General features: G+C 38.0%; 3 protein-coding genes and 1 long non-coding RNA gene across 7 annotated transcripts in view; 2 read left to right on the top strand and 2 right to left on the bottom strand.

The window, feature by feature from the left end:
• The window catches only part of LOC148792166 (uncharacterized), a 5511-nt gene extending 2533 nt beyond the window's left edge, over window positions 1-2978 (top strand). The window contains exon 2 of the long non-coding RNA XR_016068668.1: window positions 2747-2978. This is a non-coding gene — a long non-coding RNA (uncharacterized LOC148792166). The remainder of the gene's footprint in view (window positions 1-2746) is intronic.
• A 20921-nt stretch (window positions 2979-23899) lies between these two features.
• NUP155 (nucleoporin 155) lies at window positions 23900-38930 on the top strand. 2 transcript variants are annotated; one of them, XM_010273054.3, is made up of 13 exons: window positions 23900-24295; window positions 25596-25765; window positions 26513-26639; window positions 30778-31040; window positions 31123-32782; window positions 32861-33073; window positions 33292-33539; window positions 33637-34048; window positions 34245-34450; window positions 34611-34959; window positions 36056-36274; window positions 36476-36804; window positions 38684-38930. In XM_010273054.3, exons 1-13 carry the CDS (start codon window positions 24137-24139, stop codon window positions 38799-38801), a joined length of 4473 nt encoding a protein of 1490 aa, XP_010271356.1. In that variant the 5' UTR covers window positions 23900-24136; the 3' UTR covers window positions 38802-38930. The 2 variants fall into 2 exon arrangements, 1 of the variants encoding a protein (XP_010271356.1); XR_736961.3 differs by lacking the exons at window positions 36476-36804; window positions 38684-38930 and adding an exon at window positions 35822-35896 and having other exon boundaries at window positions 36056-36195.
• Window positions 38931-47757: 8827 nt separating this feature from the next.
• LOC148792165 (uncharacterized) lies at window positions 47758-48306 on the bottom strand. The gene has a single exon (XM_088903736.1). It carries the CDS (start codon window positions 48304-48306, stop codon window positions 47758-47760), a length of 549 nt encoding a protein of 182 aa, XP_088759862.1.
• A 6054-nt stretch (window positions 48307-54360) lies between these two features.
• LOC104607409 (Tetratricopeptide repeat (TPR)-like superfamily protein) lies at window positions 54361-143813 on the bottom strand. 3 transcript variants are annotated; one of them, XM_019199453.2, is made up of 19 exons: window positions 143600-143813; window positions 141833-141931; window positions 135697-135884; window positions 135490-135594; window positions 125255-125355; window positions 123642-123720; window positions 110370-110381; window positions 110142-110207; window positions 104983-105051; window positions 104822-104878; window positions 96037-96114; window positions 73537-73634; window positions 73407-73452; window positions 71734-71861; window positions 69869-69977; window positions 68980-69042; window positions 60885-60947; window positions 60719-60784; window positions 54361-54509 (listed from the first exon to the last, which is right to left on the bottom strand). In XM_019199453.2, exons 1-19 carry the CDS (start codon window positions 143712-143714, stop codon window positions 54405-54407), a joined length of 1647 nt encoding a protein of 548 aa, XP_019054998.1. In that variant the 5' UTR covers window positions 143715-143813; the 3' UTR covers window positions 54361-54404. The 3 variants fall into 3 exon arrangements, with proteins under 3 accessions (XP_019054998.1, XP_010271351.1, XP_010271352.1); XM_010273049.2 differs by lacking the exon at window positions 54361-54509 and adding an exon at window positions 57124-57696 and having other exon boundaries at window positions 143600-143812; XM_010273050.2 differs by lacking the exons at window positions 54361-54509; window positions 68980-69042 and adding an exon at window positions 57124-57696 and having other exon boundaries at window positions 143600-143812.
• Window positions 143814-144179: the final 366 nt, after the last annotated feature.

Raw genomic sequence — 144179 nt, 5'->3', positions numbered from 1 at the left:
ACATGATCTATTTATTTTCATTGGCTTATATTTTTCATAGGTTTATATTTCACAAGATGTACCTACCATCAAAACATTAATCAGGTTAAAGATGTCAGTTGTGACATATTATTTTATCACTGGTTCACCTCTTTTATTGCATGGTGCAGTTGATGGAAATCTTGATTTAATCAGCTAAAGTAACTTTCTTATTAGCCCAAATTAATGTTCTACCAAAAAAAAAATATCCCAAATTAATATATTTCCTAAAACACCTCCCTCACTCACCTCTACAAAGTTACTCTCTAATTAGCCCAAATTAATATATTTCCTAAAACACCTCCCCTCCTTCGCTGAAATATCCTAAAACACCTCCTATCGCTGTACTCACATAACATCTTTCCCCTGAAATATCCTTATCTATACTTCAACTCACCTCTCTAACGTCATTCTATAATTAAACCCAAATTAATGTTTTTCCTAAAATATCTCCCTTCCATTTCTTTCCAGATTGTATATATATGTATATCTTTCCTTAATTAATTTGCCCAATATATTTAACACTAAAATCTCTCTCAGCCTACAATTTTGTTCTTTGATGACCAATAAGCATATTGCATAACATTTTCCTCAGAACTAGGCTTACGGCTAGAGACCAAGGTTAAACTAGATCTGTCCAATCAAGCTCTTCATAGTGACCTGCATACATACATACATGCACATATAGGCACATTATATATGTGCATGTATATATATATAATGTGCCTATATGTGCATGTATGTATATATGTATATAGTTCGGCTGGGCTCAAATTGGGATAAGGTTGGGTTAGGCTTGGGCCTGGGCCCGGGCCAAAAAATTAAGAAAGGCCAGACATTTAGGTGCAAGCCCAAATCCAAAGACTGAAAATCCAAGCCCAATTCATATAAATTTGGGGGATAGGTTAGTATGCACTTGGGTTGGGCTCACCCAAATTGCACCCCAAGATATAGGTCATTTTTGAATTTAGACCCGTACAACATATGGGTCCCTTAGTTTGATGCCAATGTGGATTTATTTGCTATACAACAGTTGCAAGTGCTAATTATTTAACAAGCTCGTGCTTTAAGTTACCTATTTAATTATGTAACTTATTTATGTGGTTAAATAATCCTAATTTACTTAATCAAGTAGCATAATTATTAATTGTTATTACTTGTAAAACTATAAAAGTTGTAATTCTAATCCATTTAAATCATATTTAAAAATTTTAAAAATTGTAAAATTTAAATCAAATTTATTAGTAAAATAATGATGATGATGATGATGATGATGATAATTAGAACAACAACAACAACAACAACAACAATAATAATAATAATAATAATAATAATAATAATAATAATAATAATAATAATAATAATAATAATAATAATAATGGTAATAGTAATAATTTTTATTAATTAAAATTAATAATTTTATAAATAAAATTAATAAAACTAGTAATCTTAAAAAATTAAATTTTCTATGAGAAATTTATTAATTTTAAAACTAATTTTTAGTAATTTAAATTCTGTTTAAAATAATTACATTATAAAGCTTTATAGTAGGGGCTAACCTGGCCCATGGTCAGACCTAATTAAGAATGTCAAAGGGATCTCTCTACTTAATTTTCTCTCAAAAAAGTCCATACATAATAAAAATGGAGCATAAGGAGAATAAGGATGTCAACCCAATAACCCATTACCCACAAATCAACTTTTACCAAAAAAAAATACCCATAGATCAACCTTTACCAAAAACAAAATACTTATAAATCAACTTCCAACTTAAATTAATGGCTATTGAGTTTTCAAAATGTGTTACAAAAAAAAATACAATTGAAAGACTATGACATGGGTTGAGTTAATATCAGGTTGAATCCTATAGGATTGAGCAGGTTGATACATGTTTAACTCAACCCTTACCCCCGACCCTTCCATGCTTCCACTCAAACCCAACTCATCTGACTCAATACTATGCAGCTTCCGAACCTACCTCAGCCTATAGGGTTCAACTCAATAAAACCAACCCAACCTATATATCTTGTAGTCTTTCAATTGTATTTTTTGTAATACTTTTTGAAAATTCAAGAGACATTGTGGAAATAATCAAAACTCTAACCTGACCATACACCCTAATAAGCCTGACCCTAACCTGCCCATGTAGGGGTGAGTCAAGTCAAATTTATCATTTAACTTGACCCATAGACATCCTCATACGAGATTTTAGCCACTCTTACTAGAGTTTCAATTTGGATCGTAGGTAGAACAACCAAACATACTCAAAAATATAATACTACTTGAATTAGCTTGGATTGATTTGACTCAATTAGAAATGTCATAAGGCTCTTTCTATTTTAATTTTATTTAACAAAACCCATGTATTGCACAAGTCCCAAATAGTGAATTTCTGAACTAATTCCAAAGTTTGATTAAATTATGAAAAAAATTAGGTTATAGGCAAGGAGCCTTCTCTACTTGGTGCTCACTTACACAGACGTCTCTTTCTCTATGGGCTCATGCTCAACATTAAGATAATGGACCTTTGTGGGGGCCAATGCTTAGCCTAAACCTAAATTCATTCCTAAGTTTACCGCATCAAACTTAATTCAAGCTAAGAAGATGATGGGTTGATTATTTATTTATTCATTTTTACTTCATGGTGGCAGTGGGATTTGATCCCAACGCAATGCATGAGTTACCAAACTAGTTTTCGTCATAACCATATCTTTTATTACTATTGCAGCGCAGGTTCCATATTGTGGCAATGTTCCCCATACCTTCCCATGGGAGTGTCCATAGGAATACCTTTGAAGACCGAACGAATCTCCAAACTGATGATTTGCTTGAAAAGTTATGGAAAACATATGGCCTCACAAAATGGTTTTGTGTGAATAAAAGCAATTAATGCATAATGCCCTACAATTTGTAAAACAGATATCAATGCATTTTTGGTTAATGCAGGTACACTAGTAAAAGACACGTGCAAAAGTTGGTATTCTTTAGTTCAAATCAACCCCCACAAGATTGCCCCTTCCCCACCACACCCACCCAACGTCCCACGGCATATTCTCGCTGTGTATTAGGTGTATCAGGAATATCTCTCGATAAAAATATCAGAAATGATGATGTTATCATCGAAAGATATTCTTAATACACTGAGGAATGTGCTGTGGGACGTGGTAGGGGCTGATTTGATCTCATTTTGTAAATTTTCTTTATAATATTTTTTTAAAACCCCCAATTCTAGTGGTTGAGGATTTAGTTACAAGTCTCAGCTACAACCAACCACAAACTGAATTGGATCTGCTCCTCGCACATGAATTACAGCTGTGAATTGGGAACATCTGTCATGTTTGTATATTGTCATTCATGGAGAGATGTTCCCAACGCATGGGATGTCTAGCTCACATGCTTATATAAATAAATAAATATATATATATATATATATATATATATATATCTGTTGCTTCAAATAACATGTCCAATAAATTTTAATTGCAAAAGAGTAGCTGAATGTAATAAAATGTTTCTCTTTTTAAATCAATTCCTGCAGAAAAGACTTCATTCTCCTAATTTTCCATATTCCATATTTCTGTTTGCTTGCATTATTGGGTGGTAACATGGTCCAAACATATGAAAGCAAAAAGGTTATATAAGTTATTTGAAGCAAATTAGAAATAAATTTAAATATATATATATATATATATGGGTGGATTTTTGTTCTAATTATCTGGGTAAATGCATTTACCTAGGCAAGTTTTTCCAGGGAAACACTTACCCAGGTAAGTGCATTTACCCATGTTCTTTTATTTACCCACCTAAGAGATGGGTATCACTTACCGATGAATATCACTTACCCAGGAAAATAAATGATACCCAGGAAAATAAACTTTCCCTGATTCCCACATAAATCTGAAAAATGAAGATAGGATTCTTGGTCAATAGGAACCGAAATTCCATTAACCAACTTTCTCCCCTCTCAAAATCCAAAAAAAAAGAACACCCCTTTAGAGTAGAGGTTAGATTTAAGTCTCCACAAAGACACTGAGGTTTAGATGAAGAACTCTGAAAATGTAAAAGCTCTTGCATAAATTCTTGTCAAACCTGAAGAGAGGGATGAACATAATAACATAATAGATCCCACTCATTTTAACGGGGTCCATTCTTAATGGTGCAATACACAGCATGATTTGATAGTTTATTGATTGATAATTGCACATTCATTGCCCAACCAAACCAGAGTCCTCCTAAAGAACCTGTAGAAGGTATAATTTCAATGTAGTACTAGCGGGGACCCATGCAATGTATGAGATTTATTAAGTGGAAGCTAAATAATAGAAAGGGTCATTTACTAAAATACCCCTTATAGTTTCATAGATTTACTAAAATCTATCGTATAGTTAAAATTTTACTAAAACACCACTTATAATTTGCAATGGATTTAATCAATCTTCCATTAGATGATAGTGGAAAATAATAGTGTTGACCCAATGTTCATTTAAATAAATTCAATCAAAATAAAATAAAAATAAAAATACCATTTTTTCCCTTTATAAGACATGGGCAACCACTCTATTAGCTATATTTGGTTAATTTTGTTTTCTGTACAATAAAAAACTGTTAAAGGTATCTTTGAAATAAAAAATCATGGGCCTATTGGAAAAACAAACACTCCTTAATGAAAGGTTGATTACGTAAATAAATTGTAAAATATATGGGATGTTTTAATAAAATGAAAAGTATAAAGTAGGTTTAAGTAAATATGTAAAACTATAAGATGTGTTCTAGTAAATGACACAAATAGAATAACATGAGAGTATACAATTTTTTTATATTTTCAACTTTTTAAATAATTAATAATTATTTATATTTTATACACTACTTTCAATAATTTTTTTATAATACAAAAATAACAATAATCAATTTCAGTTAGGTTTATTCATCAAACTGATCAACTCAACCCAAGTTGGTCGGATTTCTAGTATTTTAGGTCATCTTTGGTTCAAAAATTTCCCAATTCAACCAACTTGGATCAATTTCACTTTGGCCATTTGTAAACCAACCAAAATCAAACAACCTAACCATGGATATATATTAATATTTTATATTTTAAAACTAATTTTTAATATGGAAAAGTGGGAAATTTCCCATATTTCTTAGTCTAAAATGTTTTATTTCATAAAGTTAATTTTAAAATTTATTTTTAATAATTGCACTATAATTTTTAAAATTTAATTTAATTTTTAAGTTTAAATCTTTTGAACCGACTGACAAAACCAAAAAATCGACCCAAACCAATACAACTTGAGTGGGTCGGTTTTCACAAAAGGTTAGTCGATTTCAGTTGAACAACTCCCCAACCTGACCAAGTTGATTTGGTTGGCCAAATAGTATACGACCGAACCGAACCAACTCATGAACACTCATAATTTCAGCTAAATTAATAGTCTCATCTCTGATAAATAATAATAGTTTAACCTCCAATAATTATTGAAAATTTATAGCAAAAATACATAATTATTAAAAATATATTGATAATGAACAAAAATGCAATAAGTACTAAAAATATATTAACTTAGTCTATAAATAATATAATCTCAAATAATATTTTAATCTCTAATAAATATTAATCAATAAGTTATAACAAAAATACAATAAATACAATAAGTGCAATAAATTAAATTTAAAAATTTCACTAATAGTACTTTAATCTCCAATAATTATTGAAAGTTTTCTATTAAATAACAAAACAAAATAAATTTACACAAAATCATTGAAAATACATTTATCACAAATAAATAAATAATTACTAAAATATAATAAATATTAATTTTATTATATATAATTATATAATAAATACAGATTAAGAGTTTAAATTTATTACATAATTTCTTTATTTTAACTATTTAAAATCTAGTTATGTTAAATATTTTTTTATTTAAAATATCAGTTATTTAAATACTTAAATAATATGTAAAATATTTAAATTTGAAAATATTAGTTATTTATGGAATTTAATTATCTATAAAATCATAATTTATAATATTATTACATAATTTCATTATGAATTTTTTAATATATTAAATTATTATTATTTTCAATATTATGTTATAATTATTTTTCTAATTTAAAGAATTATTTTATTTTATTACATAATTTCGTTTCTAGTTATGATAAATATCTAGTTTTTTAAATATTAAATAATATATAAAAATTTTAAAATTTTTTGTTATTTGAATTTTATTTATTTAAAGCTATTACATATTATTAAATGTTTGAAAAACATTTAAATTGATGATCCAGAAAAACATAATTTAAATTGTTAGTACATAATTCCGTGATATATTTTGTAAAAATATAAAATTATTTATTAGATAATTTCGTTATTTTAACTATTTAAAATATAGTTATGATAAATATTTAGTTATTTAAACATCTAAATAATCTATAAAATATTTAATTTTTTTATTTAAATCTATTACATATTATTAAATATTTGAAAATTATTTAAATTGATAATCCAGAAAAACATAATTTAAATTGTTAGTACATAATTTTGTGATATATTTTGTAAAAATATAAAATTATTTTTTTAATCCAAACTTTCTTTAGATAGATATAGATAAAAAGTAGGGGAGAGGATAAATAGGAATTAGAGATAATTCTGGAGAAAGTGGAAGATGTAGTTTAGGATAAATTTTAGGACAAGATATTATTTAGGTTATTGGGAAAGTGCATCTCATTAGTTGTTTTAAAAATGGCATGGAATAAAAAAACAAAAAATTAAAAAAAAAGGAGAAAGTTTATATATATATGATTTTTTGAGAGGGAAATTATGTGATCCAATGGGAGAGGGAGGACATAAATGAGGTGGCAAGATGGTGGAATTTTGAGGAAATAGAGAGCGAACGAATGAGAAGCTAGGATTGGGGTAACGATCCTTGTTTAGGGGGAGAGATAGAGATGCCTATGATCAAGGGGATTAAATATGCTTTAAAAAAGGAAACTCGGTGGAGTGTAAGAGAAAAAAGGAATGGTTTTGGGAGTGATAATTATTAGGTAGAAAAAAAGGGGAGATCGCCATGCTGGGTGGCAACTCCTAGTGATTGTAGGGGGAATCTTACACCCCCTCTAGAATTATTCCCTTGAGGTAATGGAACACAAAGAGACCATTGAGGCAGCATAGTATTTTACTAAAACACCACTTATAATTTGTAATGGATTTAATCAATCTTCCATTAGATGACAGTGGAAATTGACAGTGTTGACCCTATGTTCATTTAAATAAATTTAATCAAAAGAAAATAAGAATAAAAATACCATTTTTACCCTTTATAAAACACGGGCAACCACTCTATTGGGCTATATTTGGTTAATTTTGTTTTCTATACAAAAAAGTGTTAAGGGTATTTTTGGGATAAAAAATCATGGGCCTAATGGCAAAACAAACACTCCTTAGTGAAAGGTTGATTAAGTAAATAAGTTGTAAAATATATGGGATGTTTTAATAAAATGAAAACTATAAGGTAAGTTTAATTAAATATGTAAAACTATAAGATGTGTTGTACTAAATGACCCTAGTAGAATCACATAAGAGTATACAATTGTTTTATATTTTCAACTTTTTTAATAATTAATAATTATTCATTTTTTATATACTACTTTTAATCAATTCTTTATAAAACAAAGTAACAATAATTAATTCCAATTAGGTTTATTCATCAAACAGATGAAACCGACCAACCTGATCAATTCGACCTAAGTTAGTCAGTTTTCTAGTATTTTAGGTTGGCTTTGGTTCAAAAATTTTCCAATTCGACCAAGTTGGATCAATTTCACTTTAGTCATTTGTAAACCAACCAAAATTGAACGACCTAACCATGGACATATATTAATATTTTATATTTTAAATATAATTTTTAATATGGAAAAGCGGGAAATGTCTCATATTTCTTAGTCTAAAATGTTTTATATAATAAATCTAATTTTTTATTTTATTTTTTAATAATTACATTATAGTTTTTAAAATTTAATTTAATTTTTAAACTTAAATCTTTTGAACCGATTGACCAAACCAAAAAATCGACCCAAACCGATACAACTTGAGTGGGTCGGTTTTCCCAAAAGGCCATTCGATTTCAGCTAACCAACTCCCCAACCTTACCAAGTCAACTTAGTTGGCAAATAGCCTACGGTCGAACCGAACCAACTCATGTACACTCATAATTTCAACTAAATTAATAGTCTCATCTATAATAAATAACAATAGATAATAATTATTGAAAATTTATAGCAAAAATACACAAATATTGAAAATACATTTATAATGAAAAAGTACAATAAGTACTAAAATTATATTAACTTAGTAAAGAAATACTATAATCTCAAATAATAGTTTAATCTCTAATAAATATTAATCAATAAGTTATAACAAAAATACAATAAATACAATAAGTACAATAAATTAAATTTAAATTTTTCACTAATAGTAGTTTAATATCCAATAGTTATTTAAAGTTTTATATTAAATAACAAAACAAAATAAATTTATATATAACCATTGAAAATATATTTATCACAAAAACAATAAATAATTACTGAAATACAATAAATATTAATTTTAGTTTATATAAGTATATATAAATGCAGATTAAGAGTTTAAAATTATTATTAATAAATATTAATTTTTTTGAAAGTTTTTTTATCAAATTATTACTTGATATAAGTGAAATTAGTTATTTACAATATTATGTAAAACCATTAAATTATTATTAATTTCAATATTATGTTATAATTATTTTTCCACTTTTCAGAAATTTTTTAATTTTATTACATAATTTCTTTATTTTAACTATTTAAAATCTAGTCATATTAAATATTTTGTTATTTAAAATACCTAGCTATTTAAATACTTAAATTATATGTAAAATATTTAAATTTTAAAATATTAGTTATTTATGGAAATTAATTATCCATAAAATCATAATTTATACTATTATTACATAATTTCATTATTAATTCTGTAATATATTAAATTATTATTAATTTCAATATTATGTTATAATTATTTTTCTGCTTTAAAGAAATTTTCTAAATTTATTACATAATTTCGTTATTTTAATGATTTAAATCTAGTTATGATAAATATCTAGTTTTTTAAATATTTAAATAATCTATAAAATATTTAAATTTTTTTGTTATTTAAATTTATTACATATTATTAAATATTTGAAAAGCATTTAAATCGATAATCCAAAAAAAAAAACATAATTTAAATTGTTAGTAAATAATTTTGTGATATATTTTGTAAAAATATAAAATTATTTTTGTGTTTTTAATAAATATTTTTAATTTCGTATATAATTTTGTTAGAATATTTAAAAATTCTTAAATATTTTAATCCAAACGTTCTTTAGATGGATATAAATAAAAAGTACTGAAGAGGATAAATAGGAATTAGAGATAATTTAGGAGAGAAACTTTCTATTAAATTAGAGATAATTGTGGAGATAAATAGGAATTAGAGATAATTCTGGAGAAAGTTGGGAGATAGTTTAAGATAAATTTTAGGAGAATAGATTATTTAGGTTATTGAGAAAGTGGATCCCATTGGTTGTTTCAAAAATGACATATATATATTCCCCCAATCCCAGAGAAAAGCAAACGTGATTTAGCTGTGAAATTCTTAGTTTCATAAATGAAAAAAAAAAAAAAGTCTAGATGATGCCAATGTAGGAGCCTAGAGAGATAAGGAACTATCATTCAGCTCCCTCCACACGCACCTTGATAGTTCCAACACGAGTTTCATGGTGATGAGCGGGGCAGAGTTGGCAATGCCGCCGCGGCCACGAAAGAATTTGAAAAGGTAGCAGAGTCATGAGATTAATGGCGAGCTTGTTTCTTGAGATGAGTATGTGCGTGAGGGATCGTCGTTGGAGATGGAGAGGTCATTTTCATGCTAGTTAGTGTAGTACTAGAATCCTCGCTATACAGTCCCATTTTCTTTTGAAGCGGGAGATCGATAATTATAATGTTGGCTTGCGATCATCAATCGCCATTAACCTTGAAAACTCCTTCTCAACATAGTAAAAAAGGTGCATGAGAGAGTTCAGATGATAGAACATTATCATGAGATGGAGAGTTCATTTGGATTAACTTTCCTGATTTGGCGGGAGTACTTCGAGGGAATGTAGGAGTAATCCTGCCTGTTGGCGAACAAGGGTTGACAGGGTGGTAGTTGCAATCCCGTCATCCAATATTTTTGTAACCGACAGAGGAAATGAGACAATTACATTACGGTCATTAGCAGTTTTAACCATCAAATTATAGTCGTTAACAATTAGAGAAGAGATTGTATACTGGCCTGATTTGGCGGGTTTACTGTCGAGAATATCAGCAGCTGTTACCCCGTCATCCAAACTTCAACTGTAGAGAAGAGGTTGTATTCTTTTAGAGAGAGCTAAACCTGGACTGGCTGGACAATCCTTGATTATTAACATGGATAATCTTGGAATTCAAACTTCAACGCGGCCTACTCTACAAGCTATATTATCATTTATCAACTGAAACTGATAAGTGATAACAAACTGGGCCCAAGCCTAGTAATTCCACCTTCCCCAGTATCTTAATTTCATTAACAGGGTAGGGTTGTAAGGAAAATGAAATGGCTTCTAGGAGCTAGCTGTCTCGCTTTTAGCATCCTTTTGATTGTCATTCTACTTTTCTCTTTCGGAGTTGTAGTGAGAGAAATCGCTGAAACTTACAAGTATGAAAGGAAATGCAAGTCTAATTAAGCTGTCGAATCGTCTGTCCCCTCCAATAGAAAATCGCCACGCCACCCTTTGTACCTATATCTTAAATTTAAACCGACTTTCAGATTTAAGCACCGTCTGGACTCCAAAATTCATTTTAATTTTATTAACCCGTTCGAGCTCATCCCCCCTCTCTCTTACCCACTTGCTTCTTTCTCCTCCTCCCCTCTCTCCCTTTCCCTCTCTCTCCCAGTCTGCCATTTTACCCTCCCACTTCTCTACAGGTGAACCAGTAGATCTCCCAGCCCTTCATTTGCTCCATCGGCGATCGTTCTCACCATCTGAGAGCTAAGAGGATAGGTCTTCCATCCTCTCTGTATTGCTTCGAGAATAATCCTCCCTACACCGAGTGCTAGAGCTGATAGCATTCCAAACGTTGCTATCTGCAACAATCCTCCCTGAACCACAGCCACCCATCTCCGAAAATGAACCAGCAGTTGACAAACCCTAGAAGCTGTTGCTGCCTTTACTGAAAGTTTGATCTCCTCAACCTCCTCATCTTTGAAGAGTTGATCACCTTGTCCGACTTTCTCTCCGTCTTACCCTTAGAAACCTTTAGCTTGGCAATGCTGCTGCGGCAAAATGGGCAAAGTGAGGCAGGAAAGCATGCAGTGTGAATCATGCAATGCGCTCAAATCTGGTGGCCACAGTCTCTCACCTCGATTGTGTACATACTTTGTCAAAGCAAATACAAAACTATTCGGTGTCGCTGGCCTGGATGAGATGATGTTTTTTTCCTGAGTGAATTAGATTGCAATTTGCAAGTGCATTGGTTACTTGGGTTTCAATTTCTTGATTTCTTCTTTCTCTTTTGATGTCTTAGAAATAAAATTTCACAAAAGACAAGATTCAAGAGTTTATCTTACTGAACTTTTATCCTATTTAGTATTTACCAGAGACCCAACACACAGTTGCTCTTCTCCATGAATCTCCAACTGAGCAATTCTCCTATGAATTTGCAATTCCTGCCAAACATTCAGGCGAGGAACAGTGTGTGAGTTTATCGATATATAAACAAATCCTAAAATCCAAATTGAATATATGCTCAAATGAACGATGGATTTGATTAAGTTGAAGGGTTTCTTTTGAAGAATAACTATCTTTGTCTTCCATTAACACACTTTGTGAGTGTTTGATAACTTTGAATATGAAAGATTTGAATAGCTTCAACGACGTCTCCCCCGTCCTGTAGCTGTGGTTCCGATGGCAGTGGAGATTCAGGCACTCATTGGGGCGGTTTGGTGCTGTGCAGGGACGTCGGGGAGGGAGGAGAACGAGAAGAGGAGAGGGAATGAAAAGTGAGAAAGAAGCTGGAGCGTTAATTAGATTTCATAAAATTTGGAGTCCAGACTGCCGTTACGCCTGAATTCCGTCAGTTTAAAAGGTAAGAAGAGGGAGAGGGTGGTGTGTTCCATTTTGATTGGATGGGAGAGAAAATTTTCGATGTCGTGGGGACAGACGATTCGAGCTCTTTCTATCCTTGGACTATTATCTATCTCCTCTCCCCTCCTAACCATTACCAAAGCAAGATTGATAAGGATATTACCATATCTATTAACATTGTAAAATAGGTGAGATGAAGGGCCACCCAGATGTGCCCTAGACAACGTTTGGAAGTGCCCAATAGGACAACGTTGATGTTGAAGAGAGGATGAATCTCCGAATGTAGCCTACCTTACATAAGTGATTAGATTAATTGGTTTGCTCATGCGTTAAAGTGTAGATGTTTTGTTGACTCAAGTCATTCTTTGACTTTGTTCTGGAAATGGTTAAGGCTGTGTTTGGAAATTATGTAAATAAGTGTGAATGCAAATATATATTGTAAAACGGTCTATATAAATTATAAAGTTATGTTAGTTTTGCACTGACATTTTTTTCTTACTAAACAGACTTTTAGCTGTAATGGATGCAACCACAAATTCCAATAAAGTATATGCTTTTTTATCAAAAGCCCATTTGAATACAAATTTATGGATGTACTTTTACATCTTATTATTAATGTGAATATGCATTGGAAAATGTGTTTTATGTCATTTGTAAATGTATAAATGTAATGTTGCCAAATACAAACAAAAGTGAACCAGAGTACAAATTTACCCTAAACCAGAATTTACACTCCATTTGCATCGTTTCCAATCGCAGCCTAAGTAGTTATGCCAATTAGATTGTGTAAGTGTGACTATATTGTTGTCTAGAGTCTTGGAAGGATTTGGGAATGAATTAAGGTTTCACAAGTATTATAATTCTTTTTAATTTATATTTATGTTAAACATAGAATTGGACAATCAGTAAAATTTGTGGTATTGGAGTAATAGGTGAATTGATGATAGATATCTTTTTTCCTATGTCATGGCACCAATGAAATGAAATAGTACTTTTCATTTTTCTTCTTCAATCTATGCTGTATTTGTTCGTAGTGCAATTGTATTTGCGTTAATACACATGGGCGGAGCCAAGTTATTGGATTGGGGAGTCATTCTCCCCCAAGGCCCCAACTTTTCAAAGAAAATGTTACTAGGTAGCTGCAAAGTCACGTTAATAGTTTAACAATCCATACCCAATCCCCTCCCCCATTGGGTGGTGGCAAAGTCACGTTTGATCCAACTTTGATCCAATTTGATTTAATTTGTTGAAACTCTAATTCTAACTTTAACTTATTCCATTAGTTTTTTTTTTTTTGGGTAATTTAAGCCTAGCCCAAAGTTAAATAAGGTTTATATTTTTCAATTATAACTTTAAGAGAAACTCCAAAACATCTCCATTTTTCTTCATCTCTTGGCCCCCGAGAGAATTCCCAATTCCACCATTGTTAGTACAAATGTATAAGAGTGCAAATGATGAACAGATTGCAAAATCTGGTTTGCAAAAAAATAAATTAGAATTTGCAATCAAATCATTTTTCTTTAGGATGTGTTTGGTTGCAGTGCAATTTTATTTGCAATAGTACAAATGTATGGGAGTGCAAATGAAAAGAATGCAAATTTTGGTTTAATTTTGTTTTGAGTTTTGCTTTTTTTCTGCTTCATGTCTTATTTTACTTCACTTGTACTGCAATTAAACAAAATAAAGTAAATTTTGAAATAAAATAAATCATAATTTGCATCAGAATAATTTTGCACTACTATGGTTTTGTTCTCAAAAATAAAATCAACCATGTTGCCAACACTCCCTTATTTGTTAAAGGGTAAATTGCGGAAACCTTTATGAAGTTTCTAACCATTACTGAAACCTCCATTAAGGTTTGCTAATTGCAATCACGTCCCATGAACTTTTTGATACAATTGCAAGAAGATCCCCTTTTTTATAATCGTCTGACAAGAGGCACAAATGTCCAAAATATCCATGCAATCACTACTAAGGTTATTAAGGCTGGTTTTTACAGAAAAAACAATACAATATGAACAAAAAAATAATAAAGTTATGGCTTTACCTTTGAGTGACTGAAATGAAGGGAAAATTTGAAAAATAAATCATTTTCGAAAAAGTGATTGGAAGGGTTTTGGTGTAACGATTCATATGAAGAGAAAATTTGAAAAAATAAAATTTCTTGTCAAAATTAATTGTATGAGTATTTTGAATATTTTCATGCCTCTTTTTAGGGGATTCTAGAGGAAGTTTACTTGCAACTATGTCAAAAAGTTTAGGGAGGTGACTACCATTACCAAACTTCAAGAGAGGTTTCAGCAACAACCCAAAAACTTCTGAGGAGGTTTTAACAATTTACCCTTTACTAAAAGATAAAGTAATGAGCATTTTAGTTCAGCCGTGCTAACTGTTATCAAATGACCCTTTAGGCTGCATTTGGAAGCAATGTAAATCAAGATCGGTGTAAATATTTACATTGGTTTGATTTTATTGGCATTTGGAAAGAGTGTAAATCAAGATCGACATAAAAACTCCACTCTAGTTTAGATTTGTCGGTGTTTAGATAGAGTGGAATTTTACATCATAAATCAATGTAAGACCTCATGCAAAGTTTTACATCAATTATCGATGTAAATACTTCATAAATAAAATTGATGTAAAATTCCACGCTTTTTGAATTCATGCTTCTTGATGTTATGGTCACTTTTTTATGGATTGATGTAAAACCTCATCGATGTACTTTTACACTAATTCAAAACGAAGCCTTAGGGCTTAAAAATATTAAATTTTGATGTTTATATGAAATTAAAATAAGTGGGAAAAATCCCTAGCCAAATCCAAACACCTAAAAAATTTCATGGTTCATCTTGAAAATTGGAACTTTGCAACCTTGCATTGGAAACATTTTTTTCTTTTTGTATGTTTATATTCATGGAGATATTCTCAATGCATGTCTGTAAGGGCTGTAAGGGAATTAGAGTTTATTCCAATATAGTTCATATTTGCACCCCATATGCACATCTCAGGATGCATTAGGAACATCTCCCATACTCATCATTGGGAGATGTAATACCGAGCACTCTAATTGGTTCCCCTCTCTATGGAGGAACCAATGTAATCTCATTCTAATATAGAGCGCATGCACTAACTCTATGAAATATCCCATTATGTATTGGAAACCTATTCTCATGAATAACAATACACAAATAGGGGAGATGTTTCCCATGTGTGGCTGGGATATGATAATATGAGGTTGACATGAGGAGCACTTTGTGATGAAGAGATCAACTGTAACCAGGATGTTCTCCCTACGTCGCTCTTAAATGACGTTTCTCCCTATGTTGGATTGACGCTTCTAATCCTTGTAATCCCCTTTTCTCTTGGTGTCTAGTAATAAATCTAAGCTCCTTAATGACAAAGAAAATGGATTACAATACAGACACCTCAAGCTTGGAAAACCTTATGGAAAGGTCTTTGAATACTCCATCCAGGGATATTCTCATCGATGAAGGAACCATTGAAGAGGAAGAAGGTAACCTATGTTTGCTGGGCAAGATTGTGGCAGATAAATCAGTCAATCTCACTGGACAGAAAGGAGTCAGTTATGGGTCTTGGGATACAATCAAAGTTTTTGAAATATTCGACATCACTGATGAAATAATGCTCATCTAGTTCAAGCATGGTTTGGACAAGAAAAATATATGAGAGTCTAGGCCGTAGTCCATAAAAGGATATCCTTTCATCCTCAAGGAATGGAGCCCCAAAATTCCGATTAGCCTGCTTTGATTTGATATGTGCCCCTTTTGATGAAGATTTACAAAACAAAGGACAATGGGGGTGATTTTTTAGGATTTAGGTAGAGGTTGACGTTTCAAAACCTTAAGCTCCAGGTACGAATGGAGTTACTAGAGCAAGTTTGAAACACTAGTATAATTTTAGATACGAGAGGCTCCTTACGCTATGTTTTTACTGTGGAATCCTAGGTCATGAGGTGAACAGATGCATAAAGAAATTTGATGATGAAGAGGAAGCCAAGAAATAGGGCAAGATATTCACTTACTCTCCTACTACTGAATCAGGGCCAGGTGCTTACGGGCCTTGGCTTTTTGCCCCTTCACCTCCATCAACACCAAGAAGAGAGTTACAGTGCACACTAGAAAGGCGTTATCGATGGAACTATCCGAGGTTTGGGGAGTCATCCAGAAGTGATTAGTTTAAAGATAGGTGGAAGGAAAGCCCTGGAATTGCATCTTCGATGGACACCTCACCGACATCTTCTCCAGCAACTATCTTTACAAAGAGAATTGAAAAGCAATCGACGGAGGATGTTGGTAGGAAAATTGAGACAAGAGGGTTACCTTCCCAACGTACAGAGAAGAAAGCCAATCGGCCCAGGAGTCAACCTTTAGCATGTCGAAGAAACTTAGTGATGGGTCTAAGCATTAACGAAGCTCAGGAAGGGTGGGGATCGAGAAACATCTCTGGTGCTAACACAGAAAACCAGGAGAAAGATCAAGCAGGAAAATTTATTGAGAAAGGAAACCTAGGAGACAAGTTGGGAAAAGAGAAGGAGGTAGACCTGTTCATGGGTCGGGCTTTTACTCTTCATGAATAGAAATTTGTTAGGCCCGAGCCCGGCCCTGATAAAAAGCCCGAAGCCCAACGGTGACTGTGTTCGTCGGAGCTAAGTTCGTGGTGACTGTGAACTACGATTTTAACAGTGAAAAGTGTGCCTGAGAAAGATATATATATATATATATATATATATATATATATAGAGAGAGAGAGAGAGAGAGAGAGAGAGAGAGAGAGAGAGAAGGAGAGGACTCACTGCCAGAGTTGTTGCATCGGTGAATGTTCACCGCCTCGCCGGTTGTGTGGCTGCCTGAGAGTGTGAGGATTGAGGAGGATGTGAAGACTGAAGAGAAGAGAGGTTCGGCTTAAGGAGTTAGGGTTTTTTAAGTTTAGTCTATAGGTCGGGCCGGGCCGGGCTATTTTGGCAAATCCCGAGCTCGGCTCGAATTTATTGCGGGTTGGGCTTTTCGGCCCAGGGTTAAGCCTGCGGGCTCATTTGCGTGTTCAAGCCCGTCCAGGGGTCGGGCTGGCCCATTGGGCCACCCGGTCCATGAACAGGTCTAGAAAGAGGTATTGGATAGAAAAAGAAATCAACATAGAGGGGCTTCAAGCAAATAGCTAAATACAGGTGCTCAAGGTATTGACATTGATGGGCCAGGGGCTAACAATGCGTAGAAGAAAATGATAGAGGATAAAGGGCAAGATGGGGGCTTAAATAGAAAGAGGGAGGAAACTACTGTAAATGTGGTGGACCCTAACATCCTATTATCTCTTGTTTTTGCAGATAGCCCAAGCCCAATGAAAATAGATGGGCCATCACCACATGTTGGCACAAATGAGAAGTTTAAAACTAAGCCCAAACACTTGGCTCATTTGAAGTGACCTCTGAATTATCTCTTGTTTTTGGAGATAACCCAAGCCCAATGAAAATAGATGGACCATTACCACATGCTGGCATAGATGAAAAGTTTAAAACTAAGTCCAAACACTTAGCTTGTTTGAAGAGACCTCTGAATTTCAACATTAAAGAGAGCGGAATTTTTATACATCTACCAAAGAAAACCGAGTATGGATATTGAGAAATCTACTCAGGTGAATGAACCTCAAGGAGAAGGAATCATACCAGGTATTTCTGAAGCCTAAATCACACCCTCTAATTACTGTTGTTACTATAAACTCCTTTAGGCAATCTTCACACTCTAAAGGTGTTTAAACAATATACTCAATCCTGGCATAAGGAGAAAAATGTTTCTTTTCAACCTCATGAGTGGCAATAGAAAACAATGCCAAAATTGGTGGAAGGTAGAGAGCAAGAAATGCTAAATCTTTTCATTACATCACAAGATTCATCGAGCTGGGTAGTTGTCCCTCAACAGCCGCCCGGGCCCAATGAAGCATTTGGCTTGGAACTGTCGAGGGATTGGGGATCCTCGAACAGTTTGTTTCTTATGAAATCTTATCCATTCTCATAATCCCCATGTTTTCTTTCTAATGGAAACAAAGACTTTGGTGGATGAAACTAAAAAGTGCTTAAAATTTCTAAAGGGATGGAATTGTACTGGGATAAATCCCTAAGGTAGAGGAGGTGGTTTGTTTCTAGCGCGGAGAAGCGAAATCGACCTCCAAATAATTGGGGAAATGCCTATGGTATTCATGTCCTTCTCAAAGAAGATGATGAGGAATGATTTATTTCTTACATTTATGGGGGCCCTGATGAACCTAGACGAGCTTTATTTTTTGATCAAATGAAACAAACTATTGACTCCATGCACTCCCCTTGGCTTTGCCTAGGCGATTGAAACTTCATTACCTCTAATAATGATAAGAGAGGCAACAAGGGTTACAATATGAGAAAATTGAGAGAAGGAAAGAACCTTATTGATTATTGTAGATTAATTGATTTAAATTTTTTTGGTTATCCTTCAAAATGGCAAGGGAAGAGGAATGGCAATCTCATAAAGGAGAGGCTAGATAGAGCATATGCCAATGGTGATTGGCTTACTCATCATGAAAATTGTACAGTTTCCCACCTTTGTCGATCTAAATCGGATCATTCTCCTATTCTTATAGACACTAGCCCCCCTCGAAGTTGGGCTCATCGTCCTTTTAGGTTTGAGGAAGCTTGGATGGAGCATGATGACTATGAGAGAACAATTAAAGAAGCTTAGGTTAGTAGAAACTCAAGTTCCCATGTGTAGGATTTAGCAGATGTGATTGGTTCTTTGAAACCTATTATGGGAAATTGGAACAAAACTTGTTTTGGAAATATTCATCAAAATGTCAAAAATGCAATGAATTTGCTAGAAAGAGCCCAAAATGACCCAACTACTTTCATAAACAGTAACCTTATTTAGAAATTAAAAAATGACTTGGACCATCACTTCGAAATTGAGGAAATTCATTGGAACCAAAAGTCTAGGGTTTCTTGGATCAAGTGTGGAGACAAGAACATAAAGTTCTTTCATGCATTCACCATTACTAGAAGATTTAGAAATAGAATTAAAGTCTTAAGGGATAATCAAAGGCATTGGATCACAAATCGAGAGGACCTCTCTAGTCACATAACTGAGTTTTTCTCTACTCTCTATACTAGTGAAGCTAGCCAACTTCAAGAAGAGCTTCTTAGTCTAATCAAAAATAAAATTGTAAACGAGCAAGCAAAGGCCTTAGAAGCTCCAATCACATAGGATGAAATTCTTAAAGCTCTTAAGCAAATGGCACCCTCAAAAGCTCCCGACCCTAATGGGCTACCAAATGTCTTCTTCCAAAAGTATTGGAGTATTGTGGGGCAAAGTATCATGGAGGCTATAAAAGAATTATGACACTAGAAAATGAATAAAGATCTAAATAGCACTTTCATTGCTCTAATTCCAAAAATTGACCACCCATATCAGTTTAGACCAATAAGCCTTTGTAATACCCCCTATAAATTAATTGCTAAAGTTTTAGCTAATAGGTTGAAAGGGGTGATGGATGTTTTGGTAAGTCCAATGCAGAGTGCTTTCATTTCAGGGAGATCCATTTCAAACAATATTCTTATAGCTCATCGAGGTATATGGCTCTTAAACTTGACATGATGAAGGCTTGTGATAGAGTGGAGCGGGACTTTCTTGACAAAATCTTGAAAAAAATGGGCTTTGGTCTAAGATGGAGAACATGGATACTTCAATGTGTGTCCACAATCACCTATAGAATCATTTTAAATGGCTCTCCAGGCAGCGTTATAACTTCTAGAGGGCCACTTCCTCCTTACTTGTTCTTATTGATCTTTGAAACTTTCTGTACTAGTATCTTTGTTAGTCTAGAAGAAAAGAAAATTTCAAGAATCAAAATCTACAAAAATGTGCTCATAGTTACTCACCCTTTATTTGCCAATGACAGCTATGTCTTTGTATAAGAAAACTTTCAAGAAGGGGAGGAAATTTTGAGAATTCTAAATAGCTATGAAAAAGCTACAAGTCAAAAAGTGAATTTCCAAATGTCTGAATTTTTTTTTTTTTTTTCAGTAAGAACACTCCATTGAGATTTCAAAGATTAATTGCTAGGAGTATGGGAATGAAAAAGGTGGAGAATCCTAGCATTTATCTAGGGCTTCCAACAGAATTACAAAGATCAAAGAACAAATCATTCGAGTTCATCATTGAAATAATTGGTCATAAAGTGTTGGAAGGAGAAATTCCTAACCCAGGTAGGAAAAGAAATTCTTATAATGTTAGTAATTTCTGCTTTACTTGTCTACACAATGTCTTGTTTCTTAGTTCCCAAAAGTTTTTGCAAAACCATTTCAAAACTTCAGAGGCAATTCTGGTGGGGTGCTTTAAACCTTCAAAGGAAGATAAGCTGGCTTAAATGGACAATCCTTTGTAGAAATAAGGAGGGTGGCTTAGGCTTTAGGGACCCTCACATTTTCAACCTAGCTTTATTAGCAAAATAGGCCTGGAGAATTCTAACTAATCCTACAAACTTACTTGCTCAAATTTACAAAGCTTGTAACTTTGGCAATGAACAGTTTCTAAGAGCCAAGACCCCTCACCACAACTCTTGGGGATGGAGAACTGTGTGTACTGGTAGAGAGGTTTTAAATGAAGGTTGTGTCTGTAAGATAGCTAGTGGAGAGGAGTGTTAGACAGTTGTATGCCCTTAGATTCAATCAGAATGATGTACATTATGAATTTACTGTAAATGAATAAAGTACGTTAAAATTTTGTTTTGCAAAATATATTTATATATTGATATACTTATATATGTTACGGTTTCTAAAACGTTTGCAAAAGGTTTTAATTCCCGGGATCCATGTGAGCAAAGAGTGCAGCACTGTTCCTTGCAGTCGAGGGAGAGGTCCTCTCTTGTCGGGCAGTGCTTGATCATTATGGGCTGAGAGGTTAAGTGTAAGATCATTGAGGGTAATACCTGATAGGCTAATCTTGCATCTGCCCACAGTCCCTGTGTGTTACAAGGTGGCTTGGCCCAGGGATCACTTAGGGTAAGTGTTGGGCCCATTAGGAGCCCATGTGATGGGCTTCAGGGGGTGCACTATCCATAACAGTGTATTCGGCCAGGCCTTATAACAAAGGTTGGGCCGAACCCATGTGGCTGATGTGTAGATCAATGTTTGGGTCCCACGCCATACAAGGAAGCCCAACTGAGCAGTAGTTTGGAAGGCTAAGTGAGCATATGTCCTAAATGGGCCTAAAGCCCATTTTGAATTGGGCTGATTTGATCAGTTAAATAAGGGGCAGATCTGCAGATCTGGGATTAAATCAGCTGATAGGATTGGGCATTGACCCTATCCACTCAGAGAGTCCATGATCTAAATAAGATTTAGATCTGGAAGTCTTCTAATAGGATTAGGAGAGGACTGATCTAATCTGTAGATAAGATAAGGGTTAACCCTTATCACTTAAAGAGACTTCTGATCCAAATATGATTTGGATCAGCAACTCTTAATGGGATTAGGAGCTGATCCCTTTAAGCCTATAAAAGGAGGAGGGGGCGGCAACCTTTAGAGATTGATGTTCAATCAAGTACTCACATTCTCTTCAGAGCTGAAATCACAGGAGAAAGAATTCAGCAACCCTGCGAAATTCTTTCTTGCCGCCTCCTTCTTGTCGCCGCCATACCTCCAGTTCGATCTCCAATTCAGTGGGAGAAATCAAGATTGGATCTTGATATCAGTTTCTTGTGAAGGGACTGATAGGAAGTTGTGCTCACGTGCCGTCCTGCTAATTCTTGTGAAGGATTAGGTTCTTGGGAAGAACACTGCTGATTCTGCTCCATCCTGCACTGCGCCATCTTTAATGGGAGCAGTCTTTGGATCCTTCCTTGGGCGTGAACACTTTCGTTGGGAGATATTATTTCCCCGTATCAAGTATATCCCTCTCTTACTACTTTTGGTTCAGATTTGATTCGGTTCTTGGTTCAAGATAGATCCTTGAAAATTGTGAATTTTCTAAAATAGGGAATTCGATTCCCAATAGAGATGGGAGAAATTTTTGAAATTCGCCCAGTCTTTTCCGCAAGATTTGGGCGTCCATACGATAGATATCCCATCCCTTCAAGGAGGTGGACATTTGGAAGGATCATTCGCTTCCCAACCTGCCCAACTTTAAAAATCCCTATGACAGGCCGGTGGATTGTCCAGTTAGAAAGGTTTCAAAGTTGATTAACCATAGGGATCAGTTTTGGAATTCTAGTCTCCTTAAATCCCTTTTCCCTCCAAATATTGCCAATGAAATCCAGAAAATCTATATCCCATTCTCTTGTAGGGAGGATAAATGGTGTTGGGTTCATGATAGGAAAGGGATCTTTTCAGTGAAATCCGCCTATATAGATCTCAGAAGACTAAGATGGATGGGTGTTCTGCTAGCTTTTCGATCATACTAATGATCGAAGTAACTACTAGGAGGTCCTTTGGTGTCTTGAGCTTCCATCTAAGATAAAAATGTTTTTTGGAGAGCTTTACATAATAGTCTTCTAGTGTTAGAAATTAAAGACTAGTTAGAAGAGGGCTAGCTATTGATAGTACTTGCCCGGGTTGTGGTAAGGAGGTAAAGTCAATATCCCATGCTCTCTTGTACTGTGAAGATATTAGACCAATTTGGTTTACATCTTCTTTGAGCCTGAGGCTTGATTCTGGGTCCCTCCAATCTCTTGGTGACTGGCTTGTATCTAGACTAGCAGGTTTGCAAGAGAGAAAACTAAAGTAAAAAACATCTGCTCATATTTTATAGCTGTTTGTTGGTGCATTTGGTTAAGAAAAAATAAAATCTCTTTTGAAAATCAAGTCAGTAATGGTCAAGATGTTCTCTCTTATGCTCATAGGATTTTGATGAATTCAAGAAATCTAGATCTGAAGAGCACCCTAAATCAACAGTTAGCTACTCGGTCCCACCGAGTGAGGGAGCTTCATCAAACTAATTTTATTCAGCTTTGGACTAATGGCAATTTTTTTTGAAGAACAACTATGCTGGCTATGGTATTTTTCATCTCAAATGGCAAGGGAGAATTTGTAGCAGCTCAAACTACAGCCAATGTTCCAAGATCTGCAATTTTCTCAAAAGCTTTTGCAGTTCTATCAGACCTTAGACTAGCAAACAGTTTGGGACTTCGGTCTACTACTGTTAATAGCGATAACTCGATCCTTTTGACAACCCTTCAGTCTATTCTAGACACATCTCTTCTGAAGTGTGGTTTTTGGTTGATGAATGAATTTTCCCTACAAAAAAAGAAAAAAAATCAACTGTAACATGTGAGGACGGTGTAAGGATTGATTTTGTGAAGATTAAATCCAAATTCTTCAAATCTTAAATTATTAACAGTGGAAAATCAACTTCAGTACTCATAAGACCATGTCGGCATTTTCACATCATTCACAATCGCACAGCCTTATACCGTGTATTGGGAATAGTACTTTATGTTATTTTATGAGAAGATATTTCCGTTGCAAGACTGCAAGGAAATGTGCGAACGGTGTGAGGAGGTATGGTCAGTACCAAATCCGAGATATTGTACACTCGTGTCGTAAGTAGTAACTAGTAACCTTTTCTAACTTCATTAACTCATTATGGTTCATGCCCTACGAAAACCAAACCCGAATCCAAGTAGCGTTTCTCTTTTTTAAAACGTTCCCCAAACCCGCCAACAACACTTTGATTAAACCCAGCCAAAACCCTTCCTTCACCATCTCCCTCCCTCAGAACTCTTCGCGGCATTTCTGTTCTTCCGAATTTTATATGTCATTAAATATTCATTATTCTTTACTCTCATCTCTTTCCGGTGCTCTGAATCCTCTCTTTGCTGCTCGATCTAGGGTTTCTATTAACTCAGAGCTCTAGAATTTCTGTAGCTTGTGATTTTAGGGTTTACAATATCGAAAGAGGAAGATGTCGTGGGAAGAGGAGATTGTCGTCCGGGATGTAACAAATGCTGGTCTCGTCGTGAGCGACCGCATTGCGAGGGATGTCTCTGCTCAGCTCGACCTGGAAGAGGCCCTAGAAGCTTCTAGGTATGCGAGCCATCCGTACTCTTCTCATCCCAGAGAGGTAATTCTCAAGTTTCTCCGTGAAATGTTGCAATGCATATTACTAGAGATGTGTTTTGGAAGGTAATTGTTATTGGGCTTGGTCACTTGAAGTTGGTTAGTTGTCCTTTGAAAATGCTAAGTTCAACTTGTTATTCTTAATATTCCAACAAATGGTTTGAAATAAAAGTTTAGGGATTATTTGTTGGGATGACTTGGAGATGTAATTTCATCTATCTACAATAGGTGGGGGGGGGGGGTGGTCTGTCCATTAATGGTCTGTATTGATGACAGAGCACACTTACGGTCATGGCCAATATATATAATAAATTCATAAGGAATATTATGCATGCATACTTAACCTCATAAAAGGAAGAAAAGGTCAGGGTCCCTAATTGTATATTTGGGGTTAAATTGTTTTTATTATCGTCAGGGATAAAAACAATACCCTCTTAACCAATAGTCAAGGTAGTGTCTAGTGTGGGAGCTGGAGCTATGTCTGGGATGTTTTATTTTCTTTTTGGTGGTAGTGGGGATAGGGTGTCTTCATCACTGTTGTTTTCTTTTTCTTGGGTATTTTCTTTTCATAAATGAGTCGAGGCTGTAACTACTTATTGTCCAAATATTTGACTATGCAGTTATTTTCTTATGATGTTCAATGTGCTGCATTAAGTTCTAATCACTACATTACGTTTTGCAATCTTCCTGGTTCCCTGCATAAGGGATTGTCTGAATGCATCAACTTCCATAACACTAGGGAGTTTATTATGTTACCTGAGTCATCAGGAAGTAGGATATAATACAATTTTAAAACCTAAAATATTCTTTCCATATCCCCCTCTTCCATGTCGTTGCCAAACTGCTTTGGCTTTTGTACATTGTGTTTATAGTGATGAAGGTTTACATGCTTCATAGTAAACCAGACAGACTTGGTTGCTTATGTGGTTTTCTGGAATCACCATCTATCGGTGTCACTTGATGACTACTCTGTTGGTATCCATGTTAAATAGGCATTAATAGCTTCTTTATACATTTTCATGAAAAGCTAACTGCCCTTTTTATGATTATTAATAACTCATGGTATTTGTACTTACATTTTATGGATTATTCAAGTTTTGATTGAATACACCATAACCATGTTGAGATATGTTCTCCCCATATATCTTTTGACAATTTCGTTTATTCTTCATACTATTATGAGCATCTAGTTGTTTCCCATTTCAATTTGTTTTGCAATACTAGAATGTGTGTTATCACATCTTGGATGGTTAGAAGTGAAACATTTTTTTTTTCATATTTTATTTGTATTCTTCCCACTATAGTGGCCTCCTTTGGTTGAAGTTGTGGATACTTGGGATTTGCCTCCTGTGCTTGTTGAAAGATATAATGCAGCTGGTGGAGAGGGAACTGCTTTGTGTGGAATATTTCCAGAAATACGCAGGGCATGGGCATCTGTAGATAACTCTCTGTTTCTTTGGCGCTTTGATAAATGGTGAGTTTTTGATTCCAAAGAAAAGTTGTAAAATTTTGTTTCCTCGAGAATTCTGCCTGTGGAGCATGGAGATATGCTTATTCTTATTATTGGTTAGCAGTTAGCTGGTGATTTCATTATTTCAACCTTGTTTACATGGGGGTCACTTATTTTTGGTAGTAATCGATAGCTGTCAGTTCTGTAAGCATTTAAAATGCAAAATAGTGAGGTCCATGTTTTTTGATGACAATTTACTGTTCAAGGGGGTATGGTGAATTGATTTTGGTATAAATCAACCCAAAGCTGTCTTGACCTTGAACCTCTGCTGACCCATCCTGAAGTGGTAATTCCTCAGTCCAAGCACAAGATTAGGTCAACTTGGGTTTAGAATATGATTAGAAGACACTTAGATCTTTCACCTGTAAAATGGGGGGGTATACTTGACTAGCAAGTCTTGAACTGAGGGCCTTACTTGGCACTTGACCACATTGCTTTCAAAGTTGTTATCTGTCTGTCTCTATCTATCTGTCTATCTATATCTATATACACACACATGACTATTCTCAGGCTTGGCAGGGTCTTAGTCCAAGCCCAACTAGAGTTTAGGCTGCTGGAGACTTTTAGGCCAATGCCAACCTTAGATTGTTATATATGTAATTAATTCTATCCATTGGAGAACCTGTTATTGGTTCAATTTCATTTCAATACAGGTAGATTCTATATGAAATTCATTTCTTGTTTCAAACATGTTCTTTTTTGTGGGATTAGGGATGGTCAATGCCCTGAATACAGTGGTGAGGAACAAGCTATATGTGCTGTTGGCCTGGCAAAATGTAAGCCTGGCATTTTTGTTGAAGCCATACAATATCTTTTAGTCCTGGCAACTCCTGTTGAGGTAAGAAAATTTGCTACTTAAGCTTCGATTTGTTATTATTATTTATTTTTAAATCATTTCTGTTAACATGTTTCTAAGTTACCTCTTATTACGGACTTATAAATAATCTTTGATGGTATTTCCTTTTCTGTTTCTCTTAAGGATGTTTTTATGACTCCTTTCTTTTTCTCTTCTGGAAAATAATTATAAAGGATGATAATTTTCAGTTGGAATTCCTATTGTTTCCAAAAACCTGGAAAATCCGTTTAATTGTATAGTGATGGGTTGTGGTGATCCGGAATTACCACTACCACAATTAGATCTGCTCCGCTTGAGTTGTGAGCTTTTTCTCGCAACAGTTATGAAATGAAATATGACTCCAAAAGTCACAAAAAAGGTAGGTGAAAAGAAAGATGCTTGTTTGTCATTTCAAGCCTGTTTTTTAGATAATTTATTGGTGCAATTAAGCAAAGTCTTGGAGACTGTATTTAATGATTCAGCTATAGCACATGGGATTGGAATTTATTTTGAAAGATTTTGAGTTCTAATCCCCTCTTGAGAGAAACACTGCTTTCTGTACAACATTTATTGTTAGTTCTTATTGGGTCTTTTTGAAAAAAAAATTTACAGGAAGAGATCAAGATTACAAAAACATTGAATCATGGTTGTAGTTGATATTATTCAACTTCAACCAGTCTTTACATTAAGCAGTCTAAAAAATTATTTCTAGAACCTCATTTTCGTGATTTCTGACCCCAACTGCTACTGTAATACCATATATTTCTACCAAATTTAACCTTAGAGGCATCTGAAAGAGCTCCAAAGCAACCATGAAACCTAAATTTCTCTTCTTTAGGGCCTGTACTTGTGGCAGACCAATCTGGTTCATCAAACTTCAAGTTCTTCAGTGGTTGAGCTAACTCTTTCCCCAGCTCCTCCCAGATGGCATTTGTTGGTTTTATCCAACAAATGCCAAAGGTTCTGGCCTTGATAATTTAGTTTGGATATCTTTTTATGGCAGGTACCAGTGATTTAAAAGGCGCACCTGAGGCATGCCTAGGCGCATATGTGAGGCGCATTTGAGGGTAGGCGCCTTGCCCAGGTCCTAGGCACAGCACTTTCAAAAGGCACGTGCCTGGTACACCTAGGTGTGCACCTGATGCGCCTTGCGCCTTAAAAGGCAATTAAAATTATAAAATCATTATTTCCTGTGTGAAAATTAGGAATTTAAGACCCTAACATGGACTTGTTTGGGCTTGCCTTGAGGGGTGTGGCACAAAGGCGGCTCGTAGAATCAGGAATGTAATATTTTTTACATCACATTAGCTACTTGAAGTAATGTAATTGAGGAAAAGAGAGATTGTGGGTTTTACATGCTTGAAAATGTTTTATATGTTTGATTTTATTTTTAAATTATCATTTGAATATACTTTACATGTTATGTTTATGTATTTTAATTTTAGATAATAGGTTTTTTAAAACATTAATTTTAAAATTTAACTTTATATTTTTTTATTAATACTATGTTTAATATTTTTTGATTTTTTGCATTTTTTGAAAATTTTGGCATTTTTTGAATTTTCTGATATATTTTTTTTATTTTTAGCATTCTCTTGTGTTTTTGCGCCTTGCTTCAAAAATGTGCGTGCCTCACCTTGCGCCTTGCACCTTGGGCACAAATTGGCCCATGTGCCTTTTTCGCACCTTGCGCTTTTAAAACACTGGCAGGTACTTTTGATTTTTTTTTTTTTTTCTGATCAGTAATTAATTTCATTAATGAAATAAGGTAAGAACCTCGCCCCTCAAGCATGGAGATGAGTACCAAAATATAATATACAACCGGCCAAAATTTTTTGGTTTGTATTGATTAAAAAAATTGTTGGTTTGCCCCCTACTTCCTTAGGTAGCAAGAAAAAACACGAAGTCACATTTCAGTCCTTGACCCTGGGCCCCAAGCTGTCCCAGCTTGAGACAAGGCATCTGCCAGACTATTAGCAGCCATATGGGTCCACTTGAACAGGCAGTCACGTTGGCTTTTAGTTGCTTAGCCTCTCTGATAGTCTGATTAGATGTCCTAATGCTCGTAAGGCTGAAATATCAGAAGAGAACCATGATATCATGACCTGAAAGTCACTTTCAACATCTAAATTTGATACATTGGTAGATGATGCTATTCTGAGGCTTTGCAGGAAGGGTTGGAACCTCAGTTTTTAGCAGGCCTGAGAAGATAAGAGTAATACTTCCATTTTTATCTCTATTAGTTCCACTTATCCTTGATTATCCTGGATTTCCAAGACTACAGCCATCAAAGTTTAGCTTGAATCATGAAACATTCAGGACTTATGTGGGTAGGAAACTCTTTAAGAGCCAAGTTTCTATCATTATCACAATGTTTAAAATTGGGCTACTCTTTGGATTAGAATTTTCTGATCATAGAAGTTGACATGTCAAATTGTCATTGGGTGGTTCTTGGCAAGTTCAGGCAGATAATGACTAGCTATACTAGTGTATATACATCTAGTCATGGTTTGCCACCCCTCCCAATAGCTAGGGCCAATATTGGGTAATGGCTCTTTTAGTTGTAGTATGGCTCCATTTGCTTCTTGATGTTAAATTGTAACACATAGGGATATGCCAGAGTTGTCCCATGCAATACTGCTTACTACCTTATGCCCCCTATTTTTCTTTCTATAAATAATCCCATTGCATCTGTTCCTTCTTTTATTCTTGAGATAGTTCTAGGTCATGCACTTTGATAAATGTTTGATTGATCTTTGTAAATGTTAAAAATTTTCAAATCTTCATTACATGGATGTTTCTTTTTGTGCAAATTTTGTTTCTCATCACATGTGATGAAATATCTGTTATTAGTTCATTTTTATGGATACCTTCAGATTTTATTAAAAGAATCAAAGAATAGTGTGTACATGTGAAATCTCATCAATTAAGGCTTCACAACCCTGTCCCCATCCCTGAACATAAGTATCTCTAACATCAGTACATCACAAGTTCATTACAATGTCCCCAAAATAATGTTCTTTTTACTCCCTGTCTAGACAACCATGCCCGTGACTGACCTGCTAACTCATTTTCTGTGATTCTTCCCTACCCATCTCCTGTGTTTCCTTCATTTTGTTCCAATGCATAGCCAATCCACAACCACTTCTGAATCACTCTCCACCACTATGACAGTATGATATTAAAATTAACATCCTTGCTACCCTTAGCGTTGCAACGAAGCTTTTAATTCTGCTGTGGTTGAATCCACATATCCAATTGTACCTGAATAGAGAGCTAGTACTGTTCCATTGCAGTCCCTAAACGTCCCTCAAATACCTGCTGGCCCCGAATTACCCATGCTACCACCATCAAAGTTCAATTTAATTGTGCCTGGCCCTGACCCTGGTGGTTCTTATTATTAGAAAAATATGATTGCTATGCATTGATAAGCTGGCTATCAAACTCCACCTTCTTTGTAAGTGCACTGGGAATCCCTCAAAAGCCTCTAGTGTCTTTACCTAGTGAATTACCTTAATGGAAATGCTATCTATCATATCTCCTCTCTCCTTGACTCCCAAACAGTCCATAGGATAGCTTCTCTTCTGCATCTCCACAGGATGTGAGAACCATTACCAAATACTTACAATGTAGGGGCGGGAGATTACTAGATGATAGGTTGACTCTTCACTTGCTCAACAGAGAAAGCATATGCAATGAGATAAATTCCAAGAGGTCCTTTCTTTTTGATGGTTTCACAAGCATTATGGACAACCTCCCAACAGAAAGTCCTCACTTTGTATGGGACAGGTGTACTCTAAACCTCCTTCATTGGAAATATTTGTGCTTGAGGTTGCATGACTCTTCATTGCATAATTATGGAGACCCTCCATGGAGTCTGTTGTGTATAAAACATTAATTTCACATAGATTTTATGGATGTATACTCTCTTTTTATTAAAATTATCACATTGCTACATTTTTATTGTTCCAAGTGGTTGACATGTATCTCAACTTTGGATACAGTTGATCAGATTTTCCTTCCAAAGTGGTTTTTGAATTGTATACAAATACGAACCTTCTGTTTTCTCTTCCCATTGTATTCTTTTAGTTCCTTGGTGGTAATTTTAGTAACTACTGATGAACCATTTCATTGTCATTAGTTGATTCTCGTAGGGGTATGCTGCAGTGGGAGGGGAGATGGAACAGATCCATATGCTGAGGTTTCACTTCAACCCTTGCCTGAGTATACAATACCATCTGATGGTGTTACCATGACTTGTATCACATGTACAGATAAGGGTCATATCTTCCTTGCTGGTCGTGATGGCCACATTTACGAGATGCAGTATACAACTGGCTCGGGATGGCATAAGCGTTGCCGCAACGTTTGCCTTACTGCAGGTTTGGGAAGTGTTGTTTCAAGGTATGTGGTTCTGTTGGATTATGAGGCTTCATGTTGTTCTCGGAGCTTCTTCTAATGCTTAGATATTTTGTACCTGTGTTAGGTGGGTTGTACCAAATATTTTCAAGTTTGGAGCTGTTGATCCCATTGTTGAAATGGTTATGGATAATGAGAGACACATCCTGTATGCGCGGACAGAAGAGATGAAACTTCAGGTGTTTGATCTTGGGGAAAATGGTGATGGTCCACTGAAGAAAGTTGCAGAAGAAAAGAATTTAATCAATCAGAGGGATGCACAGCATGGAGGCAGGCAATCTGCAGGGTCAAGAGCTTCTTCCCGAGGAGCAAAGCCTTCTATAATTTGCATTTCCCCTTTATCGATGGTGGAATCAAAATGGCTACACCTTGTTGCTGTTTTATCAGATGGTAGAAGGATGTACCTTTCCACTTCTCCTTCTGGTGGGAACAGTGGAACTGTCAGCTTGGGTGGACTAAATTCTTCTCGTCAGAAGCCATGCTGTTTAAAAGTTGTTACAACAAGACCTTCACCTCCTTTGGGGGTTAGTGGTGGGCTTACCTTTGGAGCCATGTCTCTTGCCAGTAGGCCGCAGGCTGAGGATCTGGCTCTGAAGGTAGAAGCAGCATATTACTCTGCAGGCACTCTTATTCTTTCTGATTCATCTCCGCCAACCATGTCGTCTCTTCTAATTGTGAACAGGGATTCCAGCACACAATCATCTGCTTCAGCTAGTTTTGGGACTAGTGCAAGGAGCACTCGAGCCTTACGGGAATCTTTATGTTCCCTGCCTGTTGAGGGCCGAATGCTCTTTGTTGCTGATGTTTTACCACTTCCAGATACAGCTGCTACTGTGCAGTCACTGTATTCATATTCCGAATCCTGGGGATTTGAAGGCTTGGGAGAAGCATGTGAGAAAGCATCTGGAAAACTCTGGGCTAGAGGTGACCTGGCAACGCAACATATATTACCAAGGAGGAGGATTGTTGTATTTAGTTCCATGGGCATGATGGAAGTAGTTTTCAATAGGCCTGTGGACATTCTGAGGAGGCTCTTGGAATCCAACTTACCAAGATCAACATTAGAGGATTTCTTCAATCGTTTTGGAGCTGGAGAGGCTGCAGCAATGTCTTTAATGCTGGCTGCAAAGATCATCCATACTGAAAACATAATAAGCAATGCTGTTGCTGAAAAGGCAGCAGAAGCATTTGAAGATCCACGAATTGTTGGGATGCCACAACTTGAAGGTAGTGCTGCACTGTCAAATACCAGGACTCCCCCTGGAGGCTTCAGCATGGGTCAGGTTGTTCAAGAGGCTGAGCCCATCTTTTCTGGTGCCCATGAAGGACTCTGCTTGTGTTCATCAAGATTGCTTTTCCCTGTTTGGGAGCTTCCTGTTGTTGTTGTAAAAGGCCATATAGGTTCTGATACGGGTTTTGAGAATGGGGTGGTTGTTTGCAGACTCTCTGTTGGGGCAATGCAAGTTCTTGAAAGCAAAATTCGTTACTTGGAGCAGTTTTTGAGATCTAGAAGGAATCAGAGAAGGGGACTCTATGGCTGTGTTGCTGGTCTAGGGGACTTGACTGGTTCTATTCTGTATGGAGCTGCTTCAGAGTTAGGAGTTGGTGAGCGGAGCATGGTAAGAAACTTATTTGGTGCATATAGAAATGTTGATTCAAGTGATGGTGTGGCATCTAATAAAAGGCAACGGCTTCCATATAATCCTGCAGAATTGGCTGCCATGGAGGTAAGTAGAACTTCTTCTGGTTTTATGTACCCTTATAATTTGTTGACTTTTCTCATCTTTTGATTGATTGCACTGCAGGTGAGGGCAATGGAATGTATCAGGCAATTGCTCCTTAGGTCTGCTGAAGCACTGTTTTTGCTCCAACTTCTTTCACAGCATCATGTGGCTCGTTTGGTTCAGGGGTTTGATGCCAACCTACGGCAGTCATTAGTCCAACTGACATTCCATCAGTTAGTTTGTTCAGAGGAGGGTGATCACCTTGCAACGAGGCTCATCTCTGCTCTTATGGAGGTAAATGAGGTTATAGTTATATGACAAACCATTAGAGGAAGCCTTGTAGAGACCAGCTTATATTATCAGCAACAGTGATCATTGTTTTTATTAATAGATAGAGAAAAATCCCTCTATTCCATATTGTCTGGAGTGGATTTTTAGTTGGATATGAAACTTGCTATACTTAAATTTGCACGTCTTATTCCTTACTATTAACTGTCATTTTATTGTTCCAGTACTATACTGGTCCTGATGGCAGGGGGACAGTGGATGATATTAGCGGGAGACTACGGGAAGGTTGTCCAAGCTATTACAAGGAGTCTGACTACAAATTTTACCTCGCTGTGGAGTGTCTTGAGAAAGCTGCTGTCACTGCTGATACTGAAGAAAGGGAAAGTCTTGCTAGAGAGGCTTTTAATTGTTTAACCAAAATCCCTGAGTCAGCAGATTTGACCATCATTTGCAAACGATTTGAAGACTTAAGGTTAGATAATTTTGAAATACAAGGGCTAGTAAATTCTCTTCCTCTGGTTTTCACATAACTAGTTAAACATGAAACCACTGGTCTCTGAGTATTGCAGATTTTATGAGGCTGTGGTCCGCTTACCACTACAAAAGGCACAAGCTATTGACCCTGCCGGTGATGCTTTCAATGATCAAATTGATGCAAGCATTCGAGAAAATGCACTTGCTCGACGCCAGCAGTGCTATGAGATAATCACAAGTGCATTGCGTTCCCTGAAGGGTGATGTTGGGCATAAAGGATCACAGAGGGAATTTGGGTCTCCCATTAGATCTGTTGCACGATCAGTTCTTGATCAGGTTTCTCGGGATAGATACATACGCCAGATTGTTCAGCTTGGTGTCCAGTCACCTGACAGAGCATTTCATGAGTATTTGTACAGGGCAATGATTGATCTGGGTCTTGAAAATGAGTTGTTGGAGTATGGAGGTTCAGATTTGGTGCCTTTTCTGCAGAGTGCTGGCCGTGACGTAAGATATTTAGACCATGCTGGATATTATGTATTGGGACTTTTTTTTTTGAATTTAACGTGTACCTTCAATTTTTACTATTTTTTCTTTTGATAATTTAAAATGGTATCTTGGGGCTATTTCTTTGTTGGAAATTAAAGAACATTTGCAGTAATGTTTCATATTGTCTTATTTCTCTTTGATCTTCATCCTCTAGGTTCGAAATGTTTCCCCTGTAACTTCAGAAGCTTCTCCAATAAATCATTTGGGGACACCTATTCCTTCTAATCAAGCCAAGTACTCTGACCTTCTGGCGAGGTACTATGTATTAAAGCGGCAACATGTCCTTGCAGCTCATGTATTGTTAAGGTTGGCAGAAAGGCGGTCCACTGATGCTGCGGATGCCCCTAAACTAGAGCAGAGGTCTGCAATGGGTATTTAGCATTTTTTCTATAACAGTTATGTTTGATTATTGCTTCTTTTTATTTAATATTTTACTTTTATTTTGCATTTTGAATATAGTCTGGCCAAAGTGATGTTTATTAGATCTTTTAATAGATTATTGTTTTCTTTTTGAAACCAGGCGCCAATACCTCAGTAATGCAGTTCTGCAGGCAAAGAATGCAAGTAATGATGATGGTCTAGTAAGTGCAACCCGTGGTCCTATTGACAATGGGCTGCTGGATTTGCTTGAAGGGAAGCTTGCTGTTCTTCGATTCCAAATGAAGATTAAAGAGGAACTAGAAGCTATAGGTTCAAGACTAGAAAGTTCATCTGAAGTTGTTCCTGGTGATCCATTTCCTCAGAGGAACTTGGTTGCTGATGCCAATTTTGCAAACTCTGCAAAAGAAAAGGCCAAAGAGCTATCATTGGATTTGAAAAGTATCACTCAATTATACAATGATTTTGCAGTTCCATTTGAGCTTTGGGAGGTATTTCTTTCTCTTTCTCTACATACATATGCATGTATTTATGTATGTATACATATGTAGGTGTGCACATGCACAACTGTGTGCGTGCATACTTGCATATGCATGAACATATGACATATGTATATGGATATAAACACACAGAATTACTTGCATGACAAATCTATCTTTCCATCTAATAAAATTGTTGTTTGGATAATTATTTGGAACCTAAAAGGAAAGTGTATCTCTTAACTACCTTTTTATCTCTAAGGTGATGTTTACTTTCATGAGTTCTGCTAAATTGTTATGGGATTTACCTTGCTGTGATGAAGATTGCACTATGTCCCCTTTTGTTCTTTTCTTTTTAATATATGCCTCGAAACATGTAGCTAAATAATTTTTCAGAAGCCTAGTGTTTCCTTTTCTTAAGAATAAAATTCTTCCATTTATCTATATAAAAGAAATAATGTTACCATTTGAGGGAAGAAAACAAGCAAATTTTCTTTTCTTTTGAGACAAAAACAGGCAACATTTCTATGATGTAATTTCTAAAGTATACTTGCATCCAATTTTGTTTCTTACAATTCCTACCTTTTTTGGTGAATCAGCTATATGACTTTAGGTTAAACAATAGGGGAGAGGGACCCAAGCTTTCTCACCCTATTGCCCTCTTTTTAGCTTCTGGATATTCCTATCACAGATATCTTTTTTCCGTTCATGTAGAATAATTTAGGGTGTGTTTGCCAACGTGACTGATTTTGATTTCTGCCATTTGAAAAATTGAAATCAATAAAATCTTGAAAAACCTGATTGCCAAACCTCTGGTTCTGTAGTTTTTGTGGAACCTGAAGCATTCCAATATTGAAATATTCCATTGATTCAGGGATTGAAATTTGAAGCTTCTTGAATCTGGAGACCAATTTCCATCTTTGTGGGTCTCACTGTTTGCTTTGCTGATGTATGGAGCTGCAACTTCCCAGTGATTAAATTTCTTTCTTTGTTCCAAGAGATAAAAGATTTGGTGCTTTAGTTGCCATTTATCGATTGGTTTTTCCTGCCCACTTTTTACTATCTTCTTTTTGAACTAAATTCCTTACACATTCTACTCTGCTTTCAGATATGTTTGGAAATGCTCTACTTTGCAAACTACTCTGGTGATGCTGATAGTAGTATTGTAAGAGAAACCTGGGCTAGACTAATGGATCAATCTCTTATGAGAGGTGGCATTGCTGAAGCTTGTTCTGTGTTAAAGAGGGTTGGCTCCCATGTTTATCCTGGAGATGGAGCTGGCTTGCCTTTAGACACACTTTGTCTTCACCTTGAGAAGGCTGCAATGGTACTATTTAACATCTAGTAAAATTAGTTTCTTCTAATTTATGCTTCTTATTAACTTGTTAAACGTTAATATTAGTAAAATCCTAATGGTCTTCTAGTGTTATTTCCTAGTTTGTTCTTTCTGTGTGTTGGGGTGGGTGTGGGGGTTCTTTTCCATATTGATACAAGTCTATATATATATATATATATTTTTTTTTTGCAGGAGCGATCAGCTTCAGGAGTTGAAATTGTTGGAGATGAAGATGTTGCAAGGGCTCTTCTTGCAGCTTGCAAGGGTGCAGCTGAACCAGTATTAAACACTTATGATCAGTTATTATCAAATGGGGCTATTTTGCCATCACCAAACCTCAGATTGCGCCTTCTCCGTTCTGTGCTTGTGGTCCTTCGTGAGTGGGCAATGTCTGTTCTTGGACAAAGAATGGGTACGAGTACCACTGGAGCTTCTTTGATTCTAGGTGGAGTATTTGCACTGGAACAAACAGCTGTGATAAACCAAGGAGTACGAGATAAAATCACAAGTGCAGCTAACAGGTATGACTTTTTTTCTGGTTGCACTAATTTCCTGCAAGCATGCAATTATGCTTGTATTTTGGTGGGGTATTCAGGTCTGGTGAGTGAAGGAAACCTCTTACAAGGTCAAGCCCCTAGTAGCCCTTAACTGGGATTAAAGTTAGCATGTTCGCAAGATTGTCCAATTCCATTGTCAAAGGTGTATACCAAGTGATTATTTTCTAGGTTTCCCTTGCACTGATAGCCCTTGGAGTCAGACATCTGATAAGAGAAATCAGGGCTTTGTCCATCATGAACTTGTTCGTATGAATTCCTAGGTTAGCCTCTGCTAATAGTTTAGAAGACGAGATAGGATTAGCTGAATGCAATAGCTGTTCAGTGGGCTTTGGAACCAATGATAACACCTCACACCAGTCATAGAAATACATGGGGCTCACAATCATCCAACCCCCAAGTGTGGGTCCCATGTATTTTTATGACTGGCATGGGGGCGTTATCATTGGTTCTACATCCCAGTCCACAGCCATTGCGTTCAGCTAAATCCAAATTACTGGAAGACTTTGTAGCAAGGGCAGGGGTAGGTGCTTGGCCCAGGGACAGATCTGCATGATTATATTTCTGTTGTAAATCTTAGAAAGCTATGAAAAGAATGCATATATGGATGGATAGTTTCTGATTGTGCTGGCTTTTGGTGTAGGCACCCTCTTAGCTAGGATACTAGGATATATTCAGTGGTGGGTCTTGATCCTTTATACATGGATGATGTGATGAGTTCCTTGTCCTAGAGGTGCAGATACAAACTATGGGGCCCCAGACCATGACTGTGGTTGTATTTGCAAGGATTAGAGTACTGATATCCGTATCTATGCTCACCGGCACAGGATACTTATTTTATTTGTCTTAAAGGATTTATATATTTTATTTTACATATAAATTATATGTCAAAAATGAAAACATATTTATTACTTGAAAAAATAGAGTTATTATTTATATAAAAATACTAAATAAATATTTTCCTAAAAAATTTAATAAAAGTTGTAAATTATAATTATAAAAACTGAACTAAATAATTTAAAAGTTAAATTTTCCAAAGTTTTAATAAAAAATGAAAACTATAAAAATAATTTATTTTATCTACCTTAAATGATTTATATGTTTTATTTATATAAGAATACTAAATTATTTTTTTTTCCAAAAAATTGAAAATTATATATAATTATAAAAACTGAAATAGAGTGATAATTATTGTATGATATGTACATCTTCCATAGGCTTGGTATTGTTGATTGTAATGTTTCTCTCCATATAACTATTTAAGTGTTCATCATGTATTTATACCTCATTCATAGTTAATTCAGCTTTAGATTTAGTGTTATTAACACATTTATATGATTTGTATGCATTTCTCTAGTGAATTCAAATATTTTCATATCTTTCATTCATATCCCTGTGTTTCCAAAGCGTATCTATATTCAAATTATCCTATAAAATATTCAATACCGATAGTTTAATCCTGTGTATTTGCAAATGCAAAGTACAACTCTGCTACCTAAGCCCTTTTTTGGGAGGTCTACTGTGTTTTGATTGATCTGCAATGGAAAAGCCACTTTGGTTGAGCGACTGTGTTTTGGATAAGCTACTCAAAATAGTTTCATATGAGAGTTGCTTAACCGGCATTCCAAAAGTTAATATGGATTTTCACCAAATACAATTTTTGGGCTTTCCATATGGGGATCACTCCCAAAAGCCCTCCCAAATGGGCACTGTGTTGGCATTTCCATTTTTAAGTTAGTCTATCCAATATTAGTGGATGTGATGATCTTTCTTTATTGTTGCAAGTCCAAAATTTTTAGGGGACTATGTTGATCTTGCATGTTTCTGGTTGAATTTGGAATTGCAGATATATGACAGATGTGCGGCGCTTGGCTCTTCCACAGAACCAGACGGAGGCTGTCTACCGAGGGTTTCGAGAACTGGAAGAGTCCCTGCTGAGTCCATTTCCCTACGAGCGATTTTAAAATTTTTACATTCTCTTGTCAACGGAAAGAAAAAGAAATATTTTATGTTTCATGTGTGCATTAAAATTTTCCCATGTAAATTACTTGAGGAAATAAGAAGTTATTAGAAACTAAGTACCATTCATTCAATTTAAGTATTTTAATTGTAAGGGGAAATCTTGCAGCTCAAGCAATGCCTTGGGTTTATAGATGAAATGATTGTGACCAGATGTACGAATCATGGCTACGGGTAAATGCTCAGATAAATGGTTCCGTATTTAGCTGTTCAAAACCTAAACCATTTATCCTCAGGATGTAAGAGGGGCGGGACGCAGGGGAATCGTGTCATTTCACTTGAGCTGAAGATAGATGACCCTTTCCGAGAACAAATATGACTAGCTAAAGAGGCTAATCCGGATGGTCATATGTATCTTCTCATCTTGAATGGGGATTTTTTTTGAATATTTTACATGAAACACTCCAGCCAAATCCTTTGAATGCATTGATTATGTCGACTTTGCCCTTAAGGCTGCATTTAGAAACGATGTAATAGAGGTGTAAATTGGGTCGGGCCACCTGTGGCCCCGACACGATTTTGGACCGGTTTGGCATGACACAGCACGAAGACCTATAGGCCGTGCTAGGCTTGACATGGAGGTCTGTGCTGTGTTGGGTTGGGGGTTCAAGGTCCATGGGCCGGCACGACAGCATGTGTCGTGCCACCCGTGGCCTGTGTTTTGGCATGCCCTAGCCTGCGGCATAGCACAAAGCACAGCCCACCAGGCTCGTAGAGGGTCGCGTTCAGCCCGCCTGGGAATATAGCCGTTGGGCCCCTTTGGGAGGGGTTTATAGAAATACCCCCCAACAGTTATAAACAGCTATATTAGGGGGGTATTTCTATATTTTGCTTATAGGGGTTGAAAAAATGACATAAATGCCCTCCAACAGCTATATAACTAGTTTAGGGGGCATTTTGGGTAAAGTTATAAGTAACTTTACAATGACCAAAATACCCCTCCTAATAACTAAATAACATATAGTTTTTTTGGGTATTTTGGGCAATTGAATTATGTTCAATTCCTATAAAGTCCTATCTTCCATTCTCATCACACCAATTCAACAATTCTCTTAATCTCTTCTCTCTCTCTCTCATACTCGTACATTCTCACTTATCAGCAATTTAAGAAATTCTGATTAGTTGATTGTTTGATTCTGCATTCTCTAATTCTCAAGTCTCAACTTTATCAAAGTTTCGACTTTCAACAAGAAGAAGGCTTGCTCAACCAGCTCAAGTATCTCAATTCGGTTGGACGTTGAAAGGCTTCAACTGTTGAAATTAAGTTGGGATTTTGAACCAATAATCCGGGTAAGTCGAACCAGATTAATTCTTATCTTTTTAGAATTTAAAAAAATGGCCGATTTACCATGGATGACATTCAATTGCATCACAATTGTGTTATCACTAATGCGATTGATGTCGATGGAAGTGGAACTTTCACACCCGGTAGTAGTGATACTAGGGGAAAAAGGAGGGCTTCTAAGCTAAGTAGCCCGGTTTGGAAAGTTTTCAAAGTAGAGGATATTGATGGGAAGGGGAAAATGGCTGTTTGCCAAAAATGTAGGAAAGACTTTAGTTATTATAGCAAGGGTGGGACATGTCATTTGAGCAAACATTTGCTCACACATGAGTGAGAGGAAGATGAAGGGAGAGAAACAACCCAAACACAGATTGGGAGGGGGGCTAATTTTGGTACTTTTAGATATTCACAAGAAAAAATGAGACAAAAACTTGCTAAGTATATTGTACATGCAGAACAACTGTTTATATTAGCTGAAGATCCAAAGCTAGAAAAATGGTTGCATAGTTCTATAACCCCATAATATAAAAAAGTTTCTAGGAATACTATAAAAATTGATGCTTAAAAAATTTTTTATTCATATAAACAAAATTTAATTTCTTTGTTAGAAAATCTTAATTCTAAAGTTGTAATTACTTCGGATGTTTGGACATCTAAGTTTAATATTAGTTATATTTGTTTTATCAGCCATTTCATTGATGAAAATTGGCTTTTGAATAAAAGAATTTTAAGTTTTAGTAGGCTTGAATGGCCACATAATGGCCCAGCTATTGCTGCAAGTATTTTAAATACTTTTCATGTTTATGGAAGTTTTTATAATGCCAGCAATAATGATTATGCAATAAATATTTTAAATTCTCAATTAAAACCATGCTTAAATGGTAAATTATTTCACATTAGATGTGCATGTCACATATTAAATTTATGTATTCAAGATGCCTTGAATATTATTTCTACTCATATTTCAAAAATTAGAAATTGTATTATATATATAAAAAAATCAGGGGCAAGAAAACAAGAATTTAAATATTTATGCCAAAATTATGGTTTAAAATATAAAAAATTATATTATATGTAAAGCATAGGTGGAATTCTACCTATGTTATGTTAGAAATTTGTATATCTCATAAACAAATTCTTTTTGATTTTTATAATTCAAAAATGCCTAATGATATTATATTTGAGGAAGACTGGGCAGTCTGTATAAGAAGTTTTTTAAAACTTTTTTATGGTGTAATAAATGAATTATCTAGAATTTATTATCCAACTAGTTGTAATTTACCATAACAATTAATGGTAATTAGTGATTGTTTTGCTAAATATAAAAATAATCCACAATTTCAATGTATTGTTGAAATTATGGAAAATAAATTTAAAAAACATTGGGAGAACATTTCTCCCCTTTATTGTTTAGCTACAATATTAGACCATAGGATTAGGAAAGATGGTTTAGATATTTTACTTGAAACATATTATGAAAATATGAATATTCCTACAACTTGTTCATCTTCTTCTTCTACTTCTGACCTTGAACCTAGTAGTAGAAGAGAAAAACCTTTTTATTTAATAAGTAGAAGGTAGAAATCTGCTAGTTCTACAACAAGTTCATTTACTGAACTTAATTTTTATTTGCAAGCAAATTTTTCTAATTTAGGTGAAGTATCAAATAATTTTGATATTTTAGCCTGGTGAAGTGAACACTCGAAAAATTGTCCAGTTCTTGTCGCCATGGAATGTGATCTACTAACCCCTCCGGTGTTTACAGTTCCATTGGAGTCTTGTTTTAGTGTAGGTACCAGGGTGCTAGATGACAAAAGAAGTTGCATGAACGATGAGAGCATAGAGATGCGCATCTGCTTCAAGGATTTGCTAGATGTAGAAGATAGATTACAAGACAAGGGAGGGCATGATACAACACCGGACATTTCACTCGAAGCAAATGATGAAAGTCATGAATGATGATTCATGAATTTGGCTACTTGTAGAAATTTTCATTTTTTCAAATTATTGTAATTTTTTTTAAATTTTATTTAATTTATTTGATATATATATATTTTGTATTAAATAACTTAGATTTCTCATTTCTTAATTTTTTAAATAGTTCCTAATTCCCAAAGTTCATAGGAAAGTTAAATATTTTAGTTTTACAATTTTACTTAGAAAAAAATCAAAAATGAAAAAAAATGAAAAAAAATCAATGCAGCCCGGTTAGGCCCAGCCCAAGGCCCGCCCTGTGGCCCAGCCCGGCACAGCCTGCAGCCCAGGCCCGGGTGCCGGCATGGCACAACACGGGCCTGCCTAGGCCTGGGCCATGGGCCGTGCCGTGCCGACCCCCAAAATTTCCACCGGGGAGGACAAGTCGGCCATGCATGACCCACATTACACCTCTAGATGTAAATAAGTGTGAATGCAAATATGTAGAGTGTAAAATGGTTCATATAAATTACAAAGTTGGGTTAGTTTTGCACTAACAAATCTACCTTCTTACCAAACAAACTTTTAGCTCTAATGGATGCAAACATGAATTTCGATAAAACATATGTTTTTTTTTTAATCAAAAGCCCACTTGAATACAAATTTACTTATTTTTTATTGATGTACTTTTACATCCTATTTTCAATGTCAATATGCATTGGTTAAGCAAAGTCGACTTTGCTTCACGGTACTACAACATATATTTTGCCAATTACTAGTCGATAGTCAATAATACCACGAATCTAGGACATGGTAGATATTGTATGATAACTTTACATGATCCATGAATAAAAGATACAAAACATAAATGAGAAGGCAATTGTTATATTTGAATTACTTAACTTTTTTTTTTCTATATTTTATTCGTTTAATTTTGTGAGCTAGGAAAAGAATGAAGTCAAATGGGTTAAATTTCTTTAAAATTACTAACATAAATTAAGCCAGTTTTGTAAATAATGTTATTTACTTTTGTAAATAATCAATATGTTGTTATTTACATATTGTAAATTAAATTATCAAGTAATACTTTATAGAAATATATTATCTTAATTTTGCAACATTAGTTCCATTAGAATTCCAAGATATATCATATCATATGTGGCTCATATATTTTAATCAAGGTTTATAGTATCGATACATATCGACCCATATCGGTCGATATGTATCGTATCGGGAGCTTCCTGATATGCCCCTACAAAGGGTATATCGGGGTTTTGACCAGTTCAAGGAGTGTACGGACCTTAAATTGGCCTCTCTGAACCGGATTTGAGAAGAAAACTAAAAAAACTATCGATACTGCCCGATATACCTCTACCAACATATCGGGTGTATTGATATTTTGAACATTGATTTTAATTATTAAAAATATTATTCTATTTTTTATTTCTCTAAATTATTAAAAAACTAAAAGAATCATTTATTATCATAAGTTGTGACGGATCAATGGATTTTCTTTAAGGCATCAGATCAATGGATTTGATAGATCATTCATATACCCATCTTATAGTTCTTTCTTATCATCAAAACCATTTGAAGTTTTTTTTTTTAATGATTTTTGGTCCATAAATCTACTAAATACAAGAAAAAACATCACGTATCCAATGAAAAATTAATTTATTACTGCATTTCCAGCACCAAAATATGTAGTATCTACTATTGAAGAATTAGATGAAAAGAATGCTTTCTTAAACTTATTTTTTATTCTAATGAACTTTTTTTCTTTTTTTAATGAAAGATCTCAAGTGTTGTTGTAGATTAATACTCTCCCATAGTTGTCTAGGGTGAGTATGTTGTAGATCTCAAGTGTTCTTTTAATCTAACCATAAAGATTGAGTATGTTGTAGATATATGGATGATCTATAATATCCATAGAACAATTGAAATTTCTTCTTCAATATTTATTTATTTTTTTTCATTTTTATAGTCTTTGGAATTTAAAAATATATTGCAATTATTTCAATAAGAAATAAAAAATAGATAGGAATTAATAATTATTAGTTATATAGTCACTTGGAAGTTGTGCCACTGTATGTTTTAGTTGGATATGATAATTAAGAATGGGTTTTTAAAGAAAATTTAAAAACTCGATAAAATTATATTATATGATGATACGATTTTATTATTTCTTTTTAATTAAGAAGCAGAGATTGATATATCCATAAATCTATACAATTTTATGTCAAAAATTTAATATTTGAATATTTATTTATTTATTTTAAATAAAATGAATAAAAAAACCATATGAATATCAAAAGAGTTATCACTTTCATTCTTGTGAATGAATTTTAATTTAGGGATATAAATAATTAAATTCTTTCATTGTAGCCTCTTAGAAACAAAAAATATGAATTCAAACATGAAATGCCAAGTGTGAGCATGATAGTTAAATACTTGGATAAATTTGAATGTATTGTTTAAATGTGTTACTATATGCTAATTATGATATTTTTCTTCATAAAACCCACTACAATATGTGATTTTTATGTATGTATATCGTATTGAGGCCTTATAAAAACCCATTACAATCCGTGTATCCCTCTATCTCAAGACTTCTTGCACTCTTATATAACAAACCACGACCTAGAGCTCCTTTCAAATACCACACAATCCTTAGGACTGCCTCCCAATGTGGAATTCGAGGATTCTGCATAAATTGACTCACTACATTGACCGCAAATGAGATATCAGGTCAAGTGATGGTTAGGTAATTAAGCTTACCCACCAACCTTCTGTACCTTCCCAGATCCTCAAATTCCTCACCTACATCACTACCCAATTTAACATTCGGTTCCATGAGTGTTTTAGCTGGTCTGACACCCAACAATCTTGTTTCTTCTAGCAGATCAAGAACATATTTCTTTTGGCATAGATTAATACCATTCTTGGACCTCACTACCTCTATCCCTAGGAAATATCTTAATTTGCCAAGATCCTTTGTTTGGAAGTGATAATGCAAGTAAGTCTTCAACTTGGAAATCCCTAGTCTGTCACTATCTGTGATAACAATGTCATCTACTGATCTACATATACCACCAAGAGAATCTTCCCAACATTTGATTCATAGCTGAATACGGAATGGTCAACCTAACACTGTTTCATTCCAAACGTCTTCAACACTTCACTAAATTTCCCAAACCATGCACGAGGAGATTGTTTAAGTCCATAAATAGCCTTCTTAAGTCTACATACCTTCTCACCCTCCCCCTGAGCAACAAACCCTAGTGGGTCACTATGTAAAAAGGCATTCTTGATGTCAAGCTGAAACATGGGCCAATCAAACATAGTAGCAAGAGAAATCAAACACGAGTTGACCCAATTTTTGCAACCAAAGAGAAGGTGTCTATGTAATCAATACCATATAGTTGTGAATAAACTTTGACAACTAACCGAGCTTTCAACCGTTCAACACTCCCATCAGGTAAGTATTTAACCGTGTATACCCACTTACAGCCTACAACATGCTTATCGGGTGGAAGAGTGGCGAGGTCCCACGTATGAGTACGAGTTAGGGCCGAGACTTCTTCTTCCATTGCTTCGTACCACCCTAGAGAAGTGAGGGATTCTTGGGCATCCTTGGGAATAGAGACAGAGGATAACATAGAAACAAACTAGTGATGGGAAGCCGAAAGGTGAGATGCAAAAATATAATTGGAAATGGGGTGGAGAGTGCAATTACGTTTACCTTTCTGCAAAGCAATGGGGATATCAAGATCAGAAACTAGGGTGGGATTGGGGTGGTAACAATTGCCGGATCTGTTGACGGTGACAAAGTTGAAGGAGGGGCCGGTGCCTGATGATGTGTATACACTTGCCGGATAGGTGGTCGTCCCGTAGGTAGCTGAACTGGAGGCAAAGACTGGGTCGCAACTGGAACAAGGGGAACGGGGTCCTCAACAGGAACTGGAAGAGAAGGTGATGGCAATGGAGGAGAAGAAGTATCCAACCCAGAGAAGAAAGGAGCAGACTCAAAGAATGTAACATCAGAACACACGAAAGAATGCCAAGAACGAGGATTATAAACTTATACCCTTTTTGAGTCTTGGAATAGCTAAGAAAGACACACTTAGTGAATCTAGCATCTAACTTGTCCATTCCAGGCTCAAGATTATGAACGAAACACACACATCCAAAAACTCTAGGAGTAAGTGGAAAAGGAGACAACGTGGAAAACAAAACAGAAAAAGGGGACTGACCTTTAAGGATAGACATGAGCATGCAATTAATAAGAAAGTGGGATGTAAGCACAACATTACTCCGAAAGGGTTTAGGGAAATTCATCTGATGTAATAGGGACCGAGTAGTTTCCAAAAGGTGATGGTTCTTTCTTTCAGCCACCCCATTTTGTTGAGGGGCGTATGTACACGAGGTTTGATGGATAATGCTATATTGTTCCAAATATTCTTAAAAGGGTGTGGAAAAATACTTGCAGCCATTATCAAAACAAAGAATTTTAATATGTATATCAAATTAATTGCGAATTTCAGCAAAAAATTTTTGGAAAATAGAAAACAGTTCACTCCTTTCTTTCATAAGTTAAAGCCATGTCATCCTTGAATAATCATCAACAAAAATTACAAAATACTTGTAACCATTATAAGACACTACTCTGTTTGGACCCCAGATGTCCGAATGGACTAAAGAAAAAGGACTTGATGTACAACTATGAACTCTAGGACTAATGGAAACACGATGTTGTTTCCCAAACTGACACGACTCACAATTCAAATTAGAAAGACAACTCAACGACAAAACAAGTAACTAGAGAGCTCTAAGAGACGGATGACCAAGTCTACAGTGCCACTGATGACGGAAAAGAGATGACTGAAGGGCTGTTGTTGAACCACCTCCATCAAGATAATACAGTCCACCAGCTTCATGCCCTCCACCAATCTTCATCCCCGTCTTGAAATATTGAAACACACAAGAGGAAGGGTAAAAAGTTATTGAGCAATTAAAAGACTTAGTCAATTTACTAACATACATCAGGTTAAAGGGAAACTTGGGAACATATAAAACTGAGGATAGGGATAATGAGTCTGTGTCAACATTACCAACACTACATATGGTTGATGTAGAGCCATTGGCAAGAGTAATAGATTAGGATGTGGAGAACGGAGAAATGGATGAAAACACACCTGGAGTCCCAGTCATATGATCAGAAGCTCTAGAATCTATAATCCAACGGGAAGGTGTGGATGCCAAACAAGTCGTACCTGAGTGTGCAAGGGTAACTATGTTCTATTGAGATGTACCCTGAATGAACCGTTCATACTCATCCCATGAAACACTCACCATCTCCTTTCTGGAAGCATCTGCAAATGTAGTGGGGATCTGATCAGTAACTTGAGATTCTTGTCTTGAACTTCCACCATTTCAGCTGCATGATTTGCCCAGGTTGAAGGTGGGCCATGTAAATCATAGCAGACGTTGATAGTATGTCCCTCCATACCACAATGAGTATACATTCTCTGAGTATTACCACGTACTCTATCCTGGGCTCCCCCTGAGTCTCGACCTCCAACACGACCACCACCACTACCACGGCCAGGTTGACCTCCTCTACCACCACGACCTCCCCCTCTCGTAACTGCAAATGTAGACCTATCTGATATAGTGGAAGTCTCTGTGGGTCCAATTAAAATCCTCTAAAGACGAGCAAACACTTCCTCAAGAGAGGGAGGAGCAGATCCACCTAGTATTTGTGCCCTTACTAGCTCATATTCAGACTTCAACCCTACTAAAAATATGGTCACATCCAACTGCTCTCTTTGTTGTTGCTGAATTTTGACATCAAGTGTAAGAGGGTGATAAACATTCAACTCATTTCGTAGATTTCTCATACTTGCATAATAGTCCTCAAGACTCTGATTCCCTTGTTGCAAATTAAAGTATTCTTGGTACAGTTGATAAACCCTAGTAGTATTATCTTGTCTAGAATATAATTTCCTTGCATGATCCCATACCTCATTGGTTGTATCTAAAAACACAAAGTTCACACTGATTTTGGACTCCATGTTGTTCCATAGCCATGTCATAATTTGAGCATCATCTTGCTCCCATTCTTCATATCCCGGAGACTCAATTGGGGGTTTATCTTCCCTCACATGCTTCACTTTCTTTTTGTCTTTTAGGAAAACTTTAACAAACTTAGCCCAAGGGACATAATTCTCATCAATCAATTTTATAGAAGTCATCTACACATTTAGATAATCAGAAGGCATCATCACACTTGATTTGCACTCACTGTTGTCTCCCATGATTGCACAAGAAAAAAAAGGGAGAAATTGTACCACTAGGTTGTCACTCTACTGCCTTAATGAATCACCACACTACACACGAATAACTGAACACTATTAGGATTCCTAGTATCATAGGTTTCCACAACAACACTCACAACTTTTCACCACTATTAGCAACAATATCACCGTTGTTGTCTACTGTCAGCACTAGAAACCCTCACAATACATCTCACGAATAGGATAATCAGTTATGCAACACAAAGAATTGCTATATAACACAACTTGATTCGAAGATCATGTACCTGTCGAGTAGAGGGTACCAAGTCTGCACTGTCACCATCACAAAACTAGCCATCTTTGAACTGTTGAGTAGAGGGTTTTCTACCAACCACACAAAACCACAACAACTGCACTCATTGGAGGCACGAAAACCCCTAGAAGGAGAAAACGACCAGTCCTTTTCCTTCTTTCTGGGAAACTCTTAATGATCAATGGGAATTCTGCAAAACCCTAGAAGGGAATGCGTAGAACAGAGAATAGAAGAGATGCCTTATCTGAACTGATTATCATGGCTCTGATACCATGATGAAACTCATATTAGATGTTTGTATAAGTCTAGATCAGAAGAAGAAGAAGAGGGAGAAGAAGGAGAGAAAGAAAAGTCTCTGCTGAACTAGAGAGAAAAGTCTAATCTTCTCTAGTCAGCCCTTCTTTTATTTATACTCTTCTAAAGTATACAATAATTACTATTGTGCCCTCACTTAAGTGAGAGCCACATCAGTTAGACAACTAATATATAACTTAACATAAAAGGTCTATACTACCCTTCTAGAGCCGATTCTAACACTCTCCATGTTCCCAAACTTCCTATTAACTTATTATTCATTAGTAGTATCACTCAATCCTAAATTGTTGTGTAAAATTTCTTCATCGTTCTTGTGTTTTTTAGGATTTGGCCTTGGGGAGGACAATTGGTAAAGGAGACATGGTTGATGGCTTCTACCTTTTGGAGAATAAAGCTGGTCCTATGACATCATCTCCTATGAGCCTTTTGAGTTAGTCTACTAAGAGTCAAGTGTGGTTGTGTCATAATCGCCTTGGTCATTTGTCTTTTGAGTTCTTTAAAGTTATGTTTCCTTATCTATTTAAGTTAGTGTCTAATTATGAATTTCCAAAATCAAACTTGTAAATTGAGCAAACATTATAGAACAAATTTTCCTTCAAGTAATAAAAGATCCATTTTTTATTTCCATGTTGTGCATTTTGATGTTTGATGCCTAATGAACATACTCACTGAGAGTGGGCACAAGTATTTTATCAGCTTCATTGATGATTATTCTAGATATTTTTGGATATATCCTATGCATTCCCAAGAAGAGGTACCCGGAATTGTAAGGGAATTTCATTGCATGGTTTTTACTTAGTCTTATGTTTAAATACAAACTATCCAATTAGATAATATGAAAGAATATTTTGACCATGATCTAGTTGACTTCACATCTCATGGATCTCTTCATTGAAGCTCTTGTTCTAAAATATCACAATAGAATGGTGTTGTAGAAGTAAAGAACTGACATCTTCTTGAAATTACCCATAGTATGATGCTACACATGAATGTCCCCAAGAAGTTCTGGGTTGACGATGTGATGGTTGCATCTTATGTCAGCAACCACATGCCATCTCGTTTTTTACAATACAAGGCCCTACATCAATTCTTCCTCCCTCAATCTTTGTTGTTTTCTATTCTTGTGCATGCTTTTGGCTACAAATTCTTTGTTCATGATTTTCCCCAAATCAAGGTAAGTTAGACCCCAAGTCTATCCTATGTATTTATTTTGGGTTACCCATTCTCCCAGAAGGGCTACAAATGCTTCAATCCTATCCCTCGCAAGTACTATGTATTCATAGATGTGTCATTTTTTAAGTCTGATAATTTCTTTTTGGCCTTTCCACAGGAGGAGAGGCAATTTCCTCAAGTCCCACTCTCTTTCACTCCTAATTCCACTCCATTTCATATTCTTTTTTGAAGTTCCATAAGGGACAATTGAGTTCAAATGGTGTGAAATAGCCAGAAAACTATGCATTGAGAATCATCTAACTCCTTAGAGGCAAATCCAAGTACCCTTGTTCCCCTTGATGTTATTATTGATAATTATACGTTGACCTTAATGTTTGAATTTCTCATAGAAAGGGTTTTAGATTATGTATTATTAACATTTTGCCCTCATTTTGTGCTTTTCTGATTGCCATTAATTGTCTATATTCCCAAAAGTGTTGTAGATGCCTTGTCTATCCATGAATGAACAAATGCAATGGAGGAAATTTGTGCTATACACAAAAACAACACTTGGGAAGTTGGTGAATCTTCTTGAAGGCAAAGAGCCAGTGCGGTATAAGTAGGTATTCACGGTGAAATATATGGTTGATGAGACGGTTGAGAGGTATAAGGTCAGGTTATTTGCAAAAGGATACACACAAGTAATGGGGTTGACTATGAAGAAACCTTTGCCCTAGTTGCTAAAATGAACCCTCTTTGGATCATATTATCCTTGGCTATTAACTTTGATTGGGAGCTTCATCAAATGGACATTAAAAATGACTTCTTGAATGAGGACCTAAAAGAAGAAATGTATATGATTTAGCTTCCTGGGTTTATAGAACAATGGTGTGAAAGAAAATCTTGCAAACTAAAGAAATATCTATATGGGTTTAAGCAATCCCTTAGGACCTGGTTTAGTAGATTTCACTTGGCTCTTCAACAAATCAGGTTCAAGCAATGTTAGTTTGACCATACTCTATTTGTAAAAAGGAACCAAGAGAAGATTGTGGTCCTAATTGTATATGTAGATGACATGGTAATTACAAGGAACTAAGACTCTAAGATTTAGAAAGTGAAAGAATCCCTTGCTGTGGGATTTGAAGTTAAGGACCTTTGATAGTTATGTTATTTCCTTGGGATTGAGGTTTGCCTGTTCTCAAAAGGGTATCTTTATTTTTCAAAGATATAGGAAAGTTGGGAGCAAATCCTACAACTTCACCTATTGATGAAAATCATAGACTTGATGATTGTGCTGGAGAACCTATGACAGATGTCAGGAAGTTTCAAAGGTTAGTAGGAAAACTCCTTTACTTGTCAATGACTTGACCAGATATAACATATGTTGTTGGTGTCCTCAGTCGGTTTATGCATGCCCTAAAGACTTCTCATTTGGAGGTAGTAGAGAGAGTCCTAAGATATTTAAAGAAGTATTCAAGGACTAGTATTTTATTCAAGAAACATTATCCTATCTACTAGTAGATATTGCACCTTTGTTGGTGGAAACTTAGTCACTTAGAGAAATAAAAAACAAAGTGTAGTGGCCAGATGTAGTGTTGAGGTTGAATATAGAGCTATGGCTCATGGGGTTGCAGAAGTGCTTTGGGTAAAAAATTTGATAGGTGAATTGGGTTTCTTTGTTAACAGTCCAATGTCCTGGTAAGACCAAGCAGCCATTGATACTGAGTTTCTTAGGGTAAAAAATATGATTACTGTGACAACAAGACAATCATTAATATTGCTACCATCATGACAGGACCAAGCATATTGAAGTTGACAAGCACTTTACAAGAGAAAAACCTGAAAGGGTGAAGTGTTTACCCCTTACATCAATTCCAAGGAACAACTAGCAAATATCCTGACAAAAGGTTTTCATTATTTGTGACATAATAAGTTGTGTGACAAATTGGGCATGATTGACATATATGCTCCAACTTGAGGGGGAGTGTTGAAATGTGTCATGCATAGCTTCCGGGTGGGGGAATACTTTTGCCATTTTCCTATCTTTTTATTGTATGCTGTCACCCTAAGTATAAATACTAACTTAGGTGTCGCTAGCCATGGAACTTTTGGAATAGAACTCTTTTGAATGTGTACAATAAGTAATGTAAAAGGTAATATTTACAAAATTTAAATTTAAATTATAAATTTTAAACCATATAACGATAATCTACATATTAAACTACTCAATTTAATCAACAAAGATGATATAAGTTTTAAATATTTATTGAAAATCAAGAACATGTTTCTTTTTTTTTTTTCTTGAAGGGGGAGAGTAAAGAAAGAACAGGTTCCATTGGTAGGCTTTGGAACCAATCCCAAAACCACCAAGACCAAAACCAACCATGGAACCGACCTTCACAGGGTAGGTTCCGGCCATGTTCTGCCATGGAACCGAATCAAACTGACCCATGCTCACCTCTATTAGAGAATATATACAAATTCAGTTGCCTCACCTAATAGATCAAGCTTTTACGTTCAGCGGTTCCTTGAAATTCTACAGTAAGACGATTTTAGTCACTAAATCTGTGCTCTGCATAGCCAATGATCATTGCATTCTAGGAGATGTTTTTACTATACACCTTGTCAAATATTCTTTCTTCTTCAGTGGCCCCACCCTCTGTGAATACGTTAACCAGTGCACTATCGAAAACCACTGAACTGTGCAGTATCCCTTTTTGAGGGCAAGGGCATGCAGCTGTTGCTCCTGCTCAAGAGCCGGTAGGTTTGCACACAGATTGATCATAATTACTAGTGTTTGAGAATTACAATCTACAGCTTCTTCCTGCACTCTTTGGAAAAGTTTGAAGGCTTCATCAGGGATCCACTTTTTATGTAGCCACCAAGCACATAATTCCATGAAACTGTGGTCCTCTCCAGTCTCCTCCATGCTCCATCTGTTTAGACAGGTTCTTTGCAATTTGTCATCATGCCAAACCTCACAAATGAGGAAACCATCAATTTGTGTAGGATGATATCCTTCTCATTCCTTCTATTATAGGTCTTACATGCATAGTTCAGGATTCCAGACCTCACATACTTATCAACAAGCAATTGCAGAATCCCTTGTTTCACAAGGCCATTTCTTAATATGAAACCATAGATTTGTTTCCCTCAGAGTTGCAAAAGCTTTGGCATGTGGAGAGCGAAAAACAGTTTGGTTTAATTCCCATGAGTTGCATTTGTCTGAAGAGTTCTAGTGCTATACCAACTTTGTTGTTTTGGTCATATTCTCAATCAATGAGTTCCATGAGTACGCATTTCTTTCTGCCATTCTATCAAAAGCTTCCTGGGACCATACAGAGTTCAGTCTCCAACATTTTGCATACATGTGAATCAGTTCAATTTCGACTAATGCAGACATGGATTTTCTTCCCTTGATCTTGATATTCATTCCTTTCCTTAGCAAAGAGGTTAAAAGAATAGTAAATGCTCATTTGCAGAAATGGACCGTAAATATAAACACAAAAATGACAGTAGAGAATTAATTCTTAATTAGATTATTTGAATTGCAACGCATTGCAAGAATCCCATAAATCATTAAATTTATGAATCAAATTGTAGGATTCAAACATAAGTATGTAAGATTTTTGCAGAAAAAAAAGAACTTAGATCATAAGATTTAACTTGAAACTCTTGGGATTCATGATTCAAATCATGAATTGTATCTCCAATCGTAACATTTTTACAACATTGCTTCCTTCACCTTTCTCTCCCTTCAATGAGAGCATTCCATGACACTTGATTCCACTCTTCCAATTTCTGAAAAGTTTTATGAGTTTCCACATGTCAAGATTTTGATTACATATTAACCAATTCACTTCCAAAATGATATCAGAATCCAAAAAATTTCTGATTAAATAGCCATGCAACAACTTGTCTGTTTCAGTATCAGCTCAACTAGCTGATGCAACAAGCATTGGGTTGAATATTTTATTCTAGTTGCAGATCACTATGTAACTTGAGAGTGCTTCCTTCACCTTTCCCTCCGGGACATACCCTGCAATGCGAGCATTCCATGACACTTCATTTCCTTCCAATAATCTCTGAAAAGTATTCTTCTTCAACATGTCCACACTTCGAGTACATATCTACCAATGCACTCCCCAAAATGATATCAGTATTCAAAAAATTTCTGACCAAATAGCCTTGCAACATCTGACCTGTTTCAAATATCAGCACAAATGGCTGATGCAACAAGAATGCTTCCAAAATTGAACCAGTTTCTCTTGTAGTGTCACTTCTGCATTCTTGAAATAAGCATTAGAACCTCACCATAATGCCAAAATTGTGCTCTAGCAGATACCATAGAATTCCAAGTTGCTTGATCCCGATCTTCCATCTGATTCAACATTTGCAAACAGCTGTTAGTGTCTATGCATTTTGCGTCCAATGATTTCAATGCACCACAGGTGCTTATTGCTAAAATTGTCAGGGCTAATCCCAACTTCTGCATGCTTAAAAAAACTCTCCATAATGCCATACTTCCTTCATTATCCTCACGTAGCCTTTAATGAATGCATAATGGCATTCTTCCTATAACTCTAAATGAATGTAGTAACTGCATCACTCATTGACCCAAATCTAGCCCTTGATCAAAGAACATGTCTACAACCAAATTATATTTCAAACCGCTCCTAACGATTAATAAACCTTGGACCTGTCAAACTCCACAGCTGTCCTCAAGAGTTGAACAAGCCATAACAACACTTGTGAAGGAGAATTTATCAGGTGGAATCCCGAACTCTGAATCCTAATAAATATCTCCGGGATTTCCTCATGATCATTCTCTCGTGAATAAGAAAGTACCATGGTGTTCCAAGATGTTGAGTCCATTCAGGCATTTCATCAAACAACTTCCTAGCTTTATACAAATCCGACAAGCTACCACTTCTAGCTTAAAGCACGAGGATTTTGGACGAGGATTTTGGTCTGAAGGCAGGTATTGGCATGAACAAGGTTAAGGTTCAAAATATCGATACGCCTGATATGCCTGTAGGGGCATATCGGGCGTTTCAATACTTTCTTTTACTTATTTTTATTTTTGTTTTTTCAAAACTGGTTCAAGGGAGCCAGTCTAGGACCCCTCCATCCCGTGAACCGGTCAGACCCCCGATACACCCACTGTAGGGGTGTATCGAAAAGGTCCCAAAACGATACGTAACGATACTTTGAACCTTGGGCATGAAGCCATCGAATGGCATCCTAGCAACAAACATGAAGATCTTGGTTTTTATTCGAAGTTGGCATAGAGTAGATACTGAAGACTCCTTTCCATCTGCTTTAAGCTGATGGTGCTGGTACTGATATTGGCTGAAAAATACCTGAATTTCGTTTGTGGTGAGGAAAAAAAATAGTACTGGCTACTGTGGCCATTAAGGTGTTACAGAGTTCAATCCATTAGTGCCCATTTGGGATGACTTTCCTGTAGCAGCTTGACTTAGAAGAGCTAGGTGGTAGCTCCATACGGAAAGCCTAGAAGTTATGTTTGGTAAAAAATCCAGAAAACCCAAATACTCTTTCATTCAGCCAAAAAATTAACTTTCCTGTGAAGTTGGGTTTAATGGCTTCTTCAAAGCAGTTTACTGAAAGCAGTTCAATCACTGAAATCCTTCCAAATGAGGTCTAAATATGGAGCTAAGATAGACCTGTGGTCATAGAATTCGGCTATGATACCAGAAAGATATGATGTCCAGCAGCACAGCTTTTGCCATGGAAATTTAGCATGATAACAGAAAGATATGCTACCAGAAAAAAACTTGTAACCAATCAGTAGTTATCAATAAAGTGGCAGCCAATCACGTATTTATCAAAATTCACATGGGTTTTGATTATTGGTCAAACCTCTTCTGGTATCATGTCTCTGGCAACAAAGATTTTTCTATGGTCATATTAAATGACATTTAAATTTCAAATCTACCCATATTAACTGTTTCAAATTGCTCTATTAATAATATGGTTTTATTTTACTTTTAACCCACATTAAAAAAAAACAACATTGTCTTGTAAAGCTTATAAAGAATAAAAAATGATATTTGAAATTAATATTTCATAAATATTAATTAAATTTAAATTAACTTTTTAAGTATATTCAACCTTTCCCAAATATATCCCTCCCAATAGTTTACACCTCACATAAACTATGTTTTTACAACTTTATAGTCGTTAGAACCTTAGATTTCGGTGAAATATGACTTTTCCTAAGGCTTAGTTTGGAACAAGTACAAATGCAAATATGTACAGTGCAAATACATATAAAATAATACAAATATAAGGTTTTGCACTCTACATATTTGCATTTGTACTCCTTCCAAACTGAGCCTAATGTATTTATCCTAACATTCCATTGTATCCATGCACATCCAAAACATAAACATATCCTGATATCCTAATATTATCTTTCTTATACTCCTTTTGTTGCTTATAGACTGTGTATTTGTTACCAGAGAGAAAAGAAGAAAAAAAGGATTGCACCATGCAGAACAAGGATATACCACTAACCATTCCTGTTCAAAGGGTTAAACTATGATACTGGGAAAAACTTATAACCAATCATCTGGTGTAATAGAAGTGGTAACCAATCATGTAATGGTCATCAAAATTCATGTGAATGTGGGGGGGTTGGGGGGAGGGGGTTGATTGGTCAAAGCTCTTGCAGTATCATACCTTTCCCGCATCATAGATTTACCCCTGTACCAAATTCTTACCAAATAAAGCATACCGGAGGAATGCTAAATGCAGACCACTTATTAAATGACATTTTAGTCAATACAAACAGTAAAATACAGTAGTTTTGTGCATCTCATGTGTTGAATATTAACCAGATTAGCTGTTGAGTTCCTCACGAGTTTCCTTATCATTCCTCTAGGATACAACCATTGGCCTTATTTATCATACGATCTCCATAAAACTGCTGACAGTAGTTACAAATTTACAATTATCTGTTGAGCAACAAATGTACAATGCCAAAGTGATTCTGGTATGGGATAAACAGTCTACCAGAGTACAATACTAGAACTGCTATAGTAGTCACGATTACAAATAATTTGTACATGTTAGTGGCTTTGGGCCAGGCCCATTCAAATATTTGCAAAGTCCAAGCCCAATCCCGACCCATGAACAGGTCACTGGCTTCTTATTGTCTCCCAATCAAGTCATACTTAACCTATAGATTCGGCTTCATATAAGCATCAAAGAAAAATTAATATGGTATTTTAAAAGTGCCTACTTTTATTTAGGGTAACCTTTGCGTGGGCCTGTCACCTTTTGGCAACAATATATACCACCATATGCATGATTTACAGTTTTAACTAAAATAAGCTGCATCATTACTTTCTATGCTTTCTCTTTGATGAAAGTTCAGTCTCAACACGATTGATTTCATCTTTAAGCTCTTTCAGAACAGTTTTTCTTGACTGCTGTATCCCATCACCTGTGCTCTCACTTATAAGGCCCAAGAGATGCTTCAAACATGAAAGGTATTCAGATTTGACTTCAGGAGAATTGGAGATTGACATCTGGATTCTAGGCTGCACAGATGGCATACTTCTGACAGTAAAAAACAGTACTAGATATTCTTATATTCAGCATTTCAAGTTTTTATATTGTTAATACGGATAAGAAACAAAAAACTCTATGAATTGGTAATTAGTGGACAAAGTTGTTAAGGCGTAGGTGATTACAGGCAACAGAAGGGTGCTTAGTCAACTAGGAAGGCACTTAGATGATAGAATTTTACATAATAAAAAATAAATTCTAGGTAAGTTCTCTAGTTTTATATACCAATTACCATGCATGAAATTGAAAAAAGCAGCAATTATCTTTGCCGATAACATTAATTTTCCTCTGAAAGTGTAGCAAATCATCAATCAGAAAGACAACATAAGAAGTATTTAACAGAGCCGTCCCATGTCAAATTTGAAATCAAAGGTTATCATTTTATACTAAATAAAAATTTAAAGATAAAGAATGGTAATATGGGGTGTGCAGCTTGGAATGGAAATCAGAAAATCCACCCTGATATCTATAAAGGTATCAAGCATAAGATAGGGAAGGGTAATAAAGTAAACTGGACTGATAAATGGGCTGCAGATAATTCATCTTTAGCTGATCTTTTCCCCTCTATTTAGTTTGGCTCTTGATAAGGATGCCATAGTTGAATAAAGCTTTGAGCAGGCTAAGAATGGAATTAGATGGGGTCCCGTTTTCAAAAGAAACTTAGATGATTGGGAAATTATTCCTATTGGCAGAGCTGTCTCTAATAAGTGCCTGTTCTTGTGGGGGAGTACTTGCATAAGATGATTGGTGCAAAACACCTACTTCCTCCATAAACACATTCAAGGAATGCCTAGCAACATTGTCTGAGTGAAATTGCTTAATCTTTTCGCCAAAATGTGTCAATCATTTAATAAAATATCATAGTTATTTGTGGTACTTCATCACGACTTTTTAGAAGTAGATGCACATGAATCTAGATTAGTGATATATGAAGCTAATAAAATATCGGAAGCCATCTAAAGAGAGGGGCCCCAAACATCAGAATGGACCAAATCAAAAGGAGCATGAACTTCATTCATTGAAATTGGATAAATTGCTTTCACATTTGACATACTCCACAAACTAAATTCTGACTTGAAACTAACTGAAACAACTCAGGAAATAATTCTTTCATAAGAAGAAAAGACACATGACCTAGCCTAACATGCCACAGATGCAACTTAGCTACTAACTTGTCATCCCGACCACTCAAAGTAGATGAATGCAGAGCTGCATTAGTGTCTCAATTAAAATAGTAAAGGCCCCCAAACTCATGAGCACTCCCAATCGTTCTCATTGCCAATTTGTCCTATAAAACACAATGAGTAGGAAAAAACTGCAGTTTAAGTTCTTAGTAAGTTTAGAAATGGACAATAAATTTGAGGCAAAGCTAGGAAATGAATAACAGACTTAAGGGAGAGATCCTTGCTGAGGTTTAGCTCCCCCTTAACAAAAATAGTGGAGAGAGAACCATCAGCTACTCTCACCTTTTCTTGGCCAGACAGTAGGTGATAGGAGGAAAACAAAGACGACATACGTCTCATATTGTCAGTGGCTCCTGAATTAATACCCAAGAGCTAAAATGTGTAAGACTAGTAACACTATGAGCAGAGACAATACTTGTTTTGCAAGGGAAGAGGATGCAAGGGGGGTTGTTCCTCAACTGGGCCATGGCTTGGCTAAGGATCTACTTCATCAACTGTAAAATCCAAGAAAGACCCCGAGGCAGAAGAATTAGTTGTTTGTCCTGTCACAGGAGCAACTCTAGATGTATTCTTCCGAGTCTCTGCACTATTACGCATGCCACATTTCCACTTGATGTCTGACCCTTCTGAGGCTTCTTATCCATAATGCAGCTGGTTTCAAATGGGGAATAGAGAATCTAACATGTCTCCTTAGTGTGTCTCTCAACCCCACAACGAGTACATTTAAGATTCTTCTTGTCAGTACTCTTTTCCTCCCTGTTGGCCAGTACTGATAAGCTGGTAGTTCTTGTCAGTACTTCTCTCTACCAGCTGGAGACTAGTTCTTCTTGTCAGTACTTCCCTCTACCAGCTGGAGACTAGTTCTTCTTGACAGTACTTCCCTCTACTAGCTTATCTCCTGCTGCTATAATAACAGAACCAGCCTGTACTCTGCTGTAACTCAAGTTCGATGTAAGAAAAAAAAAGGCTCACAGCAACAAGCCTCCAGCTGTAACACATTCCTCAGTTCACGTGTATCTTCCAGACCTGAGGAAATCTTTCTACAGCAATTGCCAGCTCCAGAAGTCTTGTTCCAGATCTAATCTAGGAGTGCCAAAGAACTAGTAGGGCATCAACTGGGCTGAAACTTTCCTCTTTGGTCCCTACACCCAAAGAGAAACTCTACGTACAGGCCCTCTTGTGTGCAACTGGTCAGAACAAGGGTTCTTTAATCAGTAACTAAAATAAAGGAGAATATAGAAGAAAGAGAAGAAGTAGGGCAAACAGAAATCAGGTTGTCAATGTTCTGATACCATGCTTACTGACCTGCAATGGTGATTAGAGCAAAAGAGAGAGATAACAGACAAGACACCCCCCCCCCCTTTTCAACTAGTGCTATGCATCTTTATTTTTCTTAATATAAAAGATTTTTATTAAAAATAAAGAAAAAATGAGATCCCCCCTTTCTCCTCCTCCTTCCTCCTGACCCCCCTCCTCTTCAGGAGGCTTACGCCTCCTTGTGTTCAGGAGGCTTACGTTCTGAACTACGCCTCACACCTCTAGGTAGTGGAACGCCTCACATCACACGTCCGTGTTTTAAAACATTGCTTACAATAAGGCACCTGCCTTGTGATTTCTATCGCCTAGTTGCCTAGGGAGACACCTTTTTTTTTTGTATAAGCGATTTTTAAACTGTTCACTGGTCAACACAGTAAAGAAATATAATAGATGAAAAATATTCCTTCTACTGAAATTTCAACAGGTGGACTCATAAAAATTGACAAGAAATTCAAATAGCTAGTTCATTTCTTTCATAATATAATGAGTATACCTCTTTGAAGGTAGAAAGACATTGTTGAAGTGCTTTCTCAGCCTCAATTATGCTTCCATGCTTTTCCTGTATTATTGAACAAGCATTAAGTCCTATATGAATAAATTAGATTACAATGAAAAGCAAGATGGAGATTAGTAGCTGTCATCAAGCCATTAATACTGACCTTAGGCTCCTGCAATTTCTGTTTGGTGATTTCTAAAAGCCCAAGAGCATCAAATGATTGCAACTGCATGAAATCACAAAATAACAAATACATATGAAATATGTCATACCACCAAAAAGAATTCATGAAGCTGATAATGATGCTACCAAACAAAAGTTCTTAACATAAAGAAGAGTTGACATATATTAAGAATATTTCTATCACATCTTTGATTCTGTACTATATCATCAGGAGACAATGTGATAAACAGATGCATATCCTTATTTGAAATATATATCCTTCTCTTGTCTTACAAGAATATCTAGTTCCCACTTTGCTAAAAGGTTACTGGGGTTTCGTAAAAAGAGCCTACAAACCCTTTGCAGAACAGAATTTGAAACATAGAAATGTACAAACTTTTGATCAGTAATTGTCAAAATGTCATTAGTTGATAAAGAATGCTGTACAGGTAGGATTGTACAACAGCCTCCTAATTTTGGGCAGGCTACTTACACCCTTCTGTTATTTCTTTCTTACACATCTCCCAGGGGAATAATCTCCAAAACAGTTGATTCCTTCCTACTTCCAATCTTGCTAGGGCATGAGCCACACTATTGACAGATCTTGGTGTCCAACTGTATCTGACACTCGTGCATCTTTTTAATGTCTTTAACTTTGTCTACAATCTCATGACCCCATGTTGTAATTTAAGAACCATCCTACAATAACATGGAAATTAATCATCTTCCACCATCAGGTTTCTATAGATTAGGAGTTAAGCCAACTTCATCCTTTATTGGACAACCATCAGTTCTGCCCCTGCAGAAACATAGAAACTGACAATAACAGAACCTGCAGAATCAGTTTACAAATGTAACTCAATTAATTCTTTCAATTCACACTTGGTGATTTATTAAAGCATTTGGGATCCAGTGCTAGAGAAGGTGAACAGGAAACTTGCTTCTTGGAAGGTCCAATACTTGTCTAAGGGTGGTAAGTTAACTCTAACAGGGAGTGTTTTAGCTAGCCTCCCAGATTACTACTCATCTCTTTTCCCTATTCCTTCAGTGGTGGCAGAGAAGATAGAGAAAGCTCTGAGGGATTTCTTCTGGAAGGGTTGGAAAGATAAAGAGAAGTTCCAGTGAGTTGGAATCGTATTTCTAAGCCTATTGCCCAAGGTGGATTGGGAATTCAGAGAGTCCAAACCTTCTTTTTTCATTTTTTTATCAGTAGAAAGTAGTTTTATTAATGCAACTTGAGGATTACAAGAAGGTGGGTATAAGATTCACCCCAACAGTACTAGAGTTCACAAATTTGCCCAAAACCAATGCTGTCAATAGGCCCTTGCTTTGCTAGAGTATCTACCATTCCATTTGCTGTTCTTCTTACCCATTTGAAGGAAACATTAACTCCCTTATTAAGCTCTCAATCTCCCTGAATTTGTACCGGAAAACCAAAGGGATTTGGGTTCTGCATCTTGTCCAAGAAATGGCTCAGGGCACAAGTGGAGCACAAATGTCCTATGGCTGTGGAGTGTGCAAGGGAATTTATAAGGTTTTTCCTGACTTGAAAGAAAGGTATCAAGAGCTGTTTGCCTTGGTGAGCAACAAAGAAGCAGTGATGGCTGATCATATCAGGCTCAGAGTAACTCCTACAGTTGGAATCCATCCTTTAGGAGTTTTAATGACTGGAAACTGCAGCAAGTGACTGACCTGTCAGCTCTGCTGCACACATAGAAAGTCAACTGGCAAGAATGGAAATGGTCCAAGTCAGATCTGATTTCAGTCAGCTCATTCTACCATGACCTATTGGTTTTTTGGATGAATGATGACCTATTAGTTGAGAAGGGCATTCCCAGTTAAGGGCATTTGGAGGAAAGCAGCACCATCAAAAGTGAAAGTTTTTGTTGGGTCGTGGCATGGGAAAGGTGTCTAACTAAGGAGATACTAGCCAGAAAGGGAGCCAATTTTCCAGACCTTTAATGCCCTCTTTGTAATGGGGACGTGGATTTATGGAATCATCTGTTCCTGTCTGTTTCGAATGCTGCTACAGTAGTCCGAACCAGGAAGAGAAGGAAGGAGAAGAGGAAGAAGAAGAGAAGAAGAAGAAAGAAAATAAGGGTCAGTTGAAATCTGTTGGATTCCTCCTACAGTCGACCCCCTTAATCTTCATTAGATTCTAATGATCTTTACAAAGACAAAAATGCCCTTACTTAAGTGTGGGGCAGAGTGACTCTAATAACAGTGCCACATAAGCAAGCTACTTAACAAGCATAAGAAGACTAAACTACCCCTATTCGGCACACTTTAACACTCCCCCTCAAGCTGGAGAATATATGTCATATAATCCCAGCTTGTTACATAGATAGTTCACTTTCCCTGAGCTTAGAGCTTTTGTAAACAAATCTGCCCACTGGTCATTAGAGCCCACATGTTCTGTATTTATCTCTCCAGCAAGGACCTTCTCCCTCACAAAGTGGCAATCAACCTCTATGTGCTTTGTTCTCTCATGAAAGACAGGGTTGGATGAGATATGGAGTGCAGCTTGGTTGTCACAGTACAATCTCATAGGTTTATCCATGTGAAATCCAATTTCTTGTAGGAGATTCCTCAACCACACTAATTCACAGGTAGTGTGTGCCATGGCCCTATACTCGGCTTCAGCACTGCTTCTGGCCACAACCGCCTGCTTTTTACTCTTTCATGTCACAAGATTTCCTCCAAGAAATGTGCAATAGCCTGTAGTAGATCTTCTGTCATTCACTGAGCCTGCCCAGTCTGCATCTGTATACCCAACTACTTCAAGTTTTCCTCCTGACCTATGCAATAGCCCACGGCCTAGAGCTCCTTTCAGATACCTCACAATTCTAAGGACTGCATCCCAGTGAGGTATACGAGGGTTCTACATGAATTGGCTCACCACACTGACTGCAAAGGAGATGCCGGGTCTCGTGATAGTCAGATAGTTCAGCTTTCCCACTAGTCGTTTATACCTTCCAGGATCTTCAAATACTTCTCCTGTATCACTACTCAACTTAACATTTGGTTCCATAGGGGTCTCATCCGGTTTTGCACCTAACAGTCCTGTTTCTTCCAATAGATCAAGAACATATTTCCTCTGGCACAGATTTACACCTTGTTTTGACCTGGAAACTTCTATTCCCAAGAAATACTTTAATGTTCCAAGGTCTTTTGTTTGAAAATGATTTTGCAGAAATACCTTTAGTTTGCCAATCCCCAATTTATCACTACCAGTAATGACAATATCATCCACATAGACCACTAATAAAATCTTCCCAGCTTCTGAGTCATAGCTGAACACTGAGTGATCAACCTGGCATTGCTTCATTCCAAAACTCTTCACCACTTCGCTGAACTTCGCAAACCAAGCACGTGGAGATTGCTTCAACCCATAAATTGCCTTCTTCAGTTTGCACACCTTACCATCCTCCCCCTGAACAACAAACCCAGGTGGTTGCTCCATATATACCTCCTCCACCAGATCACCATGGAGGAAGGCATTTTTTATGTCAAGCTGAAAGAGAGGCCAATCATATATAACTGCTAGGGAGATTAGTACACGAACAGAACCAATCTTAACCACCAGAGAGAAGGTCTCCATGTAGTCCACTCCATACAACTGTGAGTAACCTTTAGCAACAAGTCTAGCCTTCAGAAGCTCCACACTACCATCTGGCAAGTATTTCACAGTATACACCCATTTACAGCCCACAGCATGCTTATCAGGTGGGAGAGTAGTAAGTTCCCACGTTTGAGTATGTTGAAGAGCAGAGAGTTTCTCCTCCATTGCCTCCCGCCATCCAGGTGAACTAAGAGCTTCTTGAACATTGTTAAGTATGGAAATAGAGGACAAAAGTGAAACAAACTGGCGATGTGAGGTAGAAAGATGAGATAATGAAACAAAATTGGAAATGAGATGGAGGGTAGAACTGCATTTACCTTTCCTTAAGGCAATGGGTAGGTCAAGGTCTGAAGGTTCAGTAATAGGAGCCATGAGAGGATCTGCAGATGAGGTAGAAGCTGGAGGAGGGGCCGGTGTCGTTTGACGTGTATACACTTGTCGGATCGGTGGTCGTTTGGTGGTGACCTGCACTGGATGAGGTGATGAGTCTACTTCCACAACAACATCTGGAACTGGATCACTGACAGGAAGAGGAAGAGGAAGTGAGGGTGAAGACGAGGATGCATCAGGACTTGAGAAGAAGGATACAAACTCAAAAAAGGTGACATCAGGACAAACATAGCACTTTCGGGTAATGGGATTATAACACTTGTACCCTTTTTGAGTCCGAGAGTAGCAAAGGAAGACAAATTTAATTGAGCGTGCATCTAACTTGTCTATTCCAGGACTCAGATTGTGGACAAAGCACACAGCCAAAAACACGAGGAGTTAATGGAAATGGAGGTAAAGTGGGAAACAAGATAGAGAAGGGGGACCGACCATGAAGAATAAAAGAGGGCATCCGATTAATGAGAAAACATGCAGTGAGTACAGCATCACTCCAAAACCGTTTAGAAACATTCATGTGATGAAGCATAGACCGAGCAGTTTCAAGAAGCTGACGATTCTTCCGTTCAGCTACCCCATTTTGTTGAGGGGTGAATGCACATGAGGTCTGATGAATAATGCCATACTGTTCTAAATACTGTTGAAATGAAGTAAGAAAGTATTCACGACCATTATCTGAACGGAGAACTTTGATTGGAACACCAGATTGTGTGCGTATTTCAGCATGGAATTTTTGAAAAATGGAAAATAATTCATACAGCCCTTTCTAGGGCAACAATGAACCTAGTTCTCTAGGTTCTGATCGATACAAGTAGCTTCTTGTAGGGTTTCTACCCAGAAATATCAGTAACACAAGAAGAAGAGATAACCAACCTTCCTTTGAGAATATCAACCAACCATTCACTTCTGAAGTCACTTTTCTTGATGAAGAAGGTTATGCACAGCAGAGAGAGACGACCTGTGATGTTCCAGACCTAGGGCGAACCAGTTTTCTCCATAGACTGACTAGAAATGAAGGAGGAGAGTCACAAACACTACTGAGGTGCTTTACCAACTGAAGTAGGTCAGGAGCATGGCTCTGATACCATGTTTCGAATGCTGCTACAGTAGTCCGAACCAGGAAGAGAAGGAAGGAGAAGAGGAAGAAGAAGAGAAGAAGAAGAAAGAAAATAAGGGTCAGTCGAAATCTGTTGGATTCCTCCTACAGTCGACCCCCTTAATCTTTATTAGATTCTAATGATCTTTACAAAGACAAAAATGCCCTTACTTAATTGTGGGGCAGAGTGACTCTAATAACAGTGCCACATAAGCAAGCTACTTAACAAGCATAAGAAGACTAAATTACCCCTATTTGGCACACTTTAACACTGTCTCTTCTAAAGTGTGGCATCATTTTAGAAAGGCTGTCCCAGTTTACAGATGTTTTCTTGCATGGTGCAGGCTTTGTTTGCTGGCTGGCTGCTGGCAAGTCCAAGAGATGTCTAAACAAGGTCAAGCATGCTGGGCTGTGGTACCATTAGCAATCCTGTGTGCAACCTGGAGTGAAAGGAATAGCAGGATATTTTTAACAGAAATTTAGTCCAGAGGAGGTGGTACTCAATAATGAAACCAACATGATTAAAAGTTGGTTGGTTTCTTGTTCTTGTTTTAGTGGAGATGATCTATCATCACCTCTTTTGAATATAGGTAGTTTTGTGGGTCCTTGATGCTGGGGTAATTGTACAGAAATCTTTATTCAGGACCATACATGTATACTTCTTTTTTTCAGTTAATGCATTATGCTTTCTCTTAAAAAAAATGTCCAAGAAACTGCAAATATGAATGCAACAACCATTTGTTTTTGAAGTTATCATATGGACTCACATCAGAAATCAGATTATGGGTTGACCATCCACCAAAAAAGATTTGGTTAAAAAATAAAGCACACTGCTAATCAGAGATATAAAAAAAGATCCTTTATTTGGTGGAGATGAATGCCAACTAGGTAGTGCCTAAAGGATTTTATTCAAGGTGACCTACCAATGAGAGGAACTTGAAAGAAAACAATAGAGCCATAGAATTGGCTTCCTCCATGATCTAAATACGTTAGGATAACAATAAAAGATTTTTGCACATTGATAACCTATTAGTGCTTGAATTATCAACTTGTAGAAGCCAACACTAAATGAATGTTTGACAACGACCTGATCCTAGCATTAATAGTCTTAGATGAATGGAACTGCACCTAGAGAATTGCTTTGTAGGGAAAACGAGAAAAAAGAGGAAATAGAAAGAGTAGTGGCTAGGGGAAGAGACAGAGGTTGAAGAGGGAGGCATGCCTTGATGTTTTACCTTCATGTCTCATTGAGGGGCTTATAATGGAGTTCTTAGTGTGAACTGTTTGGTTGCTGGTCATGCAAACTTTTAGTCCCCTGGGCTCTCATGCAAGCTTTTAGTCCACTCTTTTGGTTGCTGGTCAGGATCATTTAAGGAGTGGTTCTTGAGATCCTTTGGGCATGAAAAGCTTGGTTTTATCTATATCCTTGCATTATTTTTGTTTTTTGCCAAGGAGTGGGTTTTTGCCTCTTCCTTGCATAGTTGTCAAGGCACCTAGGTAACATGGCAGTTTTGGGGGGTTAGCATACCCAGGCTACCGCCCCTCCCAAGATCCCAATAACTGGGAGTCTGGGACCAACATTGGGTAATAGCCTTTTTTTTACCTAAATCGCATCACACCAAGTGTTTAGAGAAGGTGCTCACTCAACCCATTAGGTACATGCCTAAGCCACAAGGCAGGTGACTAGGCATCTAAAGATGCTACACGGGCCCTTTACAACATGCTCAACATGTTTTAATTGGTTGACTTATTCTATTAAAATAAACATGATATGTTGAATAATTACTACTACCATATTGCAATGTTATATTTGGAATATTGAAATTAATATATTTAAATGCCTGTGCTTGGCACCTCATGTACAGAATTATTCAATTTTCTTCATAATTAGACCTGTTCATGGGTCGGTTAGCCTGATGGCCCGGCCCCGCCTGGCCTGTTATTTTTCGAGCTTGGACAAAATTTCAGGCCCGCGGACTCGGGCTTGGGTTTTAAATACCAGACCAGATCATTTTTTGAGCCAAGCTCGGGTTTTTTCATATAAGCCCGGCCTGATACTATTACATATAATAAAAAAGTACTTATGTTATATAATAAAAATATATAATATATATTTGTTTCTTAAATTATTAATAAATATTAATTTACTATTAGGAAATACAGATTAGTTTATTAATTTATTAAATTATTACTAAATTAATAAAATATTAGTTTATGAAAGTACACTGAAAATAAGACATTTTGTGTACAGATCGGGCTTCAAGCTCGGGCTCGGGCTTTATATAAGGGCCAGGCTTGGGCTCAAGATCTAGGCCCGATGGTCGGGCCGGGCTCAGGCTCAGGCTCAGGCCTGCACATTTTCTGTTGATAAAGAGGCAAAGCCCAGTCCGACCCACGAACAGGTCTATTCATAATCAATAAAATTTACAATTGCTGATAAGAAAAATTGTTAAGGTAGATGATTGTTTGTTACTATACAAAATAAGAAATCAGCTTAGGACTTCGGGGTTTTTAACATGAAAAACTCATTGCCTAACCAGGTACCTAGGCATATAGGCACTCCCCGGCCACCTGGCTTCACCTTGGCATCTTGGAAACTAGGCTTCCTTGTTGAAATCAACTTAGAATTAGGGGTCATCAGCTCCACCTTGTACTCCTTGTATTCTTCCTTTCATTTTTTTTTTTTTTTTGATAATTGACATATAATTCTTCCTTTCAATTTTCCAATTCTACTTACCAGTAAAAAGGTCCTAGACATAAACAATTATATGGCTATCACTTCAACAAATTTGAGAAATTTATATGCTATCTGGCAATATTAATTCTGAAGAACTGGAAGAGATCATTCTAAATAAAATTCATTTCCAAATAAACTAAATTGCCTCTGCCTCAAGGCATGAACATAATATGTGTACCAGATCTGTGAAAAAATCACCAACGCCAAGTTATTAAATAACAGTCTTCACTGTTTAATACAGGAAAGAAGGATACTTTTGAAAAGGTGTAATTCAGTACAGAAAAGGTATTGAGCATCCTACTGGCCACAGTACATGCCTGAAACAAAAATATCAGAATAATTCAACATTGGAACAGTATTGACCATATGGTTGCTGGAAGGACAACCGTCAATGTAGATTCATAATGGTGAAAATAAAAATAGTTTCTTTCAAGGTTCAAAATATTGATACAGCCCAATATGCCGGTAGGGGCCTATCGGGCTGTATCGGCCCTCACTCCCCTCCCTTTTTTTGTGAACCTGATTCAGAGGGGTCGGCCTAAGGCCCTTCTACCCACTGAACCGGGTTAAACCCCGAAAAACCCCCTGTAGGGGCGCATCAGGAGGTTTCCTGTACGATACGTGTCGAAATTTTGATCCTTGGTTACTTTCTCAGTTGACACAAATATTAGAGTTTTATAATACTCAAGATACAAAGTGGCCATGAGGATACTTGCCATGCTTGGAAGCCGAAGGGAAATGATGTACTAAACTGAAATGAAATTGCCAGATCTTAGAAGAAAGGATGCAATCTATGTTAATTTAAAATAACATCTACAAGTCAGAAATGAAATGCAGATCTTAGAAGAAAGAATGCAATCTATGTTAATTTAAAATAGCACCTACAAGTCAGAGGTAGGGAAAGGAATATCTAGAGACAGACTACTACAGTCATTATTACATTGTAGCAGTGGACTATTTTTGTTATAAAATATAAACTTAAGATCAGGCTTCTGACAAGTGTGGAAATGGACCAAAGAATAGATCCCATGAAAAAAAATAGATATCTTGGATAAAAAGCACTCTAAAATAGTGAATTAAAGCAAAATAACCAAGAAACATCTCTTTCAGATATTAAATTGCTATTAGAAAATGAAAACAGACCAGTATGACCATTGCTGCATGCTCGTCCTTCCCAATTTTTCTAGGGTCTCCATTGTTTTGCATGTTGCTACCCTTCTGTTTTAGATTGTCCAAAGCTTGATTTGCTATCCTATTGTGCAAAGAGAATCTCAAGTGGTCACTTTGGAAGAATATCAAACTATAAGAAATCTGAAATTCTGAACATCGGAATGAAAATGTCATAAAAATTTACTCAAGTATAATAAAAATCCACCTGACCTCAAATTTCATAATACATTCTTACTGAAAATATTTTGGAATTAACTTTTTTGATCAGCTTCAAGATGAAAAAGTAAAATATATCTGATTTCTAGTAGCAAATACCTATTCTACCAAGAAAACATCTGAAGCAAACCGACCAAAACATTATCATCCCACAAACTAATCAAAACAAACAGATAGACCTCATCCACCAACTGGAAATAGGATGGCTTCCTAACAAACGAGTCTTTGCCACCTTTCCTCAGACAAGTTGGGTCCCAAAGCAAGGCCATCTTTTCAAACTACAAACTCCCTCAGTTTTATCTTGTTATATTTAAACAAATAATCTAGTTCAAAAGCCCATATGGGTCTTTAAAAATCAGAAGCCCACATGATTGGGCATATTTTGAAGCCCATGTAAGTCTTTAAAAATCAGAAGAGGGACTTAAATGGACCCAATTAAAAAGCCCATTTGTCTTTCTTAAATGAAAATTATGTGTGGCCTTAAAGTTGGGTGGCCACTTGTATTAATTTAATTGGCTGGGGTAGTTAGATACCTATCACCCTATCTATAAATGATCTCCAGTATGGAAAAGTCAAGCCTATTGGGCATTTAGAAGGCATAAATGAGAAGAGAGAGGCATAGAGAAGAAAGAAGGCAAGAAAGAACAGAAAAGAAGAACAGAGCGCTCCAATCCAATGGGTTCGGGTTTACAGGTAGAAATTGAGAAAAATCCTTTTAACTCTTCACATCCACCATATTACTATTATGATTTCCAGAAAAGAGCCTGTTTAGTGATTCGAGGTTTTCTCTTTTTTACTGTCTTTTCTCTAATTCAGCAAGCAGCTATTATACTCATCAACAACCTAGAAATGCTTCATCAAAGTAGTTCATTCAAAATCAATAAATGATTGGAACTGATCAGCTATTATACTCACCAACATTTTCCCATTTTAGCAATTTTCTTTTTTTTTTCATGCCAAACAATTTTTGTTTGATCTCAGATTTGGTCAATAAGTTATTATCAACTTACTGTACCAAATTTCATCCCCAAAACTACATATAAAGCCCTAATTTTTGGAATGTTGACAATTTCTCTCATGAAGGGAAAATATTTCATCCTTTTGCAGAAAACATGCCCAAATTACCTTCAAAATAAACCACTCCATACAATGCAATATTTTAAACATCTCTACAAAGTTTCATTAAAAAATCCCCATCCCTACATTTAATCTTTGACCCCAAATCTAACCCCTCCCAATCCTTTTCTTTAACCTAAAATCATTCCTAGACCTTACTAGCCATCATTACCTTCCTTGACTTGTCTTTATTCCATCCAGGTTCTATCTTAGTTTGTACTAGAGCAGTCAATCCTACAGCTTTTGGTATTAAGGCTATCTATAATACATGGTGAGATGGTAAAATGCTGGGGCCGACAATTGAGAGAACCTGAGTTGTTTTCTGAGAGCAGTCATGCACAGTCCACCCATCCCAATACCTTGCATAGCAAGAATGACCTTTACCTAATGACTGACTCTTACATAAACATAAATCACATAGTTTTGATATGGCCTTACAACAATCAACATTTCCTCATTAGACCTTATGACAAGCAATATCAATGTTGGGGGGGAGGGAGAAAAACCTTATCGAGTTGTTCAGTAAAACTTTTGCCTTATCAAGCTCAGCACTTGCTTTGGAAATATCCACCTTCCTTAGTTGGTTAGAATAGAGCATTGCTATTCTTGCCATATGAAGCATGTTGGCACCAATCTGCACTTGAACAAAGAAAGTAATGGATTTCTATTTACATTAAGTCAACAAAAGACAACTACGCAGTAGGAAGAGCATAAGATCCCTAAACCATAAAATAGAACTAAAGTTCAAGAGACAAGAAGTTTAGTTGTAACTGTGAATGCTTGGGTTAGCCAGTCTCACTGAAATATGAAACATGCCATCAAGTTCCCATAGAAAAATAATAGAAAGCATATAACATACAATTAATCAATAAAAACAACTTACAAGTAAGATGACATTGCTCTGTTAGCAACAATAAGAGATTTTTTCCCCAAAAGAAAAAGCCTAAAATCTTCCATAATATCCTAAGATTTGTGGCTTAATATCATAGCATAAGTAATGCTGTGGTAATTTCCAAGCATACTTATTGGCAACTGTGGCCTGAAGCTTGTGAATGCTATCTGATATTAAAGACAGTACTTAATCTACAAGCTTGAAGAAAGATTGTAAATGACAGTATATAAACAGTGCTTAGATAGTTCTCCTACAGAGAGAGCACAAAGCATGAACAGGGAACGTGGTTTTGCAACCTAATCAAACACCTGGGTTTTCTCCCTTCAAAACCAAACATTTTCCTCTTCTTTCTAGGCCCTCTATGCATAGAAACAAACAAACACGTGCACACACATATGCATACAAAGTTTCATTTTTCAACAAGCCAAAACAGGAAGTTTCTCATTGAAGCATGTTGGGTTGAGAATGGATTTGACGTTTACAGCAGTAAGAAAAAAAAACTAGGAGGGATTAAAACAGTCTTGAAAGCTGCAAGAACATGTTCAGTAGTAGAGTGGAGAAGGGGATAAGATAGAAGAAGAGATTTCGAAGAAGAAAGCACTCCCAATCATGAATTTCAATGTCAGATCCCACTAATTTTTTATCAATAACAGAACCATTTTATTAAAGATAATAAAGATGAAACAAGTAATTTCTTGATTACATGGCTCTAGAATTTTCAGAGTTTCCATCATGGAAATATTCACTGATATCCTAGGGAGATCAACTACCATGGTTGTTAAACATTATAACATACTACCATTGATCTCTAAATATTGGTGCAATGTTCCACCAAATACTAGATTGTCTACTCAAAGATTCTTCTACCCGAGCCCTTGAAGAAACTCAAGAAATTGCTTTTGGGTGGGAGGACCTCATAATAATTTTAGTGTCCAAATCAGAAAGACCATTTGACCTACATGAGTAAAGATTTGAAATCTCCCTTAAGAGACCCGTGAACCATCAAATATTCTGAAAGGAATTTTCACATTGCCAGAAACTTCCCAGTGGATGAAGATGTTCATCTTCCCATTTTCTGTATACAGAAAACACTTGATTGGGATAAACAAGAGGGACAAATTTCATACTATGAAGATACATATAGTTGAACGGAGCCATACATTGAAGAAAATGCTTTACTACTACTCTTGGATAATCCAAAAGAAAAAATTAATGAAACAGAAGAATAATAAAATCTTGAATAAACATATCTGAAAGAACTACTTCATTACTTATAAAACCAAATACCTGAATATGATTCTCGGGAAGTACGGATTTTCTGGCATCAAGACATCTGCAATTGCAAATGGGTAAGCATAAGTTTCATTATGTAATCATGAACGACAACAATGTACTGGTACATTGATGATAGATTCACCGTTCTAGAAGCTCCTGTGCTTCTATTAGGCTTCCAACAGATTGTAGGGTCAAGGCCAGGCTTTCTGCTGCAATAATAGTGTCCAATGAATTCCATCCCTAGGAGAATAAAGGTAAGATGTCAATCAACTTAGTGCATTCTATTACTAATGCTAGCTCACAAGTCATAACAATCATTCCAAATAGAGCTCATCAAAACGAGAAGCCAAGTAAATCATAATATATAATCAAAACAAAAGAACGATTTTTTTTATCAGTTTCTTTTGAAGAAAGGTAATGTATTGCATTCAAAAAGAAAATATACACCCCCACACGGCCGCACCTACACAGTAAGAAGCTGTGCAAATACTATCTCCACCTGAACAAAAAGTATTGCTCAAATCATTACAAAATAACAAAATAGTATTCAAAAAGGAGCTGTATGGTACAAAAAGTATTGAGTCTTTTCCCAACCAATTCAGTCAGTGGAAACATCCTCTGGGCTTCTGGCATTCTGGCAAGGTGGATAGAAAACTATATGTCACAGGCCAACATTTATATCCTTTTTATTTCTTACTGGGCCTGATATTGTTTCGTTATTATGTGTGACTAGTGGGCAATTAGCATATTTTGTTATTAGACCCATGGACAACATTCTTATTTGTTTCATTGCCGCTGCCCTATTAAGGGCATATGTGCAAATTACCCTTTAATTGATAATTAATATAAAAGATTGTCAGGACCCCTTCAATCCCCACCCTTTGGACTGTTTCTTTCAAACTTTCTCTTCTCTTTTCTCCCTCACTTCTTCCTTCTTGCTTCTTGCTGCAATCTACTATTGTTTTCAGATTTCCTACACAATTTTTATTTGTTTTTGAATAACAGTGTTGTATTTTATTAATGAGATATAATAGAAAGCACAACTAATAGAAAACCCATTTAACAAAGAGTATAACAAATAGAGAACCCATATAGGAAGGCTAACCTTGTCTAACCTCCATACAAGGAGAGCGTGTCAACCCTTAACCAATTTGACACCAATACAATTGATCCCTTGTTACACCTTTCTGTGCTAATTCATCTTCCAATCCATTTGCAGCTCGTGGGGCCCGTTTTTACTTTTAATTAGAGCTCCTCTGTTGGTCTTTGTAGCTCCTCTTACATCACATCTGTAGTTCCATGCTATTTCTTGACTGCCACTTAGCCACCCAATAACTATTTTTGATTCTCCTTTTTTTTTTCTGAAACAGTAAGGTAATTTTATTGAAAAATATTGAAGATACAATCAGAAACCTGTCTAGAAAGAGACAAGACAGAGATCAATATCAATTACAGGCACCAAATAGACTGAGACCTCAGCAACTGGAATACATTCAAATGTTTGAATTCTGGGTTGACAGAAATCCAGGAGAGCAATTTACTGACTGCACACTGCACTATTTTTGAATCTCCTTCAACTTCAATCCTTTCATGTTCGGTGCTTTTGCCCTTCTTAAAACTGTGAGTGCTCCATGTACCTCTCCTCGAGTTGAATTACCTATTCCTAGAATTCCTGAATAGAACACTAGGATGCTACCAACTCCATTTCTGAAAAGGCCATCTATACCTGAGGACCTGGATTACCCAAGCTGAAGCAAACAATTTTCAATGTTTTTTTCTTGCTGAAACCATTCTACTTGGTATCAGAGCCAAGTTTTCCGCCAAGAGACTTATTCTCATGCAATCTTAGCCCAGCTAGCTGCATGAAATAGAGGAAGTTCTGTAAGAATCAACTCATTTGGCCTGGTTTTGATGTCTTCTTGGAGAGATAGAGGTTGCTTTCCAAGTAGAGAGTGTTATCTGGAAAAGTGTGTCACCCTTATATGAAGGCAATATCAACAATTAGAATATGTTTTCACCAAGGGAGTTTCTCAGCTGAAGCTACAGACTACATTTAGCATGTTTAGAATACTAGACAGTTATTCCCAACATGGGGGGAGAGTTGACAGGCCAACATTTATATCCTTTTTATTTCTTATTGGGCTGATATTGTTTCATTATTACATGTCATTAGTGGGATGTTAGCATGTATTGTTATTGGCCCAAAGGGACAATGTTATTATTTGTTTAATTGCTGCCACCCTATTAAGGACATATATGTAAATTACCTTTTAATTGATGATAAGGTTGTGGGGACTTTCTCAATTCCCACGACTTGGATTGATTTTTTCAAATTGCCTCTTCTCTTTTCTCCCTCTCTTCGTCCTTCTCTCTTCTTACTGCAACCCACTGTTGGTCGCAGATTTCCTATACATTTTTTTTCTTGCTGAAACTAATCTACTCTGCATAGACACTATGCTACACTCCCCACCCCCAAGAGTTCAAAAGAAATCCATAACATAAGGGAAAAATCTAAAAGAAAACTTATTAAGGTCCCTCCACCCAGTAATTAAAGTTAAAAGTTCCCATAATTTAAGAAGCTTCAATTAACAGCAATTTCTAAACAGGACTATTCCACTAAAAGCTCAGAGTCAGCAATTTCTTGGAAAGGCCCTAAACCTGTTTATGCAATATTAGACTAACCAAACCTATTAAGCTTGGAGTTTTTCAGGCTACAGGCTAGGCCTGAGCCTAGAAAGTTAGACCTAACCTCTGCTCGGTCTGGGTTTGGCATCAGGCCTCAGATAGCCCAAGCCCGCCAAGTCACCAACCCAATCTGAGCCACCCAGCTTTTCTAATCATCAACATCGTCATCATCTAAGCCTCATTACATCAATATGGAGTCAGCTACATGAATCCTGATTCAGTATCCCATTCTATTTAATGTCATATACTTGTTAAATTATTAGTCTACCCCTACCCCTTCTAGTCCCTTCAATTTACAACAGATCACTTTTTCTTATGGGTGCTGTCAAAGGTCTTCTATGCATGTGACCAAACCATCTTAGTATACTTCTTCTCATTTTATTACCTATTGGAGCTACTCCTAGGTTCCTTCAAATGACTTCATTTCTGACCCTGTCCTTTCTAGTTTTTCCATGCATCCATCTTAGTATACACATTTCTGCCATGCTCATGGAGTTATAACAATGAGCTGTGTAAAGAGACTGGGCCGAATGGGCCCTAACAGCCTCTCATGTGATATCCTATATTTTATCTTTTATTTTATGTTGAAGGGCCTTACTTAATGGGCCTGTTATTTGTTCTTATTTTATTTTCCTTATGTAACTGCCAAGCTGGCCGCCCACATAAGGGTATACTTGTCATCATCAATTTTTTAGAGATTAATAAAAAATAGGGTTAGAGGAGAAGGGTGATTAATTCGACTTCTTCTTCTCTTACCTCTTCTCTTCGCCATCTTCCTCTCTTATACAGTTATTCAGATCTGTTCTATACTACTAATCACTAAATTTAATCTTGATATTAGAGGACTGATTTACATCTTGATATTAGAGGACTGATTTACATCTTGGTATCAGAGCGGGTTCAGTTCCTCTTTCTTCTTTTTTCTTTGTTCCTGTACACTCTAAAATCAAGAGTGTATGGAGAGATAGGTTCTCTATAGTATAGAGAATCACTTGCCTAGTTGGCAGAAGGGTTTGGAGAGTTTAGTTCTGGCCAGATTTTGCCAATAAGTGATGCTGTTTTGCTGCTGCCCAAACCCTAGCCGACTAGAGATTTTCGAGTTACCAAGAAAGGTGAAGCTTGGGTGTGGCGCTCTATGCTTGGAAGGTGTCTTGTGACTGGTAAAGGAGGGCGGTTCAGGTTTGAAAGAGTTTGGGTTACTCTGGTAGGTGCGGCAGTGTCTTCTCTCTCCCGCCCATCTGCTGGACGGAGCAAAACCCTAGTTTTTCAAGCACCCAAGTTCTGGTTTGACTTCAAGTAAGTTTACATTGTCAAAATTTTCTGTTCTTTGATTTCCGTTTGATTAATGGAGACATACGGAAGTGAGTTCAAACAGGTGCAGTTTCTGGACCTGCTCCAGTAGATTTCGTTTTGATGGGTGTTACCACAATTAAGCTAGACGGGACGAACTATCTTGCTTGGGCACAGTCTATAAAAATCTATGTTTGTAGTAGAGGAAAACTCGGGTATCTCACAGGCAGCAAGGTGAAACCCGAAGAGACAGACCCTGAATTTGAAAGATGGATGCAAGAGAACTATACTGTTATAGGATGGTTAGTCAACTCTATGCAACCTCATATAAGCCAGCACTATCTCTGGATGTCTTCGGCTATGGAGATATGGGACAGTGTAAATGAGACCTATTCACAGAAACTGAATGTAGCCAGAGCATACAAATTGAAAAGTGATGTGAAGAACCTGAGACAGGGGGAGAAGAGTGTGGCAATCTACTACTCTATACTGAAGTCCCTATGGAAGGAAATTGATGTTATGAAGACAGTGGTATGGGAGAGTAAAAAGGATGCTAAAATGTATAGAAAGCTAGTGAAGAGAAATAGGGTGTTTGAGTTTCTCACTGGACTCAACCCTGAGTTTGATATTATCAGACAAAACATTTTGGCCAGGGATGAGGTTACTCTTTCACAGGCATATGCTATGATAAGTAGTGAGGAGAGTATGCGCCAGGTGCAGTTGCAGAGTCCATCTACAGAACATTTTGCACATGCGGGAATGAAACTGAAGGGCCCTACTGAGAAAAGAGAGCAGTTATGTGAATATTGCAAGAAACCACGGCATACAAAGGACACCTGCTGGAAGCTTCATCCTGAACTTCTTCCTGATAGGTTTAAGAACAATAATAACCCTAAAAAGGGCAGTCAGGTGGGAAAATCCAAGACTGCTAATGCTGCTACAATGCCTGAGGGGGGAAGTAAGGAAAGCGAAGAAAAATCAACTATTGAGTAGTTGGCTGCAATGAAGCTGGATTTTGAGAAGTATGGGAGGCTCCTAAATCACCTGGAAGCTACGGTTTCTTCAACTCACCCTTCCAACAGTACATCATCTTCATCGGCTTTTGCTCACTCAGGTACTCGTGCTTCTGCGAATCATGCTTCAGCTTCAGGTAATCATAAAATCCCTTGGATTATTGATTCCGGTGCATCAGACCATATGACCAGCCTATCTAACCTGTTTTGCTCATATCACCTTCTCTTTGGGAAAGAGAAAATATCCCTTGCCGATGGGTCCCTTGCCCCCATCTCTGGTAAAGGTGATATAAAGACCTCTGACACCCTGTTCTTATCTTCTGTTCTTCATGTCCCTAAGCTTAACACAAACCTCTTATCTGTTAGTAGCTTAACAAAGTCAATGAATTGCAGCATAACTTTCTTTCCCACTCATTGTGTTTTTCAGGACCTGCAGTCTCAGAGGATGATTGGGAGTGGCCATGAGGCGAACGGAATATACTTGTTGGACACACCAGATCAAGCTTTGGGACCACCTCATGGAGTTGCCTTAGAGTTAGTCGTGTCAGAGTCTGTTAACAAAATTTTATTATGTCATTTTCGGTTTGGTCACTTGTCCTTTTCTGCTTTGAGTCATCTGTTCCCATATATGTTTAAAGGAGTGTCTTTATCGAGTCTTCATTGTGAATCATGTGAGCTGGCAAAGCATTGTAGACATTCCTATTCAATTAGTAATAAAAGATCATTTTCTCCTTTCCATATTGTTCACTCTGATGTGTGGGGGCCATATCACATGCCAACCATGGGGGGTTACAAGTACTTTATCCTTTTTATTGATGATTATTCACGTTACACTTGGATTTATCTCATGAAATCCAGGGATGAAGTACCGACTATTGTGAAAAATTTTCATGAACTCATCATCACCCAGTTTAATACCCGTATCAAAATATTCCGCTCTGACAATTCTATGGAATATTTTGAAAGAACCCTCTCCACCTATCTTGAAACTTCTGGAGTTATTCATCAAAGTTCTTGTTCCTACACTCCACAACAAAACGAGGTGGTGGAAAGAAAGAACAGGCATGTGGTTGAGGTTGCCAGATCCCTCTTATTTGCATCCCATGTTCCTATAAAGTTTTGGGGAGATGTTGTTCTTACTGCTACCTTTCTGATCAACCGTATGCCCTCCCGGGTCCTTGGCTTTAAAACTCCTTTTAGTCTTCTCTTCCCGGATGAGGATCTCTTTTCTCTTCCTCTCCGTGTGTTTGGGTGTACTTGCTATGTGCACATTCATAGTCACCAAAGGCACAAGTTTGAACCTAAGGCTCATAAGTGCGTGTTTCTGGGATATGCTTCCACACAGAAGGGTTATTGCTGTTTTGATTCAGTACGTGGCACCCGCTTTGTATCTCGGGATGTCACCTTTGCAGAGTTGACTCCCTTCTTTAGTATTCCTCCTAAGGGGGAGAAATCTGATGAGTACTTTGCTATGTCTCCAGTTGTTCCTCTTCCCATTCCTTGTGAGTCCGATCATGGGGTGTCCACCTCTTCCACTAGACCTACCCCTGATGTCCCTGCTCCCCCTCCTGCTTCTGCTCCTACTCTCCAAAGGTGGTACCAAAGGCAGAGATTCAGACATGTGCAGGTTGTTTCCACTCCTTCAGAAGAGCATCTTGCCACTCCCATCATTCCTGAGGAAACAGGTCAGCCCTCTACTGACCCATCTCTGACTGTTCCAGACCTTGATACCCAGGTCTTACAGCCTTCTCTCCCCTTCCTACTACTCTTTTCTTGCCTCTGTTTCTTCCCATGTGATACCCAGGTCTGTACCGGAAGCTTTATCTCAAGCTGAATGGAGGGATGCTATGATGACCGAACTTGATGCACTGCATAAGAATCATACCTGGGATATTGTGGACTTGCTAGAAGGGAAGGAACCAGTGGGTTGTAAATGGGTGTTTACTATTAAATATCACTCTAATGGCTCTGTTGAGAGGTTTAAGGCTCGGTTGGTTGCCAAGGGTTACACCCAAATGTATGGCATTGACTATCTGGAGACATTTGCTCCTGTAGCTACGATGACTTCAGTCAGAGTTTTACTTTCTCTAGCAGCTACTTTTGACTGGCCCCTACACCAGTTTGATGTTAAGAATGCCTTCTTGAATGGAGAACTGCATGAAGAGGTCTATATGTCTCTACCTCCAAGAGTGTATGGGAAAGAAATGAAAGGCAAGGTGTGTAAACTACACAAATCCCTTTATGGTCTCAAACAATCTCCTCGGGCTTGGTTTGAGAGATTTCGGGCTGCTCTTGTCTCCTTTGACTACATTCAAACACAATCTGATCATACACTGTTCTTGAAGAGAAATGACTCTCTGGTGACCTTCTTGATTGTTTATGTTGATGATATTGTGGTCACGGGTAATGACATTGAAGAGGCCAGTAAACTAAAAGCATTTCTCAACTCTGCATTTGAAATTAAAGATTTGGGAGATCTTCGGTATTTCTTGGGCATTGAAGTTGCTTGATCTAAGGATGGTATATTCATATCTCAGCGCAAATATGTCCTTGATCTTCTTGCTGAAACTGGTAAACTTGGAGCTAAACCCATCTCCACTCCCATTGATCATAATCATAAGCTTTCTGCCACAGATGGTGCACCTTTGTCTGATAAGGGAGTGTTTCAGAGACTGCTTGGGAAGTTATTATACCTTTGCATGAATCGGCCAGATATTTCCTATGCAGTAAGTGTTCTCAGTCAGTTTATGCATTCTCCCAGAGATACTCATCTAGCTGCTGCAAAAAGGGTTCTGTGCTACTTGAAAGGTACTCCAGGGAAAGGTATTCTATTTGCTAAGCATGGTCACATGAAGCTGGAAGCCTTTACTGATGCAGATTGGGCAGGATGTATTGATGACAGAAGGTCCACCTCTGGTTATTGTGCTCTGGTTGCTGGGAATATTGTGTCTTGGAGGAGTAAGAAACAATCAGTAGTTGCTAGATCCTCAGCTGAAGCAGAATACAGGGAAATGACTCATGGTGTGTCCGAATTACTATGGTTATGATCCCTTCTAGAGGAATTGGGGGTGGACTACGAGAAACCAATGATGCTCTATTGTGACAACCAAGCTGCTATCAACATTGCACATAATCCTGTTCAGCATGACAGAACTAAGCACATTGAGGTTGATAGGCATTTCATAAGGGAAAGAGTCTCTTCAGGAGAAGTTTAATTACCATTTATCACATCAGAAGAGCAACTGGCTGATATCTTGACCAAGGGAGTTCCCAGGGGGAAATTGACACACTATATAAGCAAGCTGGGCATGATTGACATCTATGCTCAACTTGAGGAGTGTAAAGAGATTGGGCCGAATGGGCCCTAACAGCCTCTCATGTGATATCCTTTGTTTTATCTTTTATTTTATGTTGATGGGCCTTACTTAATGGGCCTGTTATTTGTTCTTATTTTATTTTCCTTATGTAACTGCCAAGCTGGCCGCCCACTTAAGGGTATACTCGTCATCATCAATCTTTTAGAGATTAATAAAAAATAGGGTTAGAGGAGAAGGGTGATTAATTCGACTTCTTCTTCTCTTACCTCTTCTCTTCGCCATCTTCCTCTCTTATACAATTATTCAGATCTGTTCTATACTGCTAATCACTAAATTTAATCTTGATATTAGAGGACTGATTTACATCTTGGTATCAGAGCGGGTTCAGTTCCTCTTTCTTCTTTTTTCTTTGTTCCTGTACACTCTAAAATCAAGAGAGTGTATGGAGAGATAGGTTCTCTATAGTATAGAGAATCACTTGCCTAGTTGGCAGAAGGGTTTGGAGAGTTTAGTTCTGGCCAGATTTTGCCAATAAGTGATGCTGTTTTGCTGCTGCCCAAAACCCTAGCCAACTATTGTGTAGATCAATGTTTGGTTCCCACGCCATACAAGGAAGCCCAACTGGGCAATAGTTTGGAAGGCCAAGTGAACACATAACCTTAATGGGCCTAAAGCCCATTTCGAACTGGGCTGATTTGATCAGTTAAATAAGGGGCGAATTCTAAGATTGGATCAGCTGATAGGATTGGGCCTTGACCCTATCCACTCAGAGAGTCCAAGATCTAAATAAGATTTAGATCTAGAAGCCTCCTAATAGGATTAGGAGAGGGTTGATCTAATCTGCAGATAAGATAAGGGTTTTCCCTTATCACTTAAAGGGAATTCTAATCCAAATATGATTTGGATCAGCAACTCCTAATGGGATTAGGAGCTGATCCCTTTAAGCCTATAAAAGGAAGAGGGAGCGGCAGCCTTTAGAGGAGATCTTTTCATATTCTCTTCAGAGCTGAAATCATAGAAGGAAGAATTCAGCAACCCTGCGAAATTCTTTCTTGTCGCCTCCTTCCTGCAGCCGCCATACCTCCAGTTCAGTGGGAGAAACCAAGATTGGATCTTGATATCAGTTTCTTTTGAAGGGACTGATAGGAAGTTGTGCTCACGTGCCGTCCTGCTGATTCTTGCGAAGGATTAGATTCTTGGGAAGAACACTGCTGATTGTACTCCATCCTGCACTGCGCTATTTTCAGTGGGAGCAGTCTTTGGACCCTTCCTTGGGCGTGAACACCTCCATTAGGAGATACTACTTCTCTGTATCAGGTATATCCCTCTCCTACTGTTTTTTGTTCAGATCTGGTTTGGTTCTTGGTTCAAGATTGATCCTTGAAAAATATGATTTTTCTAAAATAGGGAATTTGATTCCCAGTGGAGATGGGAGAAATTTTTGAAATTCACTCATTCTATTCCGCAAGATCCGGGCGTCCATAGGATGGATATCCCATCCCTTCAGTGGTATCAGAGCCATGATTCAAATCTTGAACCAATTCAGTTCAGATCTGAACCTGCGCAAATGGGCAGAAGGCGTTCTACCCGATTTGCGCAGATATGGGTTTTTGGGAAATTGTTCCCAAAAATATGGCGAATAATCTGAAATTAAATTTTATATAAATCTGATTTTTATTAAGAATTATTCTTTATGATTTTCTTGATTTATGGGTTGTTTGTACAAGAGGAGATCGAAATCTTGATTGGCGCAGGGAACCTGCAATTTTGCAGTTTCTGGATTATTTTATTACATTTGGTCTGTAAAATATATATTTTTTTTATTTTTAGACTGAATGTATAGGTATTCGATCTAATGTAATATTAATAGAAATTAGGATTTCTATTTAATTTATTTTGGATCGAAGATGGCGGCGCAAGGAAGGAGATTTCGCAGATGGGAGAATCGCTATCTGCGATTTGCAGTTTATGAAACTGCAAATTGTGATCTAACCTCTGTTTTGAAGGATGGATTGTGCGAACAACCCTATCTGACTGATTCTTGATTTTCTTTTATCAGTAAATAATTTCAGATTATTTTCTTGAATTAAAGATTTAATTAAAAATCAAACCCTAGACCCATTCAAACCAAGATTGGTTCAAATTGTTTGGACCAAATCTAGGGTTCGATCAAGGCTGAATGTCGGCCCTATTTTTCCCATAATGGGCCTGAGGATTGATAGTTAATTGAATGCTTAATTTGGCCAAACCTGTAAAGGCCCAGTTTTAAGTTGTTAAAACTGCTAAAAGCCCACTTCGCAGATAAAGCTATATGGGCCGAACTGATCAACCCTAATTCGACCCATATACCTAGATAATATTAATGGTTAATATTATGGATTAAAATGGGCTTTATTTATGGGCTTTACAGATAATTAATTGATTGGATCAATTCTTCCCTGCATGTGATGTATGGATGTGTGATGTGCTACATTCATGGGCCATAAGTACTTGGCCCATGCTGATACGTTAGTGGCTCTTGCGCACACCATGGCTGAATGCACATCATTGCCATGGTGTCCCTTATGGTCATTGGATGACCTCCCTGTGTGGCAGGCCCCACACCCCTGAAAAGGGCACGTGCGGAACCCTAGCCGATTTAGGCCCACCAAAATCTGGCTTTGTGAAAGTCAGTGGGAGCCACTCTGGTTTGACCTAAATTAAACTAGGGCGTAATTCTTCCGTTCCCTCCAGCAAATATGAGTGCATGTGATTGGGAGATTCATGTAATGAACTCTCTAAAGGCCTTCCATCATTAGCATGAGGATGAGTCCTTCAGTAATGAGGAAATGCACTAGAAAATGGGCTCTCCATTTGCTGTTGGGCTTGTCTTAGTGTTTCATAAAATGATAGGGGCGTCATAGACCGATGTGGGAGGGGCTTCACCAGAAAATGGGAACTCTCTCACGGCACCTTAGCGTTCACAAATATGATGGGTGAGCACTCACTGGACAGAACGGTTTACCTGAAAACAGCTCTGAACCTTGTCTGACAGAGGCCAAAGGGAAAGCTCATATGATGAGTGGATATGATCCTTCACAAAAAGGTGGTGGGGTTTTGCAGCTGAAACAGTTGGCTCCATGCACCCTATGTGGTTTCCCACATTTCCAGAGACAAGTCGTTGTCTCCGTCACTAAGAAAGGAGGGAAATCTCAGAGATGAATAAATGGGAATGAAACATAGATTAAAAGTCATATCTATGTAATGAACATGAATCAAATTAGGTTGTGGACTAATGTTTGTTGTTTTATCAGAAAATGGCAAACGGACAATTTGCAAAGTTTCTTGACGACAACAAGCTTAAGGGCCCAAACTATGCCGATTGGTACCGTAACCTCATGCTGGTCTTAACCTCTGAAAAATTGGATAAGGTAGTTAAGAATCCTGCCCCGGAACGTCCGGGTGATAGGGCTTCTGAGGCCCGAAGGAGGGACTTAAAAGATTGGGAGGATAAAAACTCCCTAGCCCGTTGTTATGTCATTGCCTCACTAGACAACTCAATACAGAGGCAATTCGATCAGATCGTACTTGCCAATGACATATTGGACAGTCTAAAGACAATGTACGAAGAGCATAATCGTTCTACTCGACAGAAAGTCTTGAAACTGTTCATGACTGCGCAGATGTCCAAAGGGCAGAAGGTTCACGACCATTGTCTTCGGATGATGGGATATATTAACGAGCTGGAAGCCCTTGAATCCGGGCTAGATCTTGGCACACAAGTGGATGCCATCCTGAATTCTTTGCCCTCTTCCTTCAACCCGTTCATAATGAATTATAATATGAACAAGCTGAACGTCAGCGTCCAGGAACTCAGCAATATGTTGTAGAGGGCCGAGGACTTAATCAAGAAGGATGAGCCTATAGTTATGCTTGTTGAACCTAACAAAACAGGCAAGAGAAAGAGGAAGGCAAAGAAGCCTCAGAAGAAAGCTGCCAAACCCAAGAAGCAGAAGAAAGATAGGGCATCGGATGCTTATCACTTCTGCAAACAGACTGGCCACTGGAAGAGGAACTGTCCTCAGTACCTGGAATCCAAGAAAGGTAATTTTGAATCTTGTGTCATAGAAACCAATTTATTGGTGGCTTCTGCGTCCTGGTGTATTGACTCCGGGGCTTCAACTCATGCGTGTAACTCATTGCAGGGGTTCAAGGTAAGCAGAAGGCTGAATGATGGAAAAGTGATGCTCTACTTGGGGACTTCTGCAAGCGTTGCAGCTACGACAATAGGCACCGTAGAATTAAAATTTAGAGAAGGATCTATTGTACTTAAAGATTGTCTCTTTTGTACAAAATTTAAGAAGAAATTTGATTTTTGTCTCTCAACTGTGTACGGATGGATATTCTTTCTTTTTCAGTAATACGATTACTATTAAAAGAAACAATAAATTCATCGCATACGGGGAACTGGAGAATGGTCTCTATGTTCTACATCCTTCTCTAGAAACTAGCATAGCCGAAACTACGTCGGCTGATAACCCCAAGAAAAGAGTGCGTGATACAGTTAATCCCACGTGCCTGTGACATTACCGACTTTGCCATATCGGTATTGACCGAATCACAAGACTGGTAAAGGATGGTCCTTTGGATTTTCTAACTGTAGAAGATCTTCCCACTTGTGAGCCTTGCCTTCAAGGTAAGATGACAAAGAGGCCATTTAACGGTAAGCCTGAAAGATATACAGGCACACTTGACCTTATACATACTGATGTATGTGGTCCCCTGAGTGTTAGGACCCGTAACCAGCACGTGTATTTCATTACATTCACCAATGATTATTCTCGGTATGGTTACGTGTACCTAAAGAGACATAAGTCCGAATCCTTTGAAAAGTTCAAATAGTTCAGACAAGAGGTCGAGAAACAGTTAGGGAGAGAAATTAAGTCCCTTCGATCGGATCGAAGTGGCGAGCATCTCTCTGACGAATTCAAGGACTACTTGAAGGTCAATGGGATAGTATCACAGTTAGCTCCTCCTGCTACACCACAGCTTAACGGTGTTTCAGAGAGGAGGAATAGGACCTTATTTGATATGGTCCAGTCACTTCTCGTCCATTCAGAGTTACCCACATCCTTTTGGGGATACGCATTGGAGACTGTGATATATGTGCTGAACCGGGTTCCAACCAAATCAGTTCCGAAGACTCCCTATGAGCATTGGATCGGAAAGAAACCAAGTGTACGACACTTGAAGATTTGGGGTTGTCCGGCACACGTTAAAAGAACGAGTCCGGACAAGTTGGAATCCAAGACCAGCCGTTGCCTATTCGTAGGCTACCCAAAAGGCTCTGTAGGTTACCTATTCTATGACCCAAGTGAACAGAAAGTGTTCTGCAGTCAGAATGCACAATTCTTGGAGAATGATTACATTCTGGACAATCATCAGAAAATTGTTCTTGATGAGGAGAGCTCAGATGTAGTGGGAGGTGTCCCACAAGTTCCAGGTAGTGACCAACTTAAAAGATCTACCCGGGTATTCAGGCCATCAGTCTGTTTAGGTTATGATTAGGATAGTTACCTGGTGGAAACCTTGACTAGTGAGGAGGATCCCGTGACTTATGCAGAAGCTATGTTGGACATAGACTCCCTTAAGTGGGTAGATGCCATGAGAGCTGAGATGGACTCAATGGAGACTAACGGAGTCTGGACTCTGGTAGATCCGCCCTCCGGGGTAAAAGCAATTGGTTGCAAATGGATCTACAAGAGGAAGAAGGGCCCCGATGGCAGGGTTGAGACCTACAAAGCTCGTCTGGTGGCAAAAGGGTATACTTAGAAAGAGGGCATCGATTATGAGGAAACCTTCTTGCCTGTGGCCATGCTTAAATCCATTAGGATCCTGTTAGCTGTAGCAGCATATCATGACTATGAGATTTGGAAAATGGATGTCAAAACTGCGTTCCTGAATGGAGATCTTACTGATGCAGCAACCGCAAGGTTTCATAGCTGTGGGTCAGGAACACATGGTATGTAAACTAAATAGATCCATATATGGACTTAAGCAAGCTTCTAGGAGTTGGAACATCCGGTTTGACTCTACTGTCAAAAAGTTTGACTTTGAGCAGAATCCGAATGAGCCCTGTGTTTATAGGAAGTCCAGTGGGGATAAGGTTACATTTCTGGTTCTGTATGTAGATGATATTCTACTCATTGGGAATGATGTAGGAATGTTGACTACGGTGAAAGTATGGCTGTCACAGCAATTCTCCATGAAAGATCTTGGAGAAGCCTCCTATATATTGGGTCTTTGACTCTATAGAGATAGATCGAAGCGGATAATAGGATTATCCCAATCTGCTTACATTGACAAAAATAATCAAGAGATACAGCATGAAGAACTCCAAGAAAGGAAATGTTCCTTTCAGGCACGGAGTCACTCTCTCCAAGAAGATGTCTCCAAAGACCTCTGAGGAGATTGAGGGCATGAAGGACGTTCCCTATGCCTCAGCCGTAGGGAGCATCATGTATGCCATGTTGTGCACTCGTCCTGACATTGCTCAGGCAGTGAGTGTGGTAAGCAGATTTCAGGCCAACCCAGGGCAGGAGCACTGGACTGTTGTGAAATGCATACTTAAGTACCTTCAAAAGACAAAAGAGTTGTCTGGTATTCGATGGTAGTTCACTACAGATCCAGGGGTATACTGATGCCGATTTCCAGTCGGATCCAAATGATAGAAAGTCTACATATGGGTATGTTTTCACGATAGGATCGTGTGCTGTTTGCTGGAAAAGCAGCTAACAGGGGTCCACGGCAAACTCCACAACCGAAGCCGAATACATTGCCGCAAGTGAAGCTGCCAATGAAGCCGTGTGGATGAAGAAGTTCGTTCACGAATTGGGAGTAGTTCCATCCAGCACATCGCCCATCCCGTTGTTGTGCGACAACAATGGAACGATTGCTCAGGCTAAGGAGCCACGAGCCCACTCAAAGTCAAAGCACATCGAGAGGAAGTACCACGTACTCCGGGAGATTGTTGGTAGAGCGGACGTCCTGATTCAGAAGGTAGCATCAGCGGAGAATGTAGCAGACCCATTGACTAAGCCACTGACACAGAAAGTGTTTGAGAAACACGTCGAAAGTATGGGACTCCGGCTTATACCAGATTGGACCTAAGTGCAAGTGGGAGTTGTTAGACAGTTGTATGCCCTTAGCTTCAATCAGAATGATGTACCTTATGAATTTATTGTAAATGAATAAAGTACATATTTGATTCATGTTCCTATGGTGTGTTTCTGTGTAATACCCTTAAACTGGACACTTATGAGACTCGTGTTAGTTTAAAATGTTCACAGCCATTGGGTAAGTCTGGGGAGATTTATCCTGCCAAGGCTGACACTGGTGTGTTGCCAAATGTTGGGGTGGCCTGTCTCAGCCACCAAGGTGAGACCCAAGGCACATGCAGTGTAGGATTAATAGAACCTTTGAATCGGACCAGATTTTCAGTATTGCCCTGGACCTTGGAGATTGATGGGCAAAACTGGAAAGTTACACCTAACCCCTAGACTCGATTATGATACTACACTAGGTGTCGGATTGGGCTGTCTTTGATATGCCAATCAGTGAGATCCTTAGCGGGGGTCAAAACCTGGGTATGTTGGGACAGTTCGAGAATTCATCTGAGTGGGTGATCATAGTGACAGGATCAGCCCCTTTGTCGGACAAAGGTAATGATCGGGGAAGCACTCTCTATGATGGAAACAAAACTGTCGGCAGTTGATTTCAATCGTTGAAATTTGTTTTGCAAAATATATACAGATATAAATATATATATATATATATATATATATATATGTTATGGTTTCAAAATGTTTGCAAAAGGTTTTAATTCCCGGGATCCACGTGAGCAGAGAGTGCAACACTGTTCCTTGCAGCCGAGGGAGAGGTCCTCTCTTGTCAGGCAATGTTTGATCATTATGGGCTGAGAGGTTAAGTGTAAGACCATTGAGGGTAATACCTAATGGGCTAATCTTGCATCTGCCCACAGTCTCTAGATGTTACAAGGTGGCTTGGCCCAGGGACCACTTAGGGTAAGTGTTGGGTCCATAGAGCCCATGTGATGGGTTTCAGGGGGTGCACTGTCCATAACAGTGTATTCGGCCAGGCCTTGTAACAAAGGCTGGGCCGAACCCATGTGGTTGATGTGTAGATCAATGTTTGGGGCCCACGCCATACAAGGAAGCCTAACTGGGCAGCAGTTTGGAAGGCTAAGTGAGCACATAACCTTAATGGGCCTAAAGCCCATTTCGAACTGGGCTTATTTGATCAGTTAAATAAGGGGTGAATTTTGGGATTTGATCAACTGATAGGATTGGGCCTTGACCCTATCCACTCAGAGAGTCCAAGATCAAAATAAGATTTAGATCTGGAAACCTCCTAATAGGATTAGGAGAGGGCTGATCTAATCTGCAGATAAGATAAGGGTTTTCCCTTATCACTTAAAGGGAATTCTGATCCAAATATGGTTTGGATCAGCAACTCCTAATGGGATTAGGAGTTGATCCCTTTAAGCCTATAAAAAGAGGAGGGGGCGGCAGCCTTTAGAGGAGATCTTTTCACATTCTCTTCAGAGCTGAAATCACAGAAGGAAGAATTTAGCAACCCTGCGAAATTCTTTCTTGCCGCCTCCTTCCTGTAGCCGCCATACCTCCAGTTCGATCTCCAGTTCAGTGGGAGAAATCAAGATTAGATCTTGATATCAGTTTCTTTTGAAGGGACTGATAGGAAGCTGTGCTCGCGTGTCGTCCTGCTGATTCTTGCGAAGGATTAGGTTCTTGGGAAGAACACTGCTGATTCTGCTCCATCCTGCACTGTGCCATATTCAGTGGGAGCAGTCTTTGGATCCTTCCTTGGGCGTGAACACCTCCATTGGGAGATACTACTTCTCTGTATCAGGTATATCCCTCTCCTACTGTTTTTGGTTCAGATCTGGTTTGGTTCTTGGTTCAAGATTGATCCTTGAAAAATATGATTTTTCTAAAATAGGGAATTCGATTCCCAGTGGAGATGGGAGAAATTTTTGAAATTCGCCCATTCTATTCCGCAAGATCCGGGCGTCCATAGGATGGATCTCCCATCCCTTCACTTAGGGCAGTGAACCTTGACTAGTAACACCCTATATTGATTTTCATTTGTTTCTGTTTGGCCAATGGAGCAAACTAGAGGTGAGATGAAACAATCTACAGACTCTAGTTTTGCCTTAGGAATGTCTATGGAGACTGCTGGGGGCAATAACCTCAGTAAAGTTAGATGGGACTAATTATCTGGCACAGTCTCAATCAATTAAGATTCATGTCTAGAGTAGAGGGAAATGGGGGAATATCACTTGGAGTAAGAAGCAACCTAAAGAGGATGGTCTTGCCTATGAAAGGAGGATGCATGAAACTATACAGTTGTAGGTTGGTTAGTGAATTCCATGCAACCCCTATCAACTAGCATCATTTGTGGATAGAGACTGTAAAGGAGGTTTGGGACAGTGTCACAAGGACTTATTCTCAGAAGTTGAATGTTGCTAGATTACAAGCTGAAGAATGATGTAAATAATTTAAGACAGAGGGAGAAGCATTTATCTATTACTTCTCTACACCAAAATCTCTTTGGTAGGAGATTGAATTAATGGAGATTGGAGACTATTGTGTGGGGGTGTCCTAAAGATGCTGAGACTCATAGTAAGTTAGCGGAGAGGAATCGGGTGTTCGAGTTCCTTACTAGAACAGAACACTGTCAATCCTGAGTATGATATTGTCAAACAAAACATTATAGCGAAGGACGAAGTGACCTTATCTCAAGCTTATACTATGATTAGCAATGAGGAGAGTAGGAGGCAGGTGCAAGTTACAGAAGTCTCAACTAGTCACTTTGTCAATGTTGGTATGAAGCTAAGGGCTACCACTAAGATAAAAGATGTAGTACGTGAGTACTACTAGAAACCTAAGCACACAAAGGATACCTGCTAGAAGCTACATCCAGAGCTTATACCTCCTAGATTCAAGAACAATAATAAAGAATAAGAAGAATGGGACTGGAAAAAGAGGCAATGCCAATGTAGCCACCTCTTCAGAAGTTGTGAAAGGCTATAATATGGCCAGCTCGTCAACCATTTAGAATCTACTACTACCTCCTTAGGAAATGGTTTCTCTTTTGCCAATGCCCATTCTGGTATTCGTGCCATTACGAGCCATGCTTCCATCTCAGGTAATCGTAGAATCCCTTGGATAATTGACTCTGATGCCTCTAACCATATGACTAGTGTGTGTCATTTATTTTATACTTACCAACTTTTATCTAGTAGAGAAGACTTCACTTGTTGATTGCTCTCTTGCTCCTACCTCTAGCAAGGGAAACATCAAAGCTTTAAATACTCTTACCTTATCTTTGGCTCTTCATGTTCTTAAACTTAATACTAACTTGCTTTCAGTTAGTAATTTGACAAAATCCTTGAATTGTAGTTTAACCTTTTTCCCTTCTTACTGTGTTTTTCAGGACATGAAATCTCGGAAGGTGATTGAGAGTGGCCATGAGGCGAATGGGATATACTTATTGGATATGCCTAAGCAAAGTAAAGCTAAAGCATCACCTCAGAGAATAGTTTCCGATTCTAATGTGTCAAAGTCAGTTAATTGTATAATGTTATGTCATTATCGTTTGGGTCATCTTTCTTTTTATTCATTGAGTCTTTTGTTTTCAACTTTGTTTAAAGAGGCTAAGATGTCAAGTCTACATTGTGAGTCATGTGAGCTATCGAAGCACTATAGAAATTCTTATCCTACAAGTAATAAACGATTTATAATTCCTTTTCATATTATTCACTATGATGTGTAGGGGCCACACCATGTACCTTGTATGGGTGATTATAAATACTTTATCTATTTATTGATGACTTTTCTCATTATACCTAGTTTTACCTTATGCATTCTCTGTAATTTCATGAATTTATGCTTACACAATTTGATACCCGCATCAAAATATTCCGATCAGACAACGCTTAGGAATATTTTAAGGACCTTACTTTATACTTTGAGAGATTTGGGGTTGTGCATCAAAGCACTTGTCCTTATACTCTAGAGATAAATGGAGTAGCAGAGAGAATGAATCGACATGTTATAGAAGTACCCAGGAGCATCCTTTTTGCCTCCTATGTACCAATGATATTTTGGGGTGACACAATCATGAGAATTACCTATCTTATTAACCGCATTTGTTCTCGAGTCTTGGGGTTCAAATCTCCCTTTGTTGTTTTGTTCTCCAAGGATGAGGTGTTTCCTATTCCTTTGTGGATATTTGGTTGCACATGTTATGTCCATGTTCCCAACTCTCAAAGACATAAAGTTTACTCCAAGGCTTGAAAGTGTATTTTTCTAGGGTATGCCTCCACATAAAAGGGTTATTACTGCCTTGATCCCATTAGTGGTACTCGATTTGTTTCCATGGATGTCACCTTTGCAGAGTCACTCCCTTTTTATGGTCATTCTCCTAAGGGGGAGCATTCTATTAAGTTGTTTGCTTCACCACTTCCTCTGCCATCTCTTGTTGACTTTGGGGTTGAATCCCCTATAGTTCCTTCTATCTTGTTGGTAGAATCCTCCAGTTCTCCCATTCTTCCTTCTCTTCCTCCAGGCTCCACCTACTACTCCTCTAGTTTTTAGTACTCATCCTATTGTTCAGAGGTGATACCAAAGACAAAAGCTACAACATGAACAAGTTGTTCCCCCATCTACATTTGAGCCATAGACACTCCTAGTTCCTGAACAGAGGATAGGTCCTTCATCACGTCCTCCAACACCATTCTTCCCAGACTTGGGCCTACCTATAGCTGTGAGAAAGGGTAAGAGAAAATGTACAACACATTGTATCTCCAAACACCTTTATTATAGCTTATTGTCACTATCAAGTATCATGTTGACGGTACCATTGAGAGGTACAAGGGTTGTCTAATAGCCAAGGATTATACCCAGGTGTATGGAGTTGATTATATGGAGACCTTCTCACCAATTGCCAAAATGATTTTAATGAGAGTTTTGTTATCCTTGACAATGAATTTTAATTGGTTGTTTATCAATTTAATGTTAAGAATGCCTTCTTAAATAGGGAGTTGGTTTAAGAGGTTTATATGCCACTTCCTCCTAGCATGTATGGTAAGGAAATGCAGGGCAAGGTGTGCAAATTGAAGAAATCCCTTTTAAGGCCACAAGCAATCCCCAAGAATTTGGTTTGACAAGTTCAGAATTGCACTTGTTGAATTTGACTACACACTAACATAGTCTGACCATACCTTGTTTGTTAAGAGGAAAGGTACTCAAGTTACCTTATTGTTTATGTTGATGATATTGTGGTTATAGGTAGTGATAAGAGAAAGTTCAAGCACTCAAGAATTTTCCTAACTCAAACATAGTATGTGCTAGATCTTCTTAAGAAGACTAGGAAACTTGGTGCCAAACCTGCATACACCTATTGATGCCAACCGTAAGCTCTCAGCTAATGATGGTGAGCTCTTGGCAGGCAGGGGAGTGTTCTAGAGACTTTTAGGGAAGTTACTATACCTTTGCATGACAAGGCTGGCTATATCATATGTTGTCAGTGTGATTAGTCAGTTTATGCATGCCCCTAGAGACACACATATGGCTACTGCAAAACGGGTTTTGTGTTACCTGAAGGGTATTCTCTTCTCTAGGCATGGACAGATGAATCTAGAGACTTATACAAATGCTGATTGAGTTGGTGGTATTGATAATAGAGATCTACAACCGGTTACTGTGCTTTGGTAGTGGGGAACATTGTCTCTTAGAGAAGAAGTAATCAGTAGTAGCCAAATCTTCAGCTGAGGCAGAGTGTATAGGGGTCCATGGCACTTAGAGTTTCAAAGTTGTTATGACTTAGGTCACTTCTAGAGGAGATGGGAATTGCATATGATAAGCCTTAAATGTTGTATTGTGATAATCAGGCTGCAATTAACATAACTCACAATCCAGTTCAGCATGATAGGACAAACACATTGAAGTAGACTGACATTTTATAAGAGAAAGAGTGGCTTCTAGAGTTTGTCTTCCCTTTCATTACCTTAAAGCAACAGTTATAGCAAATGTTCTGACTAAGGGTGTCCCTAAGGAAAAGTTACAACACTATGTAAGCAAACTAGGCATGACTAATATTTATGCCCAGCTTAAGGGGGAGTGCAGAGATGATTGGGCTGAATGGACCATAGTTCATTATTGTTTACTTATTTTTGTTTATGCATTATCTCTGTGATTAGTGAGCCCTAGTTATGAGTCAGTTTTATTCTGTTATTAGTATTTCTAGTGCTAGCCACTCTACTAGAAAAATTCATGTAACTATATCCTTTTTTACAGTCAAAAAAATAAAACACAGTTGTGGAGGCTGGAGAGAGGTCTGATTATTCTCTTCCTTTCCTTTTCTTCCAGCTTCTTCAATCTTCTTCTTTTCTATTTTATTTCAGATTATTGCAGGTGGGATTTACATTTGTAACTCCAGATTATAATGATCTATTCAGGTTCATTTGAGAGGAGAGTTCCATTAGAGAAAAAGTTTCAGCTCTCATACTCTTAAAAGCAGATCCGTATTTTGGCTTGGAGGGTTGATGATAGAAGGTAACTCAAAGCCCGACCAATGGGATCCTTGATTGGGAAATTTTCTTGGAAACAGTTTTTCTAGGACAGTAGTTGACATGGAGTCTTTCCTTTGGGGTACTGCACATCTGGACTGAATTATCTTGTTATATTGTATTGTAATGACATTAACTTGTCTCTCAACCTTGGGCTGATTCTGCCTTCTCCCTACCCCAAGGAATAGGGGTCATGTATTTTGCTCTTTAATCAATAATACATCCTTGATCTTGCTACTGACATAATAACACAAACAAACTTTGTAAAATAAAAAATAACAACCAATCGAGTATAACAAATTCAGCAGAAATTCCATAAATTTTTTGAGTGGTTTTGTGAACAACAAAAGCTTTAATCTCAAACTACAAACAGTTGGAGGTCAATTTGACATAGCTTTACATATGATTTAATGTTAGGATTGTATGCCACTCAGGAGTAGTTTAGGCTTTCTTCCAGCCCTTGCAACTTTTACACAACCATCAAAAAGGTTCTTTCTGTGGTTGAAGATCTCTCACATAAAAAAGCAAGTATAACCTTTTCTTATATACTGATCGGTAATGAAAAATATCAAATCAAGAGCAATTGAATGCCAACGCATTGTGTCATTGCAATTGCACATACATGTACTTGAAAGGAAAAAAAGAAAAAAAAAAAGACTAGAGGCACTTGTTAAGAAAAGTTCAACCTTTGATAGTTCCATAACATGCAGGATCTTTCTTTGTACATTCTCAGCTTCTGTAAGTTGATTGGACTTTATAAGCATCTACAAGACAGAGGTAAAAAAGAAAGAATGTCATTTTGTTTCTTAGGTACTTAGAATAAAACACCAAATATAATGAATTAAGTTTTACAGTTTAGGTCGTAATTTTGAGATGAACACGACAACATAATTTACAATAAAATGATAAGGAAATTTTAGTGTAAAAGATGTTTCTCAACAAGTCATTCACAAATGGTAGAGAAACTGCTTTGTTCTCAGGACCACTTGGTGAGGGGGATTCCACGAGGGCTGAACTCTTTGTTGTACTCCAAGGTCTGCACTGGGCTAAGGAATTGAACATAAACACTTCGATTATGGAAGAAAACTCCAAGGTTGTCATTGGTTGGTCGGAAAACAGGGAGAATGCAGTATGGGATTATAGAACTGAATTGAAACAAATAAAATGGATGACAAGGAGAATAAATTTAAAGATACAATGACTGCTGCGAACAGCAAATGGGTTGGCCGATAGTTACTCATAAAAAAAAAAAGTCATTTGTAAATGCTTGTTCACCATTGGATATGATTTGTCATTAAACAGAGGCATCAGCTATCTTATGGACTACATGACAATAGATGAAATTTGAAGCTTCCTCAGATGTACTGATTGATATCATCAGTTATCGCTATTAGGGTTTCCTACCAGATCTGCACTAAGGAATCGGGCACTTGGATGATGATGCTGTTAGACGATGGTATTTTGTTGCTACATCATTAGTCCAGAAGCAAATTATTCCAGACTGTTGAATCTCCTATGAAGTTGCCCTTGGCAATTTGGGGCTTTCAGGAGTAGGAGTGCTTTAAGCAATGTTACATGGACTCCTCTAAATGGAAGACATGTCTAGGTCAGACATGTATTGGAGTCTGACATTACACAGATTATTTAGGACACTTTTACGTAATGGGTCCTTGTTGGGAAAATTGATTTTAGTAACCTTTCCGGCAGGGTAACCCCCAGTTCCCTGGCTTCCGGAAACAGAGGCGTCGGCCCCTGTTGGCTGACTGGTCTCGCCGGACTGTTGTTGGGAGGCGAGGTTAGAGATGACCACCTTGAGATCCCTGAGTTCGTTCAGTACTTGGTGGAACCCAATCTCAAGTTGGTCGACTCTGTCTTCCATGGTAGAGGATCTTGTCTGCGGCATAGCTGGTCTACAACCTTGCTCTGATACCAACTTGGTGGGATACCGCTCACCTCGGAAGCCCCTTCGAGGGTGGCTTAACCTCCAGAAACAGAAAATGGGGAGGAAGAAGAGAAGGGAAGGTAGGAAAAGAGGGATGCAGTGAAAGAGAAAAACAGGGGATATTCATTCATTCCTTCTTTAAAAGAGTAGGGCCTTATATATCTGGCCTACAGGTGTAATCATAGAGGGAATATCCTCTGATTGGCAGAATAACTAACTGATAACAAACTCTGGGAAATATCATGGAGGGAATATCTTCTGTCGACAGAATCACCCTCTCTGTGTGTAACTAATTCTGAGGCTCTGTTGCCTGTCCCTGAGGCTCTGTCGCCTGTCCTTTCTGCTTCCTTGAGTACTGCTGATGGGTAGTGGCCTGCTCCACTCCCTGTGTTGGGTTAGGGGAAGGTATTTGGGTCCCAACAGTCCTTTTTTTATTTTCTAGTTTATTTGACAAAAATGAACAGAAAATGTACAAGATGAATGCCATTCTTCATATCAAACATTACTTGGTAACAAAAGCAACATTTTACACTCTTTCTGCAGGTGTAGAATGTTAGAATTCAAAAAGTATGAACTATTAGTATATAATTTTCCATAAATGTAGCACTTCTATGTTTTCCCATCTTGCTGATTCAGATTTTTGAGCATGCACTGAATTCCAATTTTTAATGTCACTGATTTATTTCCAAGAATGTCAATGTTGGTGGAAATATCGGTCATCCAAACATAAGAAACATGTCAGAAATATTGTAAAAATTATAAACATGGTTGAAATATTTTAAAATATGCAAAATGTGGAAAAATAAAGTGGAAGAGAAGAAGAAATGAAGAGGGAGAGAAGAAGAAATACTTCTGTATTGATAATGTGTTGATAAAACATGTTGAGCATACAACTTAAATAAGAAAAGATAGGAGAGACAAACTCCTACGATCTCTCTCAATTACTCCTAAAATCTCTCTCAATTAGGGATTGATTAAATCTTTCCCTTAATCCTAGGATATGACTTTCCTAATTTTATTCAAATCTAATCTTTCCTAAATTTATTAAAATCTATAATCAATCAAATCAAATCTTTCTAAATTTGCAGCAAATCATATCTTTCTTAATTTGCCGCAAATCATATCTTGCCAACACTCCCCCTCAAGTTGGTGCAAAGATATCTATCATGCCCAACTTGCTAACTTGAAGTTCAAATGGCTGTCTCAACAAGCCCTTAGTCAAAACATCAGCAACTTGTTGCGTGGTTGGTACAAACGGAGTGCAAATTATTCCTTCTTCAAGTTTCTCCTTTATAAAGTGTCTATCAATCTCAACATGTTTAGTCCTGTCATGTAGAACCGGATTATGAGCAATGCTGATAGTTGCCTTGTTATCACAATACAGTTTCATAGGAAAACTCACTGGTCTCTTAAGATCTGCTAGCACCCTCTTTAGCCAAAGAACCTCACACACTCCTTGAGCCATTGACCTGAATTCAGCTCAGCACTACTTCTAGCAACTACACTTTGCTTCTTGCTTCTCCAAGTAAATCAACCTTCCTACCAGCCTTTGGTATCTACCTGCATCTACTGGAACCCCATCTTTAACTTCTCCGAGTTTAGCCTTAACTTCTATTGGAGTGTCTGAAGGTTTGCATCCACTCATTCCAGTTTCTTTCAAGAGGTCTAGAATATATTTTCGTTGCGAAACCACAATGCCCTTCTTTGATCTAGCCACTTCCATTCCAAGAAAGTACCTTAGCTGACCTAAGTCTTTAATCTCGGATTCCTTGGCTAAGCTCTGCTTTAGTCTGCTCATCTCTTCAATATCATCTCCAGTCAAGATTATGTCATCAACATAGACAATTAGAACTGATACCTTGTCTTTGGTGGATCTTTTTGTGAAAAGAGTATGATCAGATTGTCCTTGACTATATCCTTGACTTTTAACAAACCTTGTGAATCTTTCAAACCAGGCTCTGGGAGACTGTTTAAGTCCATATAGAGATTTTTTAGCTTGCATACCTTAGTTCCAAACTTCTCAGTGAAACCAGGTGGAGGCTCCATATATACTTCTTCTTCCAAGTCTCCATTCAAAAAGGCATTCTTCACATCCAACTGATTCAGTGGCCAGTCAAGGTTAGTTGCAACTGATAAGAGTACTCGAACTGTATTTAGTTTTGCCACTGGAGAAAAGGTCTCAGAGTAGTCCACTCCATACGTCTGACTAAAGCCTTTAGCTACTAGGCGAGCCTTATATCTCTCCAAGGATCCATCTGAGTTGTACTTCAGAGTGAACACCCATTTACAACCAACAACTATCTTTCCATCCGGCAGATCCACTTTCTCCCAAGTAGCATTCTTTTCCAAAGCTCTCATCTCCTCAAAAACAGCTTCTTTCCACTCAGGAACATTTAGAGCCTCCTGGATACAGTTAGGAATGGATACACTAGACACTTTTGAAATAAAGGCACAATATGAAGGTGAAATATTTTTGTAAGATACAAAATTTGACAGAGGATGTTTTGTACAAGACCTAACACCTTTCCTAAGAGCAATGGGAAGATTAAGTTGACTGGAAGAAATAGAATTACCTGGAGGAATATTTTCGAGTATTTTTGGAGAATTATCATGAATTTCATGATCCACCCTCAGATCAGATTCTTGTTGATGCTGCGGAATAGTGCCTCTCCTTTTCAGTGCTAGATGTTCCCTTGAATATACAAGGCCTTTATACTGTTTCGCACGCATCTCTATTGTTTTAGCTTTTTTATTTTGAGATGGCATCACCGAAGGTTGTTCATTTTCAATATTTAATTCATTTGTTTCCACTGATTTTGTATTTTCTGCCTCACTTTCTTTCGGTGACTGGTTGTGAGGAACATCATTATGGACAAATTCAAATATTAAATCAAAACCATCTAAAAGACCATCTTACTAGTGTTGCTTTCCCCCTGAAGATGGGAGTGTTTGTAGTATGAGGTTCCTTTAAAGAATGCGACATCCATAATCACAAACATCCTTTTCAAAACTGGATTAAAGCATTTGTAACCTCTCTGATTAGTGGGATCAAGCTTTGAACGTTTAGGATCATGGTTATGAACAAAGGCCACACTTCCAAAAATTTTTAAGGGAATGTTTGTCACTAGCTGAGAGTTTGGAAAACAGTCAATTAAAACCTGTATGGGTGTTTTAAAATCCAACATTTGTGTAGGCAGTCTGTTAATCAAATAAGTGGCTGTTAAAGCGGCTTCTCCCCAAAGATACTTAGGAAACTTAGTTTGAAAACTTAGGGCTCTAGCAACTTCAAGGAGATGTTTGTTTTTCCTTTCAGCCACCCCATTTTGTTGAGGTGTATTATTACACGAACTTTGGTGTACAATTCCTTTCTCAGCAAAAATATTCCCTAACATATTGTTAAAAAATTCATTTCCATTATCACTTCAAAAAATTTTAATCTGAGTCTGAAATTGTGTTTAAACCATGTTATAGAAAGTTTTAAACACAGTTTCAGCATCTGATTTCTCTTTTAAAAGGAAAACCCAAGTGACCCTAGTATGATCATCAATAGAAGTAATGAACCAATGCTTTCCAGAAAGAGTTGTTACTCTAGAAAGACCCCAAACATCACTGTGAATCATGGTAAATGATTTTGATTTTTTATATGGTTGGGACGGAAAAACAGCACGATGATGTTTTTCTAATTCACAAGATTCACACTTAAAACACGAATGATTTTTATTCATGAATAACTTGGGAAATAGATGCTTTAAATATTGAAAGCTAGGATGTCCTAACCGATAATGCCATAACAAAACTTCACTGTCACTAGAAACAGAGATAGAGCTGAAACAAGTCTGTCGGTCTTGCCTTCCAAAGGTTGATCCTTTATTAAAGAGGTAGAGGCCACCATCCAGTTTAGCACCCCCAATCATCTTCCCCGAGGTTAAATCCTGAAATTCACAACAAGAAAACCAAAAATTAACCCGACAATTATGATCAAGGGTTAGTTTGCTGACAGATAAGAGATTGTATGATAGGTTAGGAACATGTAGAACATCTTCAAGGTTTAGAGAAGGAGAAATAGACACAGTTCCTTTCCCAGCAACAGTAGCAAAGGAACCATCTGCAATTTTAACCTTTTGATTCCCTGCACAGGGTGTATATGAAGAGAAGAATTGTGAAGTGCCGGTCATATGATCAGTGGCACCTGAATCTAATATCCAGGAACTATTAGATTTGGTACAAGCAATGGTTGCAGTGAAAAATTTACCTGACTGGGCTAGAGAGGAGGATGGGTTAGAGTTTCTTAACGATTGAGATTGAAACATTTTATATAAGTGCTCTATTTGTTCCTTTGTGAAAGGAAGAGACTCTGAGGATGATTGCTGCCCTAGATCCGAATTGCATACTTGAAGCGCGTGGACATCTCCCCTTAACTTGTTGTCACTGTCTGATTTTTTCTTCCAACCTACTGGTTTCCCGTGCAGCTTCCAGCAGGTTTCCCGAGTATGCCATGGCTTTTTACAATGATCACACGAAGGCCTTTGCTTTCCTCCTTGTTTATCTCCGTCTACATCTGCACCTCGGGCCACAAGAGCGAACCCTTCATTCTCAGTTTTTGTTTCATAAACATTCTTCAACATCACTTGTCGCCGTGCTTCTTCTCTACGCACTTCTGAAAAAACTTCTCTTATAGTAGGCAAGGGCTTTCGCCCTAAGATACGTCCCCGAACCTCATCAAGTTCTTTATTCAAACCAGCCAAGAAGACAAAGACCCGACCTCTTTCTATCTTCTTTTTGTACCGAGCACTGTCACTCGGACTTTCCCATTCTTCTTCAAATAAATCCAGCTCCTGCCAAACAGCCATCATCTCATTATAATAAGCAGTTACTTCCCGCTTACCTTGCTGCATCTTCCACATTCGGGTATTCAGTTCGAATAGTTGTGAATGATTGTCCAAATCTAAATAGGTCTCCCTAACAGCTTCCCACACATCACGAGTAGTCGGCAGAGACATGAATGGTGTTCCAACCACAGGATCCATAGAGTTGATCAGCCAGGCAGTAACCATAGAATTTTTAGAATGCCACTGCCTGTACTTTGGATCATCTGTGGCTGGCGGTTTTACTTTACCATTCAAATAGCCGAGTTTCCCTTTGTTATCGATCACCAACCGCACGGACTGAGACCACTCAAGATAACTCTTTCCATTCAATTTGTGAAAGGTAATTTGAAGAGAATTCTCAGAAAGAGAGATGGCCGCTGACTGAATACCTCCCTCCAAAGATGTCACACCATTGGTAGCATCCGAAGAGGTTGAACCAGAGCCAACCATGGCGGCCTTAAAAATTCATGATCGGACCCTAAAGCTTTGATACCATGTGGAAAAACAAAGCGGAAGAGAAGAAGAAATGAAGAGGGAGAGAAGAAGAAATACTTCTGTATTGATAATGTGTTGATAAAACATGTTGAGCATACAACTTAAATAAGAAAAGATAGGAGAGACAAACTCCTAGGACCTCTCTCAATTACTCCTAGAATCTCTCTCAATTAGGGATTGATTAAATCTTTCCCTTAATCCTAGGATATGACTTTCCTAATTTTATTCAAATCTAATCTTTCCTAAATTTATTCAAATCTGTAATCAATCAAATCAAATCTTTCTATATTTGCAGCAAATCATATCTTTCTTAATTTGCCGCAAATCATATCTTGCCAACACAAAATATAGAAAGATGTTTTATGAAATGATAAAAGAAGCATAGGCACACCTTTTAAATTATTATCTTGTTGCAAATCATTAAACAAAGCTAAGAAACTATGGTTATAGACAAAGAATACATTATGAAGTTGCCCTGTGAACTTTAAAATTCAGAGTAAGAAAAAGTTTAACTCATAGAAAATGTAAATGATTGTATAGATCAACTAAATAATGTATTATACTAACAAAAAGCTAATATTTAACTTCATGTTTGAAATGAATATTGAGCTTGCTCAAAGTGGTAATCATGTAAGTTAGGTGGGCAATAACATTGTTACTTAACGTATTTACAATAGTGTATATATTATAATATTATCTCTTGGACTCTACATAGTACTGGTAGCATTCACTGGAGAATATGTTGATTCTAGTAAAATTTCATGTGGCTACCTATGGAAGTGGAAATGGAAATATGTCATGGAAACTATTTGTTATACTGCATATGGTGCTGGTAGTGTTCATTGGGGAAATGTCGATTCCGGTAAAATTTCGTAACGCTACCCATGGAAGTGGAAATATGTCGTGGAAATAGTAGGGAAATTAGGGACATTTTAAACCATGTTTATATCTCAGTCATAAAGACTCGGTCAATAGAACATTTTCCATGCAAAAGTCATGTTCCAGAAGGAAAGTAGTCATGATTAGAAAACCATTTCCATTAGGAATCACTCTTATACTCAATATAATGGAAACACAATCCATCAACTGAGGCTTCTTGCGTATCACTGTATTGGAGACTGAACTACAGGAACTGATGCAAAAGGCCTGGAGGATTTTAAGGGAATGGTGATAAGTTTGAGAATGGAATTTCTTCAACAAACAACACTTGATGCAGGAGCATCAAGCATAAAATATTTAGGCCTACATTCAGCCCAATCCTGAAAAGGCCCAATGGTTTATAAAAGTAGTCAAAACACTTTTAAATGCAACTAGTTTTAGGAACCTAAAAGTCAGAAAGGGAAAATTACAGATGCAGAATGTGGGAATGATATTAGATAAATGATAAAGCCAACATTCCAAATTAGAGCATTAAGTAGTAAATTTAATCAATTAGGAGTTGATTATGCATAGGAATTATTAAGATTAGTCGAAATGGGTGCAACTACTTGATAAATAAAGACACCTAACGTAATTGCTAATTTCTCTTTATATTAGTAAATCCGTCAGCTTACTTTGAGCATTTCCTCATATTACTTCTTTAATTGTTTAGTTCATTGCTGCAGTCCCAATTTTTCTGATTCAGACAGGAAAATACCAAAGAGGATAGCCATTGAGGGATGGAAGGAAACTTTCCATTGGTTTGTTCGTTGACTCATCTTGCTTAAAGAACAATAATTCTAAAGATTTTTTATTCAAGAAGATAATGAAATAAAATTCTATTCAAAAAGGGGAATTAATAACTCTGAATCCAAGGTACTGTTTAATAACAGATGAAATGGCTGACCTGAATGACTTGTTGCTTTGTCATTTAGTGAATAAGATTTAAGGAGGTAGTAAGCTCCTTGAACGGTGAAGCTGAAGTTGTGCTAATTACTATACCCTCAAATATTTTATTATCTTAATAATTTATCAACTAAAAGAGAAAGCATTGAGTCAGTTCAGCCACTTCAGCTGTCATCAAACAGTTATATATTAGCATGAAGAAAAAACAAAGGACAGCAATATATATTACATAAAGTAGAATCTTCAAGATCACAAGTTGTACAAAGAGATCAGAATGGAAATTCTCAAAATCATTCTAACGAAGCACTAAAAATTTGGGGAAGTAATTCTAAAATGTGTTACCTGAGCAAGTTTCCGCAATCTCCGCAGGCAAATAACTGATTCCCCTTGGCCAGCTTCCTAAATGACACAAAAACAATTTTAATAGTCAGAAAAGTAGGAGAAGAGCAGAAAATCCAGCTGTCCAGTTTATGTTTATATGAAAGAATGATCCACGGAAGGACCTCTAATATCCTCACAGAATCTTGAACAAGAGCCTCAGCATCCTTCTCTTTTCCTAGAAGATAGAGAACCTGAGAGATATTGTTGTAGCTTAGTGTCTGCACTAGAAACACAAATGATGTATATAATAAGGGAAAAGAAGGTGTAAGACAATAAAAATATATTTGTGGGTAAACAAGTGGATCTTTACTAGTATATATGGTAAGACCCAGAGCAGATGACAAAACGAAGGCCTTACATAGCAACAAAGGATCGCAAATGAAACGGAATTGGGTTGGCCCCTTGCTATTTACCTCACAAAGCCACATCAATCAAGTCTCGTGTGGTGCCTTGTGAGATCGCAATAAATGAATCTCACAAAAGCCGCCTCATTGGGTCATTGAATCTTGTAGTCTTGTTAAACTGCAAATAGCCCAATATTGTGAGAGTCGTCTTGCCAAACCACTGAATCCCACCTTGCAGAATGCTTTGCAAAGCGACAATACCTCACATGGTTACAATGATTTTGCCTCACATGAGTGAGATATCTTGTCTCACCTAGCTATATTTACTTCACAAAGTCTGCAAGGTGTGCAGAGACAGATATGCGTGCAAGGCAAGTAGACAAGAGAGTATAATGAAGGTTAGATTCAGAGTGTCAGACATGTGATCAGTGCCTCACGGAAACCAGGAAAGGCTATACCTGAGTATCATACCTTGTGGCCCCGAAAGACACATGTTCCAGAGAGGTCTAAAGGACCCATCTCCGGGCTAACCTAAACTAAGGAATATTTAGGAATTCTTGCTCCATGCACACAACCTTGTTCCCTCATTTCTATAAATAGGGAAACCCTTATCTGTGAAGGGGATTCAGATCCTAGTAGTCCATTTGAGTCCCATGTCCTATAACATCTTTCTTCCCCACTTCCAAAGCTCTAAGTCCATCATTATCCCTGTTGGCTTACAGGAGGAAGAAGATACATTCAGAATTTCAGATCTTAGTCAGGGTTGGGTTCAAGCAAGAACCACTGGGGCGGGAGAGGCAGTCGAAAAAGTAGTAGCAGGAGATCGGAGTGGGATCGGGACTCGAACATGCCTGCTCTTTTCCTTTTGGATCTGCTGCATCTGACACGGGTGAGGGCGAGGTGGGGATACTCAACGAAGGGCTGGCTGCTCTAAACTGCCCCTCTTCTCGCTAGCAGAAAGAAGGTTTTCAGTAGCAGTTTTCTTCCTGGCCTTGGGCTTAGATCTGGATTTAAGGAAGAAAAACCGCTCTTATCGAAGTGTATATATAATATAAGATATGTTGATCCCTTGTTCCTTCATCCAGATGATTCGATAAACGGATTGGACACACTGCCCACCAGCAATAGGAGCAGAAGATAGCCTTTCATAACCTTTTCGGTTCACTTTGTGTCTTCATGGTCGTCTAGTCCGCACTTTCTACACAGCAGCAGCCTCCCTTATGTTAGGGGGGCTGCTTGTTGGGGAAATCTTTGACGAAACCCACCCCAGCAAACGTAGGCTTGCTCAAAAGCCGGAGTGTGCTAGCAGCATGTTGAAAAACTACTGCACATGCTAGTGTGCAGCTCCAGCTTGCTCGGATGCAACAAGCGAGAAAACTACAGCGCAACAAGCAACGGATTGAGCATTAGCGCTCAAGCCGTTGCGCGGTAGCGCAGCCAGCGGTAGCGCATGCACCCATTTTGAACCTTGCTGCTAGCTGTGCTAGCGCTCAAGCTGTTGCGTGGTAGTGCAGCCGAGCAAGCAATTCAAAGTCGTTGCTTGTTGCACTAGCACATGCATCCATTTTGAATCTTGCTGCTCCGACTTTCTTCGCATGCTTTCACGCTGACGTGCTCAAGCCGTTGCGCTAACGTGTTGTGGAGGGGGGGCAAAGCCAGATACTTGTGCGGAGATGAGATTGATGCTCCGCTCGCCCTCTTATCGCCACTTTATCCTCTAAACACCTATTTGCCCTTGATCTCCTTGTGTCGTGGTCCCACTGCAGGTATCCACCCGTCTTGTTGCAGCTTTTCGTTCGTCCAACATAGCAAACTCACCTTTGTTTGCTCTCCACATCGTTAGAGCGCCCCACCCCAGGACGTTGGCTGCTGTGTACGTAGATTGGGCTAGGCCCGCACTTGTTCCATCCAGCCCAGCCTGAAGTCGTACAATTCTTGTTCAATCCATAAACAGATCCCCCCCTAGCTTGGTATTTGACTAGTCAACCGATCCATACTTTGCCTCACCACTTTCAACAAAGTCATCCAACACAGCATTGCCTGAAGGGATGAGAGATCCATCATATGGAAAGCCGAACCCTGCAGGTAGGTAGGGCGAAATTTCAAAAATTTCTCTATCCCATGTGGGAATCATATTCCCTGTTTTAGAAAACTGCATTTTCAATGATCAATCTTGAACCTAAACCGGACCAAATCTGAAACCAAAAGGTAGGAGAGGGATGTACCTGATACAGAGTAACAGTAACTCCCAACGAAGGTGTTCACGCCCAAGGAAAACCCCAAAGACTGCTCCCACTAAAGATGACACAGCGTAGGGTGGAGCAGAATCAATAGGTGGTTCTTCCCAAGAACCAAACTCTTCAGCAAGAATTCAATGGAGGGTGAGTGAGCACGACTTCATATCAGTTTTTCACCAAAAAATGATATTAAGAACCTTTCTTGATCGCTCCTACTGGTGGAGAACGAACTGGCAATGGCGGCAGCAATAGGAGGCAAGAGCAGAAGATGGCGTCAGTCTTACTGGAGCTGTCTTCTCTCTTGAATCTATAATCAGCTTGGGTGAATTGGGGTTCGCCCTCCTCCTCTATTTATAGCCTTAAAGAGAGCTTCTCCTAATCCCATTAGAAGTTTCCTAATTCAAATTTTTATTTGAATCTGGACTCTCTTTAAGAGATAAGGATAAATCCTTATCTTATCTGCAGATAAAGATCAGCCCTCCTAATCTTATTAGAAGTTTCCTAATCTAAATCTTTATTTGGATCTGGACTCTCTGAGTGGATAGGGATAAGTCTCTATCCTATCTGCGGATCTAAATCCCAGATCCGCCCCTCTTTAATTAATCAAATTAAATCAGTTCGAATTGGGCTTTAGGCCCATTAAGTCCATGTGCTCATTCAGCCTCCAAACTACTGCCCAATTGGGTTTCCTTGTATGGCGTTGGACCCAAACATTGATCTACACATCAGCCACATGGGTTCAGCCTAGCCTCTGTTACAAGGCCTGGCTGAATTCACTATAGGAGACAATGAACCCCTGAGCCCATCACATGGGCTCTTAATGGGCCCAACACTTACACTAAGTGGTCCCTGGGCCAAGCCACCTTATAAAAACCCAAGGACTGTGGGCAGATGCAAGATTAGCCCATCAGGTATTACCTTCAATGGTCTTACACTTAACCTCTCAGCCCATAATGATCAAACACTGCCTGACAAGAGAGGACCTCTCTCTCAGCTGTAAGGAACAGTGTTGCACTCTCTACTCACATCGATCCCAGGAATTAAAACCTTTTGCAAACATTTTGAAACCATAATATATATATGTATATCTCTATATAAATATATTTTGCAAAACAAATTTCAACGATTGAAATCGGCTGTCGGTAGCTTTGGTTTCCATCAGAGAGAGTGCATCCCCGATCATTACCTTTGTCCGACAAAGGGGCTGATCCTGTCATATGATCACTCACTCAGATGAATTCTTAAACTGTCCCAACATACTAGGTTTTGACCCCCTCTAAGGATCTCACTGATTGGCATATCAAAGACAGCCCAATCCGACACCTAGTGTAGTATCATAATCGAGTCTAGGGGTCAGGTGTAACATTTCAGTTTTACCCACCAGTCCCCAAGGGGGCAATACTGGAATTTTGGGCTGGTTCAGGGTTTCAAGAAAACCCACAATGCATGTACCTCAGGTCTCACCCTTGCAGCTGAGACAAGCCACCCCAACCAACTTGGTAGCACATCAGTGTCAGCCTTGGCAGGATAAATCTCCCTAGATCTATCCAATGGCTATGAACATTCTAAACTAACACGAGTCTCATATGTGTCCAGTTTAAGGGTATTACACAGAAACACACTACAATAGCATGAATCAAATATGTACTTTATTCATTTACATTAAATGTCATAAGGTACATCATTCTGATTGGAGCTAAGGGCATACACTGTCTAACATTGCCATCCAGAGAGCCTTTGAGACAAACAGTACTTTCCCATCTCAATGTAACGTGGACCCATCAACTTCCCATACTCAATCCACTTCGCTTCCAAACAAACTCAATTCATAACATGGATCAACAGTTCACTTATAAACCTACTCAACCACAGCAAGAAAGGAAGCCCCCTAAAATACTTAACATTAACTACATTGATCTTTTCCAAAACCTCCTTACCCAAAACATGATCCAACACCCACGCATCAAACCCGATGCTCCCAAACACACGCGAAGACCAGTACCGTCACTTTCATCGAACACCCGATCATCTCGTAAGAAAGTGTAATGCTTTATATACTACTCCGTTAATTGCCTTTGGACGTCCCCCACATCAAATACTTCTCCGTTCATTTGGGGAGTCAGGCGGGCTTCTCCATTGGGGCCGGAGCACTTTTTTGGTTTCGAAATAAATATGGGTTCTCAAAAATAAACGAGTGCTACCACTCTGATAATGGGGGTGTAGTCGAGACTGAATGGTTCTTGAAGCATAGAGCGAGTTTTCTAACAATGGCAAAGGAGTACCCGGACATCATGGGATCCTACATTCTCCCTCTCCTTCTTCTATCATTCAATCCTATGAATCCGCAAGTCGTGACATTATGGTACAGCCTAGATGACATGTGAAGTACAGCTCACTTAGCGCCACTCCATTACTATGTTGTGATATTAGTTTGAAAAGGAAGAAGAGTTTGAGAGCAAAATATGAGAGTAATCTGTCTATCCTCTCTCAAATAACATTTATAATAACACCCCTGTGAACATAAAACATGCAATACAACAAAGTCATAGGAAAGCCAATTAGCAACTCTTTGCAGCTTCATTTTCAAAAGCAAAGCCAATTTATATCCAAGTTACATCCACCTTTCAGATAGAGAGAACAGAGAATGAAATACAAGGAATAAATTGGAAAAAAAAACACAATGGAAAATTAAAATGCTACCGTTCCAAGATGATACATCGTATCTGCATAGTCTCTATGGGCATATCCAAGAACACGCCCTTTGATCTACAAAGTATAAGGTGATATTGAAGTCAAAATTTGAAATCATTATACAGTAAGAACAAATAGAAAATGGCTACCAAACATCAAATGATAAGGAAATATTGTGAAGAAAATTATGAATCATGACCAGAGAATGAACATGATGCAACAGTAGTAGATTCATACCTTTAAAGCCCGCTGCCAGAGGATGCATGAAACAGAAAGAAAGATAGTTGTTAGTATGTTGGATCCACTGTCATAAAAGTTATACAAAAACACCTCAACAAGATTATAAGAAAAGAAAGGTTGGACTGGTAATAATTCAAGGACATTTACTGCACACCAAGCATGTTCAGAAAACAAAGAGAAAGTTATGAAAAATATATCATAAGTTATTGAAGCAAACTCACATACTTTCCATTTATCAAGACTAGATGCATACAGTAATTTTTTTGAAATGTGAAAACACTTTGACTGAAGCTCTAAAAGTCTGGGTTATCTGTCAAGAGGTTACCTTGGATTTGGGATTGTTGAGTGCTCGTGGCAAGAATAGTATAGGTCTGGCAGAAAGGGAGGAGCAAGCAGAGGGTCAGCCTGACTCAATGAACGATGTGGATCAATTATGAGGACATGAGAATGGAATTGTGCAAGGGATATTCAAGATGTTTCTAGGGATCTACAGCTGAAGGGCAATGAGAACAAGTAGTTTGTATGGAAATAGGAGGAGTTGACGATCTGTTTATAAGAGGTCAGATACAATACCTGATGAAGATGGTAGGGATGGTCATTGGCTGGGCCAGGCTGAGGCCGACTTTTTGCATGGCATTAACAGCCTTGAGGTCTGCACATGCCCAGCCTGGCCCACACCCCGGGCCTGATAATACATGTCTGGGCTGGTACCATGCTGGCTCACATGATTACACAATATATATATATACATATATATATATATATATAATATCATCAGTAGGAAATTCAGAACTGTAATCTGATTTGATAACAGAAATAAAAGAAAGGAAGAGAAGAAGAGATGGGAGAAGCCAATAATAGATCTGACCACCCCACACAATAGCTTATATACATATTAAGTAAAAGAAAATACAATGACCAATCTGCCCTAAATAGGGTGGCTGCTACTAATTACATAAAAACAAACATGAAAAATAAATTTAAACTCTTGACCTTGGGCCTGACAGCACTAAATAAAAAGAAACAAAAAATTGCTGAATCTCAACACTCCCCCTCAAGTTGGGAGTAAATGTCACACATTCCCAACTTGCGTAGATTATGTTCAAGCTTCTTTTTTGCAACTACCTTGGTGAGTACATCAGCGAGTTGTAAATCAGATGAAACCTATGGCAGACAAACTTCTCTAAATGTCACCCATTCTCTTATGAAATGCCTGTCCACTTCTACATGCTTTGTCCTATCATACTGAACTAAGTTATGGACAATGTTAATTGCTCCTTGATTATCACAGTAAAGCATCATAGGTTCCTCCACACCAATTCCAAGCTCTCCTAGCAAGGACCAAACCCAAAGAAGCTCTAAAACACCATGTGCCATAGCTCTATAGCCTGCTTCTACATTTGACCTGGCTACAACTAGTTGCTTTTTACTCTTCCATGAAATCAAATTACCTCCAACAAGAGCGCAAACTCCTGATGTGGATCTCATATCATCTAGGTACCCTGCCCAACCTGCATTTGTGTAAGCTTCTAGCTTCAAATATCAACAAACAATAACCCTTTGCCTGGGTTCCTTTTCAAATAAGCAAGTGCCCTACCAATGGCTTCCCAATGCTAAGCCCGTGGGGCATGCATGTACCAGCACACCACATGAATTGCATAGGAGATATCTAGTTGTGTCATGCACTAACAATCGGCCCACCAATCTCTGATACCTCCCAACATCCTTGACTAGCTCAACATCTAAAGCATTAATTCTGTGATTCTAGTCAATAGGTGTATCAGCTAGTTTAATCCCAAGTTTTACTCTCCTGTAGTAGGTCCAACATGGGGATGAGACCTGTAGGGGAAAGTTGAGGGTAAAGGAAGAGGTTTTAGCAAAAGGAAAGCAGTGCTGAGAGTTGACGTTGGGAGGGTAGGGAGGATGGAGGAAAGAACAAAGGTGCTAAGAGCCAGTCTTGTAGGGAGATTTGTTGGACTGGAATTGGATGTGGATAAAGTAGAAGCCTAGGCGAGCTTTGAATGGGGACGCGATAAGGTGTTGGGTATTATAAAGCTGAATGCAGGGCTTTACCTCTTCATGTTTCACTGCAAAGAGTGGGCTGAGAAGGTACTAGAAGCGGAGAGGACAGAGAGGGACTTCGATCTTAGACTGGGATGGTAGTTCCCTACAAATGGAGGTCTGAGCGAAGAAGGCAAGGGAGGAAAAGGACAGTATGGAAAGATGTAGTTGGAATACCCTTTCATGCATGGAGCATTGTCACTTTCGAGGAGATAGGTAGGTATTGTGGGAAGTTCCTGAAATTCTACGATAAAAATAGGAGTTAGGATAAGTTGGACATGGCCAAGATAATGGTAGCAGTGGAGGAGGTTGCAGATGTTCCAGATAGGACGAAATTAATCTTTGCAAGGGAAAGCTATGATATGAAGTTAATCGTGGAAGGAGAAGATGGAACCTTCCTAGGATTTTCTTAAGAGAATGGTGGGAGAGGGGAGGATTTTAAAATACTGAAGGATGGAGATGATAGTAGAAATAAAGCCTACAACAAGAATGGTAAGGAGAAGATGATTCGTCCAAAGGACAAATAAGATGATAAGGTGGAGAAAATGGGGGTATTTTTGGTATTTCGCAAGGCATAAGAGAGAAATTTCAACAAGGGGGGACATGTGGAAGGGGAGATGGAGGGAAGAAGAGAAACCCAATCAACGTGTGACAAAGAAGGGGAAGAATTTTCACTGGCAAGGGCTAAAGAGACCAAGGCGAACTTAAGCTTTTGCGAGACCCACAACCTAAAATCTCATGGGGTGGGAAATTCCAACACAGTCACATGTCAAATGGATTGGGGGTCAAGAGGGGGAGGGGTATAATTGGGAAAAACTTTTTACAAAGGGGCAGGGTTAAAAATTTGATTAAAAAGATTGGTCAGCCAAAAGGGGGTAAGGACGATTGGATCTGGGTGATAACAAGATATGACAGATGAGAAGAAGGTGGAGCTCCAGCCAAGGAGTAGCTTGGCACCGGTAGCAGGTGAACTAAAAGATGATGCCCTGAGCGGCATAAAAGGTGAAGGAATACTTAAGGAATCCACAACAGCTAGAGGGAGGTCGTCAAATATCTTGATACAAGTTGACAAGTCTAGACCTGGCACTATCTAGCTCGACTCCTATATCAGCTGATGTGCAACCTTCTCCCAGACAACATGAGGTGTATGCAGCTCTGGCAGTTGTATCAGCTGTCAAAGAACATACACTAGGTCTTGACTTCATTTTGCCAGGAAGAGAGGTTAAATCCTTAACTCTAAGGGGATTCCCATTGAGAGGGTGGTGAGTGAGGCTTGCCTAATGGTTCAATCTGGGAGCCAGGTTGGTGAAGTGGGGGTGGAAAAAAGGAAGAGGAAGGCTATAGAACAGGTGGGAAGAGGTGGTAAGAAGAGTTTTGTCTATAAAGGGCGAGGTGGATTTCGCAAGAGAAGAGAAGAGCAAGGAGGAATCTCGGTTGAAGGACAATAGCTGGGACAAAGAAGGGGGAGAGGAGTTAATGGGGGAGGACATGTGAGAAATTAGGCTCTAGTCTGGTATACGGATCGGGTAGGATCTTCAGGATGAAGATTCTAAGTTGGAACGTTAGGGGCTAAGTGAGAAGAAAAGAATAATAGTGGTCAAGAATTTGATTTGACATTTTAATCCCAAGGTTGGCCTTCGACAGAAACAAAGTTAGAGACTTCTAACACGATTGTGAAGGGAGAGATTTGGGGGAAAGGGAGTGGGGAGTGGCTGAATTTGGATGCTAAGGGGCTATCAAGGGGGTTATTATTTTCTGGGATTCCGGTGACAGGAAAATAAGGGAAAAGGTGGGCAAGTTCATAGTTTCAGTTTGCCTGCAGGAGACAAGTGGGGATTGGAGATGGGAGGTGACAAGTGTGTCTGATCCAAACACAGAAAGAGACAGAGCTGGCTTTTGGTATGAGTTGGGAAGCCTGAGGAGGATTTTATCAATGGAGGGGAATGTGGTTAGGAATGGAGAGAAGGGTGGGAGGGACGGAAGGTCAAGTGTGGGGATGAGAAGGTTTGAGGATTTCATCAATGGTTGTGGTTTGGTCGACCCACCACTGAATGGGGCAGATTCACCTGGTCAAGTGGACACGATCGAAAGTTCTCAAAAGATTAGACATATTTCATTTTTTAGGTTTGGTTGCCTTATTTTTCTTGAGTTTCTTGAGTCCTTTTACGGAAATGGCTATGGAGAAAAAGATATTCTTCCAGTGAAGTTCAATGGGACTAATTATGCTTTCTGGAAGTTCCATTTCCAGTTCTTTGTTGAGGGAAATGGTCTTTGGGGGTTTGTGGATGGCTCCACAAAGCAACCTAATAAGTCTGATTCAAAAGGGCTGAAACAATGGAAGATTGATAATGCCAGAGTTGTATCTTGGCTTCTTGGTTCCATTGAAACTGATATTGCTATTCTGATGAGGAGTTTCCGGACTGCTAGTGAAATGTTCACCTATATGGAAAAAGTGCATCAACAGTATTGAATTGTATTAAAGTAAAGAGTAGCAGCCTATGTATAATGAGAGCCTGTACAATGGGAATATACAGTGTGTCAACAAAAGAAAAGTTCAGCTTGCAAAAAAGAGTAAATCTGGACACCCCTGAAAGCCCTTTGTACACTAAACCAAGAACACAAAAAGCCTATAACCCTATTTTTTACTGAAACTACATCAGAAAAAAGAGTTGTCAAAAATTCGACCGTTCCTTTCCTTCCAGAGGGCCCAAATGATGACAGAAGGGAAAGTCCTCCAAAGCAATTTACCCCTGTTGTTCAATCCCTTAAGACGCCATCCTTGCAAGAGCTGAAGGGCTGAATCAGATAGGCAAGAATGGACTCCAAATCAGGAGAAAGCCAAATCCCACAGCTGAGAGGAGAAGCTGCAGTGAATGAACAGATGGTTGGAGGATTCAGGAACTTGATTGCATAGAGGGCCTAATATAACTATTAGTATATGCTAATATAGATTAATAGTAGATAGAAAAAGGATGGTAATTTTAGTACATTCCTTTTTTGATAAAGCAGGTAAATCCCTAACTATTACAGAAAAAAGATATTAAAAGGACCGTTTACAGGCAAATTTTTTTATGGATGAAAGGAGACTCCAGGTTGGTGGTAGAATGGTTGAAAGGAGACAAAATTGGTTTGTGGTTGTACAGCAATGAGAAGAAGAAATTCAAATGGTTGACAAAAGACATGGAAGTTAAAGTAGTTTGGGTTAAGAGATGTGCAAACTCCCTTGCTGATGGGTTAGCAAAGCAAGAGGTGAATACGGAGAACTTGTTTTGGGCTCAACTGTAACCTTTTCTCCTCCCTTTGTATTCTTTTTTCTAATTAATGAAATCCATTGTTATTAATGAAAAAAATACAAATTATTTATGATAAAAATAAATTTTCATTAAAAGAAAAGGAGATACAAATCCTCATAGGTGATAAGGAATCACCATATACAAAAGAAAAAAAAAAAAAAAAAAAAAAAAAAAACAAAAAACAAACGAAACTTGCTAAAACTAGACAATCAAAATTTTCCAAATTACACAATTGAAACCCCAAAACTTCCCCAAGAATATCCCAATATCCTCCTTGGTGGCTTATCTAAATTCTGGAAGAACCAGCAACCACTCTGCAACAGATCTGCTAATTGCCACCACTATTCTGATTGTTGTCCAAGCTTTGACTTCAAAAATTCTTTTATCTTTGTCCTTCCAAGTATTCCAACATATTACAAAAGGGAACCCTTGGATTCCAGATAACCACTAGACCCTCCAACAGACCCACAGCATTCGCCTCCACCCATTAACTACTGATAGATCCCCAACTTTCAATTTTCATTCTCAGGTAGAATGACTCCAGCTTCGTCTCTTGCAGCACCACTACATCTGTGATGTTATTTCTTGGACAATTCCTCATAAAATCCTTCTTTCTTTTCTTAAGCCCCTCACATTCCATTAATCCTTTGTAATTGATTTTATATCATTGTAAATAAGGATAGTTTCTTGTCTTTTCCCCAGGGATATGCCTGATTATCGAAAAAGAGCTGTAATAAAACATGAGGAAATCAAGGAAAGATGGGAAAAAAAACTATTTCAAAAAAACAGAGGGTTGTAGAGGGTGCTCATGGAGAAGTGACTAGTAACACCGACAATATTAAAAAAAAAAATTATGCACCTTTGTAAAATTAAAATTATTAAATGAAGGAAACACAAAATAAGATGAAAAAAGAAAAACATTATGGCTTGATGATATCCCAATAGAAATACGGAAAAGTATGGGAGTAGGTCTGTTATGGCTAACTAAACTATATAATAAGATAATAAAAGAAAAGAAGATGCTTTTTTTGATAAATGAGAGAAGTTTTATTAAATCAGATAAGAGAATACAATCAGCCTAGGAAGAGGCACAAGATGTTACCTCCCCCGAGGACTGAATCATATACACTAACAAGCCCAAGCCTGAAACACAAATTACAAAGTAGCCCAAAACAGATCTCCCTTTGACACCCCTTGTTTGGCCAGAGAATCAGCCATTGCATTTTCTGATCTGCTGACCCACTGAAATCTGATAGTCATATTTCTTGTCATCCATTTAACTTTCTTTAACAGATCCCTATAGCCCCAGAAAGCTATATCTGGGCTATTCAGCCAGCCCACTACTACTTTGGAATCCCCTTCTACTAACAAATTGTTCACTCCAATTTGACTAGCCATCTGTATACCTTGTACCGCTGCTAGTAGCTCTGCCCTTACAGAATCGCCTTCACCCACTGGTCCTGAAAAAAGAGACAACATATTGCTGTCTTTGTCTCTCAAAATCCCACCAATTCTGGATGGCCCTGGGTTGCCTTGGCAGCTGCCATCAAAATTCAATTTTACCACTCCATCCGATGGGGGTTTCCAATCCACTTGTAATTTTTTCTTAGTGGATATTGTAGAAGCCACTGCTTCCCAATTTCTCCTTAAGTCATCAAAGGAGAAGTCAGCCAACAAATGTGAAGATTTCAACCATGAGATTGTCCTTGCCAATATGTATTCCTTGATTTCAGCAAGACTTCTTTCCTTTTCTTGAAATATTCTAGCATTTCTCTCTTCCCATAAAATCCACAAAGTAGCGGCTCTGATACATTTCCACATTAGCTTCCCTCATTTTGTCAATCTCCCAAGAGCAGCCGGAGTGAACAGCAACTTTACTTCAGAGGGAAAGTTCCACCTGCACCCAAATAAGGAAGCAACCCAATTCCAAATATTGGCAGCAAAAGGATCATGATATCAGCAAATGGTTACAATCCTCACCCTTCACTTTACACATAAAGCACCAATTTGGGGATAGACACATGAAAGGTTTCTTCTTTTGCAAGCTTTCCACAATAATGATCTTACCATAATAGGCTTCCCAACAGAACACTGCTATCTTGGGAGGTATTGGCCTTGACCAAATTTCTTTATCAAGGAAGACCTGAAAGGAAGGGTTAGAGCAAAGGGCTTTGAAGAAAGATGCACAAGTGAAGGAGCCAGCCGGGGTTAGGGTCCAGACTCTTTTATCAAGGTTAGTGGGGGTCCAAACACACCGACTCTAGAAGCAACAGTAGCTCTAAAACACAATGAAGTTCTTCATCCCTTAACCCTCTTCGAAACCCGAAATCCTAGTTTAAAGCCAAAGGGAAAACTAGGGGAAAGGAACCAAGAAATGGGTTTCTTTTTAAAGAGGGAGATGGAATAGAGAGAAGGGAAATGGTCTTTCAGGGGTTGAGTGCTCACCCATGTATCTTCCCAAAAAAGAATGGAGTTTCCAAAACAAGCATCATACCTTACAAAACTGAGGAATATAGGGAGAATGCTAGACATCGCCTTCCAAGGTGTTGTGAGCAAAGCCCTTCAAGATACCCCGCATCCCAACCTGCTTCAGAACAGCCATGGATACTTTTCACTATTTCATGCCACAACCTCTCCCTCTCCAAGGGCCACCTCCAAAACCACTTACCTAAAAGAGCCTCATTCTTACTCACCACATTCCCTAAGCCTAGGCCTCCTTTTTTACTCCGACTCACCACCTCCCACCTAATCAAGTGATCTTTTTTCTCTTCTCCAAGTTCCCATAAGAAGTCCCTCGTCAGTTTTTCCAACCTCTTTACCACCCTCTTAGGAGTTCTAAAGACTGACAAAAATTATAAAGGCAAGTTGGCTAAAGTTGCTTTAATCGGAGTAACTCTACCACACATGAAAATATAGTTTCTCTTCCAAGCTACTAATCTTTTTTCGAATTTTTCCACCATTGGATTCCAAAACCTACTTTCCTTTGGATTTGCACCTAGAGGAAGTCCTAGGTAGGAAAGAAGCCACTAAGAGCAATTGCATTCTAACAAGGCTGCTATAGATTCCATCTCCTCTCTGTTCAAATGAACTCCCACAACGCAGCTCTTCTCAAAATTTACCTTCAAATTTGAGGCCCTCTCAAAGTGAATTATTAAATCCTTCAGATTTCGTACCTCCATTAAATCACAACCTTCACAAAAGATTATTATGCCATCTGCAAATTGAAGATGGGAAACTAAAACTCTATCTCTACCTATTCTCCACCCTCTTATAGATCCGACTCTATCCGCTTCTGAGAGGAGTCTACTAAAGGCATCGGTGACTAAAGTGAAAAGAAAAGGTGGCATGGGATCGTTTTGTCTCAGACCCCTACTAGCTGGGAAAAAATCATTAACTATCTCGTTGACTAGGATGGAATAATGGCAATTGGAAAGGCAACCGTTTATCCATTTGCACCATTAATCCCCAAACCCACACTTAGCACAAGTGACAAGAATTCCCAACCCACCACGTTATAAGCCTTTTCAAGATCTAGTTTACACACATAACCTTGACGCCCCAATCTCCTCATTTCCTCCACACATTCATTTGCTATTAGAATCTAATCTACAATTTGTCTCCCCTAAACAAAAGCTTGGCTAATAAGACAACGAAACACCATTTTTATCCTCAAAGATAAGACCTTTGCCACAATCTTGTAAACGCTAGTCACCAAACTGATAGGTCTAAAGTCCTTTAGATGCTTGGCCTCTTTCTTCTTGGGAATTAAGACTATAAAGGTAGCATTAATTCCGTAACTCATAACTGAATTATTCTCAAATTCCTTGAAGACCTCAATTAAATCTTCTTTGACTACGTCCCAACAATCTTGAAAGAAATCCATCGTAAACCCATCTGGCCCTGGTGCTTTAGATTTTTCCATGGAAAACACAGATTTTCTAATTTCTTCCTCCTCAAAATTCCTTTCCAGCCAGCTTCTACTCTCTTCTAGAAGCCTCTGCCAGGTCACACCTTCCAGCTTCACACTACGGCTTAGGGGTCTCCTCAAAATGGACTTGAAATGGTCAACAAAACAATTGGCTATTCTCTTTTGGGTATCATAGACTATTCCATCCACTTCCAGTTTGGACAATAGGTTTTTCCTTCTTCCATTGGCTAGGTCATGAAAAAAATTAGTGTTCCCATCTCCTTCCTTAATCCACTTACATCTAGACTTCTGCCTCCAGGAAATTTCTTCTCTCAAAATAACTTCATCTAACTCTCTTTTCAGATTCCATCTCCGATCTCTATCCTGAAAGCTTAGGGCTCTTTGGGATTCCTTCGCATCCAATTCCTCTATTTGGGACAGCAAAGAGGATTTCCTTTCTTCTATTCTCCCAAAATGCTCCATATTCAAATCCTTCACATGTGCTCTCAATCTTTTTAGTTTTTTGTGAAATCTTACCCCTTTCCACTCCCCCCCCCCAAGTCTTCTCTCCACCATTCCTCAACCTTCTTCACAAAGTCCAAGTGAGTCAACCACATGTTCTCAAACCTAAAGGGTCGAGGTCCTTGCCTAAAGGGCTCCTGTCCTAGGCCAATGAGCAGTGGTTAGATGTGACTCTAGGTAGAGCCCTTGTTATCAAGTTCGTCCACTTATTTTCCCAGCTTTCATTGAAAAGAAACCTATCTAATTTGGAGAAAGTTGGTGTCTCCTGAAAGTTGGACCAAGTATAGAGAGCTTGCTACAATGGGAGTTCCTTTAACTCACAATTATTAATAAAGTCGTTGAATCTCCATATGCTGGTTGTAATGATCTGTTGGGGGTTATTTGGTTCATTCGTAAATCGAATTACATTGAAATCTCCCCCCAAGCACCACGGACCATCCCAAAGCCCTTGAATCCCATAAAGTTCCTCCCAAAATTCATTCCTTTCTCTGTAATTGCTTGGTCCATACACATTAGATAGAGCACAAGTAAATCTATCCTCTACCATCTTGAATTTTAACGACACTAAAAAATTACCTACTAGCTCCTCCAACACCTCCACCGTATCCTCTCTCCAAAAGGTAGCAATTCCCCCCGAAACCCCCCAAGAAGGTGTTGAAACCCAACTTATTCCTCTAGCTTTCCAGATGCTTCTTGCCCATCTTCTATCAATATCAGCTAATTTGGTTTCCTGTAGCATCACTACATCCGACCTTTCCCCTCTAAGGAGGTCCTTAATCAACCTTTTTTCCTAGCACTCCCCAACCCCCTCATATTCCAACTAATGATTTTCATGAAGAAAAGAGATTTGGCATCCCCTTCTGAGGTCAGACCTCTACTTAGAAGCATTCCTTCTCTCCCCTCTTCTATATCTGACATCAACCTTTCCACTTCTGATCTTTTCTTCTTCCTTCGGTTATTAATTGTTCCATATCTGCTTAAGACTGCTTTTGTTTTATTTTGCCTTTCCGAAATTTCTTAGTTCTCCAAAGATTCCTTTGTTTGCCTATACCCCTCAAGGAGAGCACAAATATGTCCCCAAATCCTCTCTAATTCCTCCTTCTGCATCTTTCCCATAATTGATTCATCCCCTTCTTTTTTCCTTCTTTGAACCCCTGATTTTACTAAACCTTCTTGAACCTTGTACTTCCCTACCTATTCCTCTTTTCTCTTAAACTCCTCTAGAAACATACAAATCTGATCCCAGATTTTCTCCAACTCCTCTTCCTGTGCATCTTTCTTGATGAATGGAGAAAGAGCATATGGTGCCTAAGTTTAAAAAGAAAAGTGATATACAAAGTTGTAATAATTAACATGAGATTAAGCTTGTGAGCCATACCATGAAACTCTAGGAGATACTAATTGAACAAAGGTTATGACATGAAACAAGTATATAAGAGAACCAATTTGGGCTTATGCCAGGGAATCCAAACATGGAAGCTATCTTTCTTTTGAGAAGATTGATAGAAAAAATTAGCAAGAAAAAGAGAGACACCAGATTTTATAGTTACAATGAGTCTTCACCAAGGCTCAGCACTTCATTCCTATTTATTTGCACTAGTCATAGATGAATTGACTAAACATATACAGGAGGCCCCACTGTGCTTGCTGTTTGCTAATGGCATGGTATTAATGGACGAAACTAATGAAATAACTCAATGTGCCCAAAAGAGAAACAAGAGATTTAAAAACAAGTAGGGTCAAAACACAATATATTTTATGTAAATTTAAAAATTATGATGATGATGATGATGATGATGATAATAATAATAATAATAATGAAAAAGGTAATAGGAGTGTAAAACAAGGTACACTTACAATTGGAGATTCCGTTACTTTGTCTCAATAAAATGGAAGGATGAATCTAGAGCCTTATGTGATAGGCAAATACCACTCAAATTAAAAGGAAATTTCTATAACAGTTGTAAGACCAGCAAAGTTATGTGGATAGAGTGTTGGGAAGTAAAGAAACAACACGTCCAAAAAATAAGTATGACAAAAATATGTACGCTGAGTGGAAAAACTAGAAAGGATAGGGTCAAAAATGAAGTCATTTAAAGGAACCTGGTGCTTGCACCAATAGGTGATAAAATGAGGAAAAGTAGACTAAGATGGTTTGGTCAGATTCATAAAGACCATCCACAGCACCTTTAAGAAGAAGAAATCTGTTGCAAGTTGAAAGGGCTAGAAGGGCTAGGGGCAAAACAAAAAGAACATGAGTTGAAGTAGTAAGAAAAGCTTTCGCACAAGTAAGTTAACAATGGATATGACACTAAACAAAATGGAATGGTGAAACAGGATTCATGTAGCTGACTCCATGTGGTTGGGATAAGGATTTGATGATGATGATGATGATGGTGACATGAAACAAGGCAATCCAGGTAATCTCTACAGGCTCCAATCCATCAACACAATCAATGCAAGAACTTGTATCCTGATTGAGCATCAGAAGTTTTATTATAATTAACTTGACACTTATGTGTATGTGTTAGTCCCACTATGGTGAGGGGATTCAGTCTACCAATGGACAGTTGATCAAAAAGAAATGGAACATGCGAATCAGGAAACTCCAATATCCACAATTTGATTTACATGTTAGGATTGACACCAAAGAAAATATGACCATTCACATCTGCATCAAAGCCTTCTATATCCTACAAAGCAAATATGACCATTTCTATTGCCCAATTGGTGTCTACAGGCCCAAACTATAGTCACAATCAATGGAAGAATTCCCATGAAGTATCCTGATTCAGCAGTAGAACTGTCATTGTCATTAATGAGTTCGGTTTCGGTCAGTGCAAGCCTGTGCTCACACTATTCAAACAGCCTCCTGCGACCTTGCTTTGGGAATATCTCCCCATGAAATAAAGTACAATAGTACAGAGATATTCCCAATGCAAGGCTGTAAAGGCTGTTCAAATGGGCTTTGTACTGACCAAAGCCGAACTCGTCATTAATTTGATATTTATTTTCATGAAAGAGAGAGAGAGAGAGAGAGAGAGAGAGAGAGAGATCCCCACTTTGGAGGGAAAACCAGCAGTAAATTATTCAAAATGAGTTTATTGTCACAGTTTTCCTCATACTAATGCCTGAAATTGATTTGTTGGATGCACATGGTTGATTCCAGGGAGCATTGTCTAGGTGTGGAGCCTCTCCAAGGGCTAGAATCAGTTTTGATGCAATAGTCTTTAGACAGCTCCATGTGCTGGCATCTAGAGGATGACATATCTGATTGAGGGTCTGAATTGACTAGTAATATACGAGTAATATGTGCTTATCTCATGTTCTCAAATTGCTAAACATGGTTCTAAACTAACTGACAGTTTCAAGCTCAAAACTTTAGCTTAATGTATCGATTTAATAACTAAAGAAAGTATTACAGCCACAAAAAAAAAATACTTACAAAAAATTTGTAATGGAACTTAAATATAGATAATTCTTTACCACATAAAAAACACGAGCTTCTTCAAGTTTCCGCTGTACAAGATAAAATTGCCCAAGGTTGTGGAAGGCTGCACCCACCCTGAATTAGGTATTGTTACAGGTTACAGAGTTGAAATGAGATACATTGAAGAAGTACATTTTTTAATGTAAAAAATGAACATGAGAGCTACTTATCCCCTAAGCACAAAACAGGGATGTAAGTTGAAAAGGGAAATATGCATATAAATGGTTATTTCAGTGGCATGCAAATAAAAGGAAACACAAAGGGATCGATGCTTATGCGCATGGGCAACAAATCATTTCCCTACATTGTTATCACCTGGAGAAAATACAAGTGGTTTGCCCTCTTCAATAAATAGAAAGTGGCAAATTGGACTCTATGCATTAGGGGTGCAACTTGGGTGGGCTCAGGTTGGACTTTTGTCACAATTTGAATGGGCCTAGCCTGAAGGACCAAACCCAAAACACTGAAAATGCTAACTCAGGCCAATCCGAGTAGCACCTCTTATATGCATTTTATCATTAGAAGTCTAATTTTGTGGGGTTTAAGGATGTAAGGTTTCATTATCCAAAGTAAATTTCCTAGGCGGCTAGGCCTTATTCTGGATTTTTGTGTTGGGTCAGAGAATGTGAAGATTTTCCACCTCCAATTTGCTCATGACATTATCATCTTTTTTGAAAACCAAAGATTGGAAGGTGTATTGAAATTATACCCAATTATCTTTTGTTCTAAAAAGATGTCAATTTGGGCAAGAGCTCTGTAGCCAGTTCCAAGCTAAACGGTAGAAGTTGGGAACCATACAGCACTTTTTTGAATGCTGATTCTCTGTTTTGTAATTTCTAATCAATACTTTTTGTATAGATGGAGTTGGTGATGGCACAGCTTCTTGCTGTGCAGCTTTGGGGGGTTTAATTAATTTAATTTTTAATACAATACCTGACCTTTTTCAAAAAAAAAAAAATAGAAGCCATTGAATTACTATGGTCTAGCATCAGGTGGTTGGCCTTTTTTTTTTTTTTTGATCAATATGGCTGGCCTTGCTTTGGAGATTGGGAGGGGCAATCAATCTGATTAGGGCCATGGAAAATTTATTTTCTTGTCTCCAAAGGTTGAGTTTTTTTTCTTTTTTCTTTTTTTTTTTTTGAAAAGGAACATCTGGCTACTGGAACCAGGAGAGGGTAAAAAGGAACATTTGTCTATTTAGTTGTACAAGCAAGGAGAAGGTGGTCTTGGTAAAGGAAGGCTAGCACTTAGGAACTACTCACTTTTGGGCAAACGGATGTGGAGGTCCCATTGGAGAGAAAGGAAACTTTAGCATTCTGTTATTCTCAGCATCATGGATTGAATGAGAACAATTTGGATATAAAATTTCAAAAATGTAACTCTTTAATCACTTTGAAAATCTATTATTTCTCTATATGATTCCTTTCATGGCTCCATCTGTTATGAACTAGCTAGGGAGTATGACATCAGGTTTCAGGAATCTATAGGATAAAGTTTCCAACATATTATACACCAGAACCAGAAGAGCTTCCATGCAAATCATCATCTAATCAAACTCCAACAAGAAAAGAGTTCTTGAATTATGGAATAAGAATGAAATCATGTTTACCGTATATCCTCGGGTCCAAATGATTCCTCCAAAATATTGACAGCCTCCAAATATAATGGCTCAGCCTTATCAAATGCCCTTTTTACTCTGTATAACTCTGCCTATAATTGCATCACAAGAAAGGAAAAATTACTTGTTAAAGAATAATAAAATCAGAAACAGAATATACATTTACTCATCATCAAATTATTGGCTTAATAATATACTAGCCAGACAACCGTGCGATGCATGGTAGTATATAAAAACTGATGATTGTACATATACCAATGATAAATTTGAGATTAATAAATTTAAATTTGTAGAAGAAAAATATTTAGTATATGTGTAGTGAGAATGGGCCGAATGGGCCTTTGTGGTTTTATTTCTTTTAAGTTATGCTTTAAGTTTATTTTCTTTTAGTTATGGGCCTCTTTTTGTTTATTTTATTAGTTCTTTAGTGCTGGCCGCCCTATTAAGGGCATCTAAGGAATTATACTCAGTTTTCACATTGAGAAATAAAAGACATCTTGAGGGGACTAGAGATGGGATCGAGCATCTTCTCTTCTCTCTTCCTTCCTATTCTTCTTCCACAAGTTTTTGCTGAAACCTTTCATTCCTCTTTCTTTTCTTTTTCTATTTTTTTCTGATTTACTACAGGTGTCTTTCACAACTATACGAATTAGTAAAAATAGTCCAATGCAAGGGATTTGTTCAGATTTTTCTTGGTAATTTAAGATTAAAACATATATTAATTCCACTTTCGTTTTTATCAATTAATGTTAATTTTACTTTATTTTTTTCAACTAATTATAAAATTTTATGTTTACTAATTAATTTTATACACTTACAATTTTATTAAAGCAGTTATTTTTAAATTGATTTTAAATTGAAAATAAAAAGAATTTATTTATATTTTTATTAATGTAATTATTCTTATATGGAATTTAAATGAATTTCAAAATATAATTAAATGGAATTTATTTCAAATAATTTAAGGGGAATTTAAATTTAGACAATTTATAATTAATTACAATTATTTATAATACTCTTAATTGATTCCTAATATAATATGGAATGTAAATTTACCCATGTTTAACAATTATTATTAACTAATTTCATAGTTCATTAATTACAAATATTATAATATTATTATTAATGAAATATTATGAAGTACTAACCTTATTATAACTCATAATATTTTTTTAATTATTTATAACTGAACATAATGATCACAATTAACTTGCAACTATATACCATACAGGTAATTATTTAACATGCAGTCATATATTGTATGGGTCAACCGAAAGGGGTCTAGGGAAACCAATTTAACTTGACTTCTTCACCCGATTAGAAAAACAAGTTCTACAATGTTTAACTCATCTTCCTCTTGGTAGACTCAAACGGTTTTGAAGCATTTAGGAGAACTTCAACACTATTCTTTGAGAAAGTTTAACCAGAATTTATTGAGAAAAAAAAGGGGGGAACAAGAGGAGATATACAAAGCAGGGGGGGAACCCCTACAAGTTACAAAGGAGGAAGCTTGTCGCTATACAGATGCTCCAAATACACACCAACTTCAACACTATTCTTCTCCATGATTTCATATTTCTAAGAATTTCATTCTCCTCCCTCGTCAATACAAGTCTATCATCACCATTTGGTCATAGCCAACACCACCAAGGAACCACATACATTGTGAATTCAATTAGACCTGTTCATGGACCAGGCTTGAGCTTGGCCTAGACAAAATTTGAATGGGCCCGGCCCAAAGCCCGAGCCTGATATAACGTAAAGTCAGGCCTAAATCCTGGCCCGCAAAGAGGTCTAAATCCGATGGCTTGGCAAGCTAATAGTGCTGAAAGATAACAACACAGAGTCCATAGACCACTTGCCCAAAACTACAAACCTAGCTAATGCTAACCACTTTCACTTTGCATACGATATCATAAAACTCACATCCATGAAGTTCTCATTGAGTTCATATTGTCTAAAAGCCAAGGTTCAACTTGGCTTCTCTTCAAGAAGATTTCATCCCTGTTAACACTTTCAATATTCCCTACCAATCATAACACAGCTACATCACCCTCATCAAAATGCCATAATAAAGATTTGGTTGAGACTTGGGAAATTTTGGCTATAATAACCCAGTGCAAACTGTTGCTTAAATTACCATAATTTGGATTTGATTGGGATCTTTTTAGTCAGAAGTATTATACTTTTGATCTGAAAGGTCCAAATTAAACGGTCACTCAAAACATGAAGGCGACCTCTGTTTCTTTTACTTTAATAATCAGATGGTCAGGAGTTCGTTGCAGAAACTAATGACATGCAAAGACAACACCATAACAAAGCCTAATAGATGAGCATAAGAGTCTCAACCAAAATACAAAATAGGTTATGAAAAACACAAGTGTACAAAAGTTTAATAAATGAACAGGGCAGCTTTGGCCAATCTTAAATTCAATTCAGACATTAGGACTTGAATCTCCCTGAAAACATATCTGAACCTCCATACCCCTGTCATCTCACCATTCAACCAGTGTATAACCACCTTGGAATCACCTTCTATTAATATATTCCTGAAGTTGGCAGCTTTGACCAATCTTAAATTCTGTTAGTATTTCCATCAACTCTGCTGTGATTGAGTCTGCCTCTCCTTGAGGGCCTGAATAGAATGCAAGTATAGTCCCTCCTTTGCTACTGAAAACTCCCCCAACACCAAGGGAACTGGAATGCCTCTACTACATCCATCCATGCTCATTTTGATCCAATTACACTGCAGTAGATTCCATGAACACCTCTGAGTTGTCTTTGAAGATGAAGAAGAGTCTGCTATCTGCTGCCAATTTCTAAGGATATCATCTGACAAGTATTCTTTAAATGTTTCTAAAGTATTGATCCAATGGAACACCTTCAACTTGATATTCTCAATGGCTACACCAGGGCCATTCTGTGTATCATTAAATATTCTATTATTTCTTTCCAACTAAATGCTCCATAGGATGGCAGCCCCAGTGCATCTCCAAAGCACATGAAGGATCACATTTTGTTTGGTAAAAGGATCACATTTATCTTTATAAATATTCTTGATCTTGTTTCTTACCTCTCCTTCCAAACCCCACAAAATATCAATTACCACTCCTTGCCATATATCTGTGCAAATCTTTGGAAGCACTCTTTCCTTCCCCTCAAATGATTTCCTGTTCCTCTCCTTCCAAACCCCACAAAAGATTGCAGATCAGGAAATTGTCCACATATCTGTCCTCTGTTCATTTTTCAAATTTGTTAAATGTTATATGACAAGGAGTGGTAACAATAGAAGACTCCAATTGACTTAAAGGGGGTACCCTTTTCTGGATGTTTTGTGGATATCTTTACCGTTTCTGATCAAAAAAATATATATTTTTTGTGGGTATCTTGATAAGATTTGGCAATGTAGTGTGGTGTTTTGGGTTGCTGGAACTTGGTCATTCCACATTTTGGGAGGCGGTACTTTTAATGTCTAGTTGAATGGTACTACTCAAAAACTAATGTTTAGTGGCATACTGTTTTTTCTCTTCTTATTACATCCTTTACATAGGGGTTAGTTCTGCTGGTTTCAGTTGTGGCACTGCTATTTTTTTTTTTTGCAGCCTCTTATAATCCTTTATAGGTTCCTTCACCTTCCAAGTTTTTTTTTTTTTTTTTTTGTGGAACAGTAAAAACAAAAGCTTGGTAAAAAAATATAGCATAGAATATACAAGTTTACAAGAGATGGTAGACTAGTATAGACTATGTACTGCATAAGTTCTTACATTAGGTTCCCCTTGGAACCTCCCCCCAAAACAGATCTGTCCTGTTCACCCCTTCTATGCATGAAGCATCAGCCATACTGTTTGCACACCTCAGAACCCACTAAAATGTAGCCACCAACTTTGTTGCTAATAGCCATCTCTTTTTAGGGATAAATAAAAAATCATTAAACTGAAAAAAAAAAGTACATTACAGATCAGTTGGTTGTCAGGTTCGCATACCAATCCACAGGTTAAATGACTCAAACTGAAAATAAATCGTCATTACAAGGATGCACATCAAGAGTACTCCAGAAATTCTCTAACAGATCAGCTCTGTCCGCTTGATCAAAGTTTGGAAAAGGTAGAATCCAATCCGTTACAAGTTTACCCACTGTTGCTAGCAGAAGATCCATGCTCTTAAGACTTATCCTCGAATACTCTTCCGTTCCTCTCATTCCAAAGTGACCAACAAACTACAAATGGGATACAGCTCCACAGGATTCAAGTTTTCTTTCTTCCTCTGAGTTTTGGCCAATTGGAGAAGATTTCTGCTGGAGATGAAGATTGGACAACACTCACTCAGAACAAGTAGTACTTCCAAATAAAGTTTGCCACATTACTGGAGAAGAACAAATGAAGAACTGTCTCCTCTTCCATGTTGCATAAATAACGGTAGCTTGCCAAATTAAATCCTCTAATCTTCAGGTAATCAGTGGTGAGAATGCTATCATGAGCTATCACGTAAAGACCTCCACCCTTGGAGGGGCACCAGGTTACCCCACAGACCTTTTATCTGACCCGACTCCAAACTATCTCTTACTAGCGCCTTGTAAAATGAATTCACTGAGAACCTTCCATCTTTACACTCTTTCCGCCAAAGACCATCTCCTGTGCACATAGAAACACAGATGCCTTCTAATTTTTCCAACAGCAGAATACACTCTTCCACTTCTTGATCAAGTAAAGGTCTTCTAAATTTTGGGTTCCAAATCATCTGCTCCCCTCTCCAATCATAACACTGATCAATTGTGACATCTGTTCAGTCAACCTGTATAACCTTGGGCAACCCAGCCATCTACTCCTCTCCCAAGTTCAATCCCACTATGCAACTCTTTTCAAAATTGATCTTCAACTTAGAGACAAATTCAAATAGTTTGATCATCTGCTTCAAATTACTCAACACTCACAAAAAATAATTGTATCATTAGCAAACTACAAATGTGCAACAACCGTGCTTCTCTCCCAACCCTCCATCCTTTAAAAAGTACCAAGCTATTAGCTCTTACGATAAGACAACTGAACACCTCAGCTACCAAGGTAAATAGGAAAGGAGAAAGGGAATCCCCTTGCCTCAAACCTCTAGTTGCTGGGAAAAAGTCTCTAACCACTCCATTAACTAGGACTGAATAATGACATGTCTTCAGACATCCTTTTATCCATCCACACCATCTCTCTCCAAGCCCAAAAATTTTCTCTGTGTCCAAGAGGAAAGACCAATCAACCATATCATAAGCTTTCTCCAAGTCCAATTTACACACAAAACCTTTCTTTTTCCCTTTTTTAAAATCCTCCATGCATTCATTAGCTATCAAAACTTGATCTGTGATCTATCTACCATTAATGAACATCCCTTGGGAATGACTTATCAAACCAGGAAAGACTAGCTTTAATCTTAAAGGCAACACTTTGGCCAAAGATTTTATAAATGCTTGTTACCAAGCTAATTGGTTTCAAATCTCTCGGTTGATTGGCACCTCCCTTATTTGAGATTAAGGCTAGGAAAGTTGAATTTATTCCTGGACTAATAAAGTGTTCCCTAGCAAACTCCTCAAAGACTGCCCAACAGTCCGTTTTAATTATCTCCCAAAAATCTTGATAAAGGAGCCAATAGTGAAACCATCCAGTCCCGGAGCTTTAGATCTATCCATTGAAAAGACAGCTCACCTTATCTCCTCCAAATCAAAATCCCTTTCCAACACTCTTGCCAAACCAGACTTAGTCTTGGCCAATCCAGTCCTTCCTGAGTAGAACCTACATCCTCTTGTCTTTTAAAAACTGATTTGAAATGAGCCACAAAATAATTAGCAATCTCTTCTTGATCAACCAGAGTTTCTCCATTTACGTCTAGTTTCTCTACAAAATTTTTTCTTCTTCTGTTAGCAAGTGCATGGAAAAATTTAGTATTCCCATCCCCCTCTTTGATCCACAGGTGCCTCGATTTATGTCTCCAACTGATTTCTTCCCTTAACAAAATTTCTTCCAATTCTTTTCTCAACGACCATCTTAGAGTCTTATCTTCCTCATTTATTGAACCTTGACTTTCCTGGGCATCCAAATGCTCAATTTGAGAAGTTACCAATAATTTGCTCTCCTCTATTCTTCCAAAATGATCTCTTTTCCACTCTTCCGTTTCACATTTAAGCCTTTGTAGCTTCCTATGATATTTTACACCTTTCCACCATACACCTTGCATTTCAGATCCCCACCATTCCTCTATCTTTTTCTTTTATCAGAAACAGTATCTTCCTTAAAGAGGTTTAAAATTCTGAATTACAGACAACCCCTAGTAGAAGAGGTTGGGTCAACAGACATGAAATGATGAAATTACAGCACTGCCCAATACAAACTCTCCCTTACAGTCCCTTGTTTTGCTAAGGTATCAGCTAAACCATTTACTGGTCTCTTTACCCACTTAAAACAAATACCCACCTCCCTTGTTATGCTTAAAATTTCCCTTATCATGTGTCTATGTTGCCAAATTCCCAGATGTCCTGATTGCATCCATTCAATTACCAATTTAGAGTCCCCCTCTATCTCAATTTGGTGTAGCCCCAACTGTTTGGCCATTCTTACTCCTTGATGTAGAGCCAAGATTTCCACTCTTAAGGAATCTCCAACTCCTACTAGACCTGAATAAAGAGCCATTATCTTACCTTCATAATCTCTGAAAACACCTCCTATTCCAGATGGGCCTGAATTACCTATAGAGCTTCCATCAAAGTTCAATTTTACCCTTTGTTATATAGGTCGGTACCAAATTTCCTGTACCACAGGTTTGGATGGAATTGTAGCTGCCACAGCACCCCAATTTCAATAAATGCCTTCAGCTAAGAAATTCTTAAACAGATCACATGATTTCAACCAATGGATGACCTTAATGGTTACTCCTTCCACTACCTCTTCTTTGGATCTAATTATCTAAACACACCTTTGAAGATCCTATTGTTTCTTTCCTCCCATACTGACCATAGCACAGCTGCTCTTGTGGCTCTCCACATAGTCCCCCCTTCTGTGCACCTTTGGTTGCCTACAAAAAGATGGATCAAAGAGGCTTACCACACTCGGGTGGGGAGTCCATCTGCAACCAAAGAGAGAGGAGAACCAAGACCAAATAAAGCACACAAAGGGACATGAGATTAGTAAGTGTGAGATTGTCTCACCATTCCTCTATCTTATGGACAAAGTTAGGGTGTGTAAGCCACATATTCTCAAACCTAAAATGTTTTGTGCCACTCGAAAAGTCTTTGGTTCCAATGCTAACCTGGCAATGGTCAGAAGTAACTTGTGATATAGCTCATGACACCGATCCATTCCAATGTTCTTCCCAATCTAGAGTGAAAATACATATATCCAACTTTGAGCAACTGGGGGGAATTTGTAAATTCGACCAGGTGAACAAACTATGTTGGGTAGGAATGTGGATGATGGGACCAACATTAAAGTTCTTCCCACATTTCACCTCTTTCTCTATACCTATTGGGTCCGTAGATATTCATAAACATTCAAGTAAACCCATCATCCACATTCTTGAATTTTAAGGAAAGTGAGAAACGGCCTATTAGTCCTTCCAAGGGCTCCACCATTTCAATCCTCCATAATGTTACTATGCCCCCGTCATGGGGTGCTTTCAGGGGATCCTCCCTTGGAAGGACCACTTATGGATCAAATTCTAATTGCCAATGAGTGTGTGGAGGATATGCAAAGAACAATGAGGAAAGGGATTGTGTGCAAGTTGGATTTAGAGAAGGCTTACGATATACGATTATAGTTGATTGGTCTTTTTTGATGCAAGTGTTGGATTGCGTTGGTTTTGGGGAGAAATGGTGTAAATGGATCTTGGGTTGTATAGAGACTTGTCATTACTCCATACTAGTAAATGGAAAGGTAGTGGACCACTTCCTAGCTATTAGGAGAATTAGGAAAGGGGACCCCCTCTCTACATTCCTTTTCACCTTGATCACTGAAGTGTTGGGGAGGCTAATTGACAAAGCATGTTCGAGAAGTCTTGTGAGGGGTGGAGAGTTGGAAAAGACAACATTCCTATCACCCACTTATAGTTTGTTGATGATACAATTCTATTCTGTAAGGGGGAGGATGTGAGATGGGCCGAAAACTTGAAGTTGGTGATTCAAGTGTTTAACAAATGTCAAATATGAAGGTGAACCTCAATAAGAGTTGTGTGGTGGGGATCAATATGGAAGAAAGAGCTATATTGGAGAGGGCTGAAGCTTTGGGCTGTACAATGTCTCAATAGCCACTGAACTATTTAGGGATGCCCTTAAGGATGGAAAGAGAGCTTTTGGAGCCCCATAATTGATTAAGTCTACACTAGCTAGTTTGTTTGTGTATTACTTATCAGTTTTTAGGATCCCAATGAAGATAAGTAGGCATTTGGAGAAGCTTATGAGAGACTTCTTGTGGGAACCAAGGGAGGAGAGGAAGGATCATAGGGTGAATTGAGAACTAGTCTCTAGGAGTAGGGCTGATGGAGGGTTAGGCTTAGGTAACATTCAGAGGAAAAATGAAGCCCTATTGGGGAAATGGTTGTGGAGGTTGGGAGGTGAGAGGGATAAACTGTGGGCTAGGGTAATTTTAAGTATCATGGTCAGGAAAATGATGGTTGGGACACTAGGACTTTGGCAAGGTCTGCCGGTGCCTCTCCTTGGAAACCTATACACGCCATTCTTCCTTCCTTTTAGCAACACATCAAGTATGACCTCTGCTCTGAGAATCAAGTAAAGTTTTGGGTGCAAATTTGGTTGGGTGAGATACCTTTGAAAGACCAATTTCCTTCCTTGTTTTTACTCTCCCAATTTAAGGGCAAGGTTGTGATGTTGTGTCCAGTTTTTTAGTTCCTTCTTAGTCTAATGTTGGGTTTGATTGGGATTTGGGGATTAGAAGAGGCTTAAGGGATGTAGAGGTTGAAAATGTCATGAGTCTGGGTTATATCTTAGACCGAGCGGTGTTGGATCCCTCTGAGAGGGATAAGAGACTATGGAGAGTGGACCCTAACTCCCTCTGGAACCTTCTCTTGAGCCTCCTTCTTCAAGTCTCTATTGCCTTCATCCAATCTATTTGCACAAAACCTTCCAGTTAAAGATGTTTGGGGTGAACCGATTCCTCCAAGGATTGGAGCCTTTTGTTGGAAAGCCTTCCTTGGAAGATGTAATACTTGTGACGTACTCTAAAGAAAAAGGCTTGTCTCCGAATTGGTGAATTCTTTGCAAGGCTAATGGTGAAGTCTCCTAGCACTTATTAGCTTCTTACCCCTTTGTTGCTGATCTTTGGGAATGGTTTCTTTCCTCTTTTGGTTGTAGGTGGACCCCACTGCAAACATTCAAAGTTTGTTTAGCAACTCAGTCTTTGGTTGGCCAGACAAAAGGGGAAGGATAATGGAAAGATGTGAGATGCCTGTTCTTTGCTAGACTCTTTGGGAGGAAAGGAATGCCAGGATTTTTTCTGAAGTTGAAAGAAATAAAGAAAGCCTTATTGAAGTAGTAATAGTGAAGATGGTGCACTGGCTGAAATCCTTGGACCTGTTTGTGAATATTTTTCGATGGATATGTTGTTGAATAGCTGGTTGAAGGTGGCAAATTCTGCTCCTGCTCACTCTTTAGCTTGTCCTGTGTGGTCACCACCAGGAAGTGGACTTATAAAGGTAAAGTTTGATAGAAGTAGTGAGGGAAATCCAGGTCCATGTGTAGGAGGGGTTTTTAGAGATGAGGATGGGAAGGTGCTCACTTTGTATTCAGGTCCCATTGGGGTTGGAGACTCCTAAAGCTGATGTCTATGCAGTAGTGGAGGGTATACGAAAGTCTAAGGAATTGAATATACAAAATTTAGTCATTGAAGGGGATTCAAAACTGGTCTTAAGTTGGTTACAAGAAGGTAGTGGACTTTGGAAATTTGCTAATGAGAGGAGGGAGATTAAATGGCTAACTAGAGGATTGGAAATCAAGTTTCAGTGGGTCAAGAGAACAGCAAATGCATTTGTGCTTTGGAAAAGCAAGGGGTGTGAAGGGATCAAATGTTTTGGTTTGCTCTGTAACCTTTTCTTTTTTGTTTTCTTCCTGGAGAGAGTTAAGCCTGTTTATCTCTCTGAAGTGTTGTATCTAAATTCTTTTAATCTAATGAATTCCAGTTATTAATCAAAAAAATGAAAATAGTAGAAACGAACAACAAGTACATTTCCATCCCACCCACCAGATTGTTGCAGGCTGATGCCACATGAGGATCCCGAACGCCAAAGCCTTGTTTAGCTTCTTCTAGTGCTGACAAAAAGTACTTTTCAGCTTCCTCTAGTTTTCCCTGGAAGGAATAAAGGAAGCCAATCAATAACATATGCAGCCAATCAGATTGTAAATGCACTTAGAAAAATAGAAACCGAGTACAAGAAGTCCAAATACGTGCTTGAAGAAATAAATCCCTCCCATTGTCTGTAAAAATCCTCCACTTAGATGTATGTGAATTTGATACCACAGATCCATCCTCTATTTTGCGCAAGGCAGTTAAGTTGGCATCTCCTATGTCATTTCCAGTTCCACTATCAGCAGAATCTTCTGCCAAAGCACGGTTACCATTCATCCCAAGAACTATTGCTGTAAACAATTTAAAAAGAAAAAAGATGAAACCTTCCTGTGAGAGGAACTGTTTCTTAGAAAATGTAAGATAACCCCACTATGTTACCTAGAGCAACAAATGGTCACGAGCATCAACTATCAAACAAAGCATCACAAGAATAGACAATTCTAATCATCTGCAAAATAACATATAGTATCTGAAGTATTTGACCATATTATATGCAAACATTTAAGGTATTTTAAATTTTTTTATCAATAACTGTGAATTTTATTAAAACAGAACCTGTAAAAAGTGCATACAATGTTATAATGTAGTCAATGAGACACATGGTAGCCTTGCCACCTATTTCATGACTTTAGAATCAACACCCACTAAAACACCAAAAGCATCTCTAGTAGAAACATGGTAGCCTTTCTGTTAGATAGTGTATGTCCTTAGCTCCAATCAGAATGATGTACATTATGACAATTAATGTAAATGAATAAAGTACATATTTGATTCATGTTATTATGGTGTGTTTCTGTGTAATACCCTTAAACTGGACACATATGAAACTTGTGTTAGTTTAGAATCTTCACAGTCGTAGATTTATCCTGCCAAGGCTGACACTGATGTGCCACCAAGTTGGTTGGGGTGGCTTGTCTCAGCTGCCAGGGTGAGACCTGAGGTACATGCAATGTGGGTTTTCTTGAAACCCTGAACCGGACCAGAATTCCAGTACTGCCCTGGACCTTGGAGATAGATGGGCAAAACTGGAATGTTACACCTGACCCCTAGACTCAATTATGATACTACACTAGGTATCAGATTGGGCTGATATGCCAATCAGTGAGATCTTTAGAGGGGGTCAAAACCTGGGTATGTTGGGACAGTCCGAGAATTCATGAGTGGGTGATCATAGTGACAGGATCAGCCCCTTTGTCGGACAAAGTGAATGATCGGGGATGCACTCTCTCTAATGGAAACCAAAACTGTCGGCATTTGATTTCAACCGTTGAAATTTGTTTTGCAAAATATAATTATATAGAGATATACATATGGTTTCAAAATGTTTGCAAAAGGTTTTAATTCCCGAGATCCATGTGAGTAGAGAGTGCAGCACTGTACCTTGCAGCCGAGGGAGAGGTCATCTCTTGTCGGGCAGTGTTTGATCATTATGGGCTGAGAGGTTAAGTGTAAGACCATTGAAGGTAATACCTGATAGGTTAATCTTGCATCTGCCCACAATCCTTGGGTTTTATAAGGTAGCTTGACCCAGGGACCATTTAGTGTAAATGTTGGGCCCATTAAGAGCCCATGGTGATGGACTCAGGGGTTCACTGTCTCCTACAGTGAATTCGGCCAGGCCTTGTAATAGAAGTTGGGCTGAACCCATGTGGCTGATGTGTAGATCAATGTTTGGGTCCCACGCAATACAAGGATATTCAAATGGGCAGAAGTTTGGAGGACAAGTGAGAACATAGACTTAATGGGCCTAAAGCCCAATTCGAACTGGCTTAATAAGATTAATTAAAAGGGACGATTCTGGGATTTAGATCAGCAAATAGGATAAGGGATTGTCCCTATCCACTCAGAGAGTCCAGATCCAAATAAAGATTTGGATCAGGAAACTCCTAATTAGATTAGGAGGGCTGATCTTTATCTACAGATAAGATAAGGGATTATCCTTATCTCTTAAAGAGAGTCCAGATCCAAATACAAGATTTGGATTAGGAAACTCCTAATGGGATTCGGAGATGCTCTCTTTAAGGCTATAAATAGAGGAGCAGGGCGAACCTCTAGTTCATCCTTCAGTTTACTAATTCAAGAGAGAAGACAGCATATAGTTGGACTGCCTCTGTCTTCTGCTCTTGCTCTCTCCTGCTATTGCCGCCATAACCAGTTCGATTTCCACTGTGGAAGCGATCAAGAAAGGGTTCTTGATATCACCTTTTGGCAGAAAAGGTGATTTGAAGTCATGCTCACTCGCCCTCCATCAGATTCTTGCCGAAGAATCAGGTTCTTGCTGAAGAGCCATCCTGTTGATTCTGCTTCATCCTGCACCGTGTCATCTTCGATGGAAGCAATCTTTGGATTCATCCTTGGGCGTGAACACCTTCATTAGAGGTTACTATTACTTCGTATCAGGTATAACCCTCCACTCCCTTTTGGTTTCAGATCTGGTTCGGTTTAGGTTCAAGATTGATCCTTGAAAATGCAGTTTTCTAAAATAGGGAATGTGATTCCCACATGGAAGAGAGAAATTTTTGAAATTTCACCCAACCTATACAGGGTTCGACCATCCATATGATGGATCTCTCATCCCTTCACTTTCCACCTCAAATAAGGGTATACCAAAGACCCACACCACCATTTTGGCAATTTTCTATAGGAAGTCAAATCAGTCAAACAAAGGGATACCAATAATCCAACTTCCTACAGCATTAACATTTTTGTTTTTCATGCTTCAATATACTAAAAGACTCATTTTTTAGGAGAAAAAAGAAAAAGGAAGTGCAGTTGGAAATCAACAGTGGATAAAGAAGGGAAAGAAAAAGGATCTGTATCGGCAATGAAATCCTGCTTAACTAGAATGGGGAAGAGAAGATAATAGCGTTGCAGATGAAGGATGGAGAAGGGAAGATGGAGGAGCAGATGAAGGTTTTGCACACGAGCTTAGTGGGAAGCATGGTAGGGAAGGAGATGGATGAAAGGGAGTTTGACAACTGGGAAAAACTAGAATGGGGAAGAGAGAAGGTGTTAGGGGTGAGGAAATTGAATGCAGAACTATGGTTGTTCATGCTTTCACTCGAAGGAATTCACAGAGGAGGTTTTGAAAGGGGAACAGATAAAAGAAAGGGTTGTAGACCTGAGGTTGGGCTGGTGATTCCCGGCAGTTGGGGAGTTGGGGGGGAGAGCGAGCTACACGACATGGATTGTTGTAGCAGAGGTCCCACTCCATGCGTGGAGTATTCTTACCTTTGAATAAGTGGCTGCAGCTTGTGGTAGATTCATAAAGTTTGACGATCGTAACAGAACATGGAAAAAGAGGTCGAGAATCCAGCAGATGTACCTAGGAGGTTGGTCCTGGAGTTTGCAGGGAGGAGTATGAGCTAAGGCTGCTGGTAGAAGGGGTTGATGAGACCTATCGTAAATAGGAACTCGAAGCGCAAAGAAAAGAGGAGACCTGAGGAAGAAGTCAGATACTCTGAATCTCAACGCACTGTGGAGGTGAAAACAGAGGAAGGGCAGGAGGAAGGGAGGGAGCCAAAGAGTCGAGAGGGGGAGGAAGGAGAAGCAGTGACGGTGCCAAAGAGTCGAGTGGGGGAGGAGGAAGTTGCTGAGTCAAACTAAGGGTTAAGTGGGAAAGCACATGTGAATGAAGGGGTAGCCAAAGAGGATAAAAAGGAGGGGCAAGTGGATGGAATGGACATGGACCCAAAGTTTGACCAGGATTCTCGAGAAGGGCCAGGAAAGAAGGGGAGAGAGGAACCGGTTATAGCCAGTTGTGTCACTCAAGTGAGAAGGAACAAGGATCACCCCTTCAGCAAGCTCTCGGTTGAGTGTAAAAAGAGGGGAAGGGGCAAAAAGGTCAAAAGCATGAGGGGGTCTTTGGGAATTTCCCTCATGAATTCGAAGACAAGAGAAACTGGTCCAGCTCCTCAAACCAGGAAGAGGAAATCGGCTATCAGTGAGGACTGGATCTGGGTGATAACAAGATACGAAAGGGAACGAGAAGATTGGGGTTTGGGAGGGAGGGAAGGCAAAGTTCCTTCGAACAAACACAGACGGGGGAGAAAAGGAAGAGACCGCTGCTTCACTAGAAAGAGAGAAGTCTCTGGCGTGCAACAATCATACGCCAAAGATAAATAAATGTAACAGAGGTTGCAGCCGTTTTAGAAGTAAGGTAGGAAGAAGTTGGGGTGGAGATTTTAGATGGAGGCAGGACAGAAAACGTGGTGGCAGCCATGAGATTGAGCAATAAAGACTCACCTTCGGTAGGGAAAGAGGTGATTCCAAATAGAGTTGAAGTTGGTTTCAGTCAGCAAGAGGCCAGAGAGCTTAATGAGCTAGGTTTAACCCCTGGAACCCTGTCTGTTTGTGTTTCTCCTTCCAGAACATCTCCCGTCTCTGTTCCACCTTCAATTAGGGGTAGTTCAGGGGCTAAAACCGAAGGGGAAGGGAAGACAGTTTCTGACTCAGGGGTCAGGAAGTCTGGCACAAAAAGAAAAAGAGGGGTGGAGAAGAAAATTAGAGTTTATAATAGGAAGAAAAAAATAAAGAAGTTTGGGGTGAACAAGATGGGAAAGGTTGACACAGGGGAGAAGGTTTCAAGGGGTGAGACAAAACACAATCAGGAAGAAAGAGGAGAGGTGGTAGAGAGGCAGGAGTCATCAGTGGGGAGTAGGAAGGTGGGCATTGACAAGTTGGCAGAAATACAGATAGAGATAGGCAAAACCTTGGGTCTGTCATTCCTGGGAGGAGAAGAGGTGGTGAGAAAGACTACTGATCAGTACGAGAGATCTAGAAGGGAGGAGAAAAAAGGGCTAGTTGGGGAATTGCTGAAGGAGGGGAAGAGGGGGAAGGGTTGCTAGAGAGGAGGAGGGGAGTGGCAGGAATGAAGCTTTTATCTTGGAATGTAAGGGGATTGAGAGACAGGAAGAGGAGAAAGGTGGCCAAGAATCTTCTGACAAAACACAGTCCAGACACTGTATTGCTGCAGGGAACAAAACTGGAATCTTATGTTAGAGTAAGAAGGTGAAGCTGTTATGAAGTTGTATCCCATTTGCAATTTGTTGGAACATCTAGAAGGAGAGGAACATAAGGACTTTTGAGGGCAAAGCTTGCAGCATGGAGAAGATGGTTGCGGCTGTGGGAAGAACAGTGACAGAATGGGTGCTGATTATTCCAGAATTCAGTCATCTATAAAAGGAGGATTTTGGAAATAGATTAGGGGAGGTCCTGGGTCATTAGATATGTAACGTGGAACTTGTTATTTAGTCTGAAAGTTGATCTTGTACTCGGGTGATGACTCATCACCCTCATTTGTAACTTCTTTTCTTTTAATAAAATCTTTTTATTAAAATATTTTAATAAAAATCTAACCTAGGATTATCAATGAGAAGGGAGAGATTCTGTTGCTCTACTCGGGTCCTTTAGGAGTTGGGGACTCCATCAGAGCAGAGCTATTAGCTACTGTACAAGGGGTGCAATTTGCAAACCAGTTGGGGGTACAGCATCTAGTAATTGAAGGAGATTCCAAAGTGGTGGTGGGCTGGTTGAAAAATCCTGAAGATGCTATATGACGCTACAAGAATGAAATGAAGAAATTCAGTTGGTTGACAAGGAATATGTTGGTCTCTTTACAGTGGGTGGGGAGATCAGCAAATACTTTGTTCGATGTATTAGCTAAGCAAGGGGTAAACCGGGAAGAATTGTTTTGGGCTCAGCTGTGATTCCTGTATTTCTTTCCTAGTTTACTTGTAAGATTCAAGGAGGGGCTGCAGCTCGCGCCTCTCCCTGGGATGCTATATGAATTCACAACTCTAAATCAGCTTTTGAACTAATAAAATTTACTATTATTCATCAAAAAAAATAAAATCTTTTTATTATCTTATAAAAAAAGACAGTGCTGAAACTTGGAGATCTTACAGGACAGTTCTTCTAATGGACAAAGACACAAGGAAGTCATCCATCAAAAAAAAGGCACAGGGAAGTTGTACTAAAGAAAGGTGCTACTGAATCTAGGATGTAAAAAAAAAAAAATAGAGATGATTAGTCTCTCTTTGAAATGCACAAAACCCAACCCCACAATGAATATGATCCCAATAGGTGACAACTGCTGTCTAGCACTAGAAACACTTTTTAGTATATAGCTTAGTTGAACATTTTATGATTACTGATTGCATAATGTCATCAACGAAGCATCAAAGCATAAAGAATGGAGAACCAGCTACCGGAGATAATACACAAAAGTAAAGAATACCAGCTTGTCCAGAGAGTATAATCCATAAAGCAACATCTCTATTATCCTGCCACCAATTAGAAATTCCAGAAGAATATTGGGAGGAAAATCTCACTTTACCTGAAAAAAATAAACAAATACACATTAAAAGCAAGTTGATTAGACACACAAGCACACAGGTGGGGGAAGATTAATTAGGTTCTTCAGTGACATCTGTGACCCTACGAAAGGTAGAAACCTTTACATACTTTAACATATAAACATTCTAATGCTTAAAAAAGAGACTATGCCTATTTTCCTGACAGAACAGCCAATGAAGGATGCAAAATATCCAGGCAGTTGGACAATCCAGGAACTAAACCCTTTCTTTATAGGTGGTTGGAAATTTGAATTCTTTCAATAATATCTATCATATTTTATGTGCATTGGATGGTGGTTCTTCACTTACAAAAAGTCCATGCCAAAATTCTCAGGATAATCATAACATAGGTGCTACAGCATATGGACTCACTCAACAGGCCTCCACCTCAGAACAACTTGCCCAGAAAAACTATGAGTTGGTTTCTTTCCCATTGTAATATGAAGTTGCGACTCCAAAACTGTACAATTTTGCAACAGAGACATGTTCATTGTTCAATGTCCATCTTCACGTCACAAGGTCTAAAATGTCGGTTTTGGTGAAAATGCCAACAAAGAGAAGATTAGTATTGTAACATTGTAAAAGATTAGAAGATTGTAGATATTAGTCTTTAAAAATATCCATAAATATTTTTTCAAAATTATTAAAGGACATATCCTTTAAATAATTGAATCACTATAAAGTGATAAAAAATTATTACATCATCTAAAATTGTTCCTTATAATAAATTTAAGGATTTGAAAAGCATGGAGAAATAACATATCAAAAATATGGAGAAGAGTATGGGGCAGCAAATTGAATGGAGCAAATACCACTTGGGCGAAAAGGAAAATTTCATAAAACAGTTGTAAGACCAGCAATGTTGTATGGAACATGGTGCTGGGCAGTCAAGAAACATCATGAGTAGAAAAGCTAGAAAATACGGGGTCACAAATGAACTCATTTGAAGGAACTTAGGCGTGGCTCCAATAGGTCATAAAATAAGAAAAAGTGGACTAATAAGATGGTTTGGTCATATGAATAAAAGACTATCTCCATCTGCAGCACGATCCATTACAAGTTGGAGGAGCTAGAAAAAACTATGGACAAACCAAAAAAGGAAAGGAAGGGCTCGTAATTTAACAATGGATATGACACTTAACAAAATCGAATGGCAAAACTGGATTCATGTAACCGACCCCGCTTAGTTGAATGACCATATCAGTTCTTCGATGGAAAAAAAAATGCATTAAAGAAACAATAAAAAACTAACAATTCACCAAAAAAAGTGTCATTTGTAAGGTTAAACGTAGAATAAGAACTGAAAGCGAGAAAAAAAAACATGTAAAAAAGCACTTTCTCAACTCTTCTGGGCTGAATTGTAATTAGAATGATTTGGATAGCTGGGGGGAACTCCCTGGCTCTGTTGTATTCTATCACATTTATTTAACGGACGAATTTTCAGTTGCTGATCATAAAAATAAAGCACTTTCTCGAGGTTTCGTTTTGCCAATATCGATCTCTCTGGACCGAATCAGTGTAGAAAAAAAAAACGGAATGTATCAACATTAGTACCACCCATAAACGCATAGAGAAACCAAAAGTTAAATATTAATAGGGAACTTGATTCCATGTTGACTGCGGCAGAGAAAAAGACAGAGAAGACATACTCGATAGTGGGATGGTTGAAGAGATGGTGATAGTTCTTTCGCAAGTGGTAACGATGGTCTTTGAAGGAAACCGGAACATCCTGAGCAAGTTGCCAGTAACTCGTCGGAGAAACATCTCTGATAAGTGAGAACCAGCCGTAAGTAGAAAAAGAGAATTTGTCCGTGACAGTGTGTGAGCATCAGCGACTGGGGCTTGGGGGTAAAGCAAACGGCACAATACAGAGGGCGTTTGGCTTAGGGGTGTAAATGATCGGATCCGATCCGAAGTCCGACTCTATTTTGTCATATTCGGATATTCCTATTTAGGAATTTCGGATCGGATACGGATCACCCCTATCCGATCTGATATATGTTATTTATATTATATTTTTTGTAAATTTTTATATTATTTATTTTTTTATAGAAAGCATGTATGTATATGATGAAAATAGTTGAAAAATATTATATTTTTGTTTTTTTATTTAAACTTTTCCTTTTAATAATTTATTATTTTTTTTAAATTTAAATGGACCGGATCATATTCGGATATTTGACATGTTGATCGGATTCAAATTCGAATCAGTATTTATGAGATCCAATC

Source organism: Nelumbo nucifera, chromosome 4 (assembly GCF_055504915.1).
Source record: "Nelumbo nucifera cultivar China Antique chromosome 4, China Antique-T2T, whole genome shotgun sequence".
In the NCBI taxonomy this organism is placed as follows: Eukaryota; Viridiplantae; Streptophyta; class Magnoliopsida; order Proteales; family Nelumbonaceae; genus Nelumbo; species Nelumbo nucifera.
This window is presented reverse-complemented; position numbering and strand designations above follow the sequence as displayed.

What these genes read in the sequence shown, in the direction of transcription:
- NUP155 (XM_010273054.3), top strand. Translation starts at nt 24,137, where the DNA reads ATGTCGTGGGAAGAGGAGATTGTCGTCCGGGATGTAACAAATGCTGGT. An exon ending in ACTCTTCTCATCCCAGAGAG is followed by an intron (nt 24,296 to 25,595) that starts GTAATTCTCAAG and finishes TTCCCACTATAG; the next exon opens with TGGCCTCCTTTGGTTGAAGT. An exon ending in CTTTGGCGCTTTGATAAATG is followed by an intron (nt 25,766 to 26,512) that starts GTGAGTTTTTGA and finishes TTGTGGGATTAG; the next exon opens with GGATGGTCAATGCCCTGAAT.
- LOC148792165 (XM_088903736.1), bottom strand. Translation starts at nt 48,306, where the DNA reads ATGACTTCTATAAAATTGATTGATGAGAATTATGTCCCTTGGGCTAAG.
- LOC104607409 (XM_010273049.2), bottom strand. Translation starts at nt 143,714, where the DNA reads ATGTTTCTCCGACGAGTTACTGGCAACTTGCTCAGGATGTTCCGGTTT. An exon ending in GGAGGGATTTATTTCTTCAA is followed by an intron (nt 135,595 to 135,696) that starts GCACGTATTTGG and finishes TATTCCTTCCAG; the next exon opens with GGAAAACTAGAGGAAGCTGA. An exon ending in CGATGTATCATCTTGGAACG is followed by an intron (nt 105,052 to 110,141) that starts GTAGCATTTTAA and finishes AATATCTCTCAG; the next exon opens with GTTCTCTATCTTCTAGGAAA.